Below are 111,624 nucleotides of genomic sequence, written 5' to 3' on the forward strand. Positions count from 1 at the left end.
ACATAAGAATTATCTTGCTGCCTGCTTGTTGGTTTCATCATTTTATTATGCTTTGAGATTACTGATAACCATGCTCATATATCTGACAATTTTTGTTGTTAGTGTAGGCAGAGTATGGACATTTTTCCTCTCTTTAAGCAAATAGTTCTTCACCTTAAAGTTGCGAAAGGCTAATCGTCAGAGTGCTGGTAGCTTTTGTTTATTTGATGCAACTGAAAATAATCCGGAGATTGCTTCATCAAACCCACCTTTGTGTGTGTGCACCTATGCGAATGCCTGACTGCATAGATGTGAGTGCATGTGCATGGACTAAAGAACATGCCTAAGCATTTCTAAGAACCAGAGTAATATATTCCCAGTCACAATAGGTCAGTATCAAAATAAACAGTAGATGCATGGGCTGCCGCTTGGGAATGTGATTTTAGATGCACCAGGAACAAAGTAAAAGGTGAAATAATATGCACATTATTTGATATATTTCGGTGTACAGTGGCGGATATTTTGGTGTTTTCTGTTTGGCTTTATCTAAAATAATGCTCGAGTGTGTTGACCTCAAAGCCATGTGCTGGCACATGCATAAATTTTTAAAATTTTACCTGCTGAGCTTTTTCGTGGCTACCCTTTAGGTAATTATTTTAATGCTTGGCATGGAGGCGTTGGAGAACCATCTGCTACCGTCAATGTAGTCAGATGTATGGTATCTGGTGCTGTTACTGCACAAGCCGATAGAAATGAAGATTACTGCCATTATCATGTTCATTGTCTATATCTGTTTAAATAATTTCAGTGGGTTCCAATGGAGCTTTCTTGGTTTCTTCAGCAAGTGGGCCTTAACTCATGTCGATGATCACGTAGGCATACACTTGATGAAGCATAGGGTGCCTTACTTGTCGTGCATGGAGAATGATGGCAGATGAGGCCATGTAGTACGTTTTGGATTCTTCCTTTATGCATCCATTCCGCGCCGCTTTGTTTGTTGCTTGCACGGAGGTGCACAGAGGCCCAATTTGCAGAATACTGAGGAGAGGTGTGCGGAGGAGATTGAATGTGACGGGTGTTCGAACGTGTGCAATCTGCCATGAATGAAGGGCCAAAGATGTCAAGAGACTGTGGTCCAGCAATGGCATTAACAGGTTCTGCAGGATTCATGGGAAGAGAAAAGTGAAAAGAGAAACTGGATTACAAAAAAAATTATTGGTGTTAATTAACTTATAGGACATCAATAATTTAGTGATGTTATTTCCTAAATCTGGTCTAATCTCTAAAAGGTTGTGATGCTTAAAAAATTTAATTACGTCAAAGATATCGTACTGCGTTTCCACTAACTTGTCATCGCGCAATATTTTTCCTTTTGTTTCCTTCTTTATTCTTTTTGTCTTCTCATATACGTCAAAGTTCACATGTACACTTTTTTCTCAAGTAATTTTTGTGAGGAAGAACTGGCGAAGATTTTTTTTTTTTCATCTTTCCTTTTGATTTTGAAACAGAATTGCGAAGCTTGTAGTCAAAATTCATTAAGGCTGGACTTTCGCTGTAATTGCATACAAAAACAATGTTGGGGTGAGCAAGAGGAGTATTTAGTGTTAGCACCCAATAAAGGGCCTGAAGCTAGAGAGTAGTTGTTCTTCTGTTATGGAGAACCAAACGAGTCTCTTATAACAAGATAGCTTCAAAAAACATGGTTGGCTTCTGAATCTTCTCGACCGGCCATCCCTCCTTTTCCTTCCGCCTTCAGAAACAGTGTCGTCTGTTGGATCTTCCGGACCGTCGTCCCTTGCTTGCTTCCGCTCTAGAGGACATTGTCCGCCGCTGGCTGATTTTCAGCACCGAACATCTCTTGTTTTCTTCCGCCTAATGAGCAAGGATTTTAGTTTTGGAGAAGCATAAAGCCAAGAAAAATGTCACGGTTTGATCTATAATGAAGAAGAGAATCTATTGAGAGTCTAGAAATCGAGAATTATCATTTCTCTAGAGCTTAGCAAACAAGATATCCATCCTGCGATTGTCCTCATTCTACACCTACATGTATATGGATGTTGTGGAGATTGAGTTGGTGTGTGATCTTGTATTTTAGAAATTTTCATACAAAAATATGTACCTTTTAGTCTTTTAATATTTTTATAAAAATGTTCTCCTTGTGGGTGGATTTTAGTAATTACATACCTCCATGCATGCGTAAGAGTGATAAACTGAGTAAGGAACCTTAAAAACATCATTCTCAGGCTGGCCCCCCTAAAAAAAAAAGAAAAAACATAGAAAACTTTATTTATCTTATATAAAAAATTTGAAAAATGATGTTTTGGTCCCTATAAAAATTTAAAAACTTTAATTTGATTTTCTCATGAAAATTTTTTTGATCCACCCCTATGAGCAAGGAACTATGTCTATTAAACTGACAAGCGTGACTTAGCTTTCCAAAAGGTTTGGACTATAAAACTTAGGAAAAAGCACATCGTCTATCCATGGTTCTTACATTCAAAACTGTATAAGATGCAGATAGGAAGCACGAGATGAGACAAGTTTTTTAGTTTGATTCTCGTGAACACTAGAGATTGGGGTGGAGCTGTTCTTCTCCTCTCAATCTCTCAGACATGAGAAGGAGAGAGCGTGCACGCCACAAGCACGCTGCGAGTGCATGCTGTGCGTTCGGGGGTCGAACACACTATTGTCCATCCCCTCGCAGGCCAACCCGTCTCGTATCAGAGCAGGTAAATTTTTAAGTTTCTTATTTGTCCTTTTTGAAGGAGGTACTTTTTGTATTTTAGTGCACCCATACGTGTTCAACCCTACACACAAAACCTGTTTACCAGAGAACCCACCCACTCTCTCTCTCTCTCTCTCTCTCTCTCTCTCTCTCTCTCTCTATCTATATATATATATATATATATATATATATGTCGCTTTATCGTAGGAGACAAATATAAAAATCCAAAAATAAAGGAGTAAATACAGACCCATTCTGCGTTGGACAACATTAATTTCATAGTAATTAGGTTCTTGTCAATAATTTTTGCTTGTCAAGTTTGAGATGCAGGTAAAAATAATTTTGCTAGCAATTTTCTGTGTTCTGCTATCTTAAAGAAAGAAAAAAATAATTCGAAAGTTGAAAGAAAAAAAACAGGCGCATGCAAAAGGAGGCTTTCCTCCTTTGCAGGAAAAGAAAAAAGAAAAAAGAAAAAATGGTATTAGCAAAGTTTGTCCAAAATAAACCTTTTTTTTTGTTCTTTTCACAACGCTTTTCATGCAAAATTTTGCCTTTTTTTTTTGTCGTTTTGAGTAAAATTTGGAACTTTTGTCTACACTAGACAAGGGAACGTTAATGACTAAACCCTCAATTACCAGCCACCGTAGGGTACCAAAATCTTCCGAATGCGAGATTTTGAATCCCTGATTTCTATTAGGCAAAGACGCAACGAATAGCCGGAATAATTTCCGGCTACCATTTTTATTGCGTACGGCAAGTTAAACAATAGGGGGGGAAAGGGTCAGATAAATCCAACCATTTCCCCCTCAAAAAATTTGGCCGTTGGCTGTTGCAATGCAGCATGTGTAAAATTTTTAATTTACCCGTGTTTGATTTCGGGGTATAAGAAGAACAAAGAATCACCCATTTGGTACACCCTAAAATTATTCAGGCCGTCAAGTCACGTCAACTATTTGAGCATAGTCTTGCGGACTAGATAAAAAAGTGAATATTGATCCCAACTACATCGAGTATAATAATTAGATATCCTTTCATTTACCTTATACTGTTACAAACATGAATTCGTGACAAAAATATATAGTTTGATTTAGTTTGGAGCCCACATAGGGTTATGCACCTGTACCATAAGGAACGTGGGTTTTACGTGTAAGTTGAAGCACACAGAAATCTCACCAGGTACTGAGTCGAGTTCGAGCTTGATTTTGTATAGTCGAGTCGAGCTAGTCTTTGTTATAAGGAGCTTGACATGAAGTTTGAGCTGAGCTCAAGCTCGACCTCGAGTTTTTTGAGCCGAGTCGAGCTCGAACTAGCCAAGCTTGGGCTCTACTTTAAGGCTGGCTCTACTCAGCTAGTGTGCAGCCTTAAGTAGAATAACTCTTTCTCTCACCCAGATTTCAAACTGTAAATATTGAGTGAGTTGTTGTTGGGATGCAAGCTGTAATCAATTGCAAAAGATGCAGTAGGAAGAAAGAGAATAAATAATGTAATCATACATGGGCAGAGAAATCTAATGCCTGCATCCTGTGAACTGTTTCTGTTTTGTCTTTTCGATGGAAGAATAATCCACCTACATGCCATGACTTGTTTTCTCCTGTACCATAAAAATTTCTAGATAAAAGACAACAATTGTCAGTAATTTGATATCAGTGAATTACTGGAAATGAACAGAAGAAGATCAGCTTGGAGAATAATGCAGAAGGAGAAGTTGGATCAAGTCAGTTTCTAACTTTAGAGGGTGATGACAGAGAGAGTGCGGAACCCGAGGCGAACCCTATGTGGATGATTGTCAATCCTTATCATCATCCCTACTTTCAGGCCTCTTTTTGGTATGAACAGATTTGGGGGTTTTCCATCAAAATAAACCCCAAGTGATGTGATGTAATCATGGTCTATTCATGTATGGTTGGTATTGGACTTGACATGGATCTCATGGCACAGCTTAGAAAGAGCTCTGCTTAACCCAGCTTGCCTATAAAAAAATATGTGGCAATTCCATTCAAACAGAGCACTATAGATCAATCCAACAATGCATTTGACGTTTGAAAAATGTTCACATCATGAATACCACCACAATGATCCAAAAGAATTTTAGTCCCAAGTTAGGTAGACTCCTATCAGTCTATACCAAAAAGATTCACCTCGAGGCGATTGGGTGATGAACTCTTAACTTCGTTTAATATCTAATAATAAGAGGTTATAATGTCATCGCATAGGGGCCTAGTCGTAATGGAAGTGGCGGGGGTTGGTAGACAACCAGTTCTCATTTTCAACCTCTCGAGCATGAACCTTTTGTGCTTTCAAAACACCAACGGGTAAGCTCAAGCTTCGTGGGGCAACACTTTAAGTCACCAAAGCAGACGCTATACCCTAGGGGATCAGGAGTTCGGTGAGAGCTTCCGCTTTTTTACTGGGTAGTAGGATGAAATACTTATTTTATTCACCCAGAAAGAGGTTATAATGTTGATTTTGGAAGTTGGGGGGTTTTGGAACTAATTATAAAGCAACCTCCAATGTACTTAAATGCCTTGGATCCAAATCTTTGGCATCACTATTGGCAGTTTGCTTAAGTATCAACGAACTCTTGGCTTCCTTCAAATTGAAGATCCAATGATGAGTTATGATGTTGATTTTGGAACTTGGCAGTTCCAGATCTGATTATAGAGAAACCTCCAATGGACTTAGCTGCCTTGGATCCAAATCTTCATGATTATGAGCATGATTGGTTGACAACTTGGGCGCTACTGTCGGAAGGATTTGAGCAACTTGGGGGCTACTTTAGGGCCTGCCATGAATGGAAGATGAGCCGGCCACAGTGGAATCTGTATCCCTCGGTGGTAGAAGACATCTTTCAAAGTGGGGTTCTCAAAATATCATCTCCACATCGTGCAACTGGCAGATTATCGTTTGTACCGGTGCAGTCACTTTCCGATGCAACTTTGTTTAGGTATCCTAAGCCAAGTATCTTGGTCTTTCCTTTCAGTATATATTTACCCCAAATTCTTGAGTCAACCACGTTATATGGTTGTTTTCTTGTCACATCTATATATAAAGAGCAAGAGAGAGAGAGAGAGAGAGAGAATAGTGATGCTGAAAGCTATGTTATTGGCATTAATAGCCAACAAAAGTTGGCTTATTATGAGTTCACTTGAGGTAAGAGAAGTAGTGATGGCATATGTGGGCAGTTGCCCACACAGACCCATCCACATAAACTGGTTTCTTACAAGTCATTGCCCACTATTTTACTGTATATTTGAAGGCTTTAAGATTTTTTATTTGAAGGGCTTCAATTTGTTTACTGTGTATTAGTATCCCTTATGTAAAAATTTCTGCCTTTGCTACCAGTCAAAGGGTTTGATAGGAAAGATGCATCCATAACACCTTCCGATCCACTGCTCGTTAAAGAGCCGAGGCTCCTACCTAACCTCTTGTACATCCGGGGAACAGGGCCTACTAACCCTTTTTAGTTCCTCTGGAAAAGAGATGTGCTTCAAAGCTTTGTTAGAGAACCAAAAATATATGACGAAAATTGAGTTGCCTGAGTTGTTTATCATATCAGCATAGTTAATAAGTAGCCGATCTAATTTAAGATGAAGTTTTCTAACTGACTTTCCATGAAGAAATCAGCAAAGAAGAAGCCAACTTGTGTGCATGTGCAACACCTTTCTCTGCTCATCAGTTCTAAAAAGTTGCAGCCTTTTCAATTCTCTTGTTTTCAAACCAAAAAGAGGTTTGCCTTTGCGCAGGGCCAGCACCTGCTACGACTGACTGCGTACTTGGGCATCAGCTTGCTGCCCCTTGAAGATAGATGATGCCATGCATGGTTCAGATGCATACTGTTAATGAAAAAAAAAAAAAACCTCACCAGATCTTCCTATCTGATAGAAATCTAATAAATCAATTTGGGTCTCACTTATTAAGAAGGTAATTAAGGTCGTGTTTGTATGGAGAAGGTTCACCTGAAGAGGCCTAAGCCCCTCATTTCTTTTTCTGTCTATGGGGTTCAGGGCTGTTTCGGGACTTAGGTAAACTTAAAAAAAACTCCGCCAGCCAATTTGCAAATGTAGTTTTGTTGAAACTAGGTTTTTTACTAACCTATTTTTAACTATCACCCAAATATTTCTCGCCTTTAAAACTGCATTTAAGGGTGTCACCCAAACACGTTCTAAGTCTCTCAACCCATGTGCAGTTTCCCCCTTCATAAATTGGAGTGAAAAAATTTCAGGTGCTCTTGAGAAATTCTGGGGAAATTTTCTTTCAAGACAAAATTTTCAACCCAATGTCTAATTTCTGAACCATTTTTTAGTTGCCATTTTCAGTTAATGCAGGATTCGATCACAAATGTACTTGAATATTTGAGATCCAACCTGTTTGCGACCTAACATATATATCCCGAAAAGGCTGAAGCCCCTCTTCTGGATCTAGAACTGCTTTGAAATCGGGACAAGGGAGAAACAAGAGACTACACATTTGACAACATTGATTTGCATGTATGAGTGCTTGAATTTTATTACCTTTGGTAAAAATAAGTTCCGACCATTTAAGCCAAAGATGATTGGTCATGAGATGCAGTTCGTTATGGAAACGAACAATCATCAGCTGATTTGACTCCACGATCCTTCGTGTTGTGATCAGAAATTCACCGTTGCTCTTTAGACTTAACAGTAGATTTACTATTTCCGCTCGAAACAAGAAATATCTTGACCTTACAAAGGGTAAATCACATGGAAATTAATTAGTCTAGTCAGTGGTAACGATAAATCACTTCAAAGCTGCTTCCTTCTTGAACAGTTCCCCGTTACGCAAAAAGATGAAGAGAGAAAATAACACCTACCCATAATTTTTACCAAGGTAACAAGTAAAATTTTCAGAAATTCAATTTAAAATTACCTTTCTGCCTTTGTTTCGGATACGTTTCTTTTTTTTTTTTACTGAATTTTGACTTAAACCTAAGAGAACACTCCACTGCAAATTGCTTTCCGATGGTGCCACAAATCACCATAGAGGCAGACTAGCAAAATGTCTAAATCTCTAGGTCTCCGCCTCTTTTAATAGGTCCTGATAATGGAGACCTCAAAGAAGCTTCATGAAATAATGGAAGGAGATCACACAAAAAGGAGAAGTTTACGTCTGAATATTTTTGAAATTGCTCAAAGTTAATCCATGTTACTATCAAATCAGTTTTTTCATACAATTTTTCTTTCCATAGTGAGAGAAAAGTTTATTAATATAACACCAACATTGTAGAGGTGTAAGGAAATCAACAGTTGCTCATCAAGAGTGACGAGTAATCCACACGGCAATTGGAGATCAAAAAGAGATGAAATTCTCGAGTTCATTAAATATTAATGCACCGTATGGTTCGCCGCTCTCGCCAAATCAAAGAGAAATATTTTTAACTGATCTTTTTCTGTGTTGACCATGAATTGCATTTAAGAAAATAAAAGCGAGAAACGGAAAGAAAAGACAAAAGGTCAGTGTGCTTATAACCGGTGCCACAAATGCCGCTGTAATTCCATTTCCGTCGTTACAGCAAGGGAAACATCAGCATCAACAGCAGAGAGACACCAACAACAGCATCGAAACAGCATCGATTTCAGATCTCAAAGTTTGCTGATCTTCTGCCAACCGCGAGATACTTTACACTGAACATGAAAGGAAAAAACAAAGGATGAAGTTTCAATTCTTGCGGTTCTTTTACACAAAAATTACTGAAAATTCGACCAACTTTTATACTCATGCTACTGATATTTCTATTTTCTACTAAAGCAGCATCATCAGCTGAAGATGTGGAGGCAGCAGAATGCCACCACCAACAATAGTAGCACTGGTACTCTCAATAGCAGCAAAGAGTAGGTATTGCTACAATAATGAACTAAATTTATTAAAAATGTGTGGAAAATCATAAGAACAATAATATAATTACACCACCGCCGGAGTTTGGAAATCGGCGCCATTCATCATCACCGCACCAATAAAAGAGCACACGATGATAATGGCGAGAAAAGAGAGGTGGCATGATGAGAAGCAATGTTTACATAAAGAAAAGAGACATATTTTCCTAAAAGAAAGGAAAAAAAGAAAAGATTACATAATTTCGTCGCCGACTTGCCGCTATTCCTTCAAGTCTTGGTCATTCTCCTCCAACTTTTCTGACCTTCCGGCCGCCGTCGGCAAGCAACTCGCCGATAATCCGCCGAAGAAAGCTCTCCACCTCGACGGTATCCACGTGAAGGGCATCGAACGACCGCTTCCTCTTCAATCGAACCTCCTTCTTGGGCTTCCTCGGTGCAGGTGGGCACTCCAGCGCCTCCGGTATCCTGTGCTGCGGAGACGTCGGAGTCCGGTACCCGTCTTCCACCTCCTCCGTCAACGCATCACCTTCACCCCCATCACGAGTCTCGGGAATCTGGCTGCTACCACCGTCGCGAGTCGCGGGGATCTGACGGTCACCACCGTCCTCTTCGCTCCGGAGCTCCGCCGGCGTCTGGCACCCATCTGGCCGTAGCTCCCTGACGGTGCTCTCCTCGAACTCGGAAGACGACATAGCCAAAGAACAAAAGAAGGCCGAAACACGCAACCGAGAGAGAAGGTGGTGCAAAGTGGACGGAGGAACTCAAGAATTTAACACCGCAAGAGAGAGGAAAGAGAGATCACAAAAGAAAAAAAAAAAAAAAAAAGATTTGTAGGGACTTCGGGATCGGTGCTCCTATCACATTCGAGAGAGAGAGGGAGAGTCAAGAAGAAACAGAATATAGTTTAAAATGAGCATAGGGATCGGAGATGCTGCGGAAATTCTATTAACAAATGGAGATGAGGAAGCGATTAGATGGAAACGATGACTGAAGAGGAAGGAGAAGGAGATGGAGTTGGAGGAGGACTCGCTCAAAAGCAGAGAGGCAACCCGAGAGAGACGTCAAACAGACGGTCCTTATCTTGTGGGTCGCCTTTCTGCATCGGATTCTCTCCTTCCTTCATTGCATCCCATTCTTCTCTCTCCCACGCTATTATTATTGTTGTTGTTATTATCCGTTATTGCCTTATTTATAAGAAAGGTGGAGTCCAATTTTTTGTTCCGACTTCTAATGCTTCACCTGGAAACTAACCATCGATTTCCGGCTCAAATCTAAGGGTGCACATCGGATCCGATACTCGGGTTTCAGTGCCCATCTTAAGTCCATTAGCTATGGGCTTAACTAAAAATTTGAGAGTTTCTTGAATATTATAAAAATCTGGTGTCCAACAGCAATCTTGGCCAGATGAAGAAAGCAGTGGCGTTTTAGAAATTTCTTTAAAAAATTATGTCCATTTTAGTTTTTTATTATTTTCATAATTCTCATTTTATCTTTTCAAAAGTCTTCATTTTTCGATTACACACTCATGTGCAGAGTCAACAGCCAGCAGCTAGGTCCCGCATATTGTTGGCTTTTATGTGTATATGTGTGTATATATACAGGTCTAAATGCATAGCTTCTTCAGGTCCTAGACTCCTAAAGATGGAAAGAAAGAAAGAGAAAAAATTATTAATTGATATTAGATGACTTAAATACTTTGTCTTGTTTTTTTCTTCATTTTTTCTCTCAGTTATCCATTTTATCATGAAGATGGACGGCCAAAATGGTTCCTTACCAGCACCTAAGGGTTTAGTACCTACCAATTTCTCATATTGTCTCTACTGAGATATTTGAATTAAAATAAGTATAATAATGGACATATTGACTGATTATAAAGTACTATTTATGTGTCTAATTAAAAGTCTATGTAAAGCATAACAATGTATTTGATAAATGAAAGATAATGCCACTAATGTGTCCGATAGCAAGGAGGAAATTTAGGGCCAAGTCCAAGTAAGAAACCTACCACTTGTCTGAAGGTTGAAGCTTTTACCCAACTCGCGGCTCTAACTAGTGGGATTTAGGGCGGAGTTGGCCAAACTTGGGTTTCCAATATTTAATTTTTTAAAAAAAATAACCTTTGAATCAGGTTTCTTTTTACTGTGCTTAAACCAGGCATTTCTTCTCCGGGATATCTAATCATTCCCGGATTTGTTGGCCTAAGCCCTTATTTTATGGATCTTGGTTCTAGACGTGGGGTGCAAATGGACGCCGATTGAGGATCGGATCTTGCACTTTCTGGATGCATCAGATGCGGTCCAAAATCCAACATCTCACGCACTAAGCTGGTCCAGATCCAGTTCAGTGAACCCCTAGCTATAGGTGAATAAGCCCTCCAGCTAGTTACTTGGGACACATGTATATTTGTTGAATATGGTACAGAGAAAAAATAATGGGAAAGCAATATAATGGGAAAATCTAAGAAATGAACTGTATATTTAATAATTAAATATTATTTTAAAAACATCTAAAATTAATCATGAAGATGGTAGGGCTTATTTTTTTACTTTTAAGTGGTCTTCGACTTTACTCTAGCTGGTTTTTGCTGCAGTTGTATTGGATTTTTAAAAAATCTTATTTAACTTGTTTTTTCGGAAATATATATTTTTTCTCTGATCTACAGCTAGTACAAGCAATCAAAAGGACAATTAAAATCCAACTACGTTTCCTTCATCTGGTTCAACTAATTAATTAATTTCAAACCATGTGAACTCTATGAATTTCCTTTACAAAATAAATAAATAAATTTATTTAAATTTCTGGTCCATTAGCTAACGAGGTTGAACTTGATCTGGGGTTGAAAGCCGTACAATAAATAAATAAAATGTAGAGAACAATACTTGGAATAAACTGCGCAGCTTGGAGATTGCCTGTTTCCAGCTTGCCAGTATGAAAAAAGAAAAGCGAGAGAGAATAAAATGACCAGAAATTTAATAGAAGGTAAAATTATTCCCGTTTGACTGTGCAACTGGCGCTTGGGTAAAATTTTATCTGGTAAAGATTATCTGTAAAAGATTTGGTGTAGTTTTTTTATAGGTAAATTCTGCAGTGTCTACTGTCTAAGTGTTGACGGGTTCGGGCGATTCATATGCCGCGAGCCCGCGACTGACGACCAGGCTTGACCATAATAAAATTAAAGCATTTTCATTTACAGTCCAAAATTTCCGTTATAATTCAAATCGTACTCGTTTTTTTTCTACTTTTTCTACTTTACTATTCGTAGGTTTACCAATAACAGCCAAGTAATAAAAGATCTTTCATTTTAAAACAACGCGATATTTCGCGTCCTAGACTACAAGGTCCTTAAGAATTAATTGAAGATTTTTTTTCGCTTCATAAAAAAAAAAATAGTTGTTGTCTAAAAACTTTTTAAAAAGAGTCTTAATCGCAACTTCCTGTGTTAAAAGTTGAATATTAACGACTGTTAACTAAAAATATTAAAAGTTGAAATATCAACTCCACTCGGTGAATTCAGGCGAAGTCCGATGTCGGAAAACTGAAAAGCCGGTGGCCTTTTATAAAATTATTGAAAAATCGTGTGAGCTGATTAAAAATTCCTGTAACTTGAACGAATTTAACAATAACGGAGCCCAGAATTGGCAGAGTCCGACGAAAGACCGGACGGTGGGTGGTAGGCCGTCTTTGGCCTACGACCCCGCAAGGAACTCCTGTATTCCCGCCGGCACCGAGAAGTTTTCAGAGAAAAGAATCCCCAGAGTTTTCATTCCCATGTGCAAATTTCCCCTTTGACCTGGGAATCGGAGATGGCCGGATTTCCATTCGTCTCGCGTCCGGGAAACAGGGGAATCTTTTCCGTCAAATTAACAAACGCGAGAAAGGAGAAAGTAAAAGGCGTCGCCAGAAAACGCAGCCGGATCCAATGCTGCCGTGAAAATCTCGGTCAAAAGTAGTAAAGAGGATCGAGCAACCGAGGACCAAATGGCTTAATTAGCATCAGAGTCTGAGTAGGCTTCATCTTCCACCTGCACATCACTAGATCCACTGTTCCTCGTAGACAGAACTTCATCTAATCAAACGCAACTTGTGCTTCTCGTTTCAAACGCATTTGAGAAAACGGAGCAACGCCGTTGAAATGTAAAAGCGATCGGCCGAGTGATGGGACGTTCCGAGCTCAAATGCTGCTTCATGACTTTGATTTTGGTTTCAGTTCATGCTACCAACGTCAATATATCTGACTTGGATTGGACATTCAATGGAATCATGCAGAAAAGATAAGATATGGAATCATGCAGAGAAGATAAGATATGAAAGAAAAAAATAGTACTCGAGTAACTCGACTAAGAAATTGGATTCCATATAGATTTAAGAAATAACACATTATTGGATTCGGATATATATATATATACATGCTAATGGATTTAGACCAGATTTAGTTTTAAATAAAAGTTGTATATCCAATGCTCCTACGTTTTGAAACAAAATAGGATTTACATGAAGTTCAAATTGCAAAACTGGATTTCAAATTTGGATTTACATATGAATTTTTTTTGTCTTAAATTTGAATCTAAATATGTGAATATCTGAAAAGGCAGATACAGTTAATAATGTATCCAATTCGAATTTGAATCTTGTCTCGCCAATAGCCAACAACATTTAGAAAGATGAAAAGTGGGATCAGGCCAGTGAACAGGAAAACGTCCATATCATACGTTCCTAGCTGACGAAAGCACTATACTTTTGGTAAGTTGGTAGCTTTTGAACCTGTCCATGCTAAGTCGACCAGGTATTCTAAAGCTTATATCTCATGGAAATATACCCTAAAATTGGTAGATTCTAGTCAAGGTTGGATAATTGAAATTATGTTCAAAATTAAACCAGTTCCAGTCATTATGTACATATGGTTTAGTAAGAAATCGAGACAAAAAAGTGGGAAATGACGGCGTTCCCCTTTCCCGGAGTTTCTTCTTTCCCGGAGTGTAGGGCTGCTCGGGGACCTGGGTGGACGGCACTTGTAACCTTGATGGATCAGGATGTTCTTTACCTGCAAAGACAAAAAGGGGGCGGGCGAAGAGATGAGGAGAAGAAAGAAAGAGCTCTGCTCTGAGAATTATCAGCTTTTGGTGCAAGCTGAGAACCAGCAACAGAGCGCCATCAATGAAGAACATGTACTTTTTTTCTGCAGAAGATGAAGAAGAAGAAGAAGGATGGGCCTCACATGGGTAGCTAGAACAAAAGGCAAAGGGTTTAGGGGGGTGGGTCCTGTACCATACCATACCATATGTGAGGCACCTGATGTGCACCAGCAGCATAATAGCCGACAATGATCACATAAACCTTTCATCATTCTGCAACATTTTATAAGTGAGGGCCACCCTCATGCCATCATTAGTCTTCGGCGCCTGCTCCAGGACAGGATAATCAACTTTCCTTTTGGCAGCGCCAAGCGAATCCTCACCTCAAAGTCTTCCTACAGATAAAATGGATCAGATATATGTGGTTGTTCATGACCTGATTTTGAATTCATTAATTGGATTTGGTAAATGATATGAATCCAACTGCTCTTCAGATCTAGACTCGGGATCTGGTTCTATAACTAAATCTGGATCCGAACCTGACATCTGACTAGAATCAGGTAACTATTGCACCTGATTACATATGAATGTCCGGTTTTAAATACGCAATATTTAACATGTCAACATGTTAATATCAAATTAAATTATATTTAAGCATCTATAATTTAAGGTCTTGGGCAATTATTTTCGAGTGACTGATTTTTTTTTTTTTAACCATATAGCAACGTCGATCATATTTGAACTATGCACACACATATATATAAGCTATGAAATTCAAAAGTTTTATGTCATGAATATGGATCATTAAAAGATCTTATTTACACATTGCCACCCATTTTCTCGAATTTGTAAAGTCAGAATTTTGAGAAGCAACTTGATTACACGGATTTGGATCTGTTTTCTTCTCCCGAGCAGGAGAAACTTCCTGCTTTGGCCCATTCTACAAAAGACCGGTAGTTCGAATCATTTTCCGTAAATTAAAAGGCTGAAGGTTCAGATATGGGCCATGGGTATGGATCGGCTTTTCTTTAAAGCAAACCACTTTTATCTGTGTATCGATCCGTACCCGAAGTCTTCTTTTCTCGGGTCCAGCCTTTTGGGGCACGTGATCATACACACATGCATGGTTCAGCTTTCCGTTGGGTTCTTCCTGAGAAAAGAAGCTACTATCAAAAGGGGTCTGAGAAGGTGGGTCATGACCCGATCCAAATTCAAATCATATCTGATAGGATCTAGGTTTTGTATTATAAACCCCTTCTAATCTAAATACCAGAGATGGGTTTTGCTTATTTTGGTCAGATTTGTAAGATTTACTAGTAAATGGGCCAGTTTGGCTGGGAAATAAAAAGTTTCAATGCGACATAGATAAAACATATCAGTGCACTTCTTTGGAATTTCTTTGGAGATGTGCTGAATTCGAGTGTTTGAATTTCTGAATTTGAACTTTTTACACACTTTTCTTTCTTAGTTCTAACTATCAAATGTTCAACATAATCACATCATATTTCCTAGAACAAGAACTTGTTGTTCTTGAAATATGTGTTTTAAGAAGGTGTGCTTCCAAGATACAATGTTCTTCATATCAAATGCCATTTTATAAACCTTTGCCCTTGCCCGAGCGAACATGCTGAGCCCATCAAAGTAGAAAGTCACATATGTGTTTTTAGCAGCAAGGAAGTGGCAAGAGAGAATTTGAATGAGCCACTTCCTTCAAAATTTTACTTTTTGGCTTCTAAAAATTTATATGTATATATATTTGTATATATGGTTGTTGGATTACCCTGATCATCCGGCCTGTCCTGCGCGTGAGAGATTCAGATGGACCGATGGTTGGAGGATTTCAACTTCTCTTTCTCTCTCTCTCTCTCTCTATCTCTCTCTCTCTCTCTCTCTATATATATATATATATATATAATCTTTCCTTCCATCTTCTTTTCACCTACCCATCTCATAAAATTTTTCAAAATTGCAGCTGGAAACGAAATGAGACCTTAACAACGCAGTGATCGCTGTCTGGTTCCTGTCCTTTGCAAGATATGGCCATTGATGGAGGGCATGAGTGTGGCATAATTCCAATTTATTTGATTCTTTAGATTCGGACATTTTTCTTTTGAAATTTATTTAGAGTTAGTTCTGCATTCGAACATTATATTTAGTTATAGGATCCATACTAAGTGATATTTGTTTGAAAAGTTTCATTTTCATCAGCTAGAAAACTAGGTTGAGTAGTTATACTTTGTAAGTGGTTAGGTGCCTACCACTCTGTTTGAGAGCCACAAGTAGAAAGGGAATTAATCAACATGACAACATCTAAGGGTTTTCATCCTCCACAGGCAATTCTCATTTTCATTCAGTTCTAGCTTCAGGTTTACACTATACTGATCGCTGTGCTTCTGTTTTACACTAAATGTGGATTCAACTCTGAACTCTGTTGTTTCTTTGAGCTCTGATCAGCTTTGCTCTGCACTCATTGTGCATTCAAATTAGGCAAAGTTAGGCAGTTCTTCTGCATGGCGCTACCCATTACAGTTAATGCTTCTTTCTGTTGGCATACGCAATGGAACTCAAAAATTCTGCAGCAGTTTATCATATCTGCGGCTAGAGATTGTGCCTTTGACATGTTTTTTGCTGCCAGAGGCGGACCCAGAAATTTTTAGCTGAAAAGCATTAATATAAAATTTTAAACTTTTAAGGAGGATAAAATTTACACAGAGGTGTCAATATAAAAATAAATGCTTTTTATAGGTCTGTGTGGGCAATTGCCCACATCTGCTTCTGCCTCTGCTTGCTGCAGTCACCTGCTTTCTGCACTGGACATGACTGTCACCGTGACTGCTTGCTGTTCTTTCCCATGGCATGAAGTGGTTGCTCTGATCCTTAGCTGCAGCAAGTATTACCTGTAGTCTGCACTGTAAGTGCATCTTCTTGCTTGAGCGTTGCAACTGTTACAGAAGCTCCAAATCTAGTCTTGAAGATCGTCAAGTAGAGGCGGAGCTACATATGGACAGGTGTGCGCATGCAACTGCCCACACCTCCCCTTCAAGTTTTCTTTATTTTCAATCAATATCTTTAAATGTTTGGTCTGTTATGTATATGAGTTAAAATCACTTCATACCATGCCAATAGAGTTGCATTTTAATGTACTTTAATAGTGTTAGATTCTTATGCCAATAAAAAAACTGTGTTAAGAGTGTGAATTCAAATAAAGAAAGCTATTTATTAGGCAAAGGAGCTTGAACACTTTTTCTTCAATAATCACATGGGGCCTACGATTACTTCATATTTTAACATTTAATTTTAATATGTTGGATTCTTGGATTCCAGATATCTTATTTCTAGCAAAGATTTCATATCCTTCGTTATGCAAAGATTACATCATGAATTTGTAAACCCTGCTTCACTCTTCTCTACTTGCTAGTTATAATTTTGAGACATAATGGAGATATTAAATCTCAAGTTAAAAATTATGGAGATCTTGGATATATAATTAATCTCAAAAAATGTATACTTTGTTAGTACAATGATTTTAAGGTGAACATACTCACCAATATCATTAAATTTGTTGGTCTTCTTCAACAATACAATTTTTCCAGGAAAAGGACAACATAAATATGAGAAAATATGTTTTCAGAAGTTTCCCAAGAAATATATAGAAAGAATTGTAAAATATGAAAAACTCGAAAAGAATAGAAACCATATACTTTGACTTTATGAGTAAAAGTTTTAAATGGCCATTTAATTTATCAAGTTTTTTTCAAGTTTTTTTCTAAAAAAAAAACGCTTTTTCTGTGACTAGTCTCCGTGAAACCACATTTTGTTTCCAAAAACTGATTTTGGAGTGCCATTCAGATGTTCTCTTCGAATTTTTCAAAAATTTACAGGCTTATATAGTTTCCAAATTGATGATTTGACATCTTTTGGATATTATTACGGGATACTTAGATTTCTTCCCTGTTCAGTGTTTCATGACAGTGAAACTGATGTAGCCAATAAGATTTAGCTGTTTAAATTCTACATCAACTCAATTTGAAGAAGAAGAAGATGCAACATAGCATGAACTTCGATTCAATAATAACAAACAAAGAAATTTAGCAAGTAAAGCAAACAAAGCAACGAGAGGGATGCCAACAATGTGCAGCCTGCCTCAATGGGAACCTTATGTTTGTTAAACAAGGAAGAAAAATGGGTATACATCTGAAAATAAGATCCAACTAAAACTAAATCATTAAGATCCAAATACGTTTAAAACGAATAAATAATCTAATATATCATCTTTTGAAGAGTTGCTCCGAGTTGAATTCCCAACTGAATCTGATGAACAAGTTTCGATACATGACGAGCTTGAATCTGCTTTGGTTTACCAACTTATAACCATGTCCTTATATCTCTCGACAAAATTTCAATATTTCAATATATCATCAAATATATTTCTACATATAAATTAAAAATTACGATTCTGCCCCTGCCTCTCACAGACCAAAAAATGCACAGAAAATATTACATAGTGATCTTAAAAGGTGTTTGGTAGCTGGAACTTTGGGACACTTGTGTCCGCGCTCTTGGTACCGGGAGCTTTTTCTTTCTTGAGAGTTGAGACACTTGTTGGGAGTCCTGGGAACATGTTCCTGCACGTTTGGTAGCTGGAACTTCTTGTCCTGGGGACACTTTTTCCCTGCGGGTTGACTGAGGTTGGTTCCAGAAGCCGTACTGGAACGACCGGGCTGCTAGTTCATGGGTCGACCAGCTAGTCCGGCCCGACCTCCGAAACGCCCCTCCCATATTATCCACAACGGAGAAAAGGAATTTCCCCTGCCTGCTCCTCTCCGTCGGTCTCTCATCGTTCCTGCTCCTGAAGACCTGAATTTCTCCCAGATTTTCTCCGGAGCTTTCTCTCCAACATCGCCGTAAGCTACTCTTCCTCTCTAGTTTCCAGCACAAGCTCATCATTGTTCACATCTCCTCCCATTGCGGTAACACCATTTGGAGGCCGCGTTCCGACCCTCTTGAAAGCTTCCTGTGCTTCCCAAATGTATGTTTCTCCATCTCTACAACCTGCGACCCTCTCTTCTCTTCCTCACAGCTTCTCTGTTCCCAAACCGCCACCATGGCTTCTTCCAGGTAAGAGCCACTTCAAGCTCATAGCTTTTTCATCCACCTCACAGCAAGCAGAAATCGCTAAACCCTCACCCTCAAAAACTACCAACTCATCTGATATTCTTCCCTCCGTAATCCATCAAATTCCTCCGAACTTCACCTCGAAGGACCTTATCAGCATCGTGCGCAGGCACGGCGATGGTGACACCGCCGTCAGCGTCTTTAATTGGGCCTTGGAGCAGCCGAATTTCGTGCCTGAGTCGTCGCTGGTCGAGGTGATCCTGCACCAACTTGGAAGCGAGGCGTCTTTTGAGGAAATGAAGGCCCTCCTGGAAGATCCAGGGTGCACTGTCACCCCAGGTATGTTCTTGGCCTTTGTAGAAAGCTATGCAAAACTCCATATGGTCGATGAGGCTGTTGGCATTCTTAGTGAAATGGAAAAATTCGAAGTTGAACCTGACATATTCATCTACAACAATTTATTGAACTTGCTCGTTGATGAAAACAAGCTAAAGATGGTCGAATCTGTGTATTCTGATATGGGTAGAAGAGGGGTCAGTCCTGATGTGTCTACTTTTAACGTCTTGATCAAAGCGTTGTGCAAGGCCCACCAAATCAGGACTGCTATTTCCATGATGGAGGAGATGTCGGACTATGGTTTGGTCCCAGATGAGAAAACGTTTACCACCATCATGCAGGGATATATTGAACAGGATAATCTGGACGGTGCGTTGGAAATCAAAGAAAGAATGACAAGCTCTGGATGCAAACTCACCAGTGTCACGATTAATGTTTTGCTCCACGGATACTGTAAGCAAGGTCGAGTTGAGGAAGCTCTCAATTTTATGGAGGAAATGACAGTAGATGGCTTTTATCCTGACAAGTTCACTTTTAACACACTAGTGAATGGATTATGTCGAGCTGGACATGTTAAACATGGCCTTGAAATACTTGATGCAATGCTTCAGGAAGGGTTTGAACCTGATATTTTCACCTACAATACGTTGATATCTGGGCTCTGTAAGTCTGGTCATCTCGAGGAGGCCATGAATGTTTTAAATGAGATGGTCTCGCGTAATTGTTATCCTAATGTGGTGACATATAACACTTTGATAAGTGCTATGTGTAAGGAGGATAGGATCGAAGAAGCTACTGAACTTGCACGTGGTTTGTCAACGAAGGGCCTTCTTCCGGACGTTTGCACATTCAATTCTCTCATTCATGGCCTCTGCAGAGTTGAGAAGCTAGCGATTGCCATGGACCTGTTTCAGGAAATGCAGAAGAGTGGGTGCCCGCCAGATGAATTTACTTACAATATGTTGATCAGTGCCCTCTGCTCGAGAAGGAAACTCGAAAAAGCTCTCGCATTGTTGAGAGAGATGGAATCTAACGGCTGCGCAAGAAGTGTGGTTACATACAACACCTTGATTGATGGGCTATGCAAGAACCAGAGGATTGAAGAAGCAGAGGAAGTATTTGACCAAATGGAACTTCAAGGAATTTCAAAAAATGTTGTGACTTACAACAGTCTAATTGATGGTCTCTGCAAGGCTGGAAGAGTTGAAGAAGCTGCTGAGCTAATGGATCACATGATAATGGCAGGATTGAAACCTGACAAGTTCACATATAATTCATTACTCTCATTCTTTTGCAAAGCAGGAAATATAAAAAAAGCAACTGACATTGTTCAAACGATGACTTCAAATGGTTGTGAACCAGATGCTGTAACATATGGGACCTTAATTGGTGGTTTATGCAAGGGTGGCAGAGTACATCTGGCCAACAAGCTACTCAGAACTATCATGATGAAGGGAATAGTTCCTGCTCCCCAGACTTACAACCCCATAATTCAATCACTTTATAAGCAGCAAAAGACAAAAGAAGCCATGAGACTATTTAAAGAGATGATTGAGAAAGGAGAACCTCCAAATGCTCTCACATACAAGATTGTGTTTCGTGGCCTATGTTGTGGGGGAGGACCTATTGGTGAAGCCGTTGATTTCCTTAAGGAGATGATGGAGAAAGGTTTCCTACCAGAATACTCAGCACTTTCCATGCTAGCAGAAGGTCTCTGTACTCTGTCAATGGAGAATACTCTATACGAGCTCATTGATCTGGTCATGCAAAAAGCTAACTTCTCTGGTAGTGACGTTGCTGTTGTAAGGGGTTTCCTTAGGGTTCGAAAGCTGCATGATGCAATGGCTGCTGTAGGGCGTGTATTGAAGACTCACAAAACTAGAGAAAGATACTAATAACTGTAATTTTATTAGTGAAAATTAGTTACAAGAATTTTCTTTAATAACAATCTCACCTACTAAGACCGACGTCCACTTTTTCTTTTGGTTCCTTCCGTAATGATCAAATAACATCCTTCTTTTTCTGTTGGCATGGCAAAGGAAAGGCTGATAACCATTTGCCCTCGTGGAGGTGTCCTTATATTTCTTGCTGAGAAGGTATGGGATTTATTTCCTTGAAAATTGTGCAGCTTATTTCAGAACTCTCGACATAGAGCTCTATAACTATTCACAGTGTCCTACCAGCCTTGCCTACTTGTCTTCCTCGTTGCCTGGAAGCGTTGGAGATAAGAGATGATAAAACAGAGGGAAAAAGCCAAATCAGTACAAAAAAATACTTGTGACTTGCAGATTAAAATCCGCAAAGAAATCAAAACTAATAAAACCAGGTTGAAATCTGAAATATTGCCAGTTCACGTATGTATGAATTTACCTGGAGGTCACCTAATGGACAACAATGAAATACCGGTATCTGTCTCCATACTTAAAACAGTTTTATTTTTCTGATATTAACCTTCTGTGCTTGTTGAACTCCATCAGTGATTCATGGGAAGGGTACTGCTCATATTTTTCCTGCAATTTTATGCGTTCAAGGTTCCAAGATGGTATAAGCAGTGACCGGTTATTGGCTTGGAGTAATAATTTTCATAGCTGAAGATGTGGCTTCTGACTGAAACCTTCCTAATTGAAAGGAGCGTTAAATTTCTGTACCAGGAAGAGAAGTCAATGAAACTATGATGACGATTCCAATTTCCAAGTTGTTTTCTCTGTTGGGACAAGTGCCGAAGAGCAGGCATCTTAAGTTCTTAGCTTCGATCATCTGGCAGCACACGTGCCGCCTGAGGGACATCTTGAAGGTAGAACGCGTTAAAAATTGTAATTGTACTTCTACAATATAGGCCATAGAAGATTCAAACTTGTAAAGATACATTCAAACTTGGATATGACCTTAAAACGAGGTCTGGAAAGCAAACCTCGTTTTGAGGGTGTTTGGACTAACTCCAAACTGGGTTTTGCTGAAAACCCATTTTTTTTCAAAAACACTGTTTTCTTAAGGGTACTGTTCATTTGTTTCAAATAATTGCAACAACCTTAGTTGTAAATCATGCTATGAGCAATCAATTCTTCTTGTTTATCAAATTAATTTACATATGTGATGTTTTTTATTTTAACCATTGAATACTTCTAATGGTTTTTATATGTGCCTCACATCATTAACACTCAGTATATAATATATAGTGGCTTCACAAGTGATAAACATCACTTTAGCACTTTTAGTTCATTTTCAGCTCTTTCCTTTTTAAATAATAATAATAATAATAAGCACTTATAGATAATATCAATAAAAATTATCTATAGTTTTCAAAAGCACAATGTAAAACTCATCTTTTGTCATCCAAACAAAAACCAAGTTTGAAAAAGGTGAAAGCCAGGTTTTTGACAGGTCATCCAAACACATAAAACTGGTTTCCAAAACTCATTAAAAAATAGGTTTTCAGAAAACCAAGTTTTCATAAAACCAATTTTTTCAAGGCTCTATCCAAACACAACCATAGTATTCGATTATTTAAATGTTTAACCCTTGCAACTTCAACTGAAAGGGGAAACAGAAAAATCAGCAAGTGGTATTTTTTTCACTTCCGTATAAATGAATGAAATGTATTACACATTTGGTGCGTTAGTATTACAACAAATTAGGATCCCTCACAGAAATCTTAGGCGGTGCACCACTCAACTTATTGAACACCCAAAATCTGTGACGAAAACAGAAAATTTTGCTACCTTGGGCGTCTCCTGGGAGGATCTCGAAAACCGAGAGAAAGAATAATTGGTATGTCTGCGTCGATGATTCATCTATGTGCCGAGGAACAACTCTCAACCCAGCAGCTGATTTGAATAAAAAACTCTCAGCAACCGAATCCATGAGAGGTCCCATTTTTCATAGCACCCAACCTGCACTCAACATGATGGTTCGTGCCCGGGCACCCCTTTTCCAAGAATATGCATGTTCTAGATGTGGAGATCGTTTTGCAGTTTAACCATTCTCTATGTTTCCAATCTTGCAGATTGCTTGAACAAGAGAATTATATGTAACCCTGTTTGGTAGAACCCCTCTTTTCATCATATCATCTCGCAACTCAAATGCATTGCGCAGATACCCATGTGCACAGCATCCATGTATCAAAATATTGTATGCCACTGTGTCAGGATTCAAACCCCTATTGAGCATGTCATTCCACAACCTAAAGGCTTCCCGTAAGTCACCCAGTTTGCAGTATTCATAAATAAGAATTGAGTATGAGATGCAATCAGATGGCACCGCATCTTCCGTCATCTCTGCAAGAAGTTCAACTGCTTCTTTGATTTTACCACATCTGCAGAATCCCATTATCATTATATTATAGGTGACTGTATTCGCTTGGAACTTGTAACGCATTCTTGAATGCAGATGGAGTGCCTCCCCCATTTTTCCTTCCCTGGCATAAAAATCAAGAAAACACCCAAAAGTCACCCTATTTGGTTGATTTTCTGTCACCAACATCTCCTTGCAGAGTAGCTCTGCTTTATTCACATGTCCTGCCTTACACAAGCCATTTATCATAACAGTGTAAGTTATCACGTTTGGGACGCATCCATGGATTATCATCTTCTCCCAGACCTTGAAGGCTTCGATCATGCTTCCCTGTTTGCAGTAAGAATCGATGATCGTTGTATAGATTATCTCATCAGGCGTCAATCCTCTTTTCTCCATGTCTTCCAAAACCTTGGCCAATTCCTGCATTTCGTTGCTCTTGCAAATGCCAGAAATAAGCACACCATAGCAGACGAGATCCAGTTTAAATCCTCTTTCTTCCATCTGCCTACAGACCGTGTACGCATCCTTCATTCTTCCTTCCCCACAGTATCCATGGAGAAGAGCGGTATAGCACATTGCGTTTAGCCCTTTATAATTAGCTTTATAGATATCATCAATGAATTGCTTAGCCTCTGAAACTCTTCCAGACATACAGAGAGCACTAATCAGAGGCCGGTAAGTATACGAGTCAGGTTCAAGACCCCTCTGAACCATCTCCTCTAACAGCTCGAAGGCTTTCTTAGTGTTACCTGCCCTACAATATCCATCTACAAGAACGTTGTACGTAACCTCATTTGGCTTCATTTTCAGTTCCAACATTTCATCGAACAACTCGTGAGCCTCGACCATCCTATTTGATCGGGAAAGACCGCCTATCAGTGCAGTGAAAGTGTAAGTATTTGGTGACACAGCTCGATAAGACATTTCGGACCAGAGCTTGAGTGCACTTCCAAGATCCCCAACCGTGGAATATCCGCTTATCATTGACGTGTAAGTAACTACAGTTGGTGACAATCCCTTACCAATCATCTCCGTAAACAAATGCTCTGCCTTCTGCATTTTTCCTAACTTAGAGTATGCATGGATCAGAGAATTGTACGGGTAAACTGTCATCTTAATCCCTTTGTCCACCATCTGTTCAAATAGAAGAAGGCCATCATTCAATCTGGCACTTTTGCAGTACGAATCAATCAGAATTGAGTACGTAACGTCATTGGCGATTAGACCTTTCTTCTCCATCCGATGAAAGAGATCCTCGGCATTATTCAACTTTCCTCTCTTACACAATGAATTAAGCAACGCATTGTATGCGAAGAGATTGGGTATGATGCCATGTTTCCCGAGAACGCCAACAATTTCAAATGCTTTCTCAGTGTTGCCTTTACTTCTCAAGCCATCGATAACACGAGAGCAAGCAGCTTCGCTCGGAAGAATTCCATTCCCAATCATCTCCTCAATTAATTCCACCGCAGCATAAACATCCCCCAGCTTACACAGGCCTAAAACGATGGTGCAATACGTAACGACATCTGCATTGAATCCCTTAGTTGCCAGTGATTTCTTGACCTCAATGGCATCTCGAACTTTCCCAACCTTGCACAAGCCATGGATCAAGATATTGTAGATGATAATGCTATAAATTAGACCATTCACCTCAGCTTCAGCCAGCAAAACCTTAGCTCTATCAACGTCCCTGCGCTCGCAAAGACACCGAACCATCAAAGTATACACAGAACCATCCGGCCGAAGACCAGCTTCGACGAGCTCTCCGTACATTTTCTCCGCAAGGTCGAATCGCCTGATACCCAGCAGAGCATTCAGAACCTCACAGAACGCCCTCACACTCGGCGACAATCCATGACCCTTCATAAACTCTAAAACCCTAACTGCGTGCAAAACCTTGCGATTCTGGACGTAGGCCCAAATTAATAGATCAAAGCCGGAAGTGGACGAAAGCCCGCACCTTGTTCTGGAGACCATCAGCGACCCGCAAACCTCCGTTGGCGCCACCGGTCGGAGGAGCAGCGACTGAAGAACCGAGGACGCCGGCCAGAAGAGGTCGGACTCAAGCAGGGTAACGATTAGGATGCAAAATGCAAGCGTCGAGTGATCGAACTTCCGGTGAAGCGACAGGAAATTGAAAAACCCAAGGGCAAGCTTCGCATCGTCTAGAGTTTCGATGAGGACATCCTCCACGTGCCGTGGCTTCAGATTCCGCGCGACGAAGGGGTTATCGAGGGAGAGGGCCCAGTTGCGCCGGTCACCTCGAACGATTGCACTGACGATCGGCAAGAAGCCGCTTTCCCGCTCTTCTTCCGCCGGCGAGAAGCAGAAACGCCTCGCCCCAATGAGGAAGAGACGGCGTCGGCGATCGGCATCGGTGCGGCCAATCCTTAATCCTCCACCAGGGAGGACCTCATTCCTGAAAAGGGCAGCGATTGAAGTTGGCGGCAAACGCACAAGATGGATATCTGGCGGCATTACACCGGCTACATTAGTTCTTCCGGTACCGCCCTTATCGCCGGAGTCCGGCGTTCCGGAGAGTTCAAGCTTGGCGCGTCATCCCCATCCCTTCTCTCCATCTCTACTCACCGAGCGCGAGCAACTTCGAAAATAGGTTCGGATTCCTGTAAGCAACACTCAAGTCCAAAACCAAAATCTAAACACGATGACGCCTAAGATTTGGGCAAACAACAAACTAAACCATCGTTCAACCCGTTTCGAAATTCGAAGCGAACAACAGTCGTCCAATATTTCGGAGGGAAAAAAACGTTACTTTTTTTTTTAGAAAAATAACACAAATAACTCTCTTCCAATAAAAATAATTATTTCATTAATTTAAGTGATTTTTTAGACAACAATAACAATTTAGTATTGTTTAGTAAATCTATCTTAATATATTCATGAAACACTATAATACAATATTCTATAAACCTACCTCAATTTGTTTGGCATATTTATGAAACAATAACAAGCTATTGCAATTGCCTAGCCGCTCTTTATGGGAATTATTTTTCATCATTTTATATCAAAAAGTAACTTTAGGTGGTTATTTAAAAAATCCTTTTAAATATTGAGTGTTTATACACTTGAGCTTTTATAATTTCACTCTCTTTAAAAGTAGACGTCCTAGTCTGTTGAACTTTTAAAAACAACTTCAACCTTTTTTATCAATTGCAAAATTTCAAAACAAAACAGTGTAGAATATTGGATTTTACATGTTTTAAATTTACTCAAAAGAAGCAAACAAACTAAAGGCTGAAAAATATGGGGCTTAGCCCCTTAGGTTTACACTCCAATTGTTGAAATTATTCCCAAAATTAGGTGAAAAAGTTGAACATTTCCTAGTTATATCAAGCATTCGAGTGAAAATAATTTCACAATATGTAAAAGGTTATCTAAGCAATCAAACATGGCCTTGGGTATATTTTTGTTCCGATCTCTCAACAAACACGAATAAATTGTACTATTAGGTGAATCAAGAATAAATTGTACTCATTTTGTTCAACCACTGGTTCATCAAATACTCTCTCAACAAGTTGTTGTCTCCATTATATTTGGGTGTGTCCAAGCATGTGGTGAACACACAACCCTATAAGTTTACCCTCCAATTCCTGAAATTGTTCCAAAATTAGGTGAAAAAGTTAAACATTTTCTAGTTATATCAAGCATTCGAGTGAAAATAATTTCACAAAATGTAAAAGGTTATCTAAGAAATCAAACATGGCCTTGGGTATATTTTTGTCCTGATTTCTCAACAAACACGAATAAATTGTACTATTAGGTGAATCAAGAATAAATTGTACTCATTTGGTTCAACCACTCGTTCATCAAATACTCTCTCAACAGGTTGTTGTCTCCATTATGTTTGGGTGTGTCCAAGCATGTGGTGAACAAACAATCCTATAAGTTTACCCTCCAATTCCTGAAATTGTTTCCAAAATTAGGTGAAAAAGTTGGACATTTCCTAGTTATATCAAGCATTCTAGTGAAAATATTTTCACAATGTGTAAAAGGTTATCTAAGCAATTGCATTGGGTATATTTTTGTCATGGTCTCTCAACAAACATGAATAAATTGTACTATTAGGTGAATCAAGAATAAATTGTACTCATTTGGTTCAACCACTCGTTCATCAAATACTCTCTCAACGGGTTGCTGTCTTCATTATGTTTGGGTGTGTCCAAGCATGTGGTGAATACACAACCCTATAAGTTTACCCTTCAATTCCTGAAATTGTTCCCAAAATTAGGTGAAAAAGTTGGACATTTCGTAGTTATATCAAGCATTCGAGTGAAAATAATTTCACAATATGTAAAAGGTTATCTAAGCAATCAAACATGGTCTTGGGTATATTTTTGTCTCTATCTCTCAACAAACACGAATAAATTGTACTATTAGGTGAATCAAGAATAAATTGTACTCATTTGGTTCAACCACTCGTTCATCAAATACTTTCTCAACAAGTTGCTGTCTCCATTATGTTTGGGTGTGTCCAAGCATGTGGTGAACACACAACCCTATAAGTTTGCAGCAATGATAAAGTGAGCATAGTTGGCAAACTCTCCAGGCTGACTCAGGAACTTCCTGGTTCAATTCGGATATCCTATAAATCCGGCCACGAGTTAAGGTTTGGGCTGACTAGCACTTGACTCAACATGACCTAGCCCAACTCGGCCCGACTCACCCAGAATCGCCTAATTCGGTTGCAATAAATATAAAGATACTAGGTTATGTAAATTTAAGAATGTCAGTGGATCAGATTTGAATCAGGTGTATTTTTACCATGTCTTCCTTTTTCATATATTCACACATTCAAATTTCAATCCACATTCAGATACAAATGAAATAAAGACATATCTGAATCCAAATTTGAAATCCAATTTCATGATTCGAATCTGATTTTACATTACTTTGAAATGTAAGCTTGTTGTTTGAAACTAAATCTAATCTAAATCTGAACCCGGTCAGATATTTGTCATTTCTTCAATCAAAATCCAGTTCGATTTCTTAGTGGGATATTAATTTTTCTATATCCAACAATTTAGTCTGATATATGATCCAAATCAAATAATAGTGACATCGTGTCTTGAATGTCTTCCACAAAGCAATGCTAATGACTCAACTCAATTACAAAAATCTTGAATGTCTTCCACAATGTAACCCAAGTAAGGTTTTGTTAAGCTGCCAAATCATATTTGGTTTCAGTTGATTCGATTTTTTTCTTAATAATATGTATGGTTTGTTAAACCAAGATTAAGATCCATACATGTGATTCGAACCCTCCACAGTTAGAACTTGAATATAAGGTTTTTGGGGAAAAAAACATGAATCCAAATTTTTGGGGAATTTTAGATCTTATGTTTAAAAAATGCACCGTAGATGTATTGGAGCCTAAGTCACACGGATACTGGTACAATACGGGTACGAATACAGGGATACGGGTATGGATACAACAAATTTTAATTTTTTAGGATACGCGGATACAGCTAATTTTATATTATCAAATGATAAAATGAAAAAAAAAACATTAAACTAAAACTAATAGTTCATCACAAAAAACATTAAACTATCCGCCATCTTTGCCCATGATCTGCTGCTGCTGCATAAACCCTTAAAGGCACAGAACTCATCAGGTGAAAGAGAAAAAGAAAGGTCGATAAAAAAGAAATCGGGTTTTCTTTAACGGGTTCGAATCGGGTTTGACCCAAACCCGATCCAGACGTATCCAAGGAGTATCAGTATCGGGATTCAGGTATCGAAGTATAGATACGAATACGTGGGCCAAACCCAAGTATCTGTGTGACATTATTTGGAGCTTAGTCCACTTTGATTCCAGACTTATCATTCAAAAGTCCATACTTGTGATTCTATCCTATAGGTGAATTTTTCATTTTAGAATTTTGTAAATTTTTCACCTCTCTTTATAACACATGTCATGAAGGTTTTAATCCATCAATTGTAGAATTTTAATTCATGTTATATTAAACACGTCAGAATCAAAATTTCAGACTATCAAATAATAAAAGAAACTAGAACTGAAATTTTCATTTCAGTTATAGTTTGACATGAAATTTTGTGTTTTAAAGTTTTATTATAGAATCAAAATTCAAGGCTATCAAACGCCCCCACCCTCAAGTTTATGTGTTTGAGTAACTCAAATGTACCATCGAGACACTCTATCTCTACTATGAAAAGTTGTAAACAAACACCCAATTAAGCATCATTAATAAATTAGGGCACGTTTGGGTGACATTTTTTTGAGCAAACACGTCCCTGAAGATGGCCCATTTTTCCGGTGACACGTTTGAGAGGAAAACCTGGATCTAATTGAAAGTGGCAATACCGTGATATCCACGATGGCAGATCGTAGTTTCTCGAATTCCCATGTCCGATTTTCGCCACGAGGCTAGTGGATCCGTGACGATGGCGCGGAGATCCGGAGACCGTCGATATCTCGGAGACGATCAACCGCCAAGAGCGCGCCACGTCAACAATCCGCAGCGAACCCCGAGCAACCAATGGAATCCTTTGCCTCATCTCTATATATTCATTTCCGATACCTTCTCCCTCAACCCACGAAATTCTCCTCGTTTTCCCTCGCTTTCCTTTCTACCTGTAATTTCCTTCGCCGTTTTAGTTTTCCAATCGTAGAGAGAGATGGCGCCTAAGGGCGAGAAGAAGCCAGCGGAGAAGAAGCCGGCGGCCGAGAAGCCGACGGAGGAGAAGAAGACGGTGGCAGAGAAGGCTCCCGCCGAGAAGAAGCCGAAGGCGGAAAAGCGGCTGCCTAAGGAAGGCGCTGCCGGTGACAAGAAGAAGAAGAAGAAGGCAAAGAAGAGCACCGAGACGTACAAGATCTACATATTCAAGGTGCTGAAGCAGGTGCATCCCGACATTGGCATATCCAGCAAGGCCATGGGAATCATGAACTCCTTCATCAACGACATTTTCGAGAAGCTCGCCCAGGAGGCCTCCCGTCTCGCCCGGTACAACAAGAAGCCCACAATCACTTCCCGGGAGATCCAGACCTCCGTCCGCCTCGTGCTCCCTGGGGAGCTTGCGAAGCACGCCGTCTCCGAAGGGACCAAGGCCGTCACCAAGTACACGAGCTCTTGAGCAGTTTTTCTAGGGGTCGTGGTTTCCTAGGGCTCTGATTTATGCCCTCGTTGACTTGAAAAATTAGTTGTTTCTCCTTTTCCTCTTCTTTTTTTGGTTGCGAAACTGTTTTGTATTTTATCGTTTTGGAATGTAAAGAAATGGTCCTTTCCTCGCCTACTCTCCGCGTTCTTATGATTGTTTTTTTTTTTTTCTTTGGTTTGGAAGTTTATCGTCGTCTTCGCCTATCTTGAGCTGTATGGGATTCGATCGGAGGAGATTTAAGAGCCCTTGTTTCTTTTCCATTTCCTTTTATGTTTTTTCTGTTGCAATTTTCGTCTTCCACCGTCTCTGTTACGCGATCCAACACTTGAATGGGCGGGAAGATTTTCATGTTCTTTGGATTCACGATCATGTTTGGCGGTACTGGCGCGAAGTCATGATTTTTCTTTTTTGGCGGTCTTTTTTCCGATTGGTATTGGTTGGTGTGGTAGAGGAAATTCAAATTTGAATTCCCTATTTCAGTTTTTTAGAAATGGAAACTGCGAGTGGGGTCATAAAAAGTTTTCTTGGACTAAGGGGCCGCCGAGAAAAAGAAGTCGTGTTTTTACCGTCCAGTTGCTAAAATTGCGTATCACCCTCTATTGTCATTTGCTCCTGAAACTTATTTGATACCGCTATCTTTATCACCGGAATTTATCATTCGTTGTGTCCATCTAAAGATTTATGCAGCGTGATGGACGTTGGTTTTTTTCCTTGGTTGCGTCCATCGAAAGCCTTGATCAACGCAGCGGAATGGCCGTCTAAAGATATGATTCATCAACTTCCATGACAACGGATGTTTAATAAATTTTAAAGACCATAGCATTCGTATTTTAAGATTGTGAAAAATCATGGGTTCAATTATTGGACTTGAAAATAAGCTTATGAAAGTAGTATTTCACATAAAAAAAGATCCAAAAACCAGTTTCCCTTTCTAGAGACTAGGTAAATATGGGTTTATCTACATCGAGGCCATTTAGATATGGCGTGATCATGGGACTTAAGACCTGATCATATTCAAATTATAGATCAAACAACGCCATAATTCAGGCGAAATACTTGGCATGCTGGGAAGATCTATTACTGTATAAATAGACTCCCCAAAGCATCCGGGCATGAACTTGCAACGGCCAGACTTCAACTATTACTGTCATGAACAAATTAAAGCTACACTAGCTTTTTCAAACTAAGATAAGTGTAGTATCTGTTCTTATTATCAGTTTAAATCAAAGTACCAATCTGTCAAGATGTCTATGTATCAGGCGGAATATGCAAATAACAATTGCCTGTAGAAAGAACAGCAGAATAGCTAGTGTTGAGCTCCCTGCTCAATATGACCAGCTAGGGCTAGCAGAGGACTATTTCTCCCTTGCCTTCATCCAGCATTCCTTTCCAATAGAAGCAAGCCTAGTGGCCTCCTTTCTAGTTTGTCCATACAGCCGTTGCTCTCCCTCATAATAATAATTCATCCTTGGTCTGGCTGCCGTCTTCTGGTCATCCCCCAGATGGATATGCTACCTTGCAGATCTGGTAAATACGATTGTTTTACTCGAATAATAAGTTGAGGGTATGAATACATATAGGCAGACGCCCACGCAGACCCCTCACTTTCAACAGCGACTCAGGTGAGGTATATCTTTGGCGTCTCTCCACCTGCCCTTCGGCTACCAATTTCTTGCTCCGCAACTGGTATGAAAGCATCATCTTGGAAATCATTGAGCTTACAGTAGTTCTGCTTGACCAAACCATTCCCCACCATCCATTGTTAATCATGGAAGCCACTAAAGGAATGAAGGAATCGTGCGTTCATGCCTTGGTATGCACGTATCAAGTTGACGAGCAGTATTGGTGGAAACCGAAAAGATTTATACAGTGGATTAAAATGTTGGGTTAACTGAAGACCAACAAAAGTTTTATTCAGCTGAATAGAGCGTCCAACTCGATCTTCAAGTTGGAGATCAAGGGTTCAATTCGTCATGGTGCTCATTTAACATACACTAGGAACGACATGCAAAATAGGCAGGTCTAGACTTCTCCAAAACTGCAACAATATGCTGTTTGATTTCATAGTATCACAAAGAAGACACGCCAAAATCTGATATGCAATATATATATATATATATATATATATATATATATATATATATATATGTTTGATATGCAGAACAAATATGTAGGGTTTCAAGAAGGCAGTAGCAGAGATGTAACTCAGAAGAACCATAAAGTAAACCAGGATTCAGCACTAACTCTGTAAAATTTACATAAAGCACTATCACTGCAAATAATCAATACGAGCCAGCATCGCCAAATCAAGTTTCTCAATTAAAATGAAAAGGAAAAAAGGTATTCAACCATTCACGGCCATCTCAGAGTAACATGGCTGCTTCCAAGGGCACAAGCAGCTGCACACCACCAAATTCAAACAATCAAATGCAAACCGTATTCGACAAGTAAGGCCCACTTTCATGTATGTTCCACAAACACCGAGTCATAAAATGTATGAGAACTGTCAAGATAGTTTCAAAGACATACACAAGAAGTGCTGTACTGTAAATCCAAATCAACGAGCAGATAGCATATCGAGTGAAGCCACACCCCACAAAAATATTAACACTTTACTTAAAAGTATCCAAACTGTACGAATGGAATCTTCACTGCAAAGACTGCAGCACATACTCGAACCACAGTAACAAGGTTTAGTTTGCACGCCCTCTGAAAACATCAAGGCCCATCTCAGTAGGATCTGTTGCTTGCAATTCAACCTGGATGCCATCAAGTTCTCTCTTGAATCTGTCCTTTGAGCTAGCATACAGCATCTTGCTCCTCACTCTTGCGGTATCTGGAGACCTGAGAAAAGAAATTTGTAATCACAGCAAAACGTCAATAAAATCTCCACGTCCGAATTGGCAGGAAGATGCATATTATTACCATGCAATGAAGAAAATCTTGCTCTTCTGGCAATTCTCTTCAGTTACAAAATCAAAATCATAAACAGCATATCGGCACTCATTTGTTGGAAGACTTGCAGCAAAATCCTCGTAACTCTCAGTTGGTCCTCCAAGCGTTTCGACAATGACCTGCTTTTGCTTCTCCTCAATCTTGAAGACAACGTACCGGTAGGTCCTTTTTGCCTTCAATTCCAAGAACTTCAGTTTGCAGTCATCACTGACTGCCATTCCTGAAGCTGCATTTGCCTATAAGCAGAAAACGATAACGATTGTGTGTCATACTGTTCGTTATATGAATAATAACTCTAATAAACAAGGAGAAACTCAGAAACCCATTTACAAGCATCCGCAAGCGTAAACATTCCAAAAGTTTCACCAAATTATTATAGACAGAAGAATCCGGCAATTATCTTTGAGGAGGCTTGATCATAATACAACCTAACATTAACCGAGATCATGGCCAAACGGTACAGGAACAAGAACAAAGGGACTCATTAACCAACTCATACACGATATCAACAATTCATCAATTTATTTAAGATGCTGGACTAACGACAACACCAGAATACCAAGTCGATCTTTGTATGCTACCATGATTCTTCTGCATCTATATGACAATACAACAATCGAATAATTGCTCCCGCACACAACGTAGATAGCAAACACCCAAAAAAAAAGAAGAAGAAGAAGTGCGGTGCCATTAACAACAACGGAAGGACATCCGAAACACATGCGCGCCAAATTAAGAAAACCGAATCCCAAATGAACCAAACATGAAACAAGCCAAAAGCACCTAAATTACAACAAAACAAGATCTAAGGTCAAACCAGATCAACTAGAGTCAAATGTTTTAAACACAACCATCAAAGTAACTAAGAAAAACAAATCTTCAAATCAAGCCCAATCGTACCTCCAAATGGATTCAAAACTAAAATTCCCGAACGTAATAAAAGGGGAAACACAAAAACCATTCTCAATTACCTACCGACAATCAACTTGACAGAAAAGGATGGACCGCCATATAGAACCTCAAAATTACAGCAGAAGCAATACCACCAAGTCAAAACAAAATCAAGAATGAAAGAAAACCATCCAATCTATCTGTCGACAACACACAGATCCGATCCCGCGAGATCGTACATGAAATCATAAGCAGATCGAAGAAAGAAAACACAGAGACACACGACCAAGATGGGGAAACATTGAAAAGAGAAAGGAAATGGAACCCGACTGCACGAAACGAAAATAGAAACGATAAAAGGTCAGGGAGAGTGATGTGCAAGTGGGGACTCACCATCTCTGCTCACCTCACTCCTTCAGATCCTATCGGGGGGACGAAGGATCGATGGTCGTCCGGAGAAATAGAGAGAGAGAGAGAGACAATAAAGGGAGGGAGAAGGAATCCGATCGATCCCGCAGAAAATCTAGGGGGTGGTGGTCGTGAGGAGGGGGACTCAGAAAATGGATCACAGACGGCCCTCAGCAAACCCTAAAAAATAGGCCCTTTTCTTCATCCTCTATTTTTCCGCTGTTTTCATCGATTTTCTCACCTGGGGTCCAACTTCTTTTCATACCAACTCAGAAACGGGGCTTAAACTTTTTAAAAATTATTATCAGCGAGCAACCTTTTGCCAATAAAATAACTGCTAAATAGGGTCTCATCTTGATAATATTTTTCAACTTCGTTAAAGGACAAGGTAAAAATTAAAAAAAAAACTTTTGTAAAATTCTTCCTTTTCACCTCCTAAATGTCTTTCTTTAAATTTGAGTTCGAACTAGATTTTTAATAAGATATTAAATTTTTTTCACATCTAATGAAAATGTTTTCAAGATCGTTCGGTCCAGATATCTTGTTCAAATCAAATATATTGACATTCCTACTTCTTTCTCTCTTACAAATTGAAGATTTGGATAAATCATTGTGAACAATTTAAGCGAACATGTAATCAAAGCAAGAGGTCTGACAAAAATTAGACACTAAGAGAGTGATTTTGGGGTATCAATGAAAACATGGTTCTGTCATTGTTAATTAGCTTCTGATTCCAATGTTAATTTAATTCTGCCTCCTTTTTTTCTTTAAAAAATCTAATCTAACAATTTTTTAACAAAACTACTAATGCATTCTCTGGTTATAAAAAGTATAAAGGTGGTCCCATCATGTTGTATAACATTTATACTATTCCTTGCCACAATAAACAAAAAAAAAAAAAAACAGCATCAGGAAGTTTTCTAAAATACTAATAAAGCAAGGGTCAATTTGTTTCCAGTTTTCTAAAATACTGAAAGTAGGAGAATACTTGAAAGTCTGTCTGTAAAAAGTAACACTCTTTTCCTTATATGTAGAATAAACAACTACTTTCCCTCTTTGAAATGACCAATTACCAATGTGGCGCAGATGCCTCATTATAAAATCTCAAAAGAACCAAAACTAACACACCTTGACTTATTCCCAAAGAAAAACATGAGAATTATGCCAGCAGAAGTAAACTATGATTTCCATTCAAATTCATAAAATGTGAGGCTTGTTTTTAAAAATTATGTTGTGGTAAAGAGGGAGACCTGGGTATTATAGCATTTCACCTAAGAGTGGAACACTACAATAAATAACATTTAATTTATGGTAAACTACTAAAATGGAGTCCCATTTTTTATTTTTTCAACATCAACTGTAGCTCAAAAGAGCTACATCAGTTGATGTGACAACTGAGAATGAAAATTTTTTTGGAAGTACCTTTGTTTATAGGCATAATTTCAGAAATGAGGCTCATATTCTGAAAGCTTTTCATTCCACAACTTTAACTTTAAGAAGGCCGAAGTCGACATGTTCCGTTTAAGAGGAGAGAGCGTGAAAGTTTGCAGGCCTTCCTTCTACGAATCCATTTTAAAGTTTGTTTTTCTTATGAAATGTCAAATTTTTTTTACTCACATACTTTTTAAAATTACAATTTGCTTGATTTTTCGAGAAAGAAAGAGGGGAAAAGCTATTTATGTCTTCCATTTAATAGGTATGTTTAAAGAAGCGAAATAAAATAAGCCGGTATTTGACAACTATACGGAATGTATGATCTTCATGAAAAAATTCATTAATTTTGAGGTCCCTTTGAGAGGTTATTTGTTTTATTACTTACGGCGTTTTATGAGCGGCGCTACCGTTTCTTAAATGAACGGTGGCGATTTCAAGACAGCAACGATAAAAGGTGAAGATCCCGACAATCTTACGCGGGTGTAAAAAGTGGGTCTGAGTGAGTTTGAACCGCTATGTTGGATTGAATCCATGACACACGATTCGATTCGTCTATCCGTGCTGGTTTTAATGGACCTTGGATCTGGATCCATCTCTTCATTCATATTTGTTTGTGATTATTGGTTCTTTGTAGGTTTTAAAGTTTCAATTACATTTATTTTTTTTCTAGTTTTTTAGTTCTTAATAATGAAAAAATTTAGATTCGATTCACTTTTTATTTTAATAACAGTGATTGATATCTAGCGTTCTTCAATCCACTCCCTTTAGAGCGACGCCGTTTGGCTACAAAGTAATTTATTTATAAGTCGAGCAAATACAGTTCGCTTTTACTTGTTTTTCAAATATTATAAGATTTATGTATTTTTCAAATAGTTTTTACGTATTTTTCTAAAAAATGATTTATTTAATAAATTTTGGAGGAACCCACTTTTTACAATACTTGTTCAATGCAAACGAAATTATGAAATGACATAAAAAATGAGCCATGGAATATGGTAGCCACAATTAAAATGGCAAAATACAATGAATTTATAATGAAAGTCGCAAGAGGAGCCGAACAGGTTATTTAATGAGTTTTTCCGGTGGATGCTACCAGCCACCTGACAACAAGTGGTATCCGCTGTGAAAAGAATCTCTTTATTTGATTGAACCCTATAAAATAAAAACCCGGCATTTCGAAGGCTTTTTTTAATATTATTTTTTAAAAAAGATTTTTTTCGACATTTTTTTACTTAATTTTACTTATATTAAAATTTGAAAGGGATCTTCAAAGCTTATTATAAAAATGTTGCTAAATAATTGGTTATTATAATTTTTAATTTCTTTTTTTTTTTTTGAGTTAAAACCAAAACTGTTAACCAAAAACCCTAAGTTGGTGTGAGAGTAGGTTGAATTGTTCAACCAACTTATGGTCCGTTCCCGTTTGCACTGTCCATCCAGGTTGCCCAACTTAGGCAAAATTATAAATATCTGTACTCTTTCAAGTAAACAACGAATCGAAATATATAATTCCGGTTCCTTTACAAGTCAGTCCAGGCTGAGAGTTTAATGTTCTCCAGTTAGGTCCATCAATGAAATAAATGTATCTCTTTAGCCTTCCTCATCTTTCCAGTGAAAAGGCAATAAAGTGAGGCCTATTTAATCTCTTTATGAAAAAGAAAGGGTAGAAAATTTGGACACTCTTAACTCAAACTTAGCATATATCTGACGGTTTCCTTTTCCAAATTCATATGTTTAGGGGCAACATGGAATTATACTTCAAGGTTAATTATACACTTTTTCAAGCTCACAATTCTTTTTGCATGGCCTTAAAATAAATTGGAACTTAGAAGCAAATTCATCATGGCGAATTTCCTACAATCAACCTTCATAATCTTTTTCAACAAAAATGATTTTTTTTTTCAAAGAAGAAAAAGACTGATGAAAACTGACGAAATTAGAAATAATTTCCACAATTACGCTATGTTTTCTGAAATAAGAATATGGTGCTCTTATACTATCTATTATAATAATATGTATCTAATAATATAATGTAAATGCCCTTTTATCACATGGGCGCATAAAGCCACAACAACTCTATATTGGCTGGTATCTTTAGTTATTTATTGTAGCCAAATAAAGGACGACGCATTAGCCCTTTGCGGGACCAGAAATGAGACCAAATAAACGAACTCGTATTCGCAACTAGGTCTAAAATTTGCTTATTTATATTTTATATATTGATGGCTCCGTAGCCATATGGGAGATACGTGGGGTTTCTAGGGGCACATGCCCTACGAAGCTTATCATCTAAATAATAAATCCTTCATATCATCGGCGAACGTCTGATTCACGAGACATTCTTCACCGGAGGTGAAGATGTCTGTCGTTTGCTTCTTCCTTTCAGGTTCTTGACAGTGAAGAGGGCTTTCCGCCTGAAAAAGGTAGGGAGAAAAATGGAACCTAAGAAAAAGGTTTTTCTTATCGTGGAGAAAGTTGTCGAGGATATTATTATCTCAAACAACTTCCCCAGGCCATCAAACATGCCCTTGGAATGGACATACCTAGTTCCCCAAACATCAGGATGTTCCCCAAGCATCATATTAGATCAAGTTAGAAGAACAAAAAAGAACTACTCTTATTGATCAAAGAAGATTACAGCATATGTAGAACTAACTACTACTTGTTGATTCCACCCTTCTTTTGGAACTCGCTGCAGGAAGGAGCCGAGCTGACGTGAGGGCTGGCCGCCGCGTCGACCGGCTTGCTCGAGCCCGGGTTCGGGGTCTCGCCTAGGACAGAGGGGGGTGGCTCGAACCCGGCGAGGTTGTCAGGGAAGGTGAACACCGTCTGTGACGGCTTTCTTTGGTGGCGTTGGTGCCTATCCGCCATCCCTCCTTCCTTACGTCCTCACAAAGGAAATTACTACCACATGGAGATGCATGAGGGCCTTTATATAGGGCCGGTGGCTCCTCCACATGACCGAACTAACCTGGCGCTCCCCCGCCATTACAGCAAATTTCCTGAATCTTGAAGGCCCTAAGCTTTAGGAGATTCCCCTTTTTGGTCTCTTTATTTATCTTAAATTTCAAATGATAAAACTACATTTTTTGCGTATAATATTTTCTAAATAGTATATTTTTTGCAAAAAGCGGTTTTTGAAAAATATAGTTTTTGGCAACGTTGGTAATAATTGCATGATTAATTTGACAAATTTATTTGTCGAGAAAAATATGAATCTCAACAAAGAACTTGGATATAAAAGAACTCATATGTAGTGAAAAAAAATTTGAATTTTAAGAAAAAATTGAAAAGGGGTGGGGCTATTTTGGGGTGACATCGGAAATTGAAATTTAAAAATATGGCATATTTTCTCACGTCCTGACCAGCATTTATAAGGGGACTCAAACGGGTCGTGCGGGATGCTTGAATCTTATTAAAAATCCTTACTTTGGTGCCTTCACGAGGTTCGACCTTTCTCTCCTCTTCTCTTTTCACTTGTTTTTTTCTTGGTGCGACTAGCAAGTAACTTGATAATTAGATTAATATAGAACATCCAATCTCACAATATCTTAAGTTTTTCCTGCCGACTTTACCGGAACTTACTTTTTATACTGTAATTAATATTTGTTTTATACATAGTGTTGTAATTAATATTTGTTTTCATGTTTTATCTCATACAAATTAAAGAAAAATGTAAAAAGTATTTTATTATTGTTTTATTGATATATTGATGAGTAGTTGGTAGTCTAAGTTCTTAATTTTTTGAGGTTGAAACCGAAACTGCTCAATGTGAATGCGGCAGTACCCAATATTCTTCAAATCAAAAGTAATGAAACTTGGTGACAACTTAAGTAGTGCATTGAAGCATAACCCGGAGTGCGTCTGTTGACATAATTTGGAAGAGCTTCATATCTCTCTCTCTCTCTCTCTCTCTCTCTCTCTCTATATATATATATATATATATATATATATATATATATATATATATATATATATATATATATATATATATATATATATATATATATATATATATATATATATATATAGTGGCAGCCCAAGAGGCCCTATAAAGACTTCTGGTCACAGACCTAGTCTTTTTTCAGCTAATGTTTTAGATCTTAGTTCTTTGTTTGTTAATTTATGAACTTTTTTCTCCCCGTTGAATCCAAGGGAATCTTAGAATTACAAAAAATATATTAACCGAATCGTCGGACTCGGTGCAAAGGAAAGGAAGGCATTAATGGCATGCTTATCTTCTTAAAACTACCACATGCAAGCACACGCACACCCAAAGAGAAGCAATAATAGAAAATGCATGGAAAATGTAGTAGCCAATCATGGAACCCTAAAAAACATGCACATGAAAAAATATTCACTAAGTTTTCATGCTCCAAAATGTGAACACATGCACATGATTGCCTCGTGCTCTGTAGCACCAGAGCGTTTTCTCACTATTTTTTGGGGTTCAAGACCCATGGTTTTCGGATTTTGAGGCACGTTTACAAGAATCTGAAACATAAAATAAAAATTCTTGTTCATTTTGGAGTTATAGTTAAGTTGATGCATTCATCATTGCATTGATTGATTGAAAAATTCTTTGTTCATTAGATTGTACGCCTTCTAAAGCTCTTCTTCTTCCCTTACATTCACTTGGCCTGTGGCTTACCATGGACAAGTACCAAGAAAGATGGGGAGCTTCTGTTCTCCATTCTACTGACTTGTTTGCAAAAGAAACATTTATTTTTGCCGTAATTATTTTATACCAATCATAAAAGTTGAGTTTATGAATGAAACTATCTTCCTGTTCTCCTTTCCACTCACTTGCAACCAAACAAATTTATTGTTATCATAATTAATTCGTATCAGTCATGAAAGTTAAATTCATGAATGAAACTATTTGGAGTGAGCAAGAAGTTAATCCCACCGCCCAAGTGAAAGCGGAAGTTTCCTCCTTGCCCCTTGTCCTTCCAAGGTCTAGGGTTACTTTATGGTGCCTTATGATAAGTGTTCCGCGATGCACTATTTGCATATCGGTGCCTTCCTTTTGTAACACAAAGAGTCCTCTTTGACGCCACGAGAGTTCGAAATAGTGAAATTGGCTGCCTACTAGCTTGCACCCCGGCTTTGAGGACGAATGAATCTATTTCTCTTTATACAAATTGAGAGAAAAACTATATCCTTACTCAAGTTTACTAAAGTAAGATATGGTATTCCTATTTATGTTATAATTTTTGTATTAAAAAGGTTCCACATTGGAGAGCTATAGGAAAGGTTATGGTTATTTTTATAAACTCAATCCACATGCGTCTAAGCCAAGGGAAACACCGGGCTATGCTTCAATGCACTAGTAAGTTGCAACAAGTTCCATCGATTTGTGAAATATTGGGTACAAACATGGAGCACCATGTCTATTGATGATCTTTAGTCGGGTGTTTGATTCTTGCTGTTAGAATGATGAGGAACGAGATATTTTGTTCTCTTCTTTTTGGGGGCTTCATAAGTTCTTCTTTTTGGGGGCTTCATAAGTAGGTTATGTCTATCAATCTAATAAATTCGAAACACGTTAAGTCATCGTCTTTCTTTTCTTTGCTTATCTACATTAAACTACAGGCAAACTGTAGGTCAAAGTCAAGATTGGAGCCAGAAAATTCTAATTAAAGGGGCATTAGTTATATAATTTTAAATTGTAAAGGAAGACTTGCATGCCAATGAGAAAAACTGCCCTAAAGTTTCAATATGAAAATAAACACTTTTGTGTGGGCAATTGCCCACACATGCCTTTGCCTGTGCTATAGGCACCACCACACCGTATGACCGTTAGTTATTGTGAAACGCATTGTTCTAAATGTGATGGTACTAAAACGATCTATTCAATCAGAAGGTGATTAAAGTTTCAATCGATTATTAAAGCTTATATAATAGAACGAAAAAACACAATAACGTGCACACAAGTACACATTATTTTCGGTGATAAGGAAACACAATTTTTTTTTTATTTAAGGGTGAGCGGTTCATTGCCACCGCCCCTAAGAGAGACCTTCGGCCCCCCCTCTGTGCCCGCCCCCTAGGGTTTTCACAGAGCTACGTCGGGTCCTTTTACGGGTCAGAAAGTGGCGCGCGCTGGGACGTGACAGTGGTCGCTCCAAGGACTCGAACCAAGCCGTTAGAAGAGCAATACCACCTTGTCGCCCAGTGCACTACCACCCCTTGAGGTGGGAAACACAAACTTATTCATACGAAAAGTGGTCATTTAATCCGTGCTACCCAGTTATACACATGAATAATGTTGTTCCTTCTCGAGGTGAAACAATATCGAGAAGGTGTTCAGTACACAAGGTGAAATTTATCCAGGTAAAATATTTTCTTGCTTTCAAGGGCGTCCAACCAAAAAGCAGTTTTGTGGTTTACTCATTCACTCAACTCAGCTTTTATTGCGTTTATAATTCAGTTTTTTTGCCATTCAAACAAAAATCATTTTTTTAAAAAACAAAACATGGCTTTTGCCTTGTCATCCAAATAGCCAATTTAGAAATTGATTAAAAAATTAGAAAACCACAAAAAGTTGCTATTTAACACTGCCTCGTAAGCATCTGCCCAATCCCAGATTGCCCATCAAAAGATAAGCAAGTAGGGCTAGCAGAGGGGCTGTGGGTGACGAGCTCGGGTTCGATCTAAACCTGACCGGGTGCACCAACTTGAGCCAACACCGAAGACCGAGCCCAGCTGAGTCTAGCCTGTCTGGCTGCGCTTACCCACTTCACTCCTCCCCTAATAATGTTGGAAGCGTAGAGCGTCGAACAGGATCCGCGGCGGTGAGAGAGCGGCGGAGCGGACATCGTCGGGGGTGCTGGCTTCCTCGCTTCTCCAAATGGCTTTCTCCGCCTCCCTCCGCAGAGTCCTCTGCAGATCGTCGTCATCTTCCACTCCTCTCACGTTCGCCCCACTCTCTTCTCCCGTTCGCTTTAACTCGTCTCTGGTCTCTAAGACGAAGCTCTTCGTTAGCGGTAATAGTCTCTTCTCCTTATGGACACCCCTATAACATCTCCTAGCCTTCCGTCTTTCCCTTAGGTAGTCCATGGTTTTTGTTGATCTCTTTGTTATTTGTCCAATTTGACGCAGAAAGTTGCAAACTTGTTTACTATGAGCAAGACAGCTTAGATTTCAATCTACTCCCCCCTTCGTATGGTTCCGGCACGCCGGATAACTACAACTTTTTGGTTTATTTGCCATTTTAATTGAACTGAAAATAGTGCTGTGTAGTCGAGTTAGGTCATGATGATACGGATGGTTAAAAGTGGGTTGTGCTAGGATTCATGGTGGCATGATCTGTACCTTATGACATGATAGTTTATGTGTGAATTCCATGGTATTCTTTGTCGGCGTGCTTCATTAGTTTGTTTTTGACTATTCATGTTTTTCATATTGGGATGTTGGGTAGGTGGTTGTCTTCTAAAGATTTATTTCACCCAGGAGCCCACCTGGTAATTAGTGGGTCGTGGCATTGTTGGCTGATTTTGAGGAGTGTTTTGTAAACCTAGAGCGTGGTCTTTGTTTATGATATAAAGGAACCTTTCCAGAGTCCAGGCCTATAGGCTATTACACCAGTTGCGCAGGTGAACTAGAGAAAGTATAATTCTTGGCCTGATATGCATGTTTAGCTTACATGTCAGTTCACAAGTACCAAAACCGAAGGTGGAAAATATTTACTGGAACAGAGGCTTGTGTAAATGCTCTTGTATAAGTTTGTGTAGGCAGTGTATCCCCTTTCCAGCGTTTAGTTTGCAGAGGAGAGCATATGTTATAGGAAAGGGATCTTACTGGCGTGTATCCCCTGTCCAACACTCAGTTTATATAGGAGAGTATATGTTACAGGAAAGAGATCTTACTAGTGGAAGGCACCAGTTGCTTCCTGTTCCTGCCAATGCTTGTAGGCTACTTTTGCTCTAGCCAATTGACCATCTGGCTGATAGAAATCTAAACGACTGCTCATGGAAAGTTACCGTGGGGCCTGGGAGTAGTAACCATGCCAAGTCAGTTGTGAGGAACAGTTTTGACTGGGTTGATGATTCATAGGCCTTGGTTTTGTCCTGTTGCCATCCTGTGTTTCTCAGGAGAAAGGTGAATTGGAACAGGAATAGCTAACGACTGTAACTAAGAAGATTGAAAGAGAGATCTATTAGCAGGATTGTGCATGTGGCCCCAATAGATGCCTCAAATAGTCGAAGAGCTTATGGGATATGAGGAATCAGGTTGTTGGAAGAGTTTGGGATGAGGTTGGAAGTTAATAGAAGAGAAAATGGTGTGGAGGGTGGTAAATTGTAGGAAAGTTGAGCACCAGGTTGATAAATGGGGTGATGAAATATTGTTGTCCAAGTTAACAGGAACAGAATATGACATTGTTCAGGAAATTTAAGCTTACGCTCATAACAGGTATAGGGGTTCAATGATTTTAGTCAATAAGGGAGTTGAAGATCTTTGCCGAATATCCTTTACTAATTAGCCTAATGAAGTACGTTGCGTCCACCGAGGTTAAGAAGTGGAAGCCTAAGGAATATTTAGAAACCACAAGAACGAGAGGGGTGAGGTATAGATGGAGGGCTGTGAATGAAGGTGGTGTGCCACCTAGAGTGGCTTGGTTCTTATATGTGGCTTATGGTAACAAATAGCTGACAATGTATTGATTGAAAAAGGTGAAAGTTTGCCTTGCTAACAGATGACTGTTTTGTAAGCAAGTGGAGGAATCTATGGCCACATTTTGATTAGATGTAGTGTTGCAGTAAGGTACGACACTGAGTGATTAAGAGAATTGGAAAATATAGAATTCCCTGACAGACACAGTATGTTAAAAAAGAATGGAAACATTGATTCCAGGTTAAGTTTCATTAAACTTGGATGGGCAGATGCTGGAAAGTAGTGTTTGCGGTTGTATGTTGGAAGCTTTTAGGGGTGAGGAACATGCTATTCCATGACAGATGGAAGGATAACAAAATTCAATCTCTTAGCAAGACAGTATGGAAAGCTGTAAAAAAGTCTTCTTATTTCTCAATAGGAAGGAGGGTAAGGAGGATTTGTAAAGTTGTGGATTTCTTTCTACTTGGTCTGCAGACTCTGCACCGAGCAGGAAGAAACAAGGGATACATTAGATATGATTCAGATAGTGAATGTTGTAGTGGCCCAGTGGGCAAAGTCGGATTGGTCGTTGCTGTTGTGATGCTGGCTGCCGGGGAATAAGGCTACAAACTATTGGGTGGCTAGCAATGGTGACGATGAGGCAGAGGTGGCTATGCTTGCATGTGGTGTTGGCTGGAGGGTTGGTAGTCAGGCCCCTATTATGATGCTAACAAACAATGATGGGTGGAAAAGAAGATTAAAGGGCTGTCTAGAAGCTAGGGGATTGTGGAAGGGGAGACAGAAGGATGTAGATCAGTGAAGCACTTTCCTGCTGATTTCTAATATGAAAGTTCTGGTAGATGTTGTAAAATGAGGGGAGGGGGGGGGGGGGGTTCACTGTTGCTTCTTCATTTGTCTGTGAGATGGCCGTGTTGGATGCCATCTGTTTTGGCTTCTTACTGTTCTGGTTTCTTATTGTTTTGATGCTCTGCATCCTTATTTCTTGCTGTACATAGATATTTTTGTGCAATAAAGGGTTGGGAACCTATTTCCTTGCATCCATTTCATTGGAACTAACAACTGGGATCCAAAGCTTTGATCTCCTTGAGTTACATCATTTGATTCTCGAGAGCTGAGGCACATGTTATTCTGACAACAGAAAGTAAGTACATTATTGGTATTTCAAGCATTATTAACATGTCCAAATTATTGCGTAGAAGAACCACATATGCCTGGCTAGGTGGTTAGCTGCTAGGTATAATTTCTTGCATACAAGGATTTCATGCACCTGCTAGTAGTTAGCTGAGCCTCCAACTTGGAAGTAGTATAAAATTCGGTCTGAAGTAGCACGTTATCTATCATAAGTCTGAAGCTATGGAAGACCTAAAGATGGGGTACATGGATTTTTATGTTGAGAGGCAACCAAAACTAGACACGGTAAAGCTAATCTATTTTCAAAACGCAATTAAAGAGCAGCCCACAACAAGAAAAATTGTTATATGGGTTAACATACGTTTTTGCCTTTGGATCATAAGCGAGATGGAATTGTTCTTCATTTGATGGTCAACTTGAAACTGGCGTTCTCATTCCTGTTGTCTGGTACAAATATGTTAAAACAGATGGAATGTATTTAGAGGTACATCTCCTAGGGCAGCAACTTTTGTTTTTCAATTTTCCTTTCTTATCATGGATGTTTAAATTTTTTTTCACCTTAATTACCTGTGATCTCATGAGAAAGGAAGCTTTGTGAAAATAGTCACAACTTTTTTCAGATACTTGACAAGCAGTGCAAAGATTTCTCTTGATGGTTGATATTGAACAGTTCAGTGAAGCAGTCGATAAAGGAGTACATGAGCATGTCTTCAATACTACAGCCTAATTACCATTATTCAATTGAATTCCTGTATTTATCAAATGGTCTTTTCATGAAATAATTCATGTTTTTGATTAATGGTCATTCAGGTGATCTTAGGGCCAAGATTGTCTTGAGACAGATACGAAACTTGGCATTGAGAAGTTGTTCAGTCCCTTGCAAGGGGCTGATTGGCTTGCAGTTTTGTCATAATTTTGTTGACATATTGGGATGCATTTTTCATAGTTAGGAAATTAGAATCTTTAGATGCTGATCTGTCTGTTATCTCTGCATTTGATTGTATAACAGTTGCCGCATCTCTTTACCGTCGTTTCCCTTCAGATCTTATCTCCTTCATTTCAGTTTTAGTGCTTTCCGTGGTCCTTGCATGTCCAGAAATGGATCAGTATCGTTAATTTGCTAACTTGATGGTTGTTGGAATCTTTTCTGCAGGCCTTTCAAGATTAACAACAGATGAAAAGCTAAGAGAGGCCTTCTCTCCCTTTGGTCAACTTCTTGAAGGTATGCTTGTTCTTTCCTTTTTTTTTTTTTGGCCTTGTGGATTACCTCTCATATGACTTACAGGCCCTGAAACTTGATGGTTTTATTTGCAAACTAACGATGGCAGCAAAAGTCATTACTGATAGAGCTTCAGGAAGGTCCAAAGGTTTTGGTTTTGTGAGATATGCAACGGAAGAGGAAGCCACCAATGCACGTGAGGGTATGAATGCAAAATTTTTGGATGGTTGGGTTATTTTTGTCGATCCAGCTAAGCCTCGGGAGCCAAGACCACCACCACCTCCAGAGCCCAATCCTTCTGAAGCAGGTTTCAGGATAAATAAAACCATTGGGTGGTGTGGTTGAACACCAGAAAACAAAGACTTACAGTGTAAGAATGATTTAAAATGTTTCTATTTTATCTAAATCTTCATATCCTTGGAACAAAAACACGGCCAAGCTTGTTCACTACTCCTGTTATTATTTTGTTAGAAGTTTAGTTACTCATGAACCATAATTTGTGCTTGAAAATCAGCACCAGCTAAGAAGGGGATATATAGTGAGGGGGGCATTGTATGGAAGTTAAGAGAACAAAGGGTTTAACTCGGCAATTTTTTACTCTACCACCTTTTCGTGTTTGTTTCATTTGATTTTGCTCGTTCCTTGGAAGGGTATTAACAAATGGAGGAGATTATAGTGATAAGAGGTTTATTTTATTTTAGAGAATAACAAATCAACTGCTTACAGCGACGTGCTTCTATTAGGCGAGTCGGAATGAGGTGCTATGTAATCAAACAAGTATCATGTAATTATACCAAATATGTATGATTACTATTAATCTTTGATCTTCATGGACGAGACTAGTAGTCCAAATGATTTGAACTACTTTCGTGATGGAGTACCATTGATCTGCTGTTTATCCTTGTAGAAGCTTATTTACAAATTCAATCATGGTGATCCCCTAGCTGGCTTTTAGGCCTTGAAATATGAAGGTTATATCTATACGAGTAGAGTTTCAGAAGTAAAAAAATAAATTTGAAAAATTCAGTTGTAAATTTTGCTATTGCATTGCTTCAAGTCAGTGGCAGGGCCACACATAGGCTGGTATCGGCTGTTGCCCCTCGATGCTTCTTTATTTTCATGGTAACATATTTGAATATTTGCTCTCTTATATAGTTATATATATATATATGAGTGTTCCTTTGAATATGGAAATCTGAGTGCCCCTCCAAAAAAGTTTTCTACCTATGTCACGGATTCAAATCTAGGTTATTGTTAATTTGTTTTTTCCACTTTTGATAAACCCCACAATGCTTCTTTACTATGTTTAATGGCCTTGACATGCATAAGTATTGACCTCTGAACTTTCTTCAATTGAAAGGTCTACCACGAACCCTATGTGCTTTCTTATGTTATGTCCTTTTTTTTTTTTGTCAAATCAACGGGATTTTATATAAGAGTTTTATATTGTTCGGAAGGCGAGTGAAGCTACAAGAGGTCTCCTGCTATTCGTATTTTCTGCAGGCCTTTCAAGATTAATCAAAGCTAATGAGAAATGCCACCCTCAGATCCAACCCTGAACTCCTATCTGAGCACATGTAGTTGAATTTGGATACTTGAAGCCTTCTACTGAATAAAAAAGTGGCAAATAACATATTTTTTAGGTAAACAGAAGGAGCATTTCATCCTACCTTTCATCAAGTAGGATAACAGGGCCTGCTGATGCAGATTAGATTAAATCTGTAATAGTTTAAACTTTTTTACTACAAAAAGTAAAACAAAAAATATTTACTATAAATTCAATTTAATTGTAAAAGTTGAGGCCCAAAATTGATTCCCGGTGTCTAATATGTCAAATCCCAACTAACGGTTAAGGCCGGTTCTGATTCGTTAACAAAAGTAATGGAACAGAAACACCACTAGTGAGATACTTGAGCTTATAAACTTTTGAACGACACAAGCTAATATTGATCATCAAAACAAAATTCTAATGTAAAATGTTGAGTGTGTTTCATTTCTCAGTCAAATTTCGAATCAGCCTTAGAGATCTTGAAATAAGAAAAAAGATGATTTCGTTCTCTCATCAGATCGCCAATTCAATCCCAATTACAAATAATTTGAGATTTAAAAGTTTTTTTTTAAGTTTTCTTTTAGATTATTAAATCAAAACCGAGCCGGTTCGTTCATGCGGGGTGAACGTGTTTGAAGGGATTGTTGTCGTGGAGCGGTCTTCCCTCCTCACCGGGTCCCGCCAAAGCACGAAAGCCGATCGAAAAACTGGAGGGAATAAAAAAGTATAGTGAGGGAACAGCCACTCTCTCCCTCCCTTGTCCGGCCCACCTCCATCCTCCGGCTTCTCTCTCTCTCTCTGATGGCTGCCGAGATCTCCCGCATCCTACACCAGAACTTCTCCGTCCCATTCTCCGATGTAAAGCTCCGCGGGAAGGTTACACACACACACACACTTTCTCTTTCTCTCTCTCTCTCTCGCTCGCGTGCTCCTTGGTCAGTTTCCTTAGCGAGAGTTTGTTTTTCTCGCAGATGAGGACGAGAATTAGGGTTCGGGCGTCGGTTGACGACTCTGCGGCGAACTATATACCTGCTTCTCCCATCGTTCTTCCCGACGGCCCTTGGAAGCAGGTTCTGGGAGTTAGCTTTGTTCTTCTTATTTTACCCTTTTCCTCTTTTGGTTGTTGCAGTATCGTTATGAGTGTTTATGCGAATGTGGATAATAGCGTTCGTTCTAGACGACTGCTTTGGTTTTATGTTGATGTTGTGGAAGAAAGAGAGGAAAATGTGGCTTGGGGAAATTGTGTGCAGTGTGTTTTTATGTGCTCATGAGCTTCTTTTAGTATCAAGTTCGAAGAAATTTACCCAGGCAGGTTCTGTAGAGTGTTAGGATCGTCCATAGTCCATACTGTGCTTCGTACTTAACAATTGTGCTGGCTATCTCGAGTGGTCGATCTGTTTGGTCTGATTTTTCCTTTGATATGCTCTGCACGGCTGGTTTGGTTATGGTGTCCGGTATTGACTCTGCAATTCGAATTGGTAACATCGAAGATAAAATTGCTCAAGATGGCTGCAAGCCATTGAATTTTTAGATTTTATAGCAATTTCCGGTACTTCCTCTTTGATGCTGCGTCTTCGCGAGAGATGGCAAGTTGTTGAACTACTTGGGGTTTGGAGTTGCAGGTTCCTGGTGGCGTTACTGCTGCAGAAGGATTCAAAGCTGCAGGCATATACGGCGGCCTACGTGCCAAAGGGGAGAAACCGGACCTCGCCCTCGTCACCTGCGACGTTGATTCAGTTGTGGCAGGTGTGTGTGCGTCGCATCTCTCTCTCTCTCTCTCTCTATATATATATATATATATATATATATATATATGTATATATATATATATGTATATATATATATATATGTATATATATATATGTATATATATATATATATATATATATATATGATATTTAGGCACGTACAGCCATGATACTATCTGATGGCTATGAATGTCTTGCCTGGAGACTGGTAGATAATGGTTTTTTCTGTTCTCTCCTGCTTAGGTGCGTTTACCACGAACGTTGTAGCAGCGGCACCTGTTCTGTACTGTCGGCATGTTTTGAGTAACTCAAAAACTGTACGTTACGTAATTCAGCTAGTTCATTTTCTCTTGCTCTCTCTCCGTCTATTTCACATTGCAATTCCCTTACTAATATTGGAAATCCAAAAATGTTATCCTGAGATAGCTATTTGCTTTTACAAACTAATGTGCAGGCTCGTGCTGTATTGATAAATGCAGGCCAAGCAAATGCTGCAACGGTAACCATCTTGCTATGGTTTATCATCACCATTCAAAATGTTTCATACTGCAGTATTTCTTATGTAATTGCATCTGATTTCGATATGGGGATTATGGTGGTCTAGTTCATTATTTGTAGTTGCCTTGATATTGATGATTCAACAGCAATGTGGACAGAATATCATAATCTGGTTACTAAGAAAGGCTTCCACTCCATTCTAGGGTGATGCAGGTTATGAAGATGTCATAGAATGTGCCGCAGCAGTTGCCAAGGTGGTGTTATTTATAAGTCTGGAACCCCCTCTTTTCTTTCTGATATCCCTTTACATGTTCATGGAATTCATTTCATGTTTGAGCACTGAATTTTTATTAACTTCGGCAGGCTCTCCAAGTGAAATCTGAAGAAGTATTGATTGAATCAACTGGTGTAATTGGTCAAAGGATAAAGAAGGTATACCGTACATTTTGTTTCTTTTATGTTGCAGTGGTTCAGAAATGCTCTCGCAATTATCTGGGTCACCTAATAATAACTGATTGCCTGTTCCACAGGTAGAAGTTTTAGCTAGGTTAACCCACTATGTTTTTTATATAAGTTGATATGAAGTTCCTGAAACTTTTCTCCTTCTCACATGAAAGAATATTTTCCTGTGCAGGAAGCCCTTCTGAAATCACTTCCAAAGCTGGTCAATTCATTGTCACCAACCACAAGAGGGTAATCAGTTAGTTTTCTATTTCCGATTATTGATTACAATTTTTTATTTGCTATTTATTGCTTAAAATTGTACTTCACATTCCCAAAAATTTACCACGATAGCCCAAGTTGTAGGTCATAATTTGATTTTGCTTTTCTTTTAAATTTTTTCTTCAGGAATTGGAATTTTATATGTGTGTGTGTGTATCTGATGGCTTTTATTCTGCTTTATTATGCCCTTTTTGGGGTTACTGGAAGTGGTAGTTACTGCAATTTCGTTGGACCCAGGATACCTGGTTCAACATAAGTACAGCCAATTGCACATTTGATTTAACTACTCACTGTTGCAATGTATTTACACCTGTGTTTTGATGGCTCATGTCTCTAGTCATCTTCTGTTTCTGTAGTTCCTGATACTTTAAAGCATTCACTACCGATGATTTGTTTATCCATTCAGTGGAGATTCTGCTGCAGTGGCCATCACAACGACTGACCTTGTCAGCAAGAGCATAGCAATGGAAACAGAGGTGTAAATTAACTCTGCATTATCTCTGCTGTGTGAATTGTTGTACATTATTCGTATATTGGCAATTAAAATTAAGGAACAAGGACACCTGCCGTTCAAATTTATTTTTCTTTGTTATGCTTTGCAGCTTATGGAGTTTGTTCTGCTGAATTATCTTATTTTAGATAGGAGGTGCCAGTATCAAGATAGGTGGAATGGCCAAAGGTTCTGGAATGATTCACCCAAATATGGCAACCTTGCTTGGTGTATGCAAACGTTCCTCTTTTTCCTGTGTAATTAGTTGGGCCCCTTTTGGAGCTTACTGGTTGTATGTACGATATTAATTTTTTTAATGGTTTAAAATTCCAGGTTATAACAACTGATGCACTGGTTGCTAGTGATGTTTGGCAAAGAATGGTAAAACTAGCAGTCAACAGGAGTTTCAACCAAATAACAGTAAGGATATATTTGCACTTGCATATATTAATGTTGAATACATGGAGGCACTAATATTGGTGCATTGTTTAGTATTCATCTGCATGTGGATTGCGGACCAAAACAAAATTGTAACAGATAAATTGCTATGAAGGAATGAAACTATCGACACTCCAATTCTCAAGAGAAGTACTGTATGATTATGTATGTTTAGAGGAGATGGACCTGGATTGAGATCAATGGTTTGATAATGGAACACACCCTTTCCCTTTTTTCTATTGGAGAAATGAATGCTTAGGAGTAGGAAAGTTGACCCAGAGCAAGTAAGGTCTAATTAGGCACATCACCGTTGTTTAGCTTCAGGATGAACAACTGTTCCGTCACATGCCAAGGAAGTGCATTAAGGATTTCCGAACGGGTTGGGGTCATGAATTTAATATCTGAATTCATCTCTTACCATAACCTGGCAGGAATCAGCCTAACCCCAGCCTTCTGATCGACCCGAGAAAGGGGTTTAGCTTCATATAGAGCTACCAGTTTTCATCTTTAAAATTTAAGCTATAACCAAAGAAGAGAAAAAGGCTAAAATCGATCTGCTCATAGAAACTGATGGGTACTGATTGAGTCCTTCGGTTTTCACAGAAGTCTTAACTGTTGTTTTAAATTCTTGCTGAGATATACTTACTATGAATTAGTCTCCTTGTAGGTAGATGGTGATACAAGTACCAATGATTCTGTAATTGCGCTGGCTAGTGGCATAGCTGGATCGATGGAGATTTCTTCATTGGACATCCCTGAGGCTCATCAATTACAAACATGTCTTGACACGGTTAGTTTTTCCAACCACAATGATGTATATGATGTGATAATTGGTAAATCATCCGAAGGTTCATGTGTATGTAAAAATGCACTAGATGGATGCTCTGCAGTTCTCTGAAAAAAAAAAGTCTTCCTCTAGATAAAATTTATTAACTTTTACCACAGCCACAAATATTGCAATATTTTTGAAAATATCGTAATATACTGAAAAAACGCTATTTATTTTTTATTTCATTTTCTGTTTTTATTTTTTTCAAATTGTTTCATTGTTTTATTTCCTCTTGTTTTGGGTATATAGCTTGAGCTTTTAAATGCAATACAATACTTATAGTTTTTCATTTCTTGTATTTTTACTTAACATTTTGATTTTTTTTATTTTTAAAAAAAAATCTTGAGATTTCCCCGAAAAGAACAACTTTGCCGATAAATACCCGAGAACAACCTCACCGATAAGGACCCAAGAATGATATTTGTGGCTATGACTTTTACTACCATCAAGTAATGAAAAATTAGGAAAAAGTTGTAGGCTTATGGTTTTGAGGGATCAGAAAGCAGTGTTAAGTCCTAAGCTGTTGGAAGAGCAAAAGGAAAAATGAAGGACGTCCCCATACAGGGCTAAAGTACTGAAACATCTTTCAACTTTGTTGTTCACTATGTTCTTGTAACTGCTTCAAGAATGTAGCTGTGCCTGTGAACAAGAACCCCGTCACCGTGAACCCTGCAATGTCCAAAAGTGACATGGACTTGAGCTTGTTTGAACTTTGAATTATTCCAACTCAGATCCAGAGTCTGGCTATGTAGATAGTTGTAGTCCATGAGGCACTTTAATCCAAATAAAATTTCCACATGGGTAGGGTAAGAATAGGATTCTTACCCTATTTGTGCGCTAGTGAGGGCATGTAGTAAGAGTAAAATCCAAAGTCCTTTTTACTTCTGATCTAATTTGAGGATATTCTCATGATAATGGAATAATACTTGTGCTTCTGCATTAGCAAACCGTGATAACATCAACTAAAAGGATGATAGCTTACATCTTGTAGATATGTCATTCATGATTGGATATTAGAACTGAGAAAGCATCTTAGAAAAGAAAAGATCTAAACTAAATTAGGCAATAAAACTTTAAACTAAAAAAGGTCATAATTGGGTTGTGGTTGTATGCGTGGATTTGGGTTGAACTTATATTGTTTACTCATTTTTTATCAGGTTATGCAAGGTCTAGCAAAATCAATTGCATCAGATGGTGAAGGCGCAACATGCTTGATTGAGGTTTGTTCTAATGGTTCTTGCATCCTCTTTTGAAACTTTTCTTTCCTGTTTAGCAAGTTGAGAAGTAAAATCTAGTAGAATTGAGGATAAGTTATATAAAATAAATGTTTGTTTCACTTTCGCCTTCTAGTGTTATTGGTAACATGTTCAACATGTTGAGAAATTTGATTGCTTCCAATTGAGTAACGCTGACAACATCATTGAGTTTTATAATATGCATCACTTGTCTTCTCTAATCTTTTGTTCTGCTTCTTTACCATGCCCATGTGATATCAAGAATGAAAATCTCCACATATTAAAATGGGTGAAAGTTTTTCAAAACCAGGTCCAGATGACTAAAATCTTCAATAAAAGAGTACTTGTTTGAGATTAAAATATCTCCAATTATTTCTTAAAAGCTAAAAGAGAAGTGCCCTTTATGGTTTTGCGTCCAGATTATCAGCGAACTTTTTAGTCGAACCATGTCACATTTTCTTCAGCTTATCATTTGGAAAGCCAAGAACCATGTCCTTTATTGTACAACACAACTGTAAATGAAAAAGCATAAATCTGCTTTTTTATTTCTGTTCAAGCGATGTCCAACGTTTTTCTGCAAAATGCTTTTGTATTTGCATGTGGTAAAAAACTTTACATCTGCAGAAGTGTGTGGTTGCCTATAGAGGAGAACGTCATAAATAAATTTCTCTGCAAAAGGATATTGAAAAGAAGATTTTACGTTTACAATTAAGTTAGAAAAAGCACACGACAATTTCAGCAATGTTCGATTAGAATTATAGGTCATACTGACTGTTTGCTTCATAAGAGCATGGTAAGAAAAATTTACGGTCACACTTTATGCATATCCATGTGTGACCTAAATGCACCCATATATATAGTTAGTTTCCTTATTCCTTCACGTCTGTTCACTTGGTTGAATTTCTCCAAGCCATAAATAACTAAATAAGCTGATTTGCAGGTAACTGTTACTGGCGCCAACAATGAAGTTGATGCATCAAAGATAGCACGCTCAGTAGCATCTTCCTCTCTTGTTAAGGTATCTGCCGATGTGTTCCAATAACTTCTTCCTCTGAAAACTTATCATCTTTGTACGGCATATACATTTTTATGCAGGCAGCAGTATACGGCAGAGACCCAAACTGGGGCCGTATTGCTTGTGCAGCAGGCTATTCTGGGATCCCCTTCAATCCCAATGACCTTCGTATATCTTTGGGAGAAATTCTTCTGATGGAAGGAGGCCAGCCTCTGCCCTTTGACAGGTCAGAACGTTCATTATTTCTGAATATAGTAAGTTACAGCAAGTTGGTGAATGTGAAGCCTGCATTGCTTTGCGTTAATTGCTAATCAAGCATGTGCCATGAAAATCAGTCTTTCCAACCCTTCCTAATGATGAAGTTGGTCTACCAGGGAAGCAGCTAGTGCATACCTCAAGCAGGCAGGAGACACACATGGAACAGTTCATATTCACATCACCATCGGTAAATACGCAGCCCTGATTGCGGAACCAACAAAATCAGTTCCATTTAATTTCAGTCCTTGAAAGTGACGTTTACGCTTCTGATTGCAGGAAAAGGCCGAGGCAGTGGTCGAGCGTGGGGCTGCGACCTCAGCTATGACTATGTTAAGATCAATGCCGAATATACAACATGAAGGTCATTGTTGAGGAGGAACTATGAAGGAGATTTTCACACGAGATTGTGAATCACATGAATTATGAGAGGAAAAGCGTTAAAAAGTCGAGCTTCTCTCAGTTCTTTCCCTCGGATGTCTACTATTGTTTTGCCTGTAGATTTTGAGTTACCGGCGGGTTAGGCAGCTCAATAATGAGGAATAAGTGTAAAAAAAGATGGCAAACGGGACGACCATTGCACCGTAACGTTTACTCTTCCTCTCTCCCTCTCTTCTGATGCGACATGTTGATTTCGAAAGCAGACGCTACGGCGTCAAAGTTGGCGATCAAATTGTTCTTTCCTTGTGATGTCAGCCAAATGGTGTTCTCGAGTTACGATACGCTGGTAATATCATTCAGTTGAAAATTTTCATTTGGTCTTTCTGTCAGATGCTTTCCCTTGAAATTCCGCTTTTCTCCGCCCGCAACCCACCTGGTGAAACGAAGAATCGGAAGTTATCTCAAAAGCGGTGCTGCTTGGCCTGAATTAGGGGTGAACAACCTCCAGCTCCACTCATAAGCGAGTTCGAGTTGCATCATGTGTTGAATGAGTCCGAGTTGCATCATGTGTTGAATGAGTCGAGTTCATGAAGTTAGCTCATCAAGTCGAGTGGCTTATCAAGTCGGTTCGAGTTCACTGAATTTGAACTGTTAAAGTTTGACTTGGTTTGAAAGTGTCACCGATTTGTTTTTTAATTAAAAAACAGGTTTTCAAAAACGTCTCCTGCAGGAAACTCTTTTTCACTTTCCGCTTTTCACTTTAATTTTTGTTCTCCCTCTCATGCGAAACTTCTCCCTCTCTCATTTTGAAACTTTTTCATTCATTGCAACCCTAACTCTATTCTTTGCCTGCGAGCTGCTTCAGCCTTCAACCTTTAAGGTCAGTCGGCAGCTTTGCTTTTGCCCGTTAGGGCTTCGCAGAAAACTCGTCGCTGCACCTCTTCTTGACACTGCAGATTTCAACTTTGGCGATCTTCCATTGCAGACATTCAGATTACAGAAAACTCGTTGAGCGGCACTTCTTTTTGATACTATGCAGACTCGAACATTGGTGACCTTCCATTACAGATATCCACAGGTTCCATCGAGCAGAGATGAAACCTGTGGTTCTGAAATGCATTTGTGAAGCAAAGAGGAGGATCACAAGGAAGCTGAAACCCACAGGTTCCATCGAGCAGGGATGAAACCTGTGGTTCTGAAATGCATTTGTGAAGCAAAGAGGAGGATCACAAGGAAGCTGAAACGAGTTTGTCGAGCGAGCTCAAGTGTTCACCCCTACCCTGAATTCAGCAAGGCATTGGTAATGATTTACAACAACACCAAACTAATAATCTGCTTACGGACACCAAGCTGCAATTACGCAACGCAGTTGAAAACCATTAACCAACAATGGTCAAATTACGAGTTTAACCAGCTGTCTCCTTTGGAGCAAAGCCTCCGCAATCTCGCTTGTTATGCAAATAACTCACAAAACCAAGGCGGCTTCCGTAAAGTCGTCAATGGCAGGGCGGGCCGTAGAGAACTTTTCAAACCATAAAACCGGTAAACCTACACCAAGAACCAGCGCCGCCATAAGATTCAATCCGTCCCCGGCGTCTCTCGCAACCGGGTTGTCATCAGACCCCGCGGCCCGCGAAGCCAACAGGAAGGAAGAAGCTGTATCCACACAGTCGTCTGAGGGGACTTCCCCTCTTAACACGGTAGCCGGGACCAATGAATATCTAGAACAAGGTCCGCTGCCAAAACCTTCTAAAGTAAAAATCAACGTCTTAATACCAAAATCACGACAAGATGCGAAAAGAAATTCACTCACGACTTCAGAACAAGTTCATAGTGCATTATTCGCATATGTGTTCACTGTTCGGGCACACAGTTTCAAAAGTTCAAGAAACCAGGGAAAAAAAGGTGCGAGAGCGAGTTCAGACAAGCAACCAAATCATAGAGCCAAAACATAGTTCTTGTAACTAGGAAACTTCAGTATATACACGCACGACCAGAAAATTTCCTTCCTCAATTAGCCTCCCCAAATGGAAGGCGCACACTGCCTATCGCTTGCCTCAGGAAGCTGCTTCCGCATTTGTCGTGGCTGGCAACAGCAAACTCCAATAGACTTTGGCCAGTAGACATGCGGTCCACGTAGCTGACTCCTCCTTCTATCTCACTGAAGCTGTCCGCCAGCATCCCATCACAAGGAGGTGAGAGCGGCGACGCCTCTGGCCTGCGACGAAGGGGAAAGCAAAGAGAGCACCAAATTGTGAGGAGAGGAAGAGGAGGGGAAAGGAGGTTTTTGTGAATATTCAAATTTTATGATTCAATTAAAAGAAGAACGAAGGCAAACCTCGGGTGCAAGTTATTCACGCTGGCCGCGGTGCTCCTCTTGGAATGCTGCTTCCTACCATTGCTGCTGCCGTGACTTGACCTGCCTTTCCCATGCTTGTGTTTCTTCTCTTTCTTGCTTCTAGGGCGAGGGTGGCTTCTGACCGTATGAGAGACAGATGTTACTGGGGGATCGACAACGTCCGGTGCCCATGTAACTCGAGGTTTCCATTCCTGAAGAATGCCATGCCGTTCACGCCCGCCTTTCATTGCAGACACCAGCTTGATGGACGACTAAAATTCAACAGACAGAATATGAAGAATAAAACTTAATCACCTTTCCTTTCTTGAACATAAAATCGAACCTCAAAAGTTTCTGAACTTCATACATCTAAAAACATTCTTATACTAAGTGTTGTATGAAACTCATTCGAAACAAGTCCCATAAAAGAGAAATCGTGCATTCTATAAGGAAAGGCGTAATGGAAACTTTCCAGAGCATCCAGTCCATCCACTTTCAGCAAGACCGGCAAAATGGGTTCAATACTAACTGAGATGTTATTGATCATTACAAATACAGCAGCCAGGCAAACAACAGCAAAATCTACATACACTTAACAGGCGTGGAGAGAAAGGCAAACTTAAAAATCCCAGGAGAGAAAAATATGTAAGAAATAGCGAAAGTAAAAGAGCCGTACCGGAAGTGAGTTTGAACGCAAACACACTGGCACATCTGATTTTTGGAGGCACTGATCATGGGCTTTGTCCTCCCCAACAGTATCAACTGCATTTGACTTCCGTGAGGAAGGAAATGTTGCAGACTTCATTAATTCTTTTTGTGGGGTTCTATACGATTCAGAATTAGCATCAGGCTCTGCTACGATGGATGCTCCCTCTACATTACTCTTCTGGCTACCAGCCATGTCTTCCATTTGTGGGCCTTCATCTTTTGAAGTATGCAGAAAGTTTACTCCACTAAGATAATCTCCAACATGCATACTATCAACTAAACTTTTAAGCTCTTCTATTGCCAAGTCCTCATCACTAATTCCTGAGATAATTTGCTGTTTTTTACAAGATTTTCCATCAGATGTTGATCCTACATAGCTGCAGCCATGTGCGTTCTCACCCAATATATCTGAACCAGCAGGAATTATCATATCTACCTTCGAGCCAACTTCTTCAGAGCATGAAAGGTTGCAGGACATTAAGGAAGCCATACAAAACGGCAAACCTAGCAGAAAAGGAAAACAATTTATTTAGAACTAAAGCACTGTCAAATATTATGATATAACAATCCTCACTTATAAGGTGTAAAATACCACAAATGTGAATAAATGATATGTTGAGTTGAGCGAAAGAGGTAATTCACAGAAAAAAACACTATTTTTCACATGCACCTCAAGTGAAAGTGCCAAAGACTTTAAAGTCACCATTTGGCATAAATCCTCCAACCAGGACAGGTTCATGCCCCAAGGCAAGACGTTTCTTTTCGGAGCTTATAATCAGAAGACCACTCTTTCTGCTCAAGCATATCAAATACTAGAAGGCCAAAGAATCCTTTAGCTTACTCAGTCCAAGCTCCTTGGACCCTTCTTTATATTTATATCCAATGCATAAACAACATTCACGTCACAAGAATTGGTAATAGAATTCTTTTCTATTTAACAGAACAATCTTGTCTGCTACAGTAGACTAACTAAACAAAGGGATCAAAATGTCAAGGCACGTATCTGCATGCGTAAACCACGAGGAAAAATTGACAGCAGACAATGAATGATGAATGCCCGATGCCGCTAACTGCTAAGCATGCATAAAACCAAGAGGGGAAACTGATAACAGACAATGGAATGCAGCAAATGATACATAAGCAACCACAGAGAGATATTTGATGATGGAGATGTTACCTGTAGAACAAAATATGGCTTAGCTTCAATGATCTGTGAAGACCCGAAGAAGACAATCTTGCTAATGAACCAAGTGAAAGAAATGCTTAGTGATGATTTTCATCAGCAAGTCACCCAAGGATGCTTTAAAATGAAAAGTTAAATCAAACAATTCCCACAGTTTTTATAATAAATGTTGCCATCAATGTCATGAATAAGGTTTTTTTTTTCTTTTCTTTTCTTGGAGGTGGGAATCCATAGTGCAAAAGGGTTGGAAAATGGCAATAAGAAAATCATAGCGCTGGTAAATTAGTGCATTAGCATACGCTATATGAATCACGACCGTCGAGACTCACACCCTGAGAACGAGGAGATGTATATAATGGCCTACAAAAGAATTCGAAGGGAATGCCATTCGGCTCACAGAGCCAAGCTTTTATGCATAAATATCTACCAATTTAAAGAAGCAATTTACACTTTAACATAACAACCAACTCTTTTTTCTCAATAATCAAAATCATGTCCGCCACCACACACTGAGACCGTACGCAAATTATTCATATAATCTCACGGACATCAGAAAGCACACAACAAATGAGATTTGTAGAGTTAATAAACTCGTTATTTACGGAGTGTCTTACCCCAAAAACTCAGCAGGACGTTATAATAAAGAATCCTCCGACGTATAAGCACGGACCATAAACGCAGCATGAAAATAAAACCGAGAACAAGAACTAAGTTAAAGCGTCCTCAACATTATGGAGAATAAGGATAATATACTGCATGATCAAGAGAAAGATTTCTTCTCGATGATTTGGTAATATATGACTATTCCAACAGTGAGTGCCATGGTAAGTACGAGCAAGAGGGGAACGCAGAAGACAGGTAAAAGCAAATGAATTAGCTAAATGCAATAAATAAATATTCTGAAACATCACAAGCAAAGCAGGTAGATGATAAAATCTTTGATCACCACAAAAATGAACTATAGCTGATCAGCCGGGAACGGGAAACCTTTACCTGGCGATACTTCCGAGTATCTTCAAAGCTTTATCACAAAGCCCAAAACTTGCAAAGTGAAAAAAATGCGGACAGCCTCGCCGCACAACACCAACACCACGGAATCAAGACCACCAATGATTGACGATCCCTGTCGTCTATTTTGCGCTTGTTCGAAATAGTAGTCCGATATTGTTGTTATTACTATTTAGACGCCTATATATTCTCCATATTTATGAACCAAATATCAACTAAGATTACCACGCCGATTCCACTTTTCGAGATGTTTCAGACGATGCGAGCAAGAACTACCGTAGAAAGAGGTCGTGAAAGGCATGATCGACGATCGGTGGACCACTTCTCCGGCCACCGCAGACATCGTCTCCGCGTCAAAACAACACAAATCACCCTCCCCGACCAAGACCACGAACCAAATAGACACCGAATCTCTCTGACACAGTAAAAACCCACAGATCTTGACACACAGCAGACCGATCGGCCAGAATCAGCCCATCGGAGAAGCGGAAAAGCCGCCGCCACAAAATGAGGACGATCAGAGACCGGCGATCGGAAGACTCGCAAGATCGGAAACACCTATCAACCCTAAGGGAGAAAAGATGGAACGGCCGGAAACTTGTAGAAAGCAATCGTCGGCAGAAGGGCCTTATCCAGAAGGGCGACGACCTCCCCAACCAAACTGGTCACGAAGAAGAAAGAGGGAAGGAGGGGAGGGTGGAGAAACTAACTATTTATAGCTGGGGTCCGGCTCGCGTCTCTTGAGGCGGTTTGGTCGTGGCAGGCCCTATGAACCGTTTACACGTGGCACGTATCGATTAAAAAATAAAAACGAAAGCTAACCAAAAAATAATTAATATGTAATAAATAAAAGAGAATAATTACGTGAGAAAGAAAAAAGAAAGAATTTTAAATGTGCTTGCAACAGCACTTTTAATATCATCGAATTTTTATTGTATCAATCATTTAATTAAAACATACAGCCAACTACTTCTAATGACATATCTTTTCATTTATATCCATGTAGTCATATCTAGCAACCATTCTATTTGAACCCACTTAATTTGTACATATTTTATAAAAAATTTTAATAAATTTTTTATCTTGTTTGAAAATTTTTCTATTCCCCAAATGGATTATGTTACTTTATCCAAGAAAGCATTTTATAGTCCTCAATTTTGATTTTAGAATTAAAATTCTATACACAAAATTTTAGCATGAAAATTTTTTATTCTAGTTTTATTTTGTGTTTGGTAGTTCAAATTTTTTTATTCTAAAATTAAAAATAATGTGTTGTATAAAACACAAACAAAAATTATAAAATTAATTAATGAAAACCATCACAACATGCGCCTTAAAGAGAAACAAAAAATTCTAAATTTTTGGAATCATAATTCCACCTATCATGGTAGAATCACAATTTTGAAATTTTTGTTTCAAAAAAGGAGTTTATAATTCACGAAATAATTTTATTTTATTACTTCTTATTTACTTTCTTTCTTATCCAAGCACAGTTTTATCATTTTCATTACTTTTAAATTCTAAACAAAAAGACAAGCTTGCTCTTTTTTGCTTTCTCACTATTTTCTTATATCGATGCATAGTGTAAAAGTTTTAAAACCATACATAAGTTAACGGATGATGAAAAGACATTTATATGTTTATTGTTTGGTCCTCCTGGAAGCCATATCATTAGATTCTTTATCAAATCCTCACAACATTGCTATGGAGGAATCAAAATCAATTGGTTGCCGGATAACTAAAAAAAAAAATAAAATCTGTCACTAAAAAGCTTCGGAAGCATTAGAGACGGTTTCGTGTGCTTTTATTAATGGTTCATGATAGTTTTAGCAATAGTTTTATGTTTTTAATCATCAAGTAACACTCGGCTGTCAGCTGGTTTCAATTCTCATGTATGTATTAATTGCAAATATTGATGATCTTATTTATGAACGACAAATTTTGTAAAGTGAAGTGAGAATAATTAGAAGGAGAATAATGAGAAGCAGACACCAAACAATTTTAATTTTTCACAAATCTTAATGAGCATCCTATTAAAATAAATTTTTTATGTTATTTTTTATTCTTTAAATTGTTTGTGGCTTTGACATTAGTTGAATATATATATTTTTTTAAATTAACATGAGCACTCTCTGATGCACATGCTCTCTTAATAGCAACTCATATGATGTTGAATTTTTTTTTCCCTTTGTTTGAGTGAAGGAAGTACTTGATTGCCTATAAGCTTATCAGCAAAAAGTTAACGCAAAAATTCATAGTTCGTCACTATCACTGTTTTATTATAATTCATAGTTCATCAAACTATAAATATAAAAGTGCAACCACTAAACCTTCATTTTGCTATTTTATACCAATAAATAATTTGATTAGAACCAGAAAGAAGAGGACCCTATTCTAAATTCTTGGATTTCAAATCTTGTGGAGTTGTTTGGCAACATCGACACATTTTGTGACTCTCTCATAAATCTGCTTCAAAGATTGAAGTAAATGCATAAAATATGTGTTTTAGTGTTCCATAAACCTGTTCGATTTTTTGGCATTCAGACTATCCATACTTCCCAATGACCCCGAAAGTATCTAAATAAAATTAAATGAAAAAATAGTTAAATAGCTAAAAAATGTCTTAAGTGCAACCCCCTGACCAAACAAATAGCACTAACGATCATTAAGAAAAAAATGGTAAATTCAAGTTGGGATTCCTAATCTTTGCTCCAAATAAGGTTACTATAAAAGAAATATAGGCAATAATAATCCCATTTGAAATATATATATATAAGTTTGGCTTGAGTTTATATCTCTAATTCTTGAGTCCTGCTTCAAATCTTCTATGTTGAGAAGTAGATCCCAAACAAAACCTGATGCTCTCTCCCCCTTCAAACTTCTCATCACTTGACTTACATTTCCTATTTCTAACTTGCTACTTCCTACTTTGTATGTTATAGTGGCATGGGCATCATATCTTGACATAATCTCTCGGGAAAACGTACTATGTCATGGATCTTCATGTTGTTGGTGAGCGACAAAGTCTTTCGATCTAGGTGCATTGGTTTTCATGTTGTTGGTGAGCGACAAAGTCTTTCGACCTAGGTGTGGTTTCTCGATGTTAAGAACTAATCAAAGTAAAATCATTTACCTGTCAATGTTGTCACTTAGCTTGAACCCCTTGCAAGAAAATGGAGAGAAAAAAAATAGGAAAATGATTATCATATGAGGTTGTGGCTTATATATTTTTGGTGGAATATTTGGGAAGAGCGCAATAATAGGGTCTTCAAGAGCATCTCATCATTGCCGAATTCTGTGGCACACCTTATGCAGAAGATGTCCTTTTGCTGTTCGGCTAAGACATGTCTTTCGTTTGTTGTTAGGTAACTATGCTGCTTCATCTATCAACTCTCTTTCCACACCTCTTATTGTGTTTTATTGTGTTGTTATCTTGTATATTTCATTCCTTTATTTTATTTTTGCGATTTCTTCTAGTATCTAGAGAACTTCTTGATTCCAAATTTTATTATGCATTATTTGTATCGGCTTTGACTTTCTTTTCATCCCCCCTTTCTCTTTCTCTCTCCCTCTTTTGAATTCATTTTGCTAATGTCACACACTTTTTCCTTATTATCTGGTAAAATCAAATGGAAAAGCACAAGTTAAAGGGAAAATGAGTGTGATTAATAAGAATGTACGCTATGGAAGCAAACATTCTTTTTACAAGAACACGTGATTTCAAGGGATATTCATTCACATAGCTTTTTGATGGCTTACTAAATGTTGTATTTTATCATAAGAGTCAAGACAGCTAGGTTTTGTGTGTGACCCATTAAAAACAAGTGATGGGGTGAGAACTTCAGAACTTCAAAACGTTTATTTATTTATTTTACATGTTCATATTAATGTTTGACAATTTGCTTATGTGATAATCATGTAGATAAATGGCCTTCGTATTATCAAAATATATAACGGCATTGGTGCCCGATTGTTTTTTATTTGTTTTTTATTTATTTTAAAACGATTTTAAATATTTTAAATTGGCCTAATGTAAAATACAAAAAGTTTACAATACAAAAATATATGAACCTGACTACCTTTTTTTTCCACAAGACATGCATAATTAAGAGTGTTTATATCTTTAGTATAAAGATGACTAAGACGACATCAAGTTTCTACTTATTCACATTTTTGAGACTTTATTATATTTTCTGATAGAAATACTATATGAATATTTAGTATGAAAAGAATGAGTTAAAATAACTCATTGGCGGTCAATTTTTGAAACCGAATCCATAAAAGGACCAATATATGCAGGTGCATCTACTTAGGTCATGACCAATGATATTAGTTTTAATTATTTAACAGTATTTATTAATATATTGGACTTACAATATATAGCGAAATTTATTTTATTTTCATATATTTTTGGAAGAAATATTCAAAAAATATTTTTATTTATGTATTTAGAAAAATTTACTTTAATAGTTCTTTTAACCCACACAAGCGGAGAGAAGCCGAGTCGTAGGCGGTAAGGGGGCCACGTCAGCGATCCGCGCCTTAATCCAACAACCAATGAGATGCCTGCGCCCATTCCTATAAATACGTTTCGGCGTCCGTCTTTCCCAAACCACGAAATTTCCCTCGTCGCCTGTCGCTCTTCTTTGCGTCTGCAATTTCGTTCTAGTTTTCCGATCGTAGCGAGAAATGGCGCCTAAGGCCGACAAGAAGCCAGCGGAGAAGAAGCCGGCGTCCGACAAGCCGGCGGAGGAGAAGAAGGCGGTGGCGGAGAAGGCTCCCGCCGAGAAGAAGCCGAAGGCGGAGAAGCGGTTGCCGAAAGAGGGCGACAAGAAGAAAAAGAAGATGAAGAAGAGCAGCGAGACCTACAAGATCTACATATTCAAGGTGCTGAAGCAGGTGCACCCTGACATTGGCATTTCCAGCAAGGCCATGGGGATCATGAATTCTTTCATCAACGACATATTCGAGAAGCTCGCCCAGGAGGCCTCCCGGCTCGCCCGTTACAACAAGAAGCCGACGATCACATCCAGGGAGATTCAGACCTCCGTCCGTCTCGTCCTTCCCGGGGAACTTGCCAAGCACGCTGTCTCTGAAGGGACCAAAGCCGTCACCAAGTTCACGAGCTCGTGAAGGAATAGATTTCTTCGTTTTTTTTCCTTTTTAAATAATTTCTGTCGTTACTTTTGGGGCTTTTGGAATATGGAATTGACTCTTTTGATGTAAATTTCTACACCTCCTAATTTGTTCTAATAGAGAAAAGGGTTGCAAAGACATTCTCTCTCTCTCTCTCTAATAGGGTAGGCTGTGCTTTGGTTTAATTGTTTCGTTGTATGATTTTGTGCCGTCGGTCTTTCATCTTTTATTTTTTTAGTTTTTGTTATTATTACAAGGATCGGCCGGGAGATATAGAGATTCGTTTCTTGCTAGTTTCAACTTCTTTTCGGTGACGGCTCTCTTTGCATTAGGTGCCCATTCATCTGCTCGAGCGGTTTCGTCATTGACTAATTCTGTTAGTCAATTCTTTGTGGCTGGTGAGTTTCTCGGTCTTCGTCGCTGCTTAATGTCATGAGAGAGTCTCGCTTCTCGTTGTGGTCTGGTTATGTTAATCTTCGTCACCGTTTTTTCTAGGGTGTTGCTCTAAGTCGTTATTTTTGGACGACTTTTGGGTGTGATCTGTCGATCGAAGTAGTTAAGTGGAATATCCCTCTTTCAATTTAGAAGAATTGCAACATCTAACCTGGTATTTATCTGTTGAAACGAGAAGGTACATTTGAACCAGGCGCAAATTACAAGAGCCTCTGGTGATATTGTCCCTTGCCTCATTGCCTGACCGCCTGTGTGATTTCTAAACACGTCAAACGTTCTACTTATAACTGCTATTTTTAGGCTCAACTTCTGCTTTGCACATTGCCATCCGGTGCTCTCATCATCTTCTAACTTGATCAAGTTTTAGGTGTTCAAATCGCTGCTTCTCCTGAACTAGTCGATCTGTCCTTATAACAGAACAAGCGAGATGTTCGCCTCCTACAGACACCAATTTTATGTTATTCAGTACATGATGTGTCCAATTGCTGTACAGTGAGTTATTCTTCACTGATTGCTTGAGCAGAGTGGCGTTTGTCCGGCTTCCTGTAACTTGAGAAAATGATGAGTTGCATAAGGGTTTAATTTGAATGCATCTTCTAGTTTGATTTCCAGCAGGTATGAGAATGCAAAGGCTGTTCAAAGGTTAGTTTTATTTCTTTCAGCATTGCAGGAGGTGGAGAATCTGTTCAAGCTTTCAGTTTTGTTCTTCTCATGCTTAGATTTTGTTCTGTTTTGAGTGTTGCCCATGTCTTGATAGAAGCTGGGTGCAGCGTTGCAGAGTAGATGTGGGCTACTGTCTAGTGTCCATTGAAAATTTTGTTCATGAATCAAGCGTATTATGAGCGCCTATGGCGGCCACATCCTGGTCTCAAGGCGCCTTTTACGGTAATTGACAAACCTGTGACTCAGCTCGATTCAACTGAAGATTGGGTCACCAACTCAAAGAGTTGAATCAGTGTTGATTAGGTTATGTCATGAGACTTTATAGTGTATTTTTTTGTACAAATAGATGAGTTCAAGATAAGTCTGGGGGAACTTTATATTTGATTTTTTCCATTTAAAACTGGACAACATGTAATATAAGTATTTGTGTATACTTAGAAAAGTTTGTAATATTTCACAATTAAAAAGAAAAAAAATATCACACATCAGTATTGCACGACCAAAAAGCGTGCAATTAGTTGATGTTCCCAATTGACTTGGCAAACTTTGGCTCATGATCTAATAAATGAACATTGCTCACTATGATTTTTCCTAGAGTAGAGTTTGCTAACTATGGGTTTTCCTTGAGTAGGGACAACATGCAGTAGCCTAAGAGGAGTGCCAACTTAAGAGTCCAGTGATTGTGGCAGTCAATACCAGGCTCGTAGCGATTTCTTCCTTTTTGAATAAACTGACCATAAGAAACTCTCCTCAATTGGCGTGGGCCTTAGTAGCCTTGGTGGTTTTATGCTGCTTGATAAACAATAAAGTCTCTCGGCCTGGGTGTGATTTCCTGAAGAGACGAGTTGAAAAACTTGCTGTAAGAAACTCATGGAGTGAGACGCTTAGGACTGTGCTTTCATCTTCACTTGGTCTATGTGAAACTCATGGAAGACCGTCTTACAACTGCTTTTACCTTCTCTGTGTGTTCACCTGCGTGTTCGCATGTGTCGCCTAATGCTTACATTCAATCATGGCCTTCCATAGGCTCACCATACAACCAGCAGCAAAGCTTGCAAATATGAATGGGTTGTTGCGTGTGACGCATAGAAATCACTACCATCACTAACGAAACAAGGCCGCAACAATTAGTCACTGGCCAATACTACATCCCTTCAAACGTTGGAATTAAGTGATCAGTAAAATATTCTCAAACATTAGAGGTTAGGACGAGCTGCAAAGAAACCTGCCATTGACGTGAATAAGTCTAAAGCAACGGTGGCACTTGCATCATATTCATCTCGAGCCACCTTTCTTAGAAAGGAGCAGTTCCATTTCTAGGCAATTCCAAAGTCACTTTACAAACGAATAACAGTTAAGCAAGAGGGTAATATAAAGGGTATCACAATTCACAAAACTGAGAGAAAGCAGGTAGAAATTAAACTGGAATTGGTCCTTCCACAGGCAGGACAGTACCACCTACAGAGGGCATGGTGTCTGTCGTTTCCTCCGTGTGGTAATCGTCCTATCACCCTTATTCACGCATGCAGGATGATGGCATCTATACATCCTGCAGTGAAGGGTTTGTTCTTTCATTTTTATGTCATGTTGATTGTTGAACAGAATACGCCTTGCCAATTGTTGGACTGATTTTTCATATTTCCTCCTGCAAAATTTTTATGCCAAATTCAACAGAAAGACTGAGCTTAACGACAAGAGCGCCTTGCTTGCTTCTAGTAAAGGGAGGAGAGACATATATTCGACTTTTTTACTTAACTAAACTAGTCTACGGTAGAGGGCTCCTGGGACAATTTCTTGTCATCGAACACCCCCTATGAGTTAAGTCCAAAACCTCACCAGCTCTTGTTTACTTCCATTCCCTAAGTTCAGTAAACCCAGAGAAACTGAATGCTAATAAGAATGCAAAAATATTTCAGGCCTAGACTAGGACTAGAAAGGAATAAGCATATAGGTTTTGCTATTTTACATTCTAGAAATATTTCAGATTTCAACATTCCAGATTTTTATAACATTGGTATCTCCAACACGCTATGAACATCGTACTAAACTTGTATTATATCAGATTGAGCCCCACGACTGTCACTTTGGCTTCTAATAAGATCCTCCATGCCGAGTTGGAAGAGGACATCTTATGTCCTCTCCAAGTTGAAATACCTTAGTAAATTATGCCCATATGATTTGCTTAACTAGGAATACCGACATGCATATGTCTAATGAAAGACAACTAAACATTAGTAAACTAATTGGCCCAGCAATTTTTTAGATCTCATTTGGGGCAACTATGCCATAAAGAGCAGAAGAGGTCTGACAGGCGAGTGCTAAGTATTCGGTCAACGCCACATTGTCAAGAAGATTCAGCAATGAATGGCGTCCAACTTAAGGCAGAAACTAGCAACTCGATGAACTACTAAACCACATGAAAAAAGAAAAGGAGTTCCCTCTTCCTAACCTTCCCGATGCTTCTTCATCTATGATAATCTTCACATCATGCCTTCCATTTTACTAGTGATTACAGATTCAGGGAGCTAAAGACGACATCCAATGCTATTGCACAATATTATTCACCAACCAATGGTTGGACGTTGAAAGGGAGGAATATAGATATTGGTCGCACACACTTATAGCAGATTTAACCTCAAGCCTGGCCGAATGAATTACGTTGATAGGAAAACGAATATCTGTCTCTAAGAACAGTTGATCATACATCTCTAACTCTAATTTTCCTTCTCAGCTTTTCTATGACCAGTTAATAGACACCTAGATATGTGATCCCCTTGCATTGTACCATGTAATAACAAAAGCTCACCAGTTTGACTATTATAATAATAATGGAAAACATAAGGTGTCGGCAATTGATATAAACAGACTACACAAGGTCACTCGGCCTCTGGTTCATAATTGCAGCAACATGAAATTATCATAAAAAATTAACCAAAAAATTGCACTTTTACACTGTACGTTGCCATATTCATCACGTTGATCAAGGAACAGCAGGCTGTTTTACATTTAAGTAGGAAGCATGTTGGAGAGGACTGAAAAATTCATTTAACGGTGACAATTAAATTCGTTAACCAAAAGGTTCGAATTCAACAAAAATAAGTAACCATAAACAAGATATCCTTGGAGCATTCCAATGTTAGTGGTGAGAAAATCAAATTAACAGAGCACCAATTACTGGTTGCAGTAACTTTGAGTTTCTCATTCTGATATCTGCAAGTACAATGTTCCAGGAAGTCTCCACAAACGGCCGACGAAGGGACAAACCGTTTGAACACGATCTGAATATCAACGTCATCGTATATGAAGGCGAATTAAAGAGCATCTCTCTCTTAAATATAATTCAAAACGAGCGCTTTTTCGCCAGTTCACAACGCGAGAGAGAGAGAGAGAGAGAGAGCACGCTGTGTAATGAAAATGTTCGACCAGTAGTTAGAAAATCATTGCATTAGAAGGACGTTCTTTAATGCACAACCAGTAGTCAAAATGTTCAAGTCTGTTTACAGAGGAGTTTCTACAAAAAGTAGAACCAACACGATATGTTAGAGAAGAAAGCAGATCAGGCCTTCTTCGGAGACTTAGACGCCTTGGGCGACTTGGGCTCCATGGATTCCTTCTCCTTCTTCTTGGGTAACAAAACGGGGTTGATGTTAGGAAGCACACCGCCATGGGCGATGGTGACGCCCGACAGAAGCTTTCCCAACTCTTCATCGTTCCTCACGGCCAGGAGCACGTGCCTTGGGATGATACGATTCTTCTTGTTATCTCTCGCAGCATTTCCCGCGAGCTCCAGAACCTGCAACACCACCACCACAATAGTCAGCTAGCTACCAAAAGAAGAACTGACATAGGAATCAACCCATGGAAGGATCAGAAGCAAGGAGGAAACAGAGCGTAATGTGACGGACCTCAGCGGCAAGATACTCGAGGACGGCAGCGAGGTAGACGGGAGCACCAGTCCCGACGCGCTGCGCGTACCTGCCCTTCTTGAGGTACCTGCCGATCCTACCGACCGGGAACTGCAATCCGGCCTTCACCGACCTCGATACCGGCTTCTTCTTCGGCCCAGCTCCACCGCCTCTCCTTCCTCCCGCTCCCTTCTTCAGCTTCCCCGACGTACCTCCGCCGGCAGCCTCCATCGCTCTCGCCTCTCTTCTTCACCAGCCGTCCAACGAACAGAGAGTGGAGAAAAAATACGATGATCTTGATCGACACCCAATCGGAAAGCGGGAGATTCTGCCGCCAATTGGCGGACGCCGATCCCTTTTTAAACCTCTCCCGCGCCTGCATTCTCGGCACCGCGGGATCCCCCTCCATCCGACTGTCATAATGCGCCAGCGTGGCGATCATGGGCGGAGGAGTCTTGGCCAATAACGTGGGGGTTTGATGGCACCATGTGCCCACCAAAGTATATATCTTTTTCGCTTTTTCTCTCCAAATTCGAATGTGGCGGGCTTTTTTAATTTCCGAACATCACGTGTTTGTCTGGACAACGGTGTTTCCCATCCAATTTCACAAAATGAAATAGACGTCCATTTCTTTTGAACGTAGGGACTTCCTTGATGTTTGGGTGCCTGATGAAGCAAATTTTTGGCTTAGCTTAAAAAGAATTTAATATATTTTAAATAAGAGTGAGCGGTTTTTTCTACCGTCTTTAAGAACTTTGTTCGTCGTTTTTATAAGGTTCATAAAAGTTGCATTGAATTCAACATTGACTACCTTATTTGAGTTCATGTCCCTTATTAAAGAAGATAAACCGCCCTGCCTCCAGTATGCTACAAACCCGGAGTTACTCATTTGGCAGCTTGAAATTGTGGCTGTGAACTGAGAATTCAACAAAAATGCCTTTGTTCGATGAAAGAACCGGGGATATGAAGCTGAAGCTGAAGCTAAACAGGAACTACAAGAAGAATGAACCCAGAAGGCTTGTCGTCGATCGAGGCATCTGCGCCACATGTTTTTGCTGTTAGGCTGAAATCTGAAAATGACATGAAGAATTATGTCCCTGATCATGGTGCCTTCATCTTCATCTAATCAACGTCAAGCACCAAGTGAGGCGCCGGCCTTATGGACCGCAGAAGGTTTGTGCTTTGACAGTCCCAAAGCGTAGCAGAAAGTAAAAGCCGATGCTCCCTTCATAATAATTCTCCAATTTCTACCAGCCAAAGTTGATGAATGAGGTAATCTTTGTAAACAATAGGAAATCTTCTGTGTTTGTTGTTGTCATAGAAGCCAAGATCTTTTATCTGTTGGAAGCATAGAGGGTTCAGTGCACAGTAGCCATAGGCTAATGAAAAATGTAGTTCACTCGTTTGTGAAATGCATATGAAATAGTTGGATCAATTTCATTCACAAGAACGTTGGAACTCAAAATTCAGAGAAATTCATATGGTAAACTCAACCAGCTCCATGTTTTACGTTGAAAAGATTGACAGCTATGAGAAGAAGTTGCATACCAATGGATTAACAGACACAGATGAATGACAAAGACATTTTGATTTCACAAAAACATCATAACTCTTGCAGGAGGAAGACGGTCATCATAGCACGCTCTCTCTCTCTCTCTCTTGATACTTTTCAGTTGGGCATAACCTTGCCACATTATGCCCAAAACCATTAGTTTTGAATTCTTGAACTCTTCAAACTTGGGGGAGACCTTCTCTGGTAGAAGGGAAGAATGTCTCAGTTCAAACAAGAAGGGTTAAACAGACAAGTTTATGCATATGATTTTGATTTGCTTAATCAGGAATATGTATACTGCACAACATTGTTAGACAAAAACTCCAAATTAATCGTAGACTAATTGGCCAACAATCTTTCAGACTTCATTGAGGCAATTATGTCATGAAGAGGTCTAATAAATGAGACTGCAACTGTTCATGGACAGACTTGATGTTGGTTTGACTTTGAGTATATGATTTGAACACAATGTCAAGAAGGTCCATCAATCAATAATATCCAACCTAAGGAAGAAACTAGTACTCGATGAAATCAAAAAAGAAAAGGAACTCCTTCCTAACCTTCCCGAGGCTTCATTGATAATCTTCAAATCATGCTTTCCATTTACAAGTGATTACAGACTAAAGGACCTAAAAACCACATATTATAACCACCACCCAAATGTTGTTTGACATCAAACATGGGCAAGATAGATTTGGTAGCCCACTTTAAGAACTGATTTAGGTTCAAGCTGGTCCAATGTATTACCTTGATAAGACAAGGATAGGTTTTGAACCTTCTTTACCTCTCATTTTCATTGTTCCATTAAATAACAAGAAACACATCAGTTTGACCATCATGATAAAAGGAAAAACAAGGAATTGGTCATTAATAACAACAGACAACACAAGATTGCTCGACCTCTCTGATTCATAATTTTGGAACATGAAACAGTTACAGAAGATTCATCAAAAACTATTTATCTACCCGATTAAGCACTTTTTCACTATATATTGCATATTCATCATGTTGATCATGTACAAATAGGCTATTCTCCTACAACAATTTCTTTTGAAAATGTAATCTCTTGATATGAGAATAATCACATCACAATTTTCAAAACTATTCGGCAAATATAATTGGAGAAGCTAATGGAATTGTTCTCCGAAATTCGCTCTAGTAACTGACTATGGAAATTCAAGAACCTAGCAGTGGGTACCTTTCATTCCTGTTCAACAAATTGTCCAAATTCAACAAGGTGACTAACAATAAAGCCAATATCATTACGGCATTCCAAAGATGGTGGTGGGAGAAACAATTTAAGAGAGGATTAATATATTATTTTCACTAATTGTTTGCAGTATCTTCATCTGATTATCTGCAAGTATGCTGCTCCAGAGAGTTTCGCCATTTTCACATCTTTCTAAAACAACACACAAAAGAGACAACCCGTTTGAAAACTATCGTATCCGTCTCATCTTTCGCCTACGAAATAGCATACACAGCATATTTCTCCAAAATATAGGATAAAAGTTTTTCCGCAATGCTTCTAATCATATTTTAAAGTCTAAACCGAACATTGGGGAGCAAAATCAGGCAGCCTAGTGAGTAGTGACATAGTAAGAGGATGCACAACATAACTTGGACGTTTCCTTAGCTTTATGAAAGAGGCTTATTTCTTTGTTAGTGTACTCAACATATAGAAGGGACCCAAATAAAAGTCGTACAAAACAACAGACCAGGCTCAACTACTGATACCAGCGGAAAATGCAGCACGGAGTACCACCTTCTGCTCATACAGTAGTGAACCCATCAAGAACACAGGCAAGGTGCGTTTCACGTTAACTGAATCTCCCAGACACGTTAAACCAATGTGGACCACAACAACCAAGCAATTACAATTTATGACACACGAGATGATTTTTACTGAAGACTACAGTCGAATGACTAAATGAATGAAAGAACTTAAAACATGACAATTTTAATAATATTTGCAACATAAGCTTGAATTGGCTCAAGATCCAAGAAGATCCTATTACGGACGCCACCACAAAATATCCCGCTTTTACCAACAAAGAATTCACAACGAGAGCGAGAGAGAGACAGAGAGACGAAAGGAGAAACAAAAAAGATTCGTTGCATTAGGAAGACGTTCTTTGATGTACATCCACTAAACAAAATATTCGGGTCCGTTTCGAGGAAAGTTTCTACAGACAGTAAAAGTATGCACACTATGCCAGCGGAGCAAAAGGATCAGGATTTCTTCGGAGACTTGGGCGACTTGGGCTCATTGGTTTCCTTCTGCGTCTTCTTTGGCAACAAGATAGGGTTGATATTAGGAAGCACACCGCCATGGGCGATGGTGACGCCAGACAGAAGCTTCCCCAACTCTTCGTCGTTTCTCACGGCCAGAAGAAAGTGCCTTGGGATGATACGATTCTTTTTGTTATCTCTCGCAGCATTTCCTGCAAGCTCCAGAACCTGCAACACAACCACCATAATGGTCAGCCTCCAACAAAACTACCACACGAATAACCAACAAAAGGAACCTTAATTTAGCGAAAAAGATCACCAGAGGCCAAAATGCAATCTCAGAAAGCAAACCTAACAATAAGCATGAGACCAAACTTTGCCCGCGGAATGATCAGAAACAAGGAGAAACCAAAGCAGAAAAGTGACGGACCTCAGCGGCAAGGTATTCGAGGACGGCAGCGAGGTAGACGGGGGCGCCGGTGCCGACACGCTGCGAGTATCGGCCCTTCTTGAGGTACCTACCGATCCGACCGACCGGGAATTGCAATCCGGCCTTCACCGACCTCGACACCGGCTTCTTCTTCAGTCCACCCCCGCCGCCTCTCCTTCCTCCCGCTCCCTTCCTCACCTTCCCCGTCGCACCTCCTCCTCCAGCCTCCATCGCTTCTTGCCCCAACCCCCTGAACGGAGTGGACAAAATACGCAGAGTTTGATCGACAACGAATCGGGAATCGGTCGAATCTGCCGCCAAACCACGGAGGCCCGCTCCCCTTTTATAGGTCCCCCCGCGACAGGCTCTTAAGCCTCTTTTCGCCGTTGGATCCATCTCCATCGGACGGATGTCATCTCCCGCCACGGTGGCTATCCGTGGCTGCAGAGCCTTGCCTAGCACGTGGGCCGTGACGGTATTTTCGCTTCCATCCTCTAAAATTCAAATGATCTCATAATGGCGGGTGTAATGTACTTAGTTTACTTTAAATTTGGTGGAAATTTTAGCTGTACTCCAACACGAAACTTTCATTTCTAATTTTCTAGGAGTTTTGGCTTCATTATAAAACTTTAGGCTCCATTCGATGCATAGGGATTTTAATATGCATTATTTGTCATCAAACGGTGCCTTAGTATTGGCATTAAAATTCTACCTAAATAGGTAGGATTTTTTTTTTTTTTCATTTTTACTTCTGAACGCCCTTAACAAAAGTCCCATGAAAACAAACAGATAAGTTAAATGAAAGATGTAAGAACATTCCACCAAAAGAATTACCTGGTACTAAATACCTACAATTCTAAGTTTGGGTATTTAGTTCTAGGGGCTCAAAAAGTTTACCAAAACAACATGAGGAGTAGCACTAGACATTGAACAACTTATTGTCTGGCACCAAAACAACAAAAGGAGTAGCAGAAATTGAACAACTTATTGTCTGCATTGCTGCCCTCCCGACCAGCTATTCTAGGCTTCTTGAGGCTCAAAATCAAAATCAAATGCATCGCAAATTAAAGTCGAACATATTTTTCAATCTCTTAAATGCCAATCGTGAAGTATTCATGTCAAGTAAACGTTGAAAGCAAAACTACTGATATGGAAAAGTTAATTGCTTAAGACTTTGAACTTCTCGAAAATTTATTTTGGGAAATGTCGTCTCGAACAGAAAAACATCCATGTTTAGCACCATAGATTGGGACATCCAACTGCAAGCAAAACCTGAAAATGGTGAAGCTATAGTTACCAAGAAACTTGTTTCCATGCTCTAACTCACTCGAGGTGTAGATGGGGAGGATTTGGAGCAGACCTTGTTATGCAACATCATTTAGCGCACATTCGCTTGCCCGAAATTTCACTATAGACGGGATCAAAGTTCAAATATCTGAATTCCATTCTTGTTCTATCAAACTAGGGACCAAATTTCTGACTGTATAGCAAAATTTTGATAACTTATACATAGAAGTTATGATTTTTAGCTCACAAGCTATATTGTCTGTCATGCAATTGGTGATAATAGAAAGACTTTTTGGCTGCCCATCTCTTCTTGGTTGGCAGGTTGGATTTTGCAGGTTTTATGAGAGTTTTTTTTTTTTTTTTCAAAATCTCCAAAGTTTATTGTTTGTATAATATAATGCGTTATCAGGCATAAACTAATGATCCCTTGCAAACTATTTGATAGCTCAGGTATATTTGTTAGTGCAGCAGAAGATAAAGCCAGAAAACCTTATAGAGTAGAAGATCGTAAAATTTGAATATTCCAAGATCACATTATAACGCAAGCATTACGTTCTTATCATATTATTGTTTAATAAACTCCATGTCACATGTAAGCAACAGGATGAGCTTGGCTCTTTTTACATGGCATAGTGATGCATTAGCTCTTTTTCACAAGCATTGATCTTCAATTTTATGGCAAGTTCACGTACTCTCCCAACATTTTTGTGATATTAAAGAGTTCTAAAGTATAAATCACACTTTGATGTGTTCAATCTGCTAAATATGGCCACAAAAGAATCAAAAGGGTATACCTTCAAATTGCAAATATGGTTTATCTTTCTGAATACGGTCTTGAATATCATTTACTTCCAACTTTAAAACCAAGCCACCCTCAGGCTGTGAGTATCAAAATTTCGTTTAATTCCATATTAACTGCAACTATCAATTGTTCACCTGGTTCTAGTTGTTCCCAAAATTAAGGTGGTCTAGAATGCTCTTCTTGCATATATGCGTTGATTGGTAGATACATGCGTTTTTGTGTTACATTCTTGCAGGAATTCAAGGTTTCTGGACTTCCTAAACGAAATGTTTATGTGTGGATCTATGACACATGTTTTCGATTTGTTTCACAGGTTGCTTAAGGGCAAAAAGTTGAAGCGTTCAAGATTCATCCCCAAAACCACCAATTAATACTTGGTTGTTTGCAGATACTTATTTGTATCTGTGACATTATGGCGTGCTCTCTGTGTAAGAAGAGACCAATGTAGAGAGAGCGTCATCTTTTCTTGATTCAATTGTTAAAACTGTAACAAAAGAGATTGGCAGGTCTATCCTACCTTGAAACGTGGTGGGTTTGCACATAAATGAACAGCTTACATGTCATATGATGTCGCCATCAAAAGTACCATTTGAAGGTAACATCATCGTATATTCTCATAATTCCCCATACTGATGTCCTGTCATAGTCTAAAATAAATTCGAGGCTTACTATTAATTTAGTCTAGAATACGAGACAAATGTTTACTAGGTGACTTCCACGATGTTGATCGCGAAACAAACTCAGCACGAATTTGAAAATGAGAACTGAATTGGTCCAGTTGATGTCCTATTCAATGCATCTCCTTCACTCAAATCTCATGTTGGTGGGAGCTCTTGGGAATTTGGAAAACCTCCATAAACCGTTCCACAATTCCGAACCTTTTTCTAGATACAATTAGGTCAAGCTCACAGGGTAGGATTGGCTGGGGTGGTCCATGTTCGACCAACCCAAGTAGCTCAATAATTGGAAGGTGGATCAATGGACAAACTGCACCATAAATGTCGTGGAAATACTTACTATGGTCCTATGGAGGAAAAGGAACGAAGAGGATGCATGCGATGGTAGATTCATCTGATCTGCAATAGTAGCGAACTGTATAAACTGGGTTCAACAAGTCACATGCATAAACAGGCTTAGAATTAACAATCTTCAGTTTCCCAATTTTGGATAACATCAAGCTCATGGATAATAACAACGTATTAGAATGTCTTCGAGTTGAGCTGATAACAGGCAGAGTAGCCCAACAAGAAGCTTTACCTTACAATAGATTGTGAACAAGCCCATGTATATAGCCTTTGGCTAAATCAAAAGGTAGACATCAATTAAACAACAAAAAAAATGGTGCTTTTAGTTGTTCAACTGACGAAAAAAAAGAAGAAGAGATGAAGTCATTTTTGTGATCAAGAAGCAAACTGAAAAGAATTTGCAGTTGACATAAAATGAACCTTTCATAGATTGCTGACCGGGAACCTTTGCTTGGACAATATATATTTGTAAGCACCATATGCAGAGTATCAGGATAAAATCAAACAATATAGTTCCACATACATCTGAAAAAATATCACAATGTTACACTAAGCAAAACAAAAAGCAAGAGAACTTAATTCCATTTAAAAACAACTTAGTTTTGATATATAAGTGCTTTCTTCCAGATCCACACTTCAAGAAGCAATAATCTATCTCCTTAGGCTCTCCACAATATATGTGGCATAGAGATTCCTGCAAAACAGAACCTCTTAAATCAATACCTATATTGAAAAATGAAAAGCTGGTCCCTCTATAAAAGGTGTCTAAAAGGTATTCATAGTATGTGCACGAAAGTTACAGGATTCCAAAATTGGGACGAATTCAACTCCTATAAAACAACCTAGAGGAGTGTCCATGGTTGTAAATGGAGGCTTTTATTCAAGTCCCACTGAAAGCATATGAATAGAAGCCCCTTTGTGCAATGCCAAAAAAAAAATGTCAATGCTACGACAGCAAAACGTAAAACAAGCAAGTTGCCTGATTAATTATTCTCAACAAAGATCAATCTCTTTGTCAAAACATTTGTTCTTCATAGTATGATATCTTCTTTGAGCAAACATGACTCTTCGCATTCCAAATAAAATATCCAAATGCCAAGTTGATCCAACTATTTTCTAGATAGACCTACGATCCCAGCATGCAAGTCAAACATGTCGAGGCCAAGACAATGCATAAGGACAGAAATATATCTAGAAAGAAAATATATCACTTATAGTTAGATTTTGAAACTGTTCTTTGATACATGTAAACTAGAGGAAGTATTAAATAGCAGCCTTACATTGAGTGCTGAATGGCTTCATATGCAGTAGAGGCTGGCAGCAACTCATTCACCACAACTGATTTGTTTTCATTCTTTTTGTCTGAGATCCGATCTGATCAAGGAAATCACCAACAGAGAGACAGAGACAGAGAGGATATCCAGCCTTTGAAGACAAATAACAGTTGTAGAAAGTCGTATAAGATACATATTGATGAATGATAATTTCAACGTAACCATCACCCTTGTCACGTCATACTCAAACATGTCGAATAAGAACCAAGAGGAATGGTGTAAAATACAAAAGATACGAGAAAACTGACCACTCTAGTAAAGTTAGAAAACACCAAAGGATACAATCTTCAAAAAACCTTTTGATTTCAGCTAAACGATGTGGAGGTAGCTCTCTGATGTCATTGTAGTGTCGATATTCAGGATCATCAGCACAAACTGCAATAATTTTGTCGTCTTTTTCTCCCTATACAACAAACCACTCGATCTATCAGGACTAGTATCCACAAAAGATGCAGGTCAAAACAGTAAGAAAGATATGCCAATCTCTAAGTGGCAGCACCTGATCAATCATAGGCATCAGACCTATAGCTTTAGCTCGTAAAAAGCTGCCTGGAAGGACAGGTTCCTGTAGCACGGTAGCAGTTTCAGAGGAAACATTGAATACTTTCACGCTATGAAACATAGTCCATTTGGTAACATGCCATCTGTTATATTGCATGTTAAAGACACCAAATGAGCAAAACCTGGTGCATCGTACATGTGAGATGAGCAGTAAGCAGAAGGTCTAAGTTCTCCTCAAAGAAAAGGAATTGAAAAATTAATTGAAAATAGATGCTTATTATGACATGTCAGCAAGCTAGAAAGTGTGGTATATCTTTGCACATTATGCACATTTCAAGAATAAGGAATTGCCAAAATTATTGGCAAAGTAAAAACAGATATTGATTGCATTACACATCAGCAAACTAGCACTTTATAGAAGTGTTCTAGTACATACCATCCGGGGGCTCAAGAAAGTTAACCCAGCCGTACATCTATAATTAATAAAGCCTAAAAAAGTTACGACATGATAGTCCTATTTGGCTATTTCCAGAATGGTCCGAACAAAGACAGATCAGTATAATTAAGTACTAAAAGCAATTGCCAAGGACTATTAGTGCTGCATTTTCTGAAATTTTGATGTAAAAGCGAGATCCAGTTACCTGCATAATAATCAAGACATCAATAGGGTCATTGTCTTCACAGAGTGTCCGTGGAATGAAACCATAGTTGTGAGGGTACACAACTGATGAGTATAAGACACGGTCTACCTGCAAGGATGGATCTTCCGTTCAGTAATATGATCAGAATAATAAAGGAAATTTGGTATCAAGAAGTACCATATCTACCTTAATCAGACCAGTTTTCTTGTCCAGCTCATATTTTACTTTGCTACCTTTTCCAATCTCCACAACCTAAACAAGTCAACCATCTGGATTTCACGTACTAAAGACTAGCATCATTCTCTTTTCAAGAATACATCAAGTATAAAACAACAGGGCACTGAGAGAGAGCTAATTTTGTCATTTTGAGAATAAAGCAGCAACGGGAACAAAGGAAGATTGATCAAGAAAGAAATGGAGACCAATTAGAGCGTTAGACCTCAGGTTGAGAACCAAAAGGAAAAACGGTCCAAAGGAATTCCTCTGCTAATTAAATAGCCACGTCCATGTGCAAGCAGAAATGAAACCTAAACACTAGTTAACGTTTGATTTGGAATCAAGTCACCAACGTCTTGTAAACTGCAAGCTAAGGCACATCAAGAGAAATGAGTTCTTACGCAGTTAAAAATGGTAGGAGCACCGGGTCCTGCATCCACAGTAATAAATTTGAAATAAGAACAAATGAAAAGCAGCTCCTAATCAAAGTATAACGAAAAGGGAAAAATAGATCTGCTGTATTTTCCACGGAAAAATCAAAGAGAAATAATCCCTTCAAAGGACAAAGCAAAAGCTGAAAACCACTAGTCATAAGAAACTTGTTACAAGTAAATATACCTATTTCAAGATCATGCCAAGGATGGGCGGCCACAGCCCTCCTAGACATAGAAGAAAGTATCCTTTCGTTGAGAGGAGGATGGAGAGGAAACGCATCGGCGGACTTGCTTGCATTCTCGAGCGGTGGAGCCATGTCGGCAATCTAAAATAACAAAACGAAATTCATCAACAGTGTTTCTTCTCAAATTTCCTCCCAAGTAGTATGTACAAACAAACAATACGATCCAAACACAGATCTAAATCCTCAAAACCTTGCTTTACGGCAACAGAAGACAACGAGCAGCAAATAGCAAAAAGGAAAACTAATTTTCTAGCCTCGCCTCGCACAGAGGGAGAGAGACAAAACATTTCGGGGAGAAGTAAAGCCACTGACAGTGACGAAGATTCTCTGTTACGAGAAAAAGCAATGTCACAATGTTTTCGCTGAGAAATTCGATACGCGCAGCATTTTTCACGGGTACGGAGGCATGCGCATGTACTTATGCGCATGCTTCCTGTCTGTACGCGTCTCCCGCCATCTAGAGACTCAAAGAAAGAGAGAGAGAGAGACCGAGAGAGGATTCATTCACCTGTTCCTTTGGAGAGAGAACTTCGTCGGTCAGCATGAGTTAGAACAATGAAGAGATAAGAGGGGTCAGAAGCTCCTCCTCTCGATCCCGATCGCTCGACGAGTGAGAAGCGCTCCCTTTCCCTTCCCTTTATTTAAAGTAAAGCCGCCGCCCTCTCTGCTCAGGTGCTACAGAGCAAATGGAATCGGGAGCGAATAATCGAGATTCGGTGGACATGGTGCGGCTTATCCTCCTTCCTTGGGGATCCCGTTTACCGGGGGCCCTCCGGCTCAGGTCATACCTAACGGTCGACTGGTTGTCGGTCCGCACCCGCCACCGACGGAAAAAAGAAAATAAAATTTGTGAAAAGGAGATAAGAGAGTGAGTGGCGTGGAAGGAAACGTGGATTCCCCCCACAGAAAAAAAAAAAAATATATATATATATATATATTAAGAAAAGGACGAAATTTTTGAAATGTGTTTCCACATGTTATTGTGTAACTTGAGTTTTATAAATTACTTTTTCCTTTAATTATTTAAAAATGGCTTACTCAAAAAAAATATTTTTTTAATATAAAACAGCAAATGTACTATTCCTAAAGACGATGACGTTTTCCCATCCAAGCTGTTCTATGTAAGAAATATTTTAGTTATTTTATATCAAAATTTAATGTTCTTTTTTTAAAAAAAAAAAAATTGTTGTCGATGAGCAATCTCTTTGAGCATTACTCTCGTTAATTTTTTATTTGCTCAAATGTTACGTTAGGTGGGTTTTTCTCTCTTTGATCTTAAAAAATATCCAAGATAAAAGAACTCCTTATAACCATTTTACAACATGCCCTTAGTTGAATCCATTGGGAAAACTCAATGTCTATGGCTAAAATTTAAAAGTTTGTAACTAAAATGATCATAAATCGTCGCTAAAGCCATCATATGTGCCGCCGGTATAAGCATTAATGATATGCTCATTGGTAGGTCCTACAACCTGAATTGAAATTGGGGATTTCGGATACCTCGAAAAGCGGTTGAGTATATGATTGGACCCGCTTTTGTAATAATGGACTGCAAGTGTAGATCATAAATCTCTTGTTGATGGATCAAATCAGAAATCATCACTTGTCATAATCGTCGCATAAAGTCATGTGAACCTAAGTTAAGATGCGCATAAATGTGCCAACTAAGTAGATTCTCTTGCATATCGTCCACAAATAAAGAATATGTTACATATGGAGCCCTTCCTTGTGCTCCCTTGGCTTGATATGCGAGCGGAAAAGGACATTCTCTCTCTCTCACTCTCGGACACGGAACTTTGAATACCTCTTCCTTTATAGGGAGAAAAGTAAAACCTGAAAAAACTTTACCATATAAAATTATAAAAATGTTCATTTGATAAAATGTGACAACACGCCTTCCCACATGAGCAGTATAACATATTAAAAAATGAAATGCGATGCCAGTTTTTATAAATTATGGTTGAGCAAATTTTGGCACCCCGATATATTTTTGTTTTTCCAAAAAACTGGAGTGTCTGGATGTAAATAAATTAAACTTTGCGGACTGGCCACTTGTACGGTGTGTTTGAGTGCACAGGAGAGGGTATCATGAGGCTGCATGCTCATGAGATGGATTGTCTCAAAAATAGTTTCCAGTGACGGTGCAACGAATTTTAGTTAGTATTTGGAGTCAATGAGTGAGTGCCCTAGAGACACTCTGTCCTGCGTTTGAAGCACCAACAAACTCACTGTTGCAGCATGTCTTTTGACTCTTAGTTTCTTTCAACTAAGACTAGCTCCCGGCTAAGTGAACAGAACTTTTACAATTGTTGTAGTGAATTTGTGACAGTTGATTCACAGGAAAGTTGCCAAAAACATGAAGCAAAATGGATCATGAATGCAATGTTTGGTAAGGAAGGGCTGGTGGGTACAATGAAAATATGAGATTCTAAAAGCATAGCTTGTTGCCTAAATGCGCTTTAAATTTACGGAGGGCAATTGCAAGTATGGTTAAACAAATCTGAAAGGTTTTTCTGTTTTTTAACCTTCAAATCTGCAGTGACCAGTTAGGATTCACATGTAAGTTGGATGCATGTGATTAAGTGTGGATGAAACAGGTGAACGAGTTTCAGCAGTTCCAACATGAGTTAGACGTTCATTGTGTCGTTGGAGGCTAAGCAACCCCAGCTGTTACAACAAACAATTTGCTACGATGCGACGACTTCAAACAATAATAGGAAATAACATCCGAGAGAAGGTCATGGTTGTGGCACCAGTTAACCAATTCCTACTAAGACGGTAACCACGAACATTTTCATAGATGTGCAAGGCTTTGGCACGGGCTTAAGCCGTCCCTAGGCTCAGGCTGAGCTTGGTCAAGCAACTATTCTCAGACTACCCTTGGTTGAGCTCGCTAAACTTCAGAAAGTATATATGTTGCAAGTTAGAGTTAGTAATTGAAAAAAATTTATCACATGATTACCAGACAGTCGATAGATGATGGTATGAAAGACGAGATACCTTTTAGTATCTTAACCGTGTATAAGCAGTAACGGTCGAAGCAAAGGCAGAAATAATTAGGATTAATAACAGGAAAATTTGCAAGCAATCCACAGTGAACACAAGGACTTTGCAATTTCCAGCAGATATACCGGTCAAAAACTCCCAGAAAACCAAGAGCAATATGGAAGAGAACACCATAAGGCCGAAATATCCACAGCGTAATATCCAAGGTACAGAGCAAATGAAGCGAGAATTCGAGAATCCAGAGAGCGAGAAACCGCATCACATACCTTAATCGGGGCTTCAAGCTCTAAGAGATTAGGCTGCCTGAGGAAGATCTCCGTGGAAGCAACACAAAGCAGCCGAATCTGAGACTCCGTAAAGCGGGCCTGCCTTCTAGCCCTCGACGACGATCGTGCCTCGAGTAGATGGGCGATTATCTCGTCCAACTCACCAGGGTCAATCTCCGTGCCCTGCATAGTCATGGCTTCCCTCGATCAACTCCGTCACATGAAATGATCACCTGGAAAACCTCAATTCTTCCCTTCTTCCTGAATCCTACCATCCCTCCTTTCTCGTCTTCTTCCTCCTTCTCCTCTTCCTACTTCCCGAGAAGAGGACAGCTTCGGCAAGAGACGGCGATGGACAGCTTCGATGGACGAGAAGGGAGCTTCAAGCAGCGACAGAGGTGAAGGGGGTTTCAGGCAGAAGGGGAAAGACGCGAGGGCTTCGGCGAAAGGGGGAAAACGAGAGAAAAGAGGATGAAATTTTTGAGCCCTAACGGCTTGGGTGGTGGAAGTACCATGGAAGTTCCACCGTCGGTCGGACGCTGGGCGGGGGTGTGGTAGTCCCAAACGCAGGGAGCTCTGCTCTCTCTCTCCCTCTCTGGTTTCGTTTTCATTGAAGACAGGAGGAGACTCCACCAGCTGGACGAACACGAAGAAGACAGAGCAGCTCACGAGGAGAGAGAACATCAGGCGTAGAAATGAGGAAAAGATAGGGTTCGAACGACTTTTAACCTAAGTTGAAACATTTCAGAATTGGTCCACCTTATTAGCTAGATTCGCGTAAAGACTCTTATAACGTTTATAAATTCATGCCGCAACGTTTTTGCTAAAAACGTTTTCAGAAAGAGGCTTGTAAAAGTTATTTTCAGATAAAACCGGAGATTTCATACGAAATTGTGATTTGGTACTCTCTAAGTTCTTAAAAATTTCCAAAGGTGGTTTTTATAAATTAAAAACGAAATGTTATGTTTTATTGCTCTTTGATGCCCTTAGTTGTGTTTAAACTTCAAACAAAGGGTTCTAAAAATAAATTCTGAAAGTACAAAGAGAAGGTCACGTTCAATTCTTGCGTGACATTCCGTATGTTTTTCTCTATACGATTGTGTTTTGTTGCCATTATTAGAAAAATGAGGTTCAGGGCGGTTTATGTGAGAGGTAGTAGACGATGTCTAATGATGAAGAACCTTCACATTTGAAATTCGAAGGCGAAATTTGGAGTGAGTGCGAGCTTGTGCTTTGCCCTGTGTTTGGTTTTGTCCCGGGAGGTAATGGTGCGTCTGAGCTCACTGTTGACGCACACTCCTCTATTTGCACTGGAGGGCCCACAGGGAATTGGACGACACAAGGGCATGAGATTTTGCTGTTTCTATTGGAGAGCAAGGCATCTCCTGATCCCTCACCTAGGTTTCTAGAGGGACCTTGCTGCTGCTGCGACGATTTGGGATATCTTAGGAGGCTTCACTGCAGGTTACCCTCGATTTGTTGGATCGCTTGGTGAAGCTATGTTATGTTTTACCTGTGAGTGTCCATGGAGATTTCTGTTGTTGCTCAGCACGATCACCATGACATTGTCAGGGAACCACGGTCTGAAGTCTATGAAATTTTGGAGGTTTTGAACACCTCGTTTCTGTTATTGAGTCATAACTATAATATGTGTTAAGATTTGAAGACATTAGTTTTACAGAATTAAATATTATTGTGATTTGGTTTTGGTCATGACTCAATGTTCCTGCCGCTATTATTCATATTATATAAAAAAAATTGGTGTCAAAAATTGAGTCGTGACAATACAAGCATAGCAAATAACAGTAAAAATAAAACATCATTAATAACCAACAAAGCCATCAAACTAAACCAAAAAATGAAGATGGTGAATAACCAGAAAATACAACAGATCGATAAAACCACATAGATCTGTATGAACAGATTTATAGAAAATGCAAAAAAGAAAACAAATCGCTTGCCATAAATCCATACCAATGGATATATAGAGAAGAAGAACAACAAGGAGAAAAAGAACGGAAGCCTAAAGGGGTACCTGGCGTGAAGGCGGGAACAGGGGCTGCAGCAAGACGCGAGAGCCGAGAGGGACGACGGATGCGTCTGAGACAGCAGCAAGAGAAAGGGAAAGGCGATGGATGTGTCTGAGGCAGCAGTGGAAGTTCTGGTCGTCTCGTCTGGTCGTCGTGGTCGATGGAAGAGGGAAGACGGCAAGAGAGAGAGAGAGAGCAGACGAGAAGAAGGAAGAGTGAACGGGAAGAAGGAAGAGTGAAAACCAATAAGAAAAAAGTTTTTAACCTAAACCGGTGAACCGGTTTATTAAAATTTAATTGATTTAATATAATGAGTCGAGTCGAGTTTATACGAGTCGAGGTCTTGCAATTCGAACTCGACTCGTTTATTGACTCGACTTTAACTTTCAGCACGAACTCGACTCGTTTATAAATGAGCCGAGCTCGAGCGGAGCTTTTTCGAGGGAGTTCGAGTCGAGCCCGAGTTGGCTCCACTCGTTGTGCAGCCGGTCCATGGATAAATGTCTTAATTTATATCAAATTTTATTGAAAATTGAGATTTGATCCAAATTATGACGCTAACTTTGGAACCATTGAGAATCTGATTCGTTTTAAACAGAAACTGGATATTGGTCATGTGTATGTTGGATTTTCTGTCTGAGACCTGATCTGGCCATTCAAAAATTAGATTATATTGAGAAAACGGTAATGGATCCAGATTCAAGTTGCTTTTCCAGATCTGAAGAAAAAGCCATGAATAGTTTTGGGTCAAATAAAGATCTTCCTTTGACCTAGATCCATTTTGGTTGACATTAATTTGGATCCATAATGTAACCCGAGTCTCTCTCTTAGATCCAAGGAAGTGTTATGGGTCAGATTGTGGTCTATATTCAGATATTCATACTCATACCCTCTTCCATCTAAACTGGATTTTTGTAGTTCTCGATCCAAACAAGTGTATCTTTCTAGATCCAAATAAAGAATTTAGGGTCAAATGTGAGTCCGAATACGATTTTTCTTGCTACTCATGTCCATTTGGTTTAAAACAGAAGCAGCTACAATTTATGAAATACCTCAGATTCCATATTTTCAAAATTTGAAAATTATGGATTTAAGATCTGACCTTCCCTACTCCGATCTTAAAATTCGACATTTGTTCTCAATGTAGATCAGTAAAACAAAGATTTTAAGTGTGGATCTTAAGTCTGAGCTACTATCCTTAGTTTGATGAACCAAAAACAACTTTTGTGAAAACTTGTTTTTTGACTGGTTTCTGAAATCTGGTTTTATATGTTAAGTGGCAAGACAAACCTGACCGTCTATGCAACAAACCTGGGCGCACTAGATTATTTACATACCAATAAGATGACTTTTTTGTGGAAACTAAAAGTGATGCTGTGAGATTCACCTCTTATTCTAAGTGGAGTAACTTTTCGACCTATACAACACCATTTTCCCAAGAGAATGATTGGTGAAGGCTTGTATTCTAAGGTCCTTGGTCCTTGATGCACTACTATGAAACATCATCTTGTTGTAGAGCAACTATAAGTTCCATACTGAAATGTGGAGCAATACCCACCAGTTAATTTTTTTGTGCATTACTATGTCTTTCAGAACCTATCTTCCTCATCCGCATACTTCGTACTCTTATGCTTGAGAAAGAATCAAGGGGGCATCGACTAAGCAAATATTCTTACATTAATAGCTGATAATCGACAAGTATGAATTTTTTTGATTCAGGTACTAATATTGGCATAACTCTACCATCTTAGCCGTTTGTCAAGCTCATGATTAAGCCGATCATACTTCTGTCACCTTCCTTATTAATAATCTTACCTTTCATGATCAATCCGATCGATTTGAAGGCACAGATTGGCAGATCTATGGTTGGTAAAAACTATCTGGAGTATATCCATGAGGCAAGAGAAGCCTTTTGTAGATTTCCAGCTTCTTCCTTCTAGTCAGTTTGATGACCTTTACAAGTTGCACATGCTGACTTGAGGCAGAGCTTTTAAACTGCTACATGAAGCACTTGCACATGCCTTGGCCCTGGACTTGAACCAAGTTCCCTTTGGACCTTTGATTCTGTCTTTAGTATCCTAAAGAGCGTGAAAATAATTCAGGGAAAAACTTGTATGCGCCTAGGAATTATGTAGGACTTGGGATTGTCAACAAAATCTAAATTTCAAATATTTGCCCGAGACGCTTTCATGAGCTTACCACTCATTTGATGCTTCCATCATAGGCCTTCCAACTATGCAACACAAAGAATATCCAGACTACGTCCTGGCAATGAGGATGTTCGTGACGATGATAACAATAATAATATATACAACAAATAAGCTCTAGAAATTATTATTTTAATACATCTAAAAGCAATAACGATTTTCCTGTCGAGGCTTCTTTGATTGCCTTAAGCAAGTGGCAGATGAAGACAACCCAAATGCACGTCGACATTACCCTACTGTCAAATCGAAAGCTCGAATTTTTCACAGCATCAAGTCTAGAGTCACCACCGCAGAAGAAAGCTCAGATCAAGTCAAGAATATTATTGTCCGGTGATCTTCTAGAAACCACCCCATGTAATTATCTCCTGTATCGGCTGCAATTCTATCTTGTTCTCATGGATTAACTTTCTCTCTTAGTAGGACAGGACACATCAAGTTTGTAGACTTTAGCTCCTCTTACCCATCCACTGTTACAGTTTTATCATTTTTTTTACTTGTATATAAATATTAAGCTTTATTAAATTTGTGTTATTGACTGATGTTCTTGTTTCTTATTTTTCCGGACAGCGTCTTCTCTGTCAATTGAGATCCAATGAAAGCTATCTGCAAAGTACGTACAAGCAGGCTTTGAAATTTTCGATCTTAAAATGTTTATTTGCTCTAACCAATGTTTAACCATGTCACTATCATTTATTTGGTCGATTAGGCTTGATATTTATTGACCTCTTACGTAATGCTTTTTTTTTCAACTAAAAGGTGTTTTTGAGTCACCAAAAACTTTGGCAACTTAATTCATGACTCGGTTTTTGAGATTTTCTACAATTCCTGTGTAAATTAATGTCATATTTCTGCATTTCAAGGTTTGTTCTTCTCCATTTTATCAAGTAGCTCTTGTCTTTATGGTCGAGTATGATTATGGCACCTTAAATATTGACATTTTATTCTTGTAGCTTGTAGCTTTAAACATGTCATATCACCCCTGCACATAAAATATTGTATTGTTTTGCCTAAAGTGTTGCTTTGCTTGATTTAATATCAATCTTGCCTTTATCTGTCTATATGACACCTGAGGATTCCCTGCACTCACCAACAGAGAGACAGAGAGGATATCCAGCCTTTGAAGACAAAGAACAGTTGTAGAAAATCGTATAAGATACATATTGATGAATGATAATTTCAACGTAACCATCACCCTTGTCACGTCATACTCAAACGTGTCGAATAAGAACCAAGAGGAATGGTGTAAAGTACAAAAGATACGAGAAAACTGACCACTCTAGTAAAGTTAGAAAACACCAAAGGATACAATCTTCAAAAAACCTTTTGATTTCAGCTAAACGATGTGGAGGTAGCTCTCTGATGTCATTGTAGTGTCGATATTCAGGATCATCAGCACATCAGCAAACTAGCACTTTATAGAAGTGTTCTAGTACATACCATCCAGGGGCTCAAGAAAGTTAACCCAGCTGTACATCTATAATTAATATAAAACCTAAAAAACGTTACGACATAATAGTCCTATTTGGCTATTTCCAGGATGGTCCGAACAAAGACAGATCAGTACAATTAAATGCTAAAGCAATCGCCAAGGACCATTAGTAAAAGCGAGAGCCAGTTACCTGCATAATAATCAAGACATCAATAGGGTCATTGTCTTCACAAAGTGTACGTGGAATGAAACCATAGTTGTGAGGGTACACAACTGATGAGTATAAGACACGGTCTACCTGCAAGGATGGATCATCTGTTCAGTAATATGATCAGAATAATATTGGTAGGTCCTACAACCTGAATTGAAATTGGGGATTTCGGATTAATGATATGCTCATTGGTAGGTCCTACAACCTGAATTGAAATTGGGGATTTCGGATACCTCGAAAAGCGGTTTAGTATATGAATGGACCTGCTTTTATGATAATGGACTGCAAGTATAGTTCTCTAGACGCATCTTGGTATTAAATCTCTTGTTGATGGATCAAATCAGAAATCACTTGTTATAATCGTCGCATAAAGTCATGTGAACCTAAGTTAAGATGCGCATGAATGTGCCAACTAAGTAGATTCTCTTGCATATCGTCCACAAATATAGAATATGTTACAAACCATACATATGGAGCCCCTCCTTGTTCTCCCTTGGCTTGAGATGCGAGAGGAAAAGGACATTCTCTCTCTCTCATTTTCGAACACGGAACTTTGAATAACTCTTCCCTTATCTATTTTGATCATGTGCTTAAGATTGAGGACACATCTCATCTGAGAAATCCTGGATTTCTGCGTGGGCCTGAGATCAAGGCCTTGTGGAATGGACGCCTTGCTCCAAATGGCTTGGTGGTATTGACGCATTGCTCCAATAAATGTGATAGATGTCCCATTTACGTTCGCTTCTGGCATCCTTTTCATATAGTGGTTACAATGCTTTGATTCGAGGCATTTAGTCACCTTAAAAGAGTCCAAACAAGTGGAGAGATAATTGGAAAAGTCTTGGAACACCAGTAGGGAATGAGGATTAATCGCTAAGGTCTAAAGAATTTTAAAATTTCCACTTCCCAATATCTGAACTCATATATATATATATATATATATATATATCAGACTTTGGGACGAAGTGTGTGCTTGATTGCCTAAAAGATCATAGTTGCAAAACTTGTGAGTAATTGGAAGCCCCATACATTGATAAAACCTGAACAATGTAGTATAAAAGAAGTTCTTGCGACCGTTTTCGAAATGGGTATTGTAAAACTCAAAGCATCTTTCCTTCTCAAACTGGTTATCCACGCACTCAGACAAGGAACACGGCATAAAAGAGGAGCTAACAGGATTTATGGCTGTTGATTCTCAAGCACTCGACAGAAGGTCCAGAGGGAGAATCGGGAACACGTAAATATGCATTCAACCCAAAAAATTTGTATATTTCTTCAAGGTCTTCATATGCCTCCAAAATCGTCTAAGAGGAGATTGCCGGTTGGAAAGCTAAAAACGAAGTCAGAATGTTTCCACCAAAAGAAGGGCGAATCATTTTTCCCAGATTGGCTATTTCACCAAATTTGTTGCCGATTCTCTGAGCATTTGTTGTAGACAGCCAGCTTCACATATGGAAGTAAGAGTCCTATAGTTTTGAGCTGTCATCTCAAATCGGCAATAATTTGGGAAGCATTGAGAACACCCCAATGCCTTTAACTTGTGGCTTGCATCAATTCGTCCCAGGCAATGAAGAATCCTAAGTTGTGGAGGGTGGCAGGGAGGCATTCGAGTTCGTGTTAGATGGTACTGGAAAAAACTCTTTCAAAAATGTTCTTTTAGTAGAAAAGTTTGAAGATGGCTAAAATTCCAATTGCATTACAAATTTTATCTGGAGTCGAGATTCAGACTGCAATCTTGGAACTATTTACAATTAGTTTCAATTTTGAACTAACAATTCTGAACCAGAACTCTGCAAATCATTGGTATGGCTCATCTCTTCATCGTCTTGGCTTTGTTGATCCCGTATTCCCTGCCATGACTCGTATTGGTGCTCTCAAACTCCTCAAGGAGGCTGGCAACTTAGACCTGTTGGTGTATGGAACTTGATCCATACTGGATACTCATATGCAATACCACAGATCCAACTATGAAAATATTGCCAAAAGATACTCCTTTTATTAAAAAATCCTTTTTTTGGGGCTTCAAAACTATCTCAAATCTGTATATTTAAAAAAGTCAAAGTTTATGTGAAATACCTGAAAAAAGACTGGATGAATTTAAACTTAAATTGCTGGAAGCTCTGCTTGGGTTTCAGTTAGTCCAAATGTTTGTGCAGCATCCCAAGAAGAAAATCTCCAGTGCGATCTCCATCTCGTTCGCAATCAAGGTCTGTCTCATCACATTCTCTTTGTGGCTCATACTGTGAAAATATTGCCAAAAGATATTTGCATCCCCTTTTCAACAGTAATGAGCAGCCATTGCTTGAAGATTGCTCAGAAGAAAACTAAGACTGGTCTTCTCATTTATATAGAGCTCGCGTCTGCGGTTGCTTAATTGCATCCCCTTTTCAACAAACAAACTTGCCGTCTCAGACTCTCAACAACTGAAACAGATTCCACTATAGCAGTCACCTAAATTAGCAAAGTTCCAACTCCACTTCCGCTCTATTAAGGTTCTAAATGTGGCAATTGGAGAGGTATGGTTAATGCACCATCCATGTCCTCCTGTGAATAAAACAAACATCTTATGTTGCACCATTTCATATATTTGTAAAATTGTGATATTTTACCAAGATGCCTTCGTGAAATTATGTTTTTTCCAAAAAATAATTTCAGGCCATGATCTTATAATCCCTTGGAGTAACTACAAACTCATGATACCAGCCTCTCTTAAAACCTACTCTTTCTCTGTTGAGCCCTTCACGGTCTTCTTGCCAAAGATACCTTATCCATGAATCCAATCAGCTAGCATATTGTACTAGCAGTAGAATTATTGCTACTCCTTGTACTTCATATCATCATAACATCTATAACTACGAGAAACTAAAACTGACATCATGATATTTATCCAAGAGTACTTCATAATCAGCATAACATCTATAATTACAAGAAACTAAAAGGGATACTTATCCAAGAGTACCTTGACACAACGATGCCTTGAGCCAGAAAGGGAATGTGATGAGACACACCTTGATTGCGAACGAGATGGAGATCGCACTGGAGATTTTCTTCTTGGGATGCTGCACAAACATTTGGACTAACTGAAACCCAAGCAGAGCTTCCAGCAATTTAAGTTTAAATTCATCCAGTCTTTCTTCAGGTATTTAACATAAACTTTGACTTTTTTTAAATATACAGATTTCAGATAGTTTTGAAGCCCCAAAAAAAGGATTTTTTAATAAAAGGAATATCTTTTGGCAATATTTTCACAGTATGGGCCTACTCCTCAACATCTCTGACAACAGTTAAATCTAAGAAAGCCTCAAACAACATTCCAAACCTCTCAATCCGGCTCCTGCTCCAGCTGTAACTAGGCTATGTCTTGGAGAATCATAGGCTTCCATGTTAGCAAACACATGATTGTATAATAACAGAGTTGGATGTGAACAAAATAGATTGACATACTTTTAAAAGGTAGGCTCCCATGTTAGCAAACACATGATTGTATCATAACCAAATTGGATGTGAGATGCAAAGTGGTTCTCATAGATATTCAGTCAAGCAAATCTACAAACTTAAGCAATGTATGATATGTAATTCAAAGACTATATCAAATGTGACACAACCAACACACCCATGAACTTGATCAGATTATACTTATCAAAATAATCAAGTTGTCAGGGGCTGACTTTTTCAAGCTTATTTGGCCCACGGGGTGCTGAGGCATAGTTGATCCACAACACAAGTGAAGGCAGTGAAATGAAAGTCAAGCAAATAAGACAATTAAGATACAATGATGGTTATGGTTTAATGTCCTGTCCTGAAAGGCATGTCTCTATTGAGATTCATCTACGCTTGGAGAACAAAATTCCAAAATAAATTGTCCCAGGATTCATCTACGCTTGATGGGTCTGCCTCCCAAGCTCTCTGCAACTCTTCCAAATAAACACTGCTTGTACCATTAAGGAAACTATCTGTTAGCCTAGAGAGTGGCACTGATCGGGGTACCGGAGCTCCTTGAGACTGGAATTTGTGAATTGTAGAGTGAAAAGCCCGGTAATGCGGTGTAACTATCCTTGTTCATGGATTCGAATGCCATGCCTTTGATCTGTTCCTCCTAGCTGCCGCCCTAGCTAGCCCCGAAGAAGCTCTGTACCAAGCCATCCTCGAAAACCAACAAGCAACAACGGAAAAAGAATCACCCTACTGACTGTAACTACGAAACATAGCTAGGGCCCCCTCTTTTCTTCTCCAAACTTAGCTCTTCCTTCAGCTATTCCCGTTCTTACGAAGCCTATTCAACAACCAAGACAAATAAAACTGAGTCTCCATTCGAGATACAAAACTTTCAGGAAACAAACAAAAGCTATTTATCAAGCAACTGAATGAGAAAAGAACATGGCATCAATTCGGGAAAATCAAACAGGGAAATTGCAGATCGTGAGTTACAAACTGAAAGGTGGACGAATTTCAGAATCAGCGAGCAAGCGCAAAGAAAGGCGGATAAATTCTGCAGGTTATCCAAAAACTATAAAAGCACACAACTAGGGGAGAGGAAATTCTTTCAACCAATTCATCACGAAAACATGCATCCGAACAGAAACAGAGAAAATCACAATTTTCTTAGAAATTACCATGAACGGAGGGAAAAACACAAGCGGGAAGCAGTAGAATTAGAATTTCAGGATTCAAGTGAGCCAGACATTTAGTTTGGGAATTCCATCTTCTTACTTCCATTCCAAAGGAAAAAAACAGGTGATAACAAAAGGAGAAAATGGTAGTTCTCAGAAATGGGGAGTTCGTACATATGGATGGCTGTGAGTTGCAGAAAAAATCCAAGGGGAATGATTCCCATTCCCCGAGGTAAGCAGTTTTGCCGGAAGACTCTCTCACGCGCTCTCTCTCTGAGAGACCGTTACTTAACTGCCGCCTTGTCAGAAGAAGAATTTTCATTCAGGGTCCCTTCATGGAAGGAAAAGTTAGGATCTTTGTGTCCAGTTCACGAGTTTTACATTTTACCGTTCACACCTTTTAAATTTTCAGCGGGGCCACGGTCTCAACTTCAATTTTTTTTTTTTTGTAGCAGAGCTCTATACTTCTATTGGCAACCGAACCACAATATTAGAAAGATTTTCATAGGAAATAATGAGAAAATATTTGCAAAACTGAAAACATGATACTACTAAAGAATTTCTTATTTTAATTATTTTTATATTTATTTCTAACATGAGAATGCCATGTAAAATAATCGATTTGATTCAAATTGGATGTGCCATTTATCATATCCAATTCATCAAATATTTACGTATTTTGATTTGAACCAGATGACAAAAGTCTTATCTTATATCTGAATCCGAATTTTGAAATTCCAACCAAAATTCCACTTTTAATTCATCAAAACGTCCAATTCAAAATTCAACTTCGATGTTAAGAGGTGACTTTCAAAATGTATGAATATTAAATATAGAAAAATTTAATTAATCATACGGATGATCATTTATTTATTTTAAACCGATTCCAAGTAGATAACTCTACTTCTTATAAGATCCACACTTAAGACCCTTATTGGATTTAAAAGCAGAGGGAGGGAAGTCGGATATTAAATCGATGATTTTTGAATTTTAAGAATCTCAAATCCAATGCTATCAAATGCCCCATGAAGGCAAGATTTCAGATGCACCCACACACGGCAAAAGAAGGCCATCAAAGGAAAGAACCGGTAGATGAGACTGGTTATCAGAATACGAACCTTGTACAGAAACTAGAACAAGGATAATATTCATCCCAATAAGAACTGTCGATATAAGACGCAGCTTGACCAACGTAGTAATCTAAAGCACACGAGGTAAGCATCAACAAATTCATAAAGAACAGATCTCTTGGACGACATTTGATTTCCTGTTACTGGGACATCCTGTTCCTAGCATTCCTTGTGGGCATAATATACGCCGCCACGTCCGTTCATCACATCTGTCGTGAGCATGCATTTAGCATTTGCCGTCTGTGGAGCGGTCAGGTGTTCAGTGTTCTGCGGACTTGAATTAAACGTCGTCTTCATCTCCTGGCGACATACATCTATATTTGCACCCTTCAAAACTCATACCTGTGAATACAAGAAGTGTCCTCTTTGTTCTCCCGTTGAAGGACCTTCTAATGATCATGTTTTTGCAACAAAACAAGGTAGTTTTCTAAGTAACAAGATTTGCAGGCGTCTATTGAGCTTGCTTGCTTGGTCAAGCTCTCTTGGCCTTGGGCCTAGGCCATGCATGAACTTGGCTCATTTGTCACCAGGATCAGCCCAGGCGAGAACCACCGAGACAATCCAAACACGACCCTTCCGGCGTCTTTGCACAATCATTCGTACCACCAAGAATTGAGAAAGGGACAATCGCGTGTTACCCTTCAAATCATTTTAACTGCATCTTTTATTTACTTTAACCTACATATTTCACAGTGGCTTGAAACAGAAGCATCTCAGAGGGGAATGGAACCCCTTTTTCTCCGCATGAGGCACAACACTCTGTTTCCGTTCATCATTTTTGTTAGAAAAGCAAGTTGCCATTTATTAAGCGTAATATTTTTAGCCAAAAGAAAAAGAAAAAGAAAAGAAAAGAAAAGTGGGGTAATATTTAATGTAGAGCTGTCAGATGCAGGAATCCATAGCCCTGCACAAGGAGGAGTTTTAGCCAGAGACTGGTGAAGTGGAGATCCTTTATTGTCGGGTGCAAAGGATACCATCGCATGGGGTCATGTACTATAAAAAGATAGCAACTCAGTTAAAACTTCCACCAAAAGGCCTCAGTTAAAGCGTTCAGTATCTGTCTTTAGGTACCACTTGTGTCATTCTGCTTGCTACGGACTGGACAAACGCTGTACTCTACCCCTCTGGCACAACTGCTGAACCCGGAGAATTTTCTTCCAAGTAACATCCCATTATTAGTTCAAGAAACACTCGCAACAACTCAGTAGCGAAAATCACAGGCTACAACCACAAAGAAAAAAAAAAAACTCTGCAACCAGCAACTTGATCATGTTACCAACTTTTTAATCATTATCATTTCTACACAAAAGAAGAACCAAAAGAATTGTAAACAGGTATATGGCTATGAACACGAGCCAAAACAATTTGGCCATTTTACAACCTGAAAAAGAAAAAACAAAACAATCTCAATCACTTTCTTCAGAAAAATTAAAAGGAAACTTCTCTGACTCGGCCATTTGCGCGGCACCATAACCACGCATGACGTTGGCAGGACAGACTGTAGTTCCCTTCTGCAAGCAGCACCAACCTTGTTCTCCTGTATCATGATTCCACCAGCTAGCCCAAACTTTATCGTCAGAATAACTAATCATCCAAAAAAAGTTCTTTTTCCTCTTTTTTCTTTTCATGTATTTGCTCCAGAGTATACAGCACTCGCTCTGCCAGCCAAAAGGGAGGTATGCTCTTCGAACCAACCTCCGCGTGGCCGAATATGTGCAAACGAAGGGCCAGGCTTTCTGCCCATAATCATGCCCCATGGCATTCTCCCCATTTTGCTTTTGATGGGCAAGTGGTGGTTAAACCGGACCCAGCCAGCCCCCAACAGTTCTCGTCAAAAGGTATAGCTTTTGCTGTTGGACTCTTCAGCCCCTTTTAACTTAATGATCCACAACCCCCTAGTCAAAGTGGAAGGAGCTCTTATTAAGGATCCACTGGCTTCACAAAATGAGCCCACCTGCACAGGGAAGGAGCCAACCTGAGCTGAAGGGAGGTTCACTCAAAAGGCCAAACTAAGATCAACACCTTGACATCCCCATGCAGCTCTCTGACCTCATTAACAGCTCCTCGGCTTCCACCCTCCCGCAGGCGACGTTGCCAGTGATACACGGCTTCTCGAGCCTGGTCCTGTTGATCGTGTCCGCCTGAACCGAGAAGAGGGCGCTGACCGGCCGGTGGTCTGAGAACTTGGACTCCCATCGCCCGTAGGATATCTGGTGAATGCCTTTGCCTTTCCAGAGAATCCTGTCGCACCTAGAAAGGGAAAAAAATGAATTAGTTTATGTCGGTCCCATCAATGGAACGGCGCTCCAATGCTTAATAAAAGGCCCTAGTAGCCAGCAATCTCACGGCTACCAAAAATTAGCTCACATGGCCTGAAGCAGAGAAATGGCAGAACTGCTGACGGCTTTCCCTACACCATGTTTCATTCTGCTACACCAGATTCCCGACTGCTATTGCTTCTGTCGGAAAGCAATCGAGGTTGCTACTTAGACTTTCTATTTTAAAATAGTTTGAACTCTAGGAGGGAAGGTGGTAGGACCGTATCAGAAGGCAACGTGAAGTTCATAATTTAATGGCGCTCGTAACGAATCCAACAGAGCCGGAACAAGTTTTGACAAGAAAGCAGATGAAGATTAAATTATATTTGATGGACGAACACAAAGGAACCAAAAATAAAAGTTAAACCCTGCAAAATTAAAAAAACGCATTTCGCTAGATAGTGGGGAGAAGATGGTACGGGCTAATCCTTTCGAGGACAAACAAGAATGAGAAGAATGCTTAGGGGAAAATTCACAAGCACGTAAAGTAAAGAAGAAGCCTTGACAGAGAGGGAGAGTTTTTGAGGCAAAGGGCAGTCAGCTGTCGTGTATTTTCAGCCATCGGGCCCAACGACGGGCAGGATTCCTTCCAAACTCTCTCTAACTAGATTCCTTTCCTGACAAGGGATAAGACTATGAACATGGAAATGCGAAAAAGACTAGCTCTACTGGGGCTGCGTTTGACGGTCATTTATCTGACAGACACGCGAAAGGTCTAGATCAACCTGGTAAAAACTAGAAAAGTAGAAGTAGCTTCTTAGCATGGACAAGTCCAGAGAAGTATTGACTAGGTAACACAAGCTTCTAAACGACAAAAATAACTTTTGCCTTTTTCTTGTTCCCATAGTTAATGACTGTACCTTCTCTGGCCAAATTGGTTTTCATAAAAAAATTCAGAAGAAAGTGGGGCTTCATGAACAAGCTACCTGTTTTCTGTTTTACTTTTATTTTATCTTTACTGCCTAAAGGGACCTTGCCTTTCAGTTTCTGAAGCTTTTCAGAGGAATAACGGAACAAGCTTTTCAGGGATGCAACAGAGGCATGTTCACAATCAAACCGGGAGAGAAAGCATACCAAGCGGGAGTCCGGCGCTTTTCCCTAGATCTGGCGGTCTCGACGGCGTAACGGTCTGAATTGACCAGGTACTTGTAAGTAGGCGCAAAGGAAATCCTCCCTTCTTCCCATCCTTTGAACACGCGTCCCGCTTTTTGCTCTATTCGCAGCTGCAACCAAAGTTTCATTTGTCATCAAGTATGCTCAACACGAAGGTCAAGCCAGCCAGTTATGGGCCAGGTATGACTAGTAGTGTCTTTCAGGACCCCAGTTTAAACCATAATGCTTTTTCTAGAGTGATTCTTTAAACATACTACTTGCAGACAAGGATGTCTCACGTCTCCAACCAAAACATACAAAATATAGGTCTTCGGTTTGTTCGATCGAATCTTGTGGATGTATTCCGCATCCGCATTTAATTAGGCAAGTTGACAAACTAGTTGCTTCCGCAAAAGGATAATCTTTTCAATTTAAAAAGTTTTAATAGATTGCTGTATATTATTGACTTTTATTAGATCTATCCAGTCATTGTAGCCATGATTCAAACGAGTTTCAGCTAATGAAACCATCTAAGCTGCTAGACAAGATTAAATAAAGAAAGGAAGACAAAAACAAAAGAAAGGCTGGAAACAGGATATCTCTAACGCCAACAAGACGGAGACAACTGCAGCTGAGCAGCGATACGTGGGCTAGGTGGGTAACACATTGGTTGCAGCTTTTGACTTTAGAGTTCATCCGTGGGGACAGAAGATATCTGCTCAAAGTGGTAGGACTATTGATTCATAAAAATGCATCTCGTGCCTTTAGATAGTCAAAAGCGAGTCCTGACTGGGCCAACTTCAGCAGAAAACTTGTCAGCCATGGTCGAGCTCATGAAAGTGGGGAATAGGCCATACCATTACAAACAGGACATGCCCCTGCAACACGTCTCTGCTTGATTTTCGACATATGATTACATTGCAGTGCATAGTTACAGTCACAGGGGTGCTCGGGAAATAAAAGTAGTTAAGATTCAGCGCAATCTGGACTTGGATTTCCCGAAACAAAAAGGGAGTAGAACCATCAAACCCTGACTGGGTCTATTACAAATTGGCGTGTCCTAAGTTGAAAGTAAATAGCATGAGTAAAAATTTAAGGAGCATAGATCTTTAGATTTATTTACCTGATCCTTCTCCAACAGGACGTCCCAGTCCTTCCTCTGTAGCAACTTCTGAGTGTCTTCACAGCCGCATGCTAGGCGATAGTTTAGATCACCGAGCCAGATTATTCTACTGTAAGAAAATAGGTACAGTTAGTTACACATGTTGATGGCACTCAAGGGGGCTTCGAGCCTTTTACTGAAAAATGCAAAGTTGCGAAGGGTTGGTTTCTCGTGCATTGCGCGTCAGGTCAGATGCCCAAGTAGATCTATCCTTCAAGCTCACAGTGGCTATAAATTTCTATGATAGACCACTGACTTTAATGAGATGGCTCACAAACAGTATGTCCACTAAACATGGAAGAGCCCAGCTAGGAAGTATCAGGATTCTACGATAATAACGGAAGTCTAACGCATCCAATTCTTATTGCTTGGACAGATTTACGGAGGAAGCTGAATTAGATCCACAGTTTTCCATGTTTCGCTTTTTAGAAATGGCCCGTCATATTTAAAAGCGCATGCTCCGGACTTTATCGCAATGACATGGAGTGTGGGTTCTACCGACTGAGAAATCATGAACGCCTGCCTACAAAAGCAAAATGCATGGCCGTTGTCAAGTGTCTATTTATGGCCTACTATACCAAAAAGTCACCAAGAGCTGTCAATTCCTGATGAGTCCGCCGTGGTGGTGTACTAATCCTTATCAGTGAACCTGTTCTACCAGTCCTAGTGGCCCTTAATACGACATCAGCTTTTGGAATCTTGTCTACTGAAGCCAATCGAAAGCTTATGGCTGCATAGGTAAAAATTTCTGTTCATACAGTAGACTCAAAGGCCAAAATACAGTCATGTCTGTAAGATCGGAAACTAGGCATTTTCTTCAACATATAAATAAAGCACCTCAAAGGTTGTTTATGCTAAAGTCAAAGGCCGAAATGCAGTTATTTCTGTGAGATCGGAAACTAGACATTTTCCTCAAAATAGAAATAAAGCACCTAAAAAGCTATCCATGGAGATCAGTGACTTACTCATGGTCTAAAATGCTATCTGGGGAGGGTGCAGGTCCAGAAAGTCTACGAGATACAGGGAACCTCGTCTTCCTTAGGATTTCAATAACATCGGAATTCCTTCGGGTTTCATCACCTTCCTTCTCACCAGAGGTCAAATGTGTACACACAAAACAGAAGGAAGTTTGATGAAAGGTCATACTGATTGAAATCGAGCCCTGCGGAAATAACACATGCACCTTGTTACTATACTCATGCTTGAAGCTTTGAGAAATTATAACAGACAAGAGACCACCAGTTGATCTTCCGTATTGCATCTACTTATCCAAATCAATCTACCATGCTGGATACGGTGTCATGGAAGTGTAGATTAAGCGGGAGGAAAGACCACATTAAGTGATCCCAGAACTTTGATTCCCGAAGTGCCAAATATAAACGATGGTCGAAAAAAAGAAAAAGAAAAAGTAGGAGTCATTTTAGTTCTTAGAAAAGCCTTCCCGCGTAAAGGATTTAAATGATTCCGTCCGATGATGTACTTTACAGATGTTTGGCCGACAAGAGTGGTACTTCCGAGAAGGTCGTTTGGTTCATATCCCCGCTGTCTAAATTCTATGTCCACATCAAGCTGCAGGGTACAATTGTATAGGCCATAAAGGGAGCTGAGTTTGTGCATCAATTGGTTATTGAGGCAGTCCAGGGAAAAATTGGCCCATCAGACAAAAAATGTTCCAAATTAAAGGAGAGCAACCTGGGCCAACAGCCTCGAAGCCTAGCTACCGGCAACAGGGGAACAGGCCGAACATCCCCTTCCTATGAAGAATGGCCAAATTAGAAGTAGGTGATACAATAAAATTTTGAATACATGATGCTCGCAACCATAAAAGCAGAAAATGGAGAACTAAGTAGCTCAAGCAACTTCTAGGGCTAACAGTAACTTAAGCAAGCAAAGCCGTCAATCTCATAATCGATAAAACGGCCAAAGAGATCCAGAAACAGAAGACGTGATAAACTACTGACCTTGTTCCCCATGTAGCCCATTAGTCCCCGACCAACGCATGAGACTTTGAGGCTGCCAATGTGTTGCCTCAGGTCCCTGCGAATCCATACGCAGAGGAAAAGACCCACCATCTGTTTGCTGGCGGCCAAGCAGTAGCGCCCTCCGTGGTGCCTTTCCCATGCAGACTCCGCAAGCCCGCTACACTCTTCATCCAAACAAGTGGAATTTGGGTAATTCGCGTCTTCCTCATCCATCTGACTCTCCATGGCCAGCAGATCCGAGAAACTGACCCTGGGCTTCTGGGTCCGATGGTGGTCGGTCAATGTGGCGCCTTCCTCGTTGGAGAGGCTGAAGGTAGGGGACATGGACTCTGCCGGTGGAGACGCATCATGTCCATTCAGGGCCTGACGTATTAGTGAAAGCCACCTCATGGCAGGGCCATGGTCCTCCGCACCTAACACGTTCCCCGCGTTTAAAGGCACTATTTCTTGAAACCTGTTTCCACAGAGAAAATCAATGGAACTTGATCTCAGAGATTATTTATGGTACATCATCCATTGTAGAGGCGAGTCCCTGCCTCCACAGTTAAAGCGAACGATACCCAGTTTAAACAAATAAAAGCACAATTTCTGGATTGCCTTTTAATAGGGACATTGGTGAACGCAATAGAAAGAAATGACTTTCAATGGAATTCAATGGCATTAATATCACCACGCTCATGAAATTACTATTTCAGTAACAGGTTGAATACTGAAGTAAAAATTTCAACTGAATTTCGTAACCCACCGTTGCATTTTCTATCTCATCAAGGCAAAAGCCAAGGTGCTGATCTAAAGAAGAGCTTATCTTGCAATATCCTGCAAAGTTCTCTAACATTTACCTAAGCTTAAGATGAGATATCCAGTTGATGGCCCCATTTAGCCATTTGCTAAAAAAAAAGGGGGTCATGGATACCACCTCTTCTTTCTGAATCAGGTGGGCCACTGAAACCCACCCCTGAAAAACATTCTGCAGTATGGACCGTGCCAAGGTTGATCGTCAATCAACATAAACGAGAGGAATAGGTTGAATCCTTTCTACAACATGCACAAGTGAGCAAGGAACGGCGATTCAAGAAGCCCATGGTTCCATTCGAATCGGGGAGTCGCCAGGCTGTCCAATAGACATACTGATAACAGCTGCATAGGAGAAGTACGTGGCCCAAGGCGGCTACGTTAAGTCCAAGCCCTTTAGCACACATCCATAGTTTGTGTGTGGGGTCAATGGAGAGCATGCGACTTCAATATCAAACACGGTATGTTTTTTGCGCCCATTTCTACAGCGTTACGCGTTATATACTCAAGACAAGCCCGCTTCACCAACGCCGACACTCTTTCTACTAATGACGTGAAATATTTTTCAAATACTGATTGATTGGAGCTTTGCATGAAGATGCCTCTAGCGCATCCTAATCAAGAATGGCACCAATAAGAGCCAACATCACCGCCGCAGTCTCCAAGATTAAAAGGACCAAGTTGCCGTAAACAAGGACCCACATGTTGTTGATTCGAATCAAGTTGGTCAATGACACCTTCTTATGGATTTACAGAATCACAGACTTTACTTTCCATCGACTTGAATAAGTTATTCCATCAGTGCAGTAATAAGTAATTCAGACAAAAAAAAAATATGACAATCAGTAAAATTGGGGACTGGATGAGGATAACTCTATCTAAAAGTTGGGGATCTAGTTGGGTCTAATTCTATCTTAAAAAGTGGATCGAAGTTCTGAATCGGCCTCAGATTCTCCTTGGGCTGGTCAGGCCAGGACAAGGTCTGATCTGATCGCAAGAAGCAACCAGTCATGTGGTGAGTACAACTACTTACATCCCATCAAACAGCGGCAGGGTCAGCACCATGTCGACGACAAAAGAAAATAAAGGGAAAACGCATGAAAGATGCTCAGTTCTAGCATTCGCAGCCTAACTACTAAAAAGCAATAATGCAAATCCCCTTCCTTTGCTAAGACCAGGTACGAGTCCGTATTGCTCCCTTTGGAGACTGCCTACGCGGTCGGTCGTCACAACGAAAGCGGCCGTTATGAGCTAGGTTAAAGTTAAACCCTACTATGCAAAGAGAAGAATAATCTGACCGCCGCGCCGGCTCTGCATAGAGAATTCCGCCATAACAGAGACCCACCGACCCACAGTTCACCACCAAACAGAGAGAGAGAGAAAGAGGGTACCCGAGTACGTAGATATCGGCGGGGAATTGGGCTTCTAGCCAGTCTCTGAGATTCAATCCGCCGTGAGGTGGATTACCTCCCACATTCCAAGTGCCGACGAACATCCTGATCGATCAACAGGAAGAGAGTGAGCAAGCACAAACGAAAAAGGAGGTGCCATCAGAGAGCATCTTTTTGTGTCTCTACGAACCTCAAGTTCTCGGTACCCGGGATCAGTGGTTCAGCCCTGGGCAAGTCTTGGCATTTTGGAGCAGCAAGGTACCAGCCTCCTGAATCGTTTGGTAACAGAACAGAGAAAGCGAATGTTGGGATATTAGATGGAGATTTAACTTTTCTTTTTTCTAATTTTTGGATTGGCAACACGAGGGAAACACATATGGCAGGGCAGATATCATAAAGGAAGAGAGGAGATGAAATTTGGATTTTCCAGTTTTTTCTGAAGAGGAAATATTCAAAAGAGAAATTGGCTATTACCTAACAAATCCTTCTTGAGAAGGACGCATCGGTCTATGTCGGAGCAGCTAGCCCTTCGTTCTGTCGTGCCTGAACAAAAAAGTCGAATGGCCAAAACTTAATGGTCCACTCTAGATCATCCGAAGAAGAGGAAACGAGCAGACCAAAATAGCGGGAGAAAAAGGTGGGAGAAGCGAACTTATACAAGGATGAACGGAGGCGTTGGCTCCTAGCGAATCTGAATGGAACTCGTCCGATTTGATATTGAGCCACTTTCTCATCACCATCCTTGGCCAGGAATATGACTGCAGAACGAAGAAAATGAATGAGACTGCAAGTGGTAAAAGTCAAACCCAAAATGAAATAATTTTACTAAAAACGAAGAGAAAAAGCAGTAAATTCTCTGGTCCCTGAAACGACGGATTCTTTATTACCCTGCATTTGCGCTCCTTTTTCATCTTTCCGCTAGCAAAATGGCCAAATTCCACCATTCTTTCCCGGAGCCACAGCGTTCCACCAAGAGGGGCAGACGGTAGAGGAGGACGCAACAACCGAACACGTCTCTCAACCACTTCGCATTAAAAGTACAACCAGCCGTAGCTCTCTTTAAGCGCCGAGTACGAGGGTGGACTTGTTAAGTTATGGGAAGCTTCTGACCGTCTTATCTTGCGACTGAAGGCCGTGAATGGGAAGGAACCACAGGCGAATACAATATGCAGGAAGTAGGTCAGAGTTATCTCGAGTTATCTCTTCTTCCTACCAGAATGCAAGGTAGAGGAGTGTGGGGGTGGGGCGGTGGCAGAAACAGAACCGTTCTTTACAGAACCGTTCTTTTGGAAATAGAAAATGTTGGGTTGTGGCCAACGGGGATTGATGAAGCCAAAGCAAAACGTGAACACCACGATGAAGGTTAACAATGTCGGAGAAAAGTGTGGAGAGAGAGAGAGAGAGAGAGGTGAGAAGCGAGGTAGCTACTGGCTAGATCAAAATGGGACGCCTCGGCTCAAAATAACTGTCTGTTCCGCGTTTTGAAAGTTCACAAATCGAGATTTCGTTTCAGGGAAAGGAAGTTGCAGAAAAGATGGGGAGTCGCATTAGAATGTCGAACAGAAAGCTCTCGTCCCAGAAAGTCCGAGACACCATTACCACCGCACCTGAAATGTCATCAGAAATCAAAACAATCCGTTAAGAAAATGAAACGAAAAGGTGAAATGAATTATTTAGCCGGTTCATCTTTGTTCCGTTCGTTACCATGCCTCCATAAGCGGTTGTCAAGGGGGGGGGAAGGCCCGCTATCTTTGGAAAAACAGAGGAAAAAGAGCAAATTCAAAGGAGAAAAGGAAGTTTGTTAAAAAATGATCATGAGATGTGAAATAAGAAGAAATTTGAAGTTATTCAATTCGAAAGAAAGAGCGGGAATCGAGGCGCCACTTCAGACGATCGGCTAATGTTCAAACGGCAACAATCGATCGCTAAAGAAGTCAAGCTCTTTCTCGAATCGTTTGATCAAAGGAATTCCCTCGATTCCTTCGTCTTCCATGGATGAAATGGCCATGAAAAGCCTAAGGAAAATTTCCAAGATTAAGCCCGCGTTCCTTGGAAAGCAGAAAGACCACAAAAGGAAAACCGAAAACTGTAAACACTTTCAGGGCTCCAAACATCATCCAAATGGCAAAAGCTGGTTGGCAGGCAACGGAAGATCCCGTGTTGAAAACGGGAAGAACGGGGAGACGAAATGGGAAAAGAACTACAAAGAATGCGAAAAGATATCAGGTGTAACAAAGTTTGCTTTTAGTCACAGACGTCTTTAATGCTTGAAGAAAACCGAAAACGACATCAAATTGACCAACTGAAATCACCGATTACGTCTTGAGAATTTCACAAACATTTGGATAGTAAATGAAGTTAAATGGAGAAATTAATGCCCCACAAACATTATATCCAGGCGATCGGTTGTAAACGAAAACTGACATCCACAACAGGGAAAAATCGGAGCAAGACAACGAGTCTTACGGTTAAAAGAGCCTTTGCTTAACTCGTCAACTTCACAACCATTATGTCACCAAATAAACATCCGCCATGGAAAAGATTATACCGTTCAAAGATGATACTTTCAAACTTCAAATTCCTAAAACACAAGTAAGATTTGAAAAAAATGAGGAGTTTGAGAGAGATTTATCCCCACATTCTCCTAGTTGACGAAGTCACCGATTAGCTTCAAAAAACACATGTAATTGACTTCAACTCATGAACCCGAGAGATCAACCGATCAATCAAGTAGAGAGAGAAAGCACCTACACAGATCAGGAGAAACTTCGGTGCGGCTGTCTGCGTAAACTTCTTCAGAGATGTATTTTTCAAGTTTTTTTCCTTGATCCGAATCAAAGTATCTGCTGTCAAGTGGAAACAGAAGAGGAAAAGGAGGAGGAGGAGGAGGAAGAAGAAGAGAATCGCCAGAAAGAAGAAGAGATACAGTGCCGCGTTGCTCTGCACGTCTGTCTGGGAAACGGCTTCCCCTTTTAACACATACGACGAAGAAAAATATCAAACTCCACAAATAAGAAGCTGGCGAGAGAAAAAGAGAGAAAGATGAGAAAAGGGAGGGGTGTGGGCCATGGCTGGCTAAAAAGAACGGAATCTCCCATCTCTCTCTCTTGCTGTGGGTGTGGGAGTTTCTGGCAGGCCCTCGGAAAGGGTGGTGGCAGGAGTTGCCTCCCCTTTTATACCCAGAGAACCTTCGCCCCCGGCGGCCGCCCCCGCCTTCCCTTCCTTTCCTCAATGAGAATTTTCCGAACAGTCTGCCGGACTTGTCTGACTATAATTGGTCAAACCGATTCGGACTCCGATCGGCTGAAGACTCTAAGGAGTGCGCTACGTTAAGGTCATAAATTTTTATAGTATATTGTTTATGACTTTTAAATATTTATTCATGTTTAATAAAGTTTGTGATATTTTATAATTTGAAAAATCAAAAACTTCAGTGTGGAGCAACAAGCGATTTAAAAAAAAAAAAAGTTAGTTGATGATCCAGTTCACTCAGTGAGTCCGGAGTCATGACCTAATAAATGGACAATCCTAGTCAACTTAGGCAACCCATAAACTATTATTAATATCCGTTCACTTATAAGGATGTTGATATATTTGATTTGAATAAGATATTTGACTAAATTAATCCAAAAATCGGATATATATATATATATATATATATATATATATATATATATATATATATATATATATATATATACGATTAAGAGATCAGTTCAAATTTATACTTAAAGAAATGACATTCAATCGGGTTTGTGGTTCAGACATATATAAACATATGATCATATTCAAATTTGGGTTCATACTGGATTTAGTTTCAAACAAATACCATATATCCAATACCCTTATATTTTGACAATCAGCCAAATTCAGTTCAAAATTTTGAATTTGGATTTAGATGTTAATATAAAAATCCGATTTCTAATGAAGATTCACATATGACTTTTTTTTTTGGGGGGGTTTGAATTTGAATCCAAACATGTGAATACCTGAAAAGCCAAACACATACAGTTAAGAGTATGTTCAATTCATTGACATCCGGACTCACATATACTGTTAATACGTTATAGGACCGATCTACTTTTTTGAATTTTCAAGTCGATTTAAAGTATCTAAAGCTATTTTAAATTAAAAGAATAAGAAATGAACTTAACAATGTTGGTTCGTCCAATTCAAAGAGCACCGCGAAGCATGTACACGACTCAAGACTTCACTCTGTCAGAGATCTTTGTGAAATATGGAACTTAGTCTGGTGTTGCGAGCATCGTTTTTCATATTATTTTGGTTTGCAGGCCCATACCCCATTGTCGAGTTATTTCCTCCATTTTCACCTAAAGAAACAACTCAAATTCCTTTCGTTCCAATGCACATAAATATGAAAAAATGATGGGTGATGAGTACCAACCTGACTTGATTAATCATTCATATGGTGTAAGATGCTTTACTTTTCCAAAGTTAAATTATTAGTTGATGTTAACTCTGCATGTGACAAGTTGTGAATGATAGTTTCACATTGATTTAACAATTGCATTTTGCAAGACGTGATGGCTTACAAATTAGCACGTTAAAAAGCGAGTGAGTTCTCAGAGGTCGACTTGAACTCGAGCCGAGCCGAGCCGAGTCGACCTTGAGTGAGCTCGATCTGGACTTGAGCCAAGCCTTGAAGGAGCAGAGTCGAGCATAGAAAGGAAACCAAGAGGGTTCTAGACGGTCCAAAACTCAAACGAATGATGGAACACATGCAGCTCCTGAGAAATCAAATCCATGTATCTCAAAAAGCAAAGAATTGCATGGCGACAAGATGGATTGCAAATCGCACGACTGCAAGCACATGTTGTCGCGTTCCAAAGTATCGGAAGAATGCGATGAACGACTGAGATTGAAATTTGACCAACCAATTTTCATGATTCATCTTTTTGTGATCCCACAGCCCATATTGGATTGTACTATGTCAATGGACCCCAGTTAGTGGACCTCATTATTTAGTGTATGGAACATGTGAACTGGGTCCAGTGGAGGAGCTGCATGTGGGCAGCCGAATGGACAATGGACTTGGGTCCTGGGTTCAGCCATATGAGGTGCAGCCTCTGGACCAAGGAGTGCCTTAGCCAGAAAATTGACCTTGGTTGCAGACAAAGAAGCAAAGTGTTGTTTCCTTCTTTTTGGGTAACTTTACCCCATAACTCGTCACATTGACATTGCCGGTAACCATGTTCATGTAGGGCCAGATAATTTGGAAGGCCATGAGTTGCGCATTGGACACATTTTCCACAAACTTATTAAAGGAATGATTTACAATTTATAGTCTCTCAATTTGCTTTCTTCTTTCGGTTTAATGCATTTTGCCTAACCTTGTACCATGTCTGCAAAATGTTATATTTTGACTGAAATGGTGGAGAACATGATATCCCACTTTATTTTATTCCCACTTTGAAGGCATGTGCAAAATATCGGAAAAGACCTGTACGTTTGGAATTTATGCATCTTTTTTTTTTCCATGTTCTACAAATTTTAGCTTTCCTTTTACTGTGTGGTGTGTGGAATTTGGCTGAATGTAGGCAGGCCACCAGGTCTACGG

At 39.4% G+C, this 111,624-nt stretch overlaps 13 protein-coding genes across 23 annotated transcripts; 5 read left to right on the forward strand and 8 right to left on the reverse strand.

Annotated features, from left to right (window-relative positions):
- Positions 1 to 8,011: 8,011 nt before the first annotated feature.
- On the reverse strand, positions 8,012 to 9,701 carry LOC116255652 (cyclin-dependent protein kinase inhibitor SMR3-like). Its single transcript, XM_031631539.2, has 2 exons — positions 8,793 to 9,701; positions 8,012 to 8,346 (listed from the first exon to the last, which is right to left on the reverse strand). The coding sequence occupies exon 1, from the start codon at positions 9,246 to 9,248 to the stop codon at positions 8,835 to 8,837; it is 414 nt and encodes a 137-aa protein (XP_031487399.1). The 5' UTR covers positions 9,249 to 9,701; the 3' UTR covers positions 8,012 to 8,346; positions 8,793 to 8,834.
- An 8,482-nt stretch (positions 9,702 to 18,183) lies between these two features.
- On the forward strand, positions 18,184 to 21,102 carry LOC116255866 (pentatricopeptide repeat-containing protein At3g53700, chloroplastic). Its single transcript, XM_031631945.2, has one exon. It carries the CDS (start codon positions 18,656 to 18,658, stop codon positions 20,972 to 20,974), a length of 2,319 nt encoding a protein of 772 aa, XP_031487805.2. The 5' UTR covers positions 18,184 to 18,655; the 3' UTR covers positions 20,975 to 21,102.
- A 1,529-nt stretch (positions 21,103 to 22,631) lies between these two features.
- LOC116255834 (putative pentatricopeptide repeat-containing protein At5g59900) lies at positions 22,632 to 25,964 on the reverse strand. The gene has a single exon (XM_031631880.2). The coding sequence runs from the start codon at positions 25,851 to 25,853 to the stop codon at positions 23,052 to 23,054; it is 2,802 nt and encodes a 933-aa protein (XP_031487740.1). The 5' UTR covers positions 25,854 to 25,964; the 3' UTR covers positions 22,632 to 23,051.
- A 3,982-nt stretch (positions 25,965 to 29,946) lies between these two features.
- LOC116255839 (histone H2B-like) lies at positions 29,947 to 30,647 on the forward strand. Its single transcript, XM_031631889.2, has one exon. It carries the CDS (start codon positions 30,033 to 30,035, stop codon positions 30,486 to 30,488), a length of 456 nt encoding a protein of 151 aa, XP_031487749.1. The 5' UTR covers positions 29,947 to 30,032; the 3' UTR covers positions 30,489 to 30,647.
- A 2,304-nt stretch (positions 30,648 to 32,951) lies between these two features.
- LOC116255842 (actin-depolymerizing factor 1) lies at positions 32,952 to 34,960 on the reverse strand. The gene is made up of 3 exons (XM_031631892.2): positions 34,752 to 34,960; positions 33,438 to 33,703; positions 32,952 to 33,356 (listed from the first exon to the last, which is right to left on the reverse strand). Exons 1-3 carry the CDS (start codon positions 34,752 to 34,754, stop codon positions 33,206 to 33,208), a joined length of 420 nt encoding a protein of 139 aa, XP_031487752.1. The 5' UTR covers positions 34,755 to 34,960; the 3' UTR covers positions 32,952 to 33,205.
- Positions 34,961 to 42,878: 7,918 nt separating this feature from the next.
- Positions 42,879 to 47,771, forward strand: LOC116255841 (organelle RRM domain-containing protein 2, mitochondrial). The gene is made up of 3 exons (XM_031631891.2): positions 42,879 to 43,189; positions 47,101 to 47,169; positions 47,276 to 47,771. The coding sequence occupies exons 1-3, from the start codon at positions 43,054 to 43,056 to the stop codon at positions 47,509 to 47,511; spliced, it is 441 nt and encodes a 146-aa protein (XP_031487751.1). The 5' UTR covers positions 42,879 to 43,053; the 3' UTR covers positions 47,512 to 47,771.
- A 1,661-nt stretch (positions 47,772 to 49,432) lies between these two features.
- On the forward strand, positions 49,433 to 56,700 carry LOC116255835 (arginine biosynthesis bifunctional protein ArgJ, chloroplastic). Its single transcript, XM_031631881.2, has 17 exons — positions 49,433 to 49,591; positions 49,687 to 49,785; positions 50,338 to 50,461; positions 50,707 to 50,780; positions 50,918 to 50,962; positions 51,165 to 51,215; positions 51,325 to 51,393; positions 51,596 to 51,654; positions 52,091 to 52,160; positions 52,324 to 52,404; positions 52,508 to 52,594; positions 53,280 to 53,402; positions 54,599 to 54,661; positions 55,617 to 55,694; positions 55,772 to 55,917; positions 56,066 to 56,136; positions 56,226 to 56,700. Exons 1-17 carry the CDS (start codon positions 49,517 to 49,519, stop codon positions 56,306 to 56,308), a joined length of 1,398 nt encoding a protein of 465 aa, XP_031487741.1. The 5' UTR covers positions 49,433 to 49,516; the 3' UTR covers positions 56,309 to 56,700.
- Positions 56,701 to 58,143: 1,443 nt separating this feature from the next.
- Positions 58,144 to 62,248, reverse strand: LOC116255837 (uncharacterized). Of its 5 annotated transcripts, none has more exons than XM_031631885.2 (5): positions 61,550 to 62,248; positions 59,810 to 59,877; positions 59,342 to 59,707; positions 58,666 to 58,937; positions 58,144 to 58,545 (listed from the first exon to the last, which is right to left on the reverse strand). In XM_031631885.2, the coding sequence occupies exons 2-5, from the start codon at positions 59,861 to 59,863 to the stop codon at positions 58,338 to 58,340; spliced, it is 900 nt and encodes a 299-aa protein (XP_031487745.1). In that variant the 5' UTR covers positions 59,864 to 59,877; positions 61,550 to 62,248; the 3' UTR covers positions 58,144 to 58,337. The 5 variants fall into 5 exon arrangements, with proteins under 5 accessions (XP_031487745.1, XP_031487743.1, XP_049934143.1 ...); XM_031631883.2 differs by adding an exon at positions 60,551 to 60,611 and having other exon boundaries at positions 59,342 to 59,877; XM_050078186.1 differs by having other exon boundaries at positions 60,551 to 62,248.
- Positions 62,249 to 66,179: 3,931 nt separating this feature from the next.
- On the forward strand, positions 66,180 to 66,840 carry LOC116255840 (histone H2B-like). Its single transcript, XM_031631890.1, has one exon. The coding sequence runs from the start codon at positions 66,254 to 66,256 to the stop codon at positions 66,695 to 66,697; it is 444 nt and encodes a 147-aa protein (XP_031487750.1). The 5' UTR covers positions 66,180 to 66,253; the 3' UTR covers positions 66,698 to 66,840.
- Positions 66,841 to 71,242: 4,402 nt separating this feature from the next.
- LOC116255838 (histone H2A-like) lies at positions 71,243 to 72,058 on the reverse strand. Its single transcript, XM_031631888.2, has 2 exons — positions 71,722 to 72,058; positions 71,243 to 71,609 (listed from the first exon to the last, which is right to left on the reverse strand). Exons 1-2 carry the CDS (start codon positions 71,950 to 71,952, stop codon positions 71,373 to 71,375), a joined length of 468 nt encoding a protein of 155 aa, XP_031487748.1. The 5' UTR covers positions 71,953 to 72,058; the 3' UTR covers positions 71,243 to 71,372.
- Positions 72,059 to 75,369: 3,311 nt separating this feature from the next.
- Positions 75,370 to 76,242, reverse strand: LOC116255454 (probable histone H2A.4). The gene is made up of 2 exons (XM_031631279.2): positions 75,936 to 76,242; positions 75,370 to 75,733 (listed from the first exon to the last, which is right to left on the reverse strand). The coding sequence occupies exons 1-2, from the start codon at positions 76,164 to 76,166 to the stop codon at positions 75,506 to 75,508; spliced, it is 459 nt and encodes a 152-aa protein (XP_031487139.1). The 5' UTR covers positions 76,167 to 76,242; the 3' UTR covers positions 75,370 to 75,505.
- Positions 76,243 to 79,453: 3,211 nt separating this feature from the next.
- LOC116256119 (soluble inorganic pyrophosphatase 4-like) lies at positions 79,454 to 86,382 on the reverse strand. Of its 3 annotated transcripts, none has more exons than XM_031632336.2 (10): positions 86,205 to 86,382; positions 85,693 to 85,875; positions 82,360 to 82,501; positions 82,143 to 82,171; positions 81,712 to 81,777; positions 81,526 to 81,633; positions 80,883 to 80,948; positions 80,666 to 80,786; positions 80,330 to 80,411; positions 79,454 to 79,743 (listed from the first exon to the last, which is right to left on the reverse strand). In XM_031632336.2, exons 1-10 carry the CDS (start codon positions 86,301 to 86,303, stop codon positions 79,701 to 79,703), a joined length of 939 nt encoding a protein of 312 aa, XP_031488196.1. In that variant the 5' UTR covers positions 86,304 to 86,382; the 3' UTR covers positions 79,454 to 79,700. The 3 variants fall into 3 exon arrangements, with proteins under 3 accessions (XP_031488196.1, XP_031488198.1, XP_031488197.1); XM_031632338.2 differs by lacking the exon at positions 86,205 to 86,382 and adding an exon at positions 82,929 to 83,219 and having other exon boundaries at positions 85,693 to 85,813; XM_031632337.2 differs by having other exon boundaries at positions 85,693 to 86,346.
- A 12,204-nt stretch (positions 86,383 to 98,586) lies between these two features.
- Positions 98,587 to 109,167, reverse strand: LOC116256872 (type I inositol polyphosphate 5-phosphatase 8-like). 5 transcript variants are annotated; one of them, XM_050078500.1, is made up of 12 exons: positions 108,798 to 109,166; positions 106,934 to 107,653; positions 106,699 to 106,804; positions 106,521 to 106,589; positions 106,237 to 106,315; positions 106,047 to 106,151; positions 103,843 to 104,317; positions 102,847 to 103,043; positions 101,843 to 101,951; positions 100,702 to 100,850; positions 99,359 to 99,559; positions 98,587 to 99,263 (listed from the first exon to the last, which is right to left on the reverse strand). In XM_050078500.1, exons 2-12 carry the CDS (start codon positions 106,988 to 106,990, stop codon positions 99,230 to 99,232), a joined length of 1,581 nt encoding a protein of 526 aa, XP_049934457.1. In that variant the 5' UTR covers positions 106,991 to 107,653; positions 108,798 to 109,166; the 3' UTR covers positions 98,587 to 99,229. The 5 variants fall into 5 exon arrangements, with proteins under 5 accessions (XP_049934457.1, XP_049934458.1, XP_049934456.1 ...); XM_050078501.1 differs by having other exon boundaries at positions 98,587 to 99,559; positions 101,843 to 101,948; positions 108,798 to 109,167; XM_050078499.1 differs by having other exon boundaries at positions 98,587 to 99,559; positions 108,794 to 109,164.
- Between the last annotated feature and the right edge of the window lie 2,457 nt (positions 109,168 to 111,624).

The sequence above is a fragment of the Nymphaea colorata genome, chromosome 6, assembly GCF_008831285.2.
Source record: "Nymphaea colorata isolate Beijing-Zhang1983 chromosome 6, ASM883128v2, whole genome shotgun sequence".
Classification (NCBI taxonomy): domain Eukaryota; kingdom Viridiplantae; phylum Streptophyta; class Magnoliopsida; order Nymphaeales; family Nymphaeaceae; genus Nymphaea; species Nymphaea colorata.

Bases quoted from the DNA above. Each gene is read 5' to 3' on its own strand.
- LOC116255652 (XM_031631539.2), bottom strand. From the start codon at position 9,248: ATGTCGTCTTCCGAGTTCGAGGAGAGCACCGTCAGGGAGCTACGGCCA.
- LOC116255866 (XM_031631945.2), top strand. From the start codon at position 18,656: ATGTATGTTTCTCCATCTCTACAACCTGCGACCCTCTCTTCTCTTCCT.
- LOC116255834 (XM_031631880.2), bottom strand. From the start codon at position 25,853: ATGCCGCCAGATATCCATCTTGTGCGTTTGCCGCCAACTTCAATCGCT.
- LOC116255839 (XM_031631889.2), top strand. From the start codon at position 30,033: ATGGCGCCTAAGGGCGAGAAGAAGCCAGCGGAGAAGAAGCCGGCGGCC.
- LOC116255842 (XM_031631892.2), bottom strand. The intron at 33,357-33,437 runs GTAATAATATGC...TTCTTTTCTCAG, and splicing joins AAGATTTTCTTCATTGCATG to GTCTCCAGATACCGCAAGAG.
- LOC116255841 (XM_031631891.2), top strand. From the start codon at position 43,054: ATGGCTTTCTCCGCCTCCCTCCGCAGAGTCCTCTGCAGATCGTCGTCA. The intron at 43,190-47,100 runs GTAATAGTCTCT...TCTTTTCTGCAG, and splicing joins GACGAAGCTCTTCGTTAGCG to GCCTTTCAAGATTAACAACA. The intron at 47,170-47,275 runs GTATGCTTGTTC...TAACGATGGCAG, and splicing joins CTTTGGTCAACTTCTTGAAG to CAAAAGTCATTACTGATAGA.
- LOC116255835 (XM_031631881.2), top strand. From the start codon at position 49,517: ATGGCTGCCGAGATCTCCCGCATCCTACACCAGAACTTCTCCGTCCCA. The intron at 55,695-55,771 runs GTATCTGCCGAT...ATTTTTATGCAG, and splicing joins CATCTTCCTCTCTTGTTAAG to GCAGCAGTATACGGCAGAGA. The intron at 55,918-56,065 runs GTCAGAACGTTC...TTGGTCTACCAG, and splicing joins CAGCCTCTGCCCTTTGACAG to GGAAGCAGCTAGTGCATACC.
- LOC116255837 (XM_031631882.2), bottom strand. From the start codon at position 59,863: ATGGCTTCCTTAATGTCCTGCAACCTTTCATGCTCTGAAGAAGTTGGC. The intron at 58,938-59,341 runs GTACGGCTCTTT...GTTGAATTTTAG, and splicing joins TGCGTTCAAACTCACTTCCG to TCGTCCATCAAGCTGGTGTC. The intron at 58,546-58,665 runs GTTTGCCTTCGT...CCTTCGTCGCAG, and splicing joins GTGAATAACTTGCACCCGAG to GCCAGAGGCGTCGCCGCTCT.
- LOC116255840 (XM_031631890.1), top strand. From the start codon at position 66,254: ATGGCGCCTAAGGCCGACAAGAAGCCAGCGGAGAAGAAGCCGGCGTCC.
- LOC116255838 (XM_031631888.2), bottom strand. From the start codon at position 71,952: ATGGAGGCTGCCGGCGGAGGTACGTCGGGGAAGCTGAAGAAGGGAGCG. The intron at 71,610-71,721 runs GTCCGTCACATT...GTGGTGTTGCAG, and splicing joins TCGAGTATCTTGCCGCTGAG to GTTCTGGAGCTCGCGGGAAA.
- LOC116255454 (XM_031631279.2), bottom strand. From the start codon at position 76,166: ATGGAGGCTGGAGGAGGAGGTGCGACGGGGAAGGTGAGGAAGGGAGCG. The intron at 75,734-75,935 runs GTCCGTCACTTT...GTTGTGTTGCAG, and splicing joins TCGAATACCTTGCCGCTGAG to GTTCTGGAGCTTGCAGGAAA.
- LOC116256119 (XM_031632336.2), bottom strand. From the start codon at position 86,303: ATGAAAACGAAACCAGAGAGGGAGAGAGAGAGCAGAGCTCCCTGCGTT. The intron at 80,787-80,882 runs GTGCTGCCACTT...TTTGTTGTATAG, and splicing joins TGATGCCTATGATTGATCAG to GGAGAAAAAGACGACAAAAT. The intron at 79,744-80,329 runs GTAAGGCTGCTA...TCTGTTTTGCAG, and splicing joins GAAGCCATTCAGCACTCAAT to GAATCTCTATGCCACATATA.
- LOC116256872 (XM_050078500.1), bottom strand. From the start codon at position 106,990: ATGGTGGAATTTGGCCATTTTGCTAGCGGAAAGATGAAAAAGGAGCGC. The intron at 106,590-106,698 runs GTTCGCTTCTCC...TTTTTTGTTCAG, and splicing joins CTCCGTTCATCCTTGTATAA to GCACGACAGAACGAAGGGCT. The intron at 103,044-103,842 runs GTCAGTAGTTTA...TTATTTCCGCAG, and splicing joins TGGGCTACATGGGGAACAAG to GGCTCGATTTCAATCAGTAT.